We start from the raw sequence: 142650 nt of genomic DNA on the forward strand, positions 1-142650 counted from the left end.
GTGTCTAATAGTGATGTATAAATATTTGCAGTTTGCTTTGACATGCATTCAAATGGATATACATGTAGAATACAGTATGTGAAAATTAGCATTTTGTTCTTAAGGAACAAGTATGTATTTCTTTTACTATATTGTAGAAGGTCAAATGCAAAATACCTATTCAATTTGGAATAAACATTATTTCCAGAATATTCCTAAATGCACTTTACTGTGGATTGTATAGTATTAGGATTTAGATTTGGATGTCTTCATTCTACTCATCTAACTCCTTTAAATTAAAAGTGTTATAAAGTTCTTAAAATGATATAAGATTTCAAGCTCTTTGTTTCATCACAACTCAAATCAAACTGTCCTAAACATTTCCCCTCTGAAGTATTCCAGCACCCCCTAATGTCAATATGACGTTATAGAAATGAAATGAGAAAGCATGTCCAAATAGATAAATAGAATAGATTTCAACACCATTTTACATTAAAACACCCCATTGCTTTATAATCTATAGCCAACATTGTACAAAACCGTTTTTACATAATTGTAGGGAAAGGAATCAGTTCAACTTTGGCAATCTTTGTGATTATATGGGGGTGCAGATAAACATGCAGCAAAGCCCTGGAGTAGCAATAAAAGTTGTTTGTATAGCTGCTATACAGTCTGTTTATTTCTACCTACACACATACCTACACACATTGGAGGTAATGATATATTATTGCTCAAGGTTAAGGGAGCTTCAACCTGCGTGTCCTTTGAGCACGGTCCTCTTGGGTTTCTGCTTCATAAGAGCTAAACTACAAGGAGGAAAAGCAACCATGTAAAGATGAATCAGACCTGTCATTTCCTTGAGGTGTTATTTTAGCATTTTGTATTGTTATTACTATATTTGTATCTTTATTACAGTTTTCTTTAAAGTATATGATCTTATAGTGTTGCTTAGTGTGAGGTCATTTAAAAAAAAAAGCAATATATCAGCCATCAGAATCACATATTCAATTAATAGTGAATCCAGACACCTTGGCACTCTGCTGATTCATTGTATATTTTTCTGTCAACCATGATGTTTGATTTAAAATGTAAAAAAAATTACTGGTCACAACAACAAAACACATTTTGGCAGAAAGAATTCTAATTAAAAAGGAGAACACACACACACACACACACACACACACCTATAACATCAGTCTGTAGCTGGGATTAGAGGAGACCATGGGCTTGGCCAGGTTTCCATGACAGAGGCAGTGTGTTTGTGGGTTTAAAGAGGCTCTTTTTTCACACCCTGCTGTTTCCCCATGATAATTTCACATCCATATTCTTGCGTTTAGGCATGAAACCCTCAGAAGTTAATTCTTTGTGTTTGTAGTGTATGAGACTGCACATTGGGGTTGAGAAACACTCTACTATGGGTTCTCTGTATGGCACACATAGTGCAAACAAATAATCCCACTGAGAGAGGTTAAAAAACATTACCGCCAATTTGTTCTCCAACCGTCCTCTGATTTGGCATTTTGTTGTATCATTTAGATAATTGATTTGATCCGTTATACATTTGGATGTGCATTGATGAAGAAGTAATAGTTATTAAAGTTGTTGTAAAGTCAGTCCATCTACAATCCAATGGGCCTTATTGCCTGTAGACACACAACCTGATCTCAGAGCATTTCGTATTATTCTGTATACAAATCCGAGACACTCCATTTTGTATGATCTGTTACGATTTACAATTTGTATTATATGTTCCGAATTTGCAAAACATACAATATGGTACAAATTCGCAAAACGTACCTTTGCGTCGCTAGACATTTGTGTTATACGCCCACCCACCTTTCGTTTTTGCCTTAAAACTTCTTAGGGCTAGGCCCCTTTTTCCTCAATTTCCTCCTGAATGACATGCCCAAAGTAAACTGCCTGTTGTGCAGGCCCTGAAGCCAGGATATGCATATAATTGGTACCATTTCAAAGAAAACACTTTGAAATTTGTAGAAATGTTAAAATAATGTAGGAGAATAAAACACAATATGGTAGGAGAAAATCCAAAGAAAAACCAACCAGATTTATTTTTGGAGAGACCATCCTCCTAGAATGGCAAGTAAAAGGTCATATTGAAAATTAGCTCCCTGGATGCAATTACTATGGCTTCCACAGGGTGTCAGCAGTCTATGTTCAAGGTTTCAGGCTTGTAACTTCAAAAACGAATAAGAAATATCAGTTTTAGTACAGGGACACAGTCTTGGAAATTCGTGTTTGTGCGTGCCATGAAGACAGGACGCACCTGCTAAAATCATTTTCCTATTAAACATACTTCTTTCTGTAGGAAATATTATAGTTTGATTACATTTTAGGTTATCTGAGAGGTAAATAGAATTGTATTTTGACTTGTTGAAACAAAGTTTAGGGGTAGATTTTCGGATTCCTTTCTCTGCATGTTGAACGAGTGGGTTACTCAAAACGATGGCACCAACTAAACTGACCTTTTGGGATATAAAGAAGGATTTTATCTAACAAAACGACACTACATGTTATAGCTGGGACCCTTTGGATGAGAAATCAGAGAAAGATTTTCAAAAAGTAAGTGAATATTTAATTGTTATTTGTGAATGTATGAAACCTATGCCGGTGGAAAAATATTTTTATGTGGGGCGCCGTCCGCAAACAATCGCATGGCATGTTTTCGCTGTAATAGCTACTGTAAATCGGACATACTAACAAGAAGTTAAGCTTTCAACCGATATAAGACACTTATATGTACCTAAATATTTACTATCCAGAATTTTGATGATTATTTATTTGAATTGCACGCCCTCCAGTTTCACCGGAAGTTGTCCCGCTAGCGGGACGCCTAGCCTTAAGGGTTAAGTAACCATCTGTCTATGTAACCATACCAAACGTAACATATCATACTAATTGATGTGTTCCAGATTTACATTTACTATGTTATGTCTAGTCTTTGAGACCAGGCTGGTAGACTGCATAGTGTGAATACCTTCTCTTTAATTTGTTCCAATAAAACAACTATTGTTCATAAAATGTTCTTGTCGGTATAAAATGCATTGGCTCCATAAAGGTGGGTTCTGTCCCTGTGCGGCCGACACATGACGCAAAACCCTCGTTCACGACCCTACTTGATACCCGCACTCACTCCTACTATGCTCTGGTAGTTGTCTTCTCTCCACTCACATAGAGGAACAGCCATTCTCTGTGTACGTGTGTTTGTTTTTCCCGAGCGGTAAACACACTCATTTGGTGAGAGTAGCACAGCGTCTGATTTCCCATGGGGCCCCTGGGGCCCATTAGCACTACCTGTCAGCACACCTGAGCTCCTCTCCTCTGCATTACCCAGCAGTATCTCTGACTCCACCGCCTGTGCTCACACGGGGGGGCCCTGTATGGTGCTGTTCAGTTTTTACTGAATGCTGAATTGGGGAGTAAGTTGTTCTTAGTGACCAAAAATGTGCAACATGAACTCCGACCTGTGAGAGGCAGCAATACGCAACACAGCATCTAGTCTGCCCGGAAAGCCACAAAAAGAAGAATAAGAGTAAGTTATTCTGAGAATATTTCTACAATGTTCAGTAAATATCATGAAGATGTAATTTATGTCCACTACACTGTATGCGAATATGCAGGATTTTGACATTCTGAGGCTAGTCAATGGATGTGTAAAGACATAGGCTATAGAGTATTATGCTGTCACGTGCAGTGTTCATACAGTGGCAAGCGGAGTGTTTGATGTTCCCTCTGAGCATTGCCTACTTACTTATCATGACATCTCCTGCCACTGCCAGCATTTCACAACTATGTGTAGCATTGTCATCTATTTTTAGGGGCAAAATGTCACAACATAACCAAGACTTTGATTTGTGAAAGAACATGGCGTTTACTACACCCAACACGCCCTTGTTAACATGAACCAACTCTATAGGCCTAATTTACAAATTAAGTACATGAGAAATAGATATTTTCATTGCATCAAATCTCTGAGAGGTGGAATATTTTGAGATAATGTTGTGGTCTAGCATATTTTTTAATATTTTCTATTCGACTTAACTCGCATTTTTGATGGTTAGACTGATACTCATTCTTTGAACAAACCACTCTAGAAAAGTATAACAGATTCAGCGTGAAAACATCCCCTCTAAGGTATTTTACAAGGGCTTGAGGAAGAGTTAATCTGGTAGCTCAGATGTTCTCTTACAGTGGTGCAGAACAGGTCAAATGCTGTAGATGATCATAATCAGATTGTGTCATATCTCTGAGCAGATTCAGAACTTTCCCACAATACAGCTGTCATATCACTCAGGTCTGGTTTATCTCATTAATCCATGTCACCTACACTTATCTTCAACTGTCTAAACAGCACAGCCTTTGTTTATGGCTTCAATAGTTACTGTGTCAGGAAGAGGTCACTGTTTGAGGGTTGACTGTACACACAAACAGGACAGGTTGTGAATGGAGGAACATGCTACTCTCTAATTACAGTATCATACATATTAGTATATTCATACTGCACCAAAATGTGAACAGATCTTTGGCCGTGAGAATTATGAGTAAAAATGTAGCTTTCCGCTTGGTTTCAACTGTTGTGCAAGACAAGTCCACGGAGTGGCTTCATAGAACATTGCAGCGAGAAGAAAAGAGTACCTCCCCCACAAAGACCCAACTTTTCAGTGTAGAAACTAGAGCGTGACTGCAACATTTGAATATGAAATAGCAGCAGATTTTGTTTCAGACACCTTGTACTGTGTGCAAACAAAGCCACCAATTCTTCCGTAGAAAGGGAGAGAATTTAAAGCGGCCCTTTGTCGTTGTTCAGAACAGTGTTGTCTTTGTTTCCACTTGTCTCCTTTTCTGGAGAGAATGGGATGAAATATTTTTAAACAGTAATTACCTGGCTGGGATCCGGCAGAGAGAGGGATTAATGGGTGATTGTGGTGCATCAGGTTCTGCACCGTTTGTTAGAAGGTAAGAAGAGGGAAACTGTGTGTACAGCAACAATCAAGGAACTGCTGATTTCTGGTGTAACCGTCTTTTCTGTATCCAAGCACAAGTCTCACGCCAAGTCCGTCACAAATGAACAAGACCGATTTAGCCCCCGCCTCCCTCCAAATCCAGTTGGAAGATGATTCTGTTTTTCCCCATCCTGTTTTTTGTGTGCTATTTTTACCTTCATTGTTTATGCCTGTTTGTCTCACAACTTGTTTCAGAGTACACAAATGTGTAATCATGCCTCTGTATTTTTTCAAGAACCCTGTTTGGGTATATGTTACGCTCCTCGTTTGGAGAATGACCGGACCAATGTACAGCATGGTAGGCGTACATTTTCTTTATTAATGTTCCTCCAAAAACCAATAAACAACAACATAAAAAAGAACGTAAAACTTTGTAGTGCTAAACCTGCAACAAACAAATACAAAAAGGAAAGCGCACAGTTCTGTAAGGCTAAGAAACTATACAGAAAACAAGATCCCACAAAACCCAAAAGGAAAATGATATATTATAACATATTATATGTTATCCCCAATCAGAGACAACGATAGACAGCTGCCTCTGATTGGGAAACACTCACGGACAAAAATAAAGAAATAGAAAACATAGACTTTCCCACCCAAGTCACACCCTGACTTAACCAAACATAGAAAATAATAAGGGACTCTAAGGTCAGGACGTGACAGTACCCCCCCAAAGGTGCGGACTCCGGCCGCAAACCTGAACCTATAGGGGAAGGTCCGGGTGGGCATCTACTCTCGGTGGGGGCTCCTGTGCGGGACGCAGACCCCGACCCGCTTTAGGCTCCCCCCACTTCGGTGGCGCCTCCGGTGCAGGGATCGTCGCCGGGACCTCCGGACCGTAGATCATCGCCAGAGGCTCTGGACCGCAGACCGCCACTGGGGGCTCTGGACCGCAGACCGCCGCTGGAGGCTCGGGACCGCAGATCGCCGCTGGAGACTCCGGACTGCGGACCGTCGCTGGAGGCTCCGGACTAGTGACCGTCGCTGGAGGCTCAGTGCCATGGATCATCACTGGAGGCTTCAGGCCATGGATCATCACTGGAGGCTTCGTGCCATGGAGCATCACTGGAGGCTTCGGACCATGGATCACCACTTGAGGCTTCATACGTGGAGCCAGAACAGGTCTCACTGGACTGAGGAGACGTACTGGAAGCCTGGTGCGGGGAGCTGCCACAACACGTCCTGGCTGGATACCCACTCCAGCTCTGTGAGTGTGGAGAGCTGGCACGGGACACACTGGGCTATGAAGGCGCACTGGAGGCATAGTACGTAGAGCCGGCGCAAGATATGCTGGGCCGTGGAGGTGCACTGGAGGTCTGGAGCGCAAAGCTGGCACAACGCGTCCTGGCTGAATTCCCCCTGTAGCAAGGCAAGTGCGGGGAGCTGGAACAGACCGCACTGGGCTGTGCTGGCGAACTGAGGATACCGTGCGTAGAGCTGGCGCAGGATATCCTGGACCGAAGAGACGCACCGGAGGCCAGGAGCGCTGAGCCTGCACAGTCCGTTCTGGCTGAATGCCCACTCTAGCACGGCAACTGTGGGGAGCTGGAACAGAGTGCACCAGGCTATGAATGCGTACTGGAGACTAGAGGTCGCCCGATTAATCGGAATGGCCGATTAATTAGGGCCGATTTCAAGTTTTCATAACAATCGGAAATCGGTATTTTTGGGCGCCGATGTGCCGATTTTTTATATTTTTTATATATACCTTTATTTAACTAGGCAAGTCAGTTAAGAACACATTCTTATTTTCAAAGACGGCCTAGGAACGGTGGGTTAACTGCCTCGTTCAGGGGCAGAACAACAGATTTTCACCTTGTCAGCTCGGGGGATACAATCTTGCAACCCTACAGTTAACTAGTCCAACGCAATAATGACCTGCCTCTCTCTCATTGCCCTCCACAAGGAGACTGCCTGTTACGCGAATGCAGTAAGCCAAGGTAAGCTAGCATTAAACTTATCTTATAAAAAACAATCAATCATAATCACTAGTTAACTACACATGTTTGATGATATTCTGTTACGCTCCTCATTTGGAGAATGACCGGACCAATGTGTAGCGTGGTAGGCGTACATTTTCTTTATTAATGTTCCACCAATAAACAATAAACAACACAACGAACGTAAAACTTCATAGTGCTAAACCTGCAACAAACAAATACAAAAAACGAAATCGCACAGTTCTGTAAGGCTAAGAAACTATACAGAAAACAAGATCCCACAAAACCCAAAAGGAAAATGACAACTTACATGTGATCCCCAATCAGAGACAACGATAGACAGCTGCCTCTGATTGGGAAACACTCATGGCCAAAAACAAAGAAATAGAAAACATAGACTTTCCCACCCGAGTCACACCCTGAACTAACCAAACATAGAAAATAATAAGGGACTCTAAGGCCAGGGCGTGACGGTATAATTGACAATTGAAAGCCATTTCCAATCAAATAAAAAAAATATAATAAAATTGTATTTGTCACATGTACCGAAAACAACAGGTGTAGACCTTACAGTGAAATGCTTACTTACAAGTACTTAACCAACAATGCAGTTTTAAGAAAAATACCCCAAAAAAAGAAAGAAATAATAGTAACAAATAATTAAAGAGCAGCAGTAAAATAACAATAGCGAGGCTATATACAGGGTCAATGTGCGGGGGCACTGGTTAGTTTATGTAATTGAGGTAATATGTACATGTAGGTAGAGTTATTAAAGTGGCTATGCATGGATAATAACAGTGAGTAGCAGCAACGTAAAAGAGGGGGGAGATGCAAATAGTCTGGGTAGCCATTTGATTAGATGTTCAGGAGTTTGATGGCTTGGGGTAGAAGTTATTTAGAAGCTTCTTGGACCTAGACTTGGCGCTCCGGTACCGCTTGCCGTGCGATAGCAGAGAGAAAAGTCTATGACTAGGGTGGCTGGAGTCTTTGACAATTTTTAGGGCCTTCCTCTGACACCGCCTGGTATAGAGGTCCTGGATGGCAAGCTTGGCCCCAGTGATGTACTGGGCCGTTCGCACTACCATCTGTAGTGCCTTGCGGTCGGAGGCTGAGCAGTTGCCATACCAGGCAGTGATGCAACCCGTCAGGATGCTCTCGATGGTGCAGCTGTAGAACCTTTTGAGGATCTGAGGACCCATGCCACATCTTTTCAGTCTCCTGAGGGGGAATAGGTTTTGTCGTGCCCTCTTCACGACTGTCTTGGTGTGCATGGACCATGTTTGTTGGTGATGTGTACGCCAAGGAACTTGAAGCTCTCAACCTGCTCCACTACAGCCCCGTCGATGAGAATGGGGGCGTGCTCGGTCCTCCTTTTCCTGTAGTCAACAATCATCTCCTTTGCCTTGATCACGTTGAGGGAGAGGTTGTTGTCCTTGCACCACACTTTCAGGTCTCTGACCTCCCTATAGGCTGTCTCGTCGTTGTTGGTGATCAAGTCTAGCACTGATGTGTCATCAGCAAACTTAATGATGCTGTTGGAGTTGTGCCTGGTTGTGCAGTCTTGAGTGAACAGGGAGTACAGGAGGGGACTGAGGACGCAGGATATACATGCTTTTAGTTCGTCCACTTTATTATACAGCAATTGTACGTTGGCCAATAGTACCGATGGCAAAGACAGATTAGCCACTCGTCACCGGATCCTCACAAGGCACCCCGATCTCCTTTCGCGAATCCTCAGTCTCTTTCTCCTGAATGATGGGGATGAGGGCCTCTTGTCTGGAGTAAATCCCTCTCATCTGACTCATTCAAGAAAAATACTTTGTCCTATTCAAGGTGAGTTATCACTGTTCTGATGTCCAGAAGCTCTTTTTGATCATAAGAGACGGTAGCATCAACATTATGTAGAAAATAAGTTACAAACAATGCAAAAAACTAACAAAATAGCACGGTTGGTTAAGAGCCCATAAAACAGCAGCCATCCCCTCCGGCCCCATCTTGAAAAGACAAATACTTTTTCCTTCAGTGTTTGGTGGGCCAAGCTTAAAGGACACAATTTTTAACATGTGGGTTGTTATTATGAAGTATTCAGTGGTGTCCTGCACAGTTTTAGTGTAATTCTATGATTTCATATCTATTGACTGTTTAGTGATGAGCAAAACAGTCATTTTCAGTCATTTTCAGCGATCTACTGTATATAACCCCTCTCTAGTTTTCGGATCATATTGGAACTCCCTGCTATGTTGCTCTGGTTGTCTTTGTCTAATAACATTAACAATATTTTAAATAGATGCTCAAAAAACTATGGAATGATATTTATAGTCAGCTTCCTCTAATTCCTCTAACAGGGCTACATGTTGTTTGGAATGTTGTGAAATGCACTCATTACTTATGACATAATAAGGAATATATTTAGACTAAGCTTCATCTGGGCTTGATAGCCAGCTAGCTAGTAAGCTAACTGCAGGCTAACTATGCAAAGTATTGCATCACGGGAGACGAAATGCACCCTGGGAATCGTAGTGTGCTATAGACGAGGGCAATGCAGACGCTTCAAAATGTTTGCAATTAATTAAAAATGAAAAACTTATATCACATTTACATAAGTGTTCAGACCCTTTACTCAGTATTTTGTTAAAGCACCTTTGACAGCGTTTACAGCCTCGATTCTTCTTGGGTATGATGCTACAATCTTGGCACACCTGTATTTGGGGAGTTTCTCACATTCTTTTCTGCAAATCCTCTCAAGCTCTGTCAGGTTGGATGGGCAGCATCGCTGCATAGCTATTTTCAGGTCTCTCTAGAGCTGTTCAATCGGGTTCATGTCTGAGCTCTGGCTTGGACATTCAGACATTCAGTCCCAAAGACACTCCTGCGTTGTCTTGGCTGTGTGCTTAGGTTCGTTGTCCTGTTGGAAGGTGAACCTTCGCCCCAATCTGAGGTCCTGAGACGGTTTTCATCAAAGATCTCTCTGTACTCTGCTCTGTTCATCTTTCCCTCCATCCTGACTAGCCTCCCAGTCCCTGCTACTGAAAAACTTTTACTGAGGAGTAGCTTCCGTTTGGCCACTCTACCATAAAGGCCTGATTGGTGGAGTGCTGCAGAGATGGTTGTCTGCTGGAAGCTTCTCCCATCTCCACAGAGGAACTCTGGAGCTCTGTCAGAGTGACCATTGGGTTCTTAGTCACCCCCCTTCTCCAATGATTGCTCAGTTTGACCAGGCGGCCAGCTCTAGGAAGAGTGTTGGTGGTTCCAAACTTCTTCCATTTAAGAATTATGGTGGCCACGGTGATCCTTCAATGCTGTGGAAATTTTTTGGTACCCTTCCCCAGATCTGTGCCTCGACACAATCCTGTCTCGGAGTTCTACCAACAATTCCTTCGACGTCATGGCTTGGTTTTTGCTCTGACCTTATATAGATAGGTGTGCCTTTCCAAATCATATCCAATCAATTGAATGTACCACAGGTGGACTCCAATCAAGTTATAGAAACATCTCATGTATGATCTATGGAAACAGGATGCACCTGAGCTCAATTTTGAGTCTCATAGCAGAGGATCTATAATACTTATGTAAATAAGGTATTTCTGTTTTTAATTTCTAATAGATGTGCAAAAATAAACTGTTTTCGACTTTGTCATTATGGGGTATTGTGTGTAGACTGATGAGAATAAAAAAAATATATATATTTTTGGAATAAGGCTATAATGTAACAAAAGGTTGAAAAAGTCAATGGGTCTGAATACTTTCCAAATTAACTGTATACTGTAATGAAACAGGCAGGGAGCACGGCTCAAACCCTTAACCCTCTGGCCTGAAGGCCATCGCGCCATCGACTGTAGCACAAAAGCATGCTCAAGTGGCAGAGTCGATATCCACGCTTATAAACTAGGGTCGCAACAATACTAACAGCATAATAATTGGTTATAACGTGCTGAGATTGTCCTTTAAGTTGTTGAAGTTGAAGAACACTGCTAATCCACATGATAAAAGAGCTCGCTAAGACCTGTTTTTCGAAATGTCTCTCAGCTCTGTACTGTAAGGCATTTAGAAGTACAGGGAATGAAAAGTCATGCTGATGCCAGAAGAAGAGGTGCTCTCACAGATGGTGTGTGATTCAGACAGTGAGTACTGTTACATGCACGCAATACGATTTGTGAATAGTCATATTAATATAAATTTGATTTAAACATTTACATGCTTTGCGATTTCCCTAGTAATCCTATTTACATGAACACATCTGAAATCAGGCTACCTGATGGGACTTTGATAAATGCAGAAAATCGGCAGTCAAAATAAACGTTCTACCACAGCGACCATGTCATTTTTATGAAGCATATTTAAGGTCATATTAACATCAAGCTTATCTTTCAACACTCATTTTCTTTACTTATCCGTAATGTGTACATTATTTATTGTCTGTTTGTTGACTGTGACCGTCAACCAGATCATGATTATGAACCAATGGAGGCTTCCTCAAAATTATACATCCAGAAATGTTTTTTCTACTCTGTCATTTGGGAAATGTTGTCTCTGTAAGTTGTTGATAAAGTGACTACCTGTTTGAAAACGAGGGCCATGGAATTCCTTTTCTTCTGCGTGACTTTCATCACTTCTGTTCAACTAGCTGCAGTTTTGTGAAATTGTTCCTCAAAATGAGCATACTTCAATGTTCAGGTGAACTTTCTCTTCATGTGCAGCATCCTACAAGCTAATGAATCAAAACGGATAATCACTTTATAGTGGGAAATGTCACAGTTTGAAACATCAGTGGTTGTCTTGGCAGAGCTTCAATAGACTAAACAAAGCACGGAGACAGAGAAAATCAAAGCACATATGTTTGGACAGTTTTGATTGTTATAGAATTGTTTTGTCTAGTCTTTGAACAGAGACAGGGAAAATGTCAAGGTTGTTTTACGCTTTGTGAATTTGGTTTAATTGCCCTTCTTTTCAGTGAAGCTGTTCTATGTAGGTTCATGACATTAGTTTGTATTGCGAGTTGAGTAACAAGGAAATGAGTGACACTTAGTATTACTGGCCTAATACCGGATTTAATCATGTGGAATGAAGACGTTAAATATCCCTCAACTGATTGTTACTGTTAGTCTACAAGACAAGGACAGTCTTAAGACAGGACAAAGGATTCACCACAATATCAGATACCTTTTACTTTTTGGCATATTTGAACATTTCACTACATTTTCTATTTACCCTAGCTTCCTTTTTAAAGGCTTGAAAGAAAGTTTCACTCTGCTTTCTGCCAATAAAGGTCTGTTTTTTAAAAATTCATTACAGAAGCGACATAAATAAACCTGATTTATAGTAGGCCATAAAGCAAGCAGTGCATCCCATAACCCACCACTGCAATCTGCACTCTAATTACAACTCCAATCATAAAAGATCAGAAGAAAATGTAATATAAACAAAACTTCACATAAAGTAAGCAATATTGTAATGATGAACACAGATGGAACGATGCTTTTAAAGTTGTTTTTAAATTTACCGGTAGATATCACAGATTATTATAGAAAATTGTCAGAAGTTTTGATGTAACTAATTATGATGTAAATTCAAATTTGGGAAAATACATTGTTGTTTTTCTCTGGTGCCACTTTCTTTAACCAGTGTACATGTCAACATGTGAAAAAATTAGATGAGTAAGATTAAGACAATTAGAAATATATACTGAACAAAAATATAAACGCAACATGCAACAATTCCAAAGATCTTACTGAGTTACAGTTCATATAAGGAAATCAGTGAGTTTAAATAAATAAATTAGGTGCTAATCTATGGAATTTACATGGCTGGGCAGGGGTGCAGCAATGGGTGGGCCTATGAGGGCATAGGCCCACCCACTTGGGAGCCAGGACCATCACCCTTGGCAACAGCTCTGGTGGACATTCCTGCAGTCAGCATGTCAATTATATACTCCCTCAAAACTTGAGACATCTGTAGTATTATATTGTGTGACAATACGGCACATTTTAAAGTGGCCTTTTATTGTCCCCCCGCAAAAGGTGCACTTGTGTAATGATCATGCTGTTTAATGAGCATCTTGATATGCAACACCTGTCAGGTGGATGGATTATCTTGGCAAAAAAGAAATGCTCACTAATGCCATTTGTGCGTATGGAACATTTCGGGGATCTTTTATTTCAGCTCATGAAACATGGGACCGACATGTGACAGTGCAATTTTTTTTGTGTGAAAAGGGTAGTCAATTATTTTACACGTTCACTGATAAGATAGTAATGCAGGCTGGAGTCATCATTTGTTTAACCCTTGAAATGAAGTGAAGTCGACATTAATGTACTCTTTGGCAGATGCAGGATACAGATCGAATACAACAATCCCACTGTGTTTCACTGCCAGTGGAACCAGTTCTTTCCAGATAAAGAAGTCACATCAGAGGGGTAATCAGATACAACGTTACATGGGAATTCAACATGGATATCTGCCATTAGGATCGCAAATCAACAACAACAACCAGCAGACAAATGAAGGAGAACAAAAAAAGATGTGCAGATAGAGGAAGTGTTAATCGTCTGTGTTGTGTCTAATCCTGTTGAGAGGTGTAAATACCTACCTTATCCAAGTGCCATTCAGTCACTCTCTGTTACAAACTCAAGCAAAACAAGATGGCTTCCTCCACCTCCCCGTTAACTAATGACAACGTCAAAATAGGTTGTACAAGTCTATACCTTGCAATGTAGATTAAATGCAATTCAATTAGCAACTATACAAACACATATAAACATGTCAATGATGCATTGTAGTAATTCATTTTTAAACAGTTATTTACTGGTTGGTTATCTACTTAGGTAAAACAAAAAACAAAGTTTTTTAAAGCATAGCTGTCTTCATATCCACAAGCATTTTTTGATCAAGTTGAACAAAATTCTTCCCCTCTATCCGTCCTCAATTATAGGAGAATTATTAGCATCTGTTATATGGACATCAGGATAAGTAACACACATCTTAATGGCCTCTTCATGTGGAAAATGTACAATTAACAATTAACCAGATATAGGATGTATATCTAAGGCACAGTGATGCCGAAACGTTGGTAAATACTCAATAAATCACTGGGAGTTTATATATGGAGTGTGCGACTCTCTTTATTCTGATACTCCGAATTTCATCCAACATCCATTTATTTTGATGTTTACTACAACTAAGTTCAGCGTATTGCCAGTCTTTCACTATTAAATTGACGTTGATGATGAGGGATATCTGCATAGCTAAACAAAAGGTCATGAAAGAAGGCTGTACAATGGCAGGTGCACACTGAGGACAGTAAGGAAATGGAGATACCTAGTCAGTTGTACAACTGAATGCCTTCAACTGAAATGCGTCTTCTGCATTTAACCCAACCTGAATCAGAGAGGTGCGGGGGGCTGCTTTAATTGACATCCATAACATCAGCACCCAGGGAACAGTGGGTTAACTGCCTTGCTCAGGGGCAGAACGACAGATTTTTACCTTGTCAGCTCAGGGATTTGATCCAGCAACCTTTTGGTTACTGTCCCAACGCTCTAACCACTAGGCTACCTGCACCATGAAACAGCCTCAAGAGACCTTCTCAATCTGAAGAGAAAACATTAATGTGTGGTGTTCAGTATATCCTGGAGTGAATGACATGGAAATATTGTTTGTTGACTACAAATACTGAACTGGACATCACAAATGATGAGCTGCACACATGCATGCATGCACGCACGCACGCACACTTACACATACACACACACAATAATGCACAAACCCTTGCTGACATCATATCGTCATGCCCTGCAGCACTCCGCAGGTAGCTGTCTCAGACATCATTCCAATACAGAGCCATAGATCATTTCTAAGATTCAAAAGTTACTGTTGACCGACCTTCTTGGCTGAGAAATACACACAGGGTGTGTGTGGGGTTTTATCGACAAAGCCACCATCTGGTGTCAATGCTTTAGTCATTCACCATGACCAATTGTGTTATTGGAGTATTGAATAATTAGTGGGTTGATCATGACTACACAAAGCATGCATTTCCACTGTCTTAGCTGTTTTGAAAGAGGCAAAAGCCAGTGGGAATATTCACGTGACAAGTATAAAAATAGATTAGATAGAAGGTTAACAATCATTCATACACGTCTGGTTGTTTGTCAACCAAATTGATTGAACCAGGCTTTCTAGACCATGTTTGATTGCTATATCACATAGTATCAACACACTAATGTAGCTTTCGGACAGAATATTCTCTTTACTGGACTGAAGGACGGCTCTAAATGAGTTCTTAGCTACAGTATGACTCACATACTGTTCTGGGCAGTGAAGGATATTTTATTAATGAACTCTGCACTTTGTTTCAGGTTAAATTCAGCCTGAAACGGTAAGGAACTATCTTTAAAACCACCCACTGCCACACCATCAAGGTAGAATGAACTAAATGGTATTTTATGTAGAAAACTTCTGTCTAGTGGATCTCAGCATGCATTTTGCCAAAATCCTATCATGAGTAGTTTGTCGGTTGTGAGTAGATTTGAAAGTTTGTGGTTTACACAAGTGAGATATTGGTAGACAATTGCACCCTCCCAACTTCTCAAGAATGTCACCTCTTTTGAGGGCTTGAGCTTCAAAGACCCCCCCTCATATTTCACAAAGACCCCCCTCATATTGCACTTTAACTGTTAGTTTAAAAAAAAGATGCATTTTGACAGGAAGTAAATGGACGTTTTAGATTTGTATGTCGGCCACGTCTGCAAAAACAAGGCAGGTACAGGTGACATCCAGAGTGAAACTGAATCGCATTACAGAATACTGTCCCTGGTTTAGGTGGACATTTCTGTTGGATTCATTTATCTTTCATACATTCGTTTGTATTAGCAGCAAAATTGTAATCTCCTGATCCTGTCGACTCCAGATGATGGTGTGGAAGCTGAAGAATAAGTATTACATATAAGAACTAATGAAACAACTCAATAACAAGTTCACAATGGCATGTGGAGGAATTCATTTGACGGGCGTTACGAGTTAATTTGGTAAACGCGTTTGTCCTTTAGCTTGTGTACGGGCTGTGTTATATTCCTGTCATGGGGCCTTATGCTCCACAGGGAGTAAGAAAGAGGAGAAGAAGTGACTGAGTAACATTCCTGTCATGTACGCCTCTTTTTCATTCCACCACATTATTTTGAATAGTGAGTTGAATTGCAGCGTCTATGGACTGTTATCTTGTCATCCGTATTTGACAGCTTCTCTGACTCCAAGGCTGAGGGTTTATTGTAGTTTGAGCCTCTCATTGAAATGATTTATGTGGATGGCACAGATGTTGTTCAGATCCTGCTTTTTCATTCAATTACTGAATCCATCTTGCTGTTTTAATGATCCTATGAAAAGCCCATATCCCTCCTCTTCGACTCCTCTCTTCAGCCCGTATTAAGGCCCCTGATGGCATGGCAATGTTGTTATCAGGTGCTTCTATGTTGCTCAGAAGTGAGTCGACTAAGGTTGGAGGATTTGGAATAAAACTATTAAAGGTGCAATATGTAGAAATCAACCTCGCCATTTCCTGGTTGCTAAAATTCTAATAGTTCACCTAATTCTCATAACAAGCAAAGTATAGTGTAGAGAATCATTGTACCATCCAAACCACTGTGAAATAACCAAAAATATTGTATTTTTAGCTGTTTGAAGCTGGTGTACAACACCGAAAGTAACAGACACAAAAAGGAAACGTAAGAATGGAATACATCGAAATATTTCACATACAGTAGAACAGATCTACTGCTTCTTAGACTTCCTTTCAATGAGAATGAAACAGATATATGTCACATTTCTACAGTATGCAAATTTGGTCGGGTCACCCAAAAGGTTACATATTGCAGCTTTAAAGAAATTATACCTGTCTTACACGGGTTAATGACAATAATGTAATTTTTATCTGTTATAAATTGTATTAATGGTAAATCAGTGCAGTTGCTTTGTTGCGGGATTTGTTCAACCGTATGTAACATTAATAGACCTCTATAGGCCTACTCTTTTTCTTGCTTTAAATGTAAATTATATGATTTTTGTAAATAATTTTGAAGGTTAAAAACATGGTTTTGAAGGCTAAAGACAAGTTATCTCTCCTCACTTGTATAAAACATTTCTAGCATTTTTGAAACAGCATTTGGACTCTCTTGTCTGTCAACAGGTTTAGGAGTGTTTGTTGGCATAACAAAATGCACTGCCTCCCTCAGTTCTCCAAGCAGTGCAATACTCTCCTGTGAAGATCTCTCCTCCTGGTCCTTGGGGTATCAGATTCCAAGCAGAAACTAGCTACCTGCTTCCTTTTCTCTGGGTGTTTTTGTTTTTCTCTCTTAAGTGGCGGCGCTCTCCACGGTTCCAGGAGACCTCATGCATTTTTATTGCCATCTGGAAAATTCCAACAGGTCTTACTTAACAAGAGGACTCGCTGTAAAAACTGCTTACCGTAAAGCAGTCATTTGACTGGCCGAGACCCTGTATGAGAGAGAGAGGATAAAAAGCATAGGTTAAAATAGCTTGAATCTCCTAATAATCTCACAGAGAGAGAAACAATGTGTTTGAATGTCACACCACAGCAGATAATCCACTAAGTACCCCTCTTCCTCCTTCCCTCTTCCTCCCCAAGAGCACCAGAGTTTGATGAGTCGTCCCAGACGCTAGTTGACATTTTGTCCCCACTCTGAACTGGATGCTGCATGAAAAATGCAGTCAAGCAAGGAGCCAGGAGGAATACCCAGTCCCCCAGTGTGTGTCTCTCTGTGGGGAGTGCAAGGTGAGCAGAACTTGAGCTTGTCATGGCTCCACGCTCCTGACAAACATAAGTAGATGCTAATGGCAAAATCGTGACAGAGCAGAGTCCCACCACCATATGGCTAATTGCCACAACAATATCTTCTGTGTTATTAATCACGTTTTCATAGCGTGCCATGATAATTGGAATAATTAGAGAGGGAGAAGGCACTGGGATGCCTCTGCGACAATGTCCCCTGCTCGCCAAAAACAGACCTGCAAAATACAGTATGTCACTTTTCCCCTTCCCCTTAACCTTGTTTTCCCTGGGCCCTTCTTATTCCCCTTCCCCTTCTTCATCTTATTGTCTTTCCCTCCTCTATTCCACCTACCTCTATCCTTCCTTCCTACTCTTTCCATCTCCTCCCTTCCTCCACTTCCTCCTCTTTTATCTCACTAATCGCTCTCTAGTTCCCCATATCCCCGTGTTGTTTACAGTTTTGCTGTGAGGAATGGAGGGAGTAATTAATGAATACAGTTCCTTGCCTGTCAGGAGGACCTTGGTTGCTAACTTGCTGCTAGCTGTGGGCTGTGGTGCGAGCATCTCCGGTAGCTGAATGAGGCCACATGTCCCACACATAGACAATGGAGGAGATACTTTTAACCCTTTCTGGTCCAGTACACTGCTGTCACATTTGTTCAGTATGTGCCCTGTATGTTTGTGGTGGTAATAAAAGGCCTGTGAATCTCAATGGTTTATTCTAAAGACATTAGTATCTCAGACTGGCCGTATATAGGCCATGATTAATAGTGCAAAGAAACATTCAGATCCTTGAGGTAATGACACTGTAAATCTCTCAATGTTTGTGCAGGAGGAGTCTCAATGTCTCTGCTACTCAAACGGCCATTTAAATGCCTAACTTTATTGATTCTGACAGTGAGTCAATCAATAGGACATCTGTAGCATTACAGCTCTATTCCCGTCCTTGATGGATACTTCTGAAAAAATAACCGGAGAGAGATCCAACTTTTTCCGTTCACTCGTAATGAAGACATCTTCCCTTGACCTGCACGACCTATGTCTGGAAATAATGAGAGGAGGGTTAGGATAGATAGAAAAAGATCAACAGAGAGAGGGGAGGGAGAGATAGAAGAGCTGCGGGAGAGAGAGAGAGAGAGAGAGACTGTTACAGAAGAGTGAAGTCATGGGTAAAAGGAGCAATAAGCCACAGGAAGATAGAGAGCATCTGCCATTATAATGTTCTGTAGGAGAGGTCAGGCAGAGATAGAGAATACAGTACTGCTGTCTACAGTGGATCCAATTATGAGGAAATGATTTAACCATTGTTTGTTGTCAAAGTTATTACCAAATCACATAGTTTGATACTCGGATGAGAGCTACAAATGAGTGCACAGTATGTTTTCCATTTGTGCTTATCTACTCTCCAAAATGAAATGTGAAGTAAGAGAGTTAACCCTCTGAAGCCATTCTTTTTAAACTCATCCTGCAAGGCACTGATTTAGGATTACGTTTGACTGAAAAAGTAGTTTTGGCTCAACGTTCACTGTTGTCTCTAATCACTTGAGGTCTCGTTAATGACTTGACTCTTCATTTCAACGAGTCCCATCCCCAAGGCCTCTTGTTAACACCATTCACATCTTGCTCAATATCTCTTATCAACACTTCAAACCATGCTGCCAAAGCCCTATTTTTTGCTCCCATCGTCTGAAGGGGAAAAACCCATTGCAGTTTGTCTGTGACATGATCTGTTTATGGTTGACTAGCGGAGGTGTGGATTATGCAGAATAAGCATAAAGAGGGTGTAACACACAGCTGGAGGGAGGGGCCAGTGCTACTCTTCTCTCCCCTCACTGTTGTATCAGACTGTAAATGTCAAAGCAGCTGCTTCTCTGACCATAAACCAGAGAGCTGGGCCCTTAATTATTTCTCTGTAGAGTGGGAAAGATCCCCAACAAAGACCTCCCATGGGAGAGGGTTAGTGCTACCTGGGATCCTTTGTACATCCCTACCTTAACCACTACCCTAACCTTAACCTTAACCATTTTAAATGTAAATGTTTAATCTGTGATGCTTTAATTTTTGTATAAAACATATTTTGTTATGTGTTCTGCAGTTTGATAAGATTGAATGTTTATCTATTAATAGCATATCAAAACGCATAGGTTAAAAGATCTTGAATAATCTCACTGTAAAAGCTTCAACCAATAGGGATTTCACATGTTCAAGGCTGGACAGTGAGTTGTAGCTCTGAGAGAACATGGGAAGGCTTTGCGTCTGCTGTTGAGTGTCAGCTCTGGGAGATAGGCCTGTGTGTTCACCATACAGATAGCAGCTCTTCTCTATAGAGGTGAGCTCTAGGTGCCTCCCCATATTAGTTTGCTTTTCACTTAATGAGGCAGCGGAGCATGAAGGTCCAAGCACTGCTAAATGCTGTGTTCATTAAACCAATGGTGCTTAATGATGACGGTAAAGACAGCCACGACCTGCTCTGCTCACGCCTACTGGGGACTGCCATTATGGTTACCGCCAGCCAGCTGGAGGACGACATGGGAGGGTGTTCTCCCTGGGACTATAGGCTGCCACGGAGGGACATTTAGCTGGGATAAATGACCACTCTGGCAATGGTAGTGTTTTTCATATAGAGATATGGTACAGTTGTTTGTGGAAATAATGGATATTCGTTTTAAGTTATTGTTTTGAGTTTATTTGAGTAACTTTAAGGGGGATAATTTGAGGCATTTCATAGACACTTGCAGGATTTCAAATTGCTTTTGAATATTTTCTGGTTAAGCAGTTGTCATCATAGAATGTACTATTTGTGCCTTTTTAAGGGCAGTGCAATATCGAGTGACATCAATATGTACGTTGTGCAATGTTGCTGGCTAAAATAAATAACATGCTTACCCAGGATTCAGCTCTGCATCCACAACCACCTGCACTATACCCTGTTTAGTTCCATGGGCTGGTGACCTTCTTACTTGTAAAATAAAGTTACTCTGTGACAAAGTGCAGAAAGTCAGAACAAAAACATCCTCTTTCCAGTAGTATTCCATCTTAGCCCATTCTGTATTTTGCTTGGAAGAGTGTGGACATTGGAGTCTGTGGACTGCATCAGTGCCCACACACTGCCAGCCATCACCACGGGCTATGTGCTTCATGCAGATCCCAAAGGACACACTAATGTATCCAAATATATTTACAACAGATGTTGCATTTTATTTTTCATGATAAAAACCCATTTTTGAAAATGTACTTCATAATGGGTATTGTAGGTTATTTTGTGTGCGTGCGGGTGTGTGAGGGTCTTCAAGTATAGCGAGCGAAGTACCCCACCTACTGGTGGTAAATTGCACTTCACTTTTTTCTGTTAATACCAAGACTTTTCTTATATTGATGGCCCTGATTTGAAATTAAATCGATCAAACAATGTTTGAATGAGCTGTGTGCCTGTGTGCCTAGTTTACCTACTATGTTAACTGTCATCATGCCATCTGGAATGTTGATCCTGCAAATTAAACTGTTATCAGGTGATGTTTCATTTGATAGGCCTATCCCACTGGTGTTCATGAGTAACATGTTCTTTGACACAAATCAAGAAAATATGTGATTAAATCAATGTGTTCAATTAATGTTATTAAATCAAATGAAGCATTTTGCTAATTTGAAATTGGATTAAATCTGAATCAGATGAAACAACTATTCTGTACAGGAACGTACTGGGTCTGAGTAATAAAACCTCCAACTTCACACCTTTGAGTAAGTAGTTCAAGGACTTTGACGAAGAACACTTTTCACAGGTCTCCATCAAACTCCTACGCCGGTATGTGTGCTTGTGCATTCTATCACTTGTGTTCTAATCACCTGAGTCAGACTTGGATGATTAGACAACGGGAGAGGGAGAGAAGAGTGGGATACGAGGGGGAAAAAATAAACAAAGGACGCATGGAGAGTGAGAGAAAGAGAGGGGGAGGATTAGGTGAGGAAGAGGGCAAGTAGCGCTCTCATGGAGCCTGATGTGGCTAGAGAGACCGAGAGAGAGGCTGAGTGAAGGGGAGCAATGCTGGCTAAGTGAGCCCTTTATAAATGAAAGCAGATGCCTGACATTATGAATTTGTTTGTGTCGCAGATGGAGCGTACAATGATGATCGTGATCGCTCACTCACAAGCCCTCGACTTGTACATGTTTCCCCCCTCTGAAACACAAAAAGAATCATCCCGGAATACAAGCGAGCAGGGCGATAAGGAGGAGGACCTTTCAAACGAGTGATTAGTGAGCCTTAACAAGGCCCTTCTAAACGAAGAGGGGAGAGAAACACTTCACGTCTTTCCCCCTCCTTTTCCTTCCTCCTCTGCTTTTTTAAAGCCTGAGCATTGATTGATCTTGGCGTTGGTGCTCAGTGATTGATTGGATTGCCTGCGGAACATCATCCCGCTAACTCTGCGAAAGGGGAGTTTGTCAGTGCCATTGATCTTGTTGTAAAATGAAATGTTCCATTTCCAGTGCATTTTATTGTTAAATGCAGTTCATTAGCTACACAGAGATGTATCACCAGTCTTCTCCAGGCTAGAGGGCGCCATGCAGATAGAAAGGAGCGTTCACTGTCTCATCAGTGATGCCTTGGTTTCTCTAAAGAGGGTTGAACTGAGGTAAGGATGATAGAGGAAGAAGAGTGATTTAAAGTAAACTGATCCTGGGTTCAAAACAACAGGGTACTTGGGGAAAAAACAAGCTCTGACTGGGATTTTGTTTTTGAATGGTCATCCAACTCGGAATTCCAAGTCAGAAACATTTTTCTAGAGCTTTGACTTTCTGACCTGAAGATCACTGACGTCATGATTTGAGCTAACTTTTTCCCCGAGTTCCAAGTTGTCTTTAAAAGCACCATTTGGTACAACATTGCTGCAATTTCCTCTAAATACCCAACATTCTGCTTCTCAAAGTTCGTACAACTGAAAAATTACATTTTACAACGCCTAGAACTGTGGCGTTTACAATTGTCCTTGCATAATATGGGTCTCTCTCTGTCTCTATCTCTCAAACGCAGGCACGCACACACACACACACACACACACACACACACACACACACACACACACACACACACACACACACACACACACACACACACACACACACACACACACACACACACTAACATTCACAGCCCAATTAAAACCTGTCATTTCAAGAAATCTTGGGTGTCCTAGGCTTCCTGTCTCACCAGATGTTATTGTGCACCTGCAGGCTACAGTGCTACTCTCTCTCTCTCTTCTTCTCTTCTCTCTTTCTGCACTTCATCCTAACTGTGAATAGTCTTTTTAGTATAGTTGGCCCTCTGGGGACCGGCTGGCACTCGCAGACACATCAAGGATAGAGCTGCACCTCTGTTTGCCCCTGTCAAACAGTCTGTGTGCAGGGACAATTACAAAAACAAACTTTCCCCTCACATGGAGCCACTGGGATTCCACAGAAGTACAGGCATAATGCAAGTTATGAAAAGCAACCACTTGTTGATTTAATTAGTAGGCAGGCCTTCTCTGGAATGTGTGTGTGTGTGTGTAATAATAAAACTTTGGAGTGTGCTTATATTTGCCCAATTTCACACATGTACAAGTGTACCTGTCGTCCTGTGTGCGTGCGTGCGCACCTGTGCACATGCATTGAGAGCTTACACACGTGTGTGTGCGTGTGTGTGGAAGCCACTTTTGTGCTGACTTTGACAGTAATTGATGTGATCAAGTCTTCAAAAGATTGCAGGACTGTTATAGACACATGCACTTGTTAATAATCTAATTTCAGAATGTTGTGCATGTTTTGTAACTCATCAAAACTCGGCGTAATTGACATGGGTAATTAGCAAGCTGCTATTGTTGGACAGACTGTGCTTGAGCTGTACCACCTACAGCCGGCCTACAGGGAGGAGGTGAGGGCCCTCGGAGTGTGGTGTCAGGAAAATAACCTCACACTCAACGTCAACAAAACTAAGGAGATGATTGTGGACTTCAGGAAACAGCAGAGGGAACACCCCCCCATCCACATCGATGGAACAGTAGTGGAGAGGGTAGCAAGTTTTAAGTTCCTCGGCATACACATCACAGACAAACTGAATTGGTCCACTCACACAGACAGCATCGTTAGGAAGGCGCAGCAGCGCCTCTTCAACCTCAGGAGGCTGAAGAAATTCGGCTTGTCACCAAAAGCACTCACAAACTTCTACAGATGCACAATCGAGAGCATCCTGGCGGGCTGTATCACCGCCTGGTATGGCAACTGCACCGCCCTCAACCGTAAGGCTCTCCAGAGGGTAGTGAGGTCTGCACAACGCATCACCGGGGGCAAACTACCTGCCCTCCAGGACACCTACACCACCCGATGCTACAGGAAGGCCATAAAGATCATCAAGGACATCAACCACCCGAGCCACTGCCTGTTCACCCCGCTGTCATCCAGAAGGCGAGGTCAGTACAGGTGCATCAAAGCTGGGACCGAGAGACTGAAAAACAGCTTCTATCTCAAGGCCATCAGACTGTTAAACAGCCACCACTAACATTGAGTGGCTACTGCCAACACACTGTCAATGACACTGACTCTACTCCAGCCACTTTAATAATGGGAATTGATGGGAAATGATGTAAATATATCACTAGCCACTTTAAACAATGCTACCTTATATAATGTTACTTACCCTACATTATTCATCTCATATGCATACGTAGATACTGTACTCTATATCATCGACTGCATCCTTATGTAATACATGTATCACTAGCCACTTTAACTATGCCACTTGGTTTACATACTCATCTCATATGTATATACTGTACTCGATATCATCTACCGTATCTTGCCTATGCTGCTCTGTACCATCACTCATTCATATATCCTTATGTACATATTCTTTATCCCCTTACACTGTGTATAAGACAGTAGTTTTTTTTTTTGGAATTGTTAGTTAGATTACTTGTTCGTTATTACTGCATTGTCGGAACTAGAAGCACAAGCATTTCGCTACACTCGCATTAACATCTGCTAACCATGTGTATGTGACAAATAAAATTTGTTTTGATTTGATTTGATTTGATTACCTCTAAATACAATAACACAACAAACATAGAACAATTATAGAAAGATACCAGCACAATAAAATTTGATTTGATTTGATTTGATTTATATTAGTTCTGATGTACACAACCACCCACACATTAACTAACACATTAGTGTACAGTACATTCCAGTTATTATAGTGCTTTACACTTTCTTAGCATAGTGTAGATGCAATTTGACATTTAAGCTGTAAGAGCCATAATTTAGGCCTACCACTAAAATGCCGTATAAAGCACACGGTAAAATATCACAGTATTTAAATAAGTGCCTGCGGTTTAAATTGATTAGAAAAGGGACACATTGGAAATATCTTGCCTTCCACACTTAGTTTTGGTGATGTCTTGCAGTACCGCGCGTCGTCAGCCATAACAAATAGTACACATTGTCACAGACGTAGCCAGCTCCTCGTAGGGCTACACGGGAGCCTAACATTGCGCTCATCCATATTCATCCCTTGGAATTGGGGATGGTGACATATGGTTGGTACTCTTGTACATCCCCCCCTGAACGAGAGACACAAATTCGAAATTGGATTTAACACTTGAATTCCCCGTTGACCAGCACGGCTGACACAATTACCATCCTGGAGATGCCACACACATAGGCCTAATCCAATTAGAACACAACCACTGTGTGTGTGCGTGCGTGTGTGTATTTGTGTGCATTTGTGTGTGTGATTAAGAGAGATGGAGAATCTGGTACTGGTACTAATCGTTCCGATTGTGGGCTGGTCAAATCACTCTCCAAGTGAGCCATCCCTCGTCTATCTTTATTTTCCCCTCTCTCTTTCTCTCTCTCTTGCTCTCTCTCTCTTTCTTTCTCTCTCTCTTTCTCTCTCTTTCTTTCTCTCTCTCTCTTTCTCTCTCTCTCTTTCTCTCTCTCTTTCTCTCTCTCTCTCTCTCTCTTTCTCTCTTTTTCTGTCTCTCTTTCCCCCATTCTCTTTCATTCTTATCTATTCTGTTCTTAATCTTATATACTGTGGCACTTTGGTTTCCCCATGCAAGGGAACTTTAGCAATTTCTCGCTGATAAGAATCAATTACTTTAAATGATCAACGTACCGCTACTTCATAAACAGAACCAATGCAAGAATGAGTGCCATGTGTCTACAGGGCAGTAGATGGAGATATTTGCCATATCTCATCCATGTATCTCTGTCTAGCTCCTATCATGGAACAGACGGAACCATAAACATCACATGTTGTGGACAGTCTCACCAAGTGTTTGCACAACGCATGTACCTACAGTACCAGTCAAAGGTTTGGACACACCTACTCATTAAAATGGTCTGACTGTGAAGTGGACATACTCGGTATTCATATCCCGAAATAAAAAAATATCTCAATACAATACATTTTAATAGAAAGTTAGCAAAAATAGATAAGATCTTGCTACTATTAACACACCCTGATCTGTTTCACCTGTCTTGCGCTTGTCTCCACCTCCCTCCAGGTGTTGCTTATTTTCCCCATTATCCCCTGTGCATTTATTTATTTATGTTTTGTTTTTTTTCCAATTTCATGGTATCCAATTGGTAGTTACAGTCTTGTCCCTTCGCTGCAACTCACGTACGGACTCGGGAAAGGCAAAGGTCGAGAGCCGTGCGTCCTCTGAAAGCCGCACTGCTTCTTGACCTGGAAGCCAAGCCCGCTTAACCCAGAAGCCAGGCGCACCAATGTTTTGGAGGAAACACCGTACACCTGGTGACCGTGTCAGCGTGCATGCGCCCGGCCCTTCACGGGAGTTGCTGGAGCGCGATGGGACAAGGAATTCCCAGCTGGCCAAACCCTCACGATGCTGGGCCAATTGTGCGCTGCCTCATGGGTCTCCCGGTTGCATCCAGCTGCGACAGAGCCTGGACTGGAACCAGGATCTCTAGTGGCACAGCTAGCACTGCGATGCAGTGTCTTAGACCACTGCGTCACTCTGGAAGCCACCTGTGCAGTTATACCTGTGTTTTCTGTTTGTTTGTTGCCAGTTCGTCTTGTCTCGTCAAGCCTACCAGGATATTTTTCCCATACTCCTGTTTCTCTCAAGCCCTGCCTGCCGTTCTATACCGGTCTGACACTGCCCTGGATTACTGACCTCTGCCTGCTCTGACCCTGAGCCTGCCGTTCTGCACCTTTCTGACTCTGCCCTGGATTACCCGACCTCTGTCTGCCCTTGACCTGTTGTCTGCCTGACCCCTGTTTTGTTAATAAACATCTGTGATTCGGACTGTCTGCATCTGGGTCTTATCCTGAGGTCTGATAACTATGGAAAGGAAACTACCTGTCTATTTGTGGAAAAATCACCCTGATTAACTCTTTAGTCTTATCCCAGTTTACCTATTTGTGTATGGCCTTGCCTACACCTATTATTCAATTTTATTTGGAGTGGAAAGCTAGACAAAATTAAATGGGCCTATTTATATAATGAATATGAATTTGGAGGGCAGAAATGATTAAATATTAAAACATTAGACCTCTCACTAAAGGCTTCAGTCATAAAAATGTTATACTTAAATCTGAACAGGTTCTCGTGCAGATTAGTAAGAATGTCTAATCCCTCACTTTATTTAGATTACAACCTCTCACTTTCGGTTATTTGAAAATGAAATATCGCTATTTTTGTTTGCACCACCAGCCAGGACATTGGATCTGATTCCATAGGCCGACCCAAAACAACGTCGCCGCAGAAGAGGTAGACGGAGCAGCCTCCTAATCAGACTTCAAAGGCGTGCACACCACCATCCGCTTCCGAGTATATAACTCGACAGTCTCTAGATAACTGTCCAGTCTCTAGATAACAAGGTAGACGAAATTAGGGCAAAGGTTGCTTTCCAGAGAGAAATCCGGCATTGTTACATTCTCTGTTTCACGGAAACATGGCTCTTTCGGGATATGTTGCCGGAGTCTGTACAGCTACCAGGAATCTTTATGCGTCGCGCCGACAGAAAAAAACAGCTCTCTGGGAAGAAGGGCGGGGGTGTACGCTTCATGATTAACGACTCATGGTGTAATCGTATGTAATGCTCCGGGTGTCGTGGGTGTGGAGTCAAATGCAGGAGACAGAGAGTGAAATGCTGTGCGTCTTTAATAGCACCAACGCACCACAGGGGGCTCACAATAGTTACGTTCCCAAACACAGGGAATCAAAATGTACAACGGAAAAAATTACGACCAGGCACTAACACGTACCTATACAACAGAGCCGAAGGTTACACTGAAATAATCCCGCACAACAACCAGGCGGGCCGACTGTCTAATAAAGACAAACTAATTAAACATAAACAGGTGCTACCAATAAACATACAAGGAGGGGGAGGAAAGACAATCAGTGGCAGCTAATAGGCCGATGACGACGACCGCCGAGCGCCACCCGCCCGGGAAGGGGAACCACCCTCGGTCGGACTCGTGACAGTACCCCCCCGACGCGCGGCTCCTGCAGCGCGCCGACACCGGCCTCGAGGTCGCAACGGAGGACGAGGTGCAGGGCGATCCGGATGGAGGCGATGGAAATCCCTCAACATGGATGGATCCAAGATGTCCCCCACCGGTACCCAGCACCTCTCCTCCGGACCGTACCCCTCCCAGTCCACGAGGTACTGCAGGCCCCTCACCCGGAGTCTTGAGTCCAGAATGGCCCGGATCGTGTACGCCGGGGACCCCTCGATGTCCAGAGGGGGGGAGGGACCTCCGGCACCTCACTGTCCTGCAGGGGACCAGCTACCACCGGCCTGAGGAGAGACACATGAAACGAGGGGTTAATACGATAATAGGAAGGGAGTTGTAATCGATAACACACCTCGTTTATTCTCCTCAGGACTTTAAAGGGCCCTACACACTGCGGACCCAGCTTCCGGCAGGGCAAGCGGAGAGCTAGGTTTCGGGTCGAGAGCCAGACCCTGTCCCCCGGTACAAACACGGGGGCCTCACTGCGGTGGCGGTCAGCACTCCTCTTCTGCCGTCCACTCGCTTGTTGTAGAGATTCCTGGACGGCCCTCCAGGTCTCCTTGGAGCGCTGTACCAATTCCTACACCGCAGGAGCCTCGGTCTGGCTCGGATGCCATGGTGCCAGGACCGGCTGGTACCCCAACACACACTGAAAAGGGGACACGTTAGTAGAGGAGTGGCGTAGTGAGTTCTGAGCCATTTCAGCCCAGGGAATGTATCGTGCCCAATCCCCTGTCCGATCCTGGCAATACGACTGCAGAAACCTACCCACCTCCTGGTTCACTCTCTCCACCTGCCCATTACTCTCGGGGTGATAACCGGAGGTCAGGCTGACAGAGACCCCCAAGCGTTCCATGAACGCTCTCCATCCCCGAGACGTGAATTGGGGGCCCCGATCAGAAACGATGTCCTCCGGCACCCTGTAGTGCCGAAAGACATGGGTGAATAACGCCTCCGCAGTCTGTAGGGCTGTAGGGATACCGGGCAACGGGAGGAGACGGCAGGACTTAGACAACCGATCCACAATCACTAGAACCGTGGTGTTCCCCTGAGACGGCGGAAGGTCGGTCAGGAAATCTATGGACAGATGTGACCATGGCCGCTGTGGAACGGGGAGGGGTTGTAACTTCCCTCTAGGAAGGTGCCTAGGAGCCTTACTCTGAGCGCACACTGAACAGGAGGAGACATAACCCTTAACGTCCTTAGCCAACGTAGGCCACCAATACCTCCCCTGAAGGCTCCCCACTGTCCTCGTCACCCCAGGGTGACCCGAGGAGGGTAGGACGTGAGCCCACCGAATCAGTTTGTCCCGAACACCAAGCGGCACGTACCTTCGCCCCGCTGGACACTGAGGAGGCGCGGGTTCGGTCCGTAACGCCTGCTCGATGTCCGAGTCCACCTCCCATACCACTGGTGCTACCAGCTTTGAGGCGGGAAGGATGGGAGTAGGTTCGGTGGACCCATCCTCCGTGTCGTAAAGGCGGGACAGTGCATCAGCCTTTACGTTCTGGGAGCCCGGTCTATAAGACAAAGTAAACCGGAACCTGGTGAAGAATATGGCCCACCTTGCCTGACGTGGGTTAAGTCTCCTAGCTGCCCGAATATACTCCAGATTCTGGTGGTCGGTCCAGATGAGAAAGGGGTGCTTAGCCCCCTCAAGCCAGTGTCTCCACACCTTCAGAGCTCTAACCACCGCTAGCAACTCCCGGTCCCCCACATCATAGTTACGCTCCGCTGAGCTGAGCTTCCTTGAGAAGAAAGCGCAGGGGCGGAGCTTTGGTGGCGTACCCGAGCGCTGTGATAGCACGGCACCCACCCCAGCCTCGGACGAGTCCACCTCCACTATGAATGCTAGAGAGGGGTCCGGATGCGCCAACACGGGCGCATCAGTGAACAGCGCCTTCAACTTGTTGAATGCTCCGTCCGCCTCTGCTGACCACTGCAACCGCACTGGGCCCCCCTTCAGCAGTGAGGTGATGGGAGCCGCTATCTGGCCAAAACCCCGGATAAACATCCGGTAGTAGTTGGCAAAACCCAAAAACCGCTGCACCTCCTTTACCGTGGTCGGAGTCGGCCAATTACGCACGGCCCTAATGCGGTCGCCCTCCATCACTACCCCCGAGGTGGAAATGCGATATCCCAGAAAAGAGACGGCTCGTTTAGAGAACACGCATTTCTCAGCCTTGACGTATCATGCTCCAGCAGTCTCCCAAGCACCTTGCGCACCAGAGACACATGCGCGGTGTGAGTGGCCGAGTAGATCAGAATGTCATCGATATAAACAACCACTCCCTGCCCGCACAGGTCCCTGAGAATCTCGTCTACAAAGGATTGAAAAACGGCTGGAGCATTCTTTAACCCATACGGCATGACGAGGTACTCATAGTGGCCTGATGTGGTACTAAATGCGGTTTTCCACTCGTCTCCCTTCCGAATACGCACCAGACTATACGCGCTCCTGAGATCCAGTTTTGTGAAGAACTGCGCTCCATGGAACGATTCCACCGCCGTAGCGATGAGAGGTAGAGGGTAACTATACCCCACTGTGATGGCGTTTAGACCTCTATAATCGATACACGGACGCAAACCTCCCTCCTTTTTCCTCACAAAAAAGAAACTCGAGGAGACGGGTGAAATGGAGGGCCGAATGTACCCCTGTCCCAGCGACTCCGTGACATATGTCTCCATTGCCAACATCTCCTCCTGGGACAGCGGGTACACGTGACTCTTCAGAAGCGCAGCGTCTACCTGGAGATCTATCGTACAATCCCTGCCCGGTCGACAAGGTGGTAATTTAGTCGCTTTCACTTTACTGAAAGCGATTGCCAAATCGGCATACTCGGGGGGAATGCACACCGTGGAACCCTGGTCTGGACTCTCCACCGACGTGGCACAGATGGAAACTCCCAAACACCTTCCAGAACACTCCTCTGACCACCCCTGGAGAACCCCCTGTCTCCATGAAATTTTAGGATTGTGCCAGGCCAGCCAGGGAGTCCCCAGCACCACTGGAAACGCAGGCGAATCAATAATAAAAAAACTGATACGCTCCCTATGATTCCCCTGCGTCACCATGTCCAGTGGGACCGTGGTCTCCCTGACCATCCCTGACCCTAATGGCCGGCTATCTAGGGAGTGCACGGGGAAAGGAGAATCTATCGGCACCAGCGGAACCCCTAACTTAAGGGCGAGTCCGCGATCCATAAAGTTCCCAGCTGCGCCTGAATCGACTAGCGCCCTATGCTGGAAAGAGGGAAAAAAGTGAAGAAAAAAAGTTAAGGCAAACATGTGGCCAACAGGGGGTTTTGGGTGAGTTTGATGCTGACACACCTGGGGTGACCGAGAAGCGTTCCGCCTGCCATCTCTACTCCCAGACGGACCCCCCCAGCACCGATCAGACGTGTGTCCTCTCCGACCACAGTTGGTGCAGGGAAGGCCTCCTCCTCCGGTACCCCTCGGCGCAGCCCCTCCCAACTCCATCGGAATGGGAGCGGAGGGGCTGGGTGGTGGAACGCACAGGACCCTCTCTGAATGCCTGCGGGCAGCTAGCAGATTATCCAGTCGAATGGACATGTCAATCAGCTGATCCAGTGACAGAGTGGTGTCCCGACACGCTAACTCCCGGCGGACGTCCTCTCGGAGACTACACCTGTAGTGGTCCATAAGGGCCCTGTCGTTCCACCCAGATCCGGCTGCCAAGGTCCTGAACTCCAGCGCGTAATCCTGGGCGCTCCTCCTCTCCTGCCTGAGATGAAATAGTCGTTCTCCCACCGCTCGGCCGTCTAGAGGGTGATCAAATACGGCACGGAAGCGGCGGGAAAACTCTGGGTAGTGCTCCCGCGCTGAGTCTGGGCCATTCCAGACTGCGTTCGCCCACTCCAGAGCACGACCCATGAGGCAGGAGATGAGGACACTCACCCTCTCTGCTCCTGAGGGAGTGGGTCTGATGGTGGCCAGGTATAGCTCCAGCTGAAGCAGAAACCCCTGGCAACCCGCCGCCGCTCCATCATAAGCCCTCGGTAGCGTCAGACGGAGGGTGCTGGAGTCGGGAGATGGGGAGTCCGGAACCGTGGGTGCCGAAGGTGGAGAGAGGAGACCACTCCTCTCCCATCGGTCCATTCTCTCCATCACTTGATCCATCGCGGATCCGATCCGATGGAGGACGGTGGTGTGGTGGAGAACCCGTTCCTCCATCGATGGGAGAGGGTTGGCTGCTGCTCCTGCTGACTCCATTCAATTTGGTGGTGCGGGATTCTGTAATGCTCCAGGTGTCGTGGGTGTGGAGTCAAATGCAGGAGACAGAGAGTGAAATGCTGTGCGTCTTTAATAGCACCAACGCACCACAGGGTGCTCACAATAGTTACGTTCCCAAACACAGGGAATCAAAATGTACAACGGAAAAAATCACGACCAGGCACTAACACGTACCTATACAACAGAGCCGAAGGTTACACCGAAATAATCCCGCAAAACAACCAGGCGGGCCGACTGTCTAATAAAGACAAACTAATTAAACATAAACAGGTGCTACCAATAAACATACAAGGAGGGGGAGGAAAGACAATCAGTGGCAGCTAATAGGCCGGTGACGACGACCGCCGAGCGCCACTCGCCCGGGAAGGGGAACCACCCTCGGTCGGACTCGTGACATCGTAACAACATACAGAAAGTCAAGTCCTTTTGTTCACCTGACCTAGAATTCCTTCCAATCAAAAGCCGACCATATTATTATTATTGTTTTTTAATTTAACCTTTATTTAACTAGGCAAGTCAGTTAAGAACAAATTATTATTTACAATGACAGTCTACCAAAAGGCCTTCTGTTGGGACGGGGGCCTGGGATTAAAAAAAATATTACAATCTAAATATAGGACAAAACACACATCACAAGAGAGACACAACACTACATAACGAGAGACCTAAGACAACAACATAGCAAGGCAGCAACACATGACAACACAGCATGGTAGCAACACAACATGACAACAACATGGTAGCAACACAACATGGTAGCAGAAAAAAAACATGGTACAAACATTATTGGGCAAAGTCAACAGCACAAATGTCAAGAAGGTAGAGACAACAATACATCATACAAAGTAGCCACAACTGTCAGTAAGAGTGTCCATGATTGGGTCTTTGAATGAAGAGATTGAGATAAAACTGTCCAGTTTGAGTGTTTGTTGCAGCTCGTTCCAGTCGCTAGCTGCAGAGAACTGAAAAGAGGAGTGACCCAAAATAATAAAAATTATCTCCCAAGAGAATTCTTGTCAGTCATTATCACAGCCTTGTATATCCCTCCTCAAGCCAATACCACGACGTCCCTCAAGGAACTTCACTGGACTCTATGCAAACTGGAAACCATATATCCTGAGGCATTTATTGTAGCCGGGGATTTTAACAAAGCAAATTTGAGAACAAGACTACATAAATGTTATCAGCATATTGATTGTAGCACTCGTGCCAGCAATACACTGGATCACTGCTATTCTAACTTCCGTGATGCATGCAAGGCCCTCCCCCGCCCTCCCTTGGGCAAATCCAACCACGACTCCATTTTGCTCCTACTGTTCTATATGCAGAAATTCAAACAGGATGTACCCATGACTAGAACAATTCAACGCTGGTCTGACCAATCGGAACCCATGCTTCAAGATTGTTTTGATCACGTGGACTGGGAAATGTTCCGGGCAGCCTCTGAGAATAACATTGATTATTACGCTGATTCGGTGAGTGAGTTTATAAGGACGTTCATTAGAGATGTTGAACCCACTGTGATTAAAAAAACCTACCCTAACCAGAAACTGTGGATAGATTGCGGCATTCGCGCAAAATTGAAAGCTTGAAACACTGCTTTTAACCATGGAAAGATGACTGGGAATATGGCCGAATATAAACAGTGTAGTTATTCCCTCCGCAAGGCAATCAAACAAGCAAAATGTCGGTATAGGGACAAAGTGGAGTCATAATTCAACGGCTCAGACACGAGACGTATGTGGCAGGGTCTACAGGCAATTACGGACTACAAGAAGAAAACCAACCACGTCACGGACACCGACGTCTTGTTTCCAGACAAACTAAACACTTTTGCCCGCTTTGAGGATAATACAGTGCCACCGACGCTACCAAGGACTAACCCTCGCAAGGCTGCCGGCCCAGACAGCATCCCTAGTCGTATCCTCGGAGCATGCGCAGACCAGCTGGCTGGTGTGTTTACGGACATATTCAATCTCTCCATATACCAGTCTGCTGTCCCCACATGCTTCAAGATGGCCACCATTGTTTCTGTACCCAAGAAGGCAAAGAAAACTGAGCTAAATGACTATCGCTCCGTAGCCCTCACTTCTGTCACCATGAAGTGATTTGAGAGACTTGTCAAGAATCATATCAAATCAAATCAAAGAAGAAAAAAAAATTAAATCACCTCTACCTTACCTGCCAACCAAGACTCACTTCAATTTACTTACCGCCCCAATAGGTCCACAGACGATGCAATCGCCATCACACTGCACACTGCCCTATCTCATCTGGACAAGAGGAATACCTATGTAAGAATGCTATTCATCAACTACAGCTCAGCATTCAAAACAGTAGTACCCTCCAAGCTCATAATTAAGCTTGAGGCCCTGGGTCTCAACCCCGCCCTGTGCAATTGGGTCCTGGACTTCCTGACGGGCCGCACCCAGGTGGTGAATGTAGGAAACAACATCTCCACTTTGCTGATCCTCAACAGTGGGGCCCCGACAAGGGTGCATACTCAGCCCCCTCCTGTACTCCCTGTTCACCCATATGACTGCATGGCCATGCACACCTCCAACTCAATCATCAAGTTTGCAGACGACACAACAGTAGTGGGCTTGATTACCAACAACGACAAGACAGTCTACAGGGAGGAGGTGAGGGCACTCGGAGTGTGGTGTCAAGAAAACAACCTCTCACTCAACATCAACAAAACAAAGGAGATGATTGTGGACTTCAGAAAACAGCAGAGGGATAACCCCCCTATCCACATTGACAAGACAGCAGTGGAGAAGGTGTAAAGTTTTAAGTTTCCCGACAGGATGCTCTCAATTGTGCATCTGTAAAAGTTTCTGAATAGGGTAGGTTTTAATAGTCACAGTGGGTACAACATCTCCAATGTAACAGCGCTTCTTCAACCTCAGGAGGCTGGAGAAATTTGGCTTGTCATCTAAAACCCTCACAAACTTTTACAGGTGCACAATTGAGAGCATCCTGTCGGGCTGTATCACCGCCTGGTACGGAAACTGCACTGCCTGCAACCGCAAGGCTCTCCAGTGGGTGGTGCGGTCTGCACAATGCAAACTACCTGCCCTCCAGGACATTTACCTGCCTTCCAGGACATTTACAGAACCCAATGTCACTGGAAGGCCAAAAAGGTAATCAAGGACAACAACAACCCGAGCCTCTGCCTGTTCACCCCTCTACCATCCAGAAGGCGAGGTCAGTACAGGTGCATCAAAGCTGGGACTGAGAGACTGAAAAACAGCTTCTATCTCAAGGCCATCAGTCTGTTTTTATTTATTTTTTATTTCACCTTTATTTAACCAGGTAGGCAAGTTGAGAACAAGTTCTCATGTACAATTGCGACCTGGCCAAGATAAAGCAAAGCAGTTCGACACATACAATGTCACAGAGTTACACATGGAGTAAAACAAACATACAGTATAATACAAGTCTATATACGATGTGAGCAAATGAGGTGAGATAAGGGAGGTAAAGGCAAAAAAAGGCCATGGTGGCAAAGTAAATACAATATAGCAAGTAAAACACTGGAATGGTAGATTTGCAGTGGAAGAATGTGCAAAGTAGAAATAAAAATAATGGTGTGCAAAGGAGGAAAATAAATAAATAAAATAAAATAAATACAGTAGGGAAAGAGGTAGTTGTTTGGGCTGTTAAACGGCCATCACTGACACAGAGAGGCTACTGTCCACATACAGACTCGAAGTCATTGGACACTTTAATAAATGGATCACTAGTCACTTCAATAATGCCACTTTAATGTTTACATTCTTGCATTTCTCATCTCATATGTATATACTGTATTATATACCATCTATTGCATCTTGCCATGCCGCTCGGTCATCGCTCATCCATATATTTATATGTACATATTCATCCCTTATTTTAGCTTTGTGTGTATTAGGTAATTATTGTGGAATTGTTAGATTACTTGTTAGATATTACTGCACTGTCGGAACTAGAAGCACACGCATTTCGCTACACTAGCATTAATATCTGCTAACCATGTGTATGTGACCAATAACATTTGATTTAACAAAATCCAGAAAATGACATTGTATGATTTTTAAGTAATTAATTTGCATTTTATTGCATGACATAAGTATTTGATACATCAGAAAAGCAGAACTTAATATTTGGTACAGAAACCTTTGTTTCCAATTACATACTTTTCCTGTAGTTCTTGACCAGGTTTTCACACACTGCAGCAGGGATTTTGGCCCACTCCTCCATACAGACCTTCTCCAGATCCTTCAGGTTTCGGGGCTGTCGCTGGGCAATACGGACTTTCATGTGCCTCCAAAGATTTTCTATTGGGTTCAGGTCTGGAGATTGGCTAGGCCACTCCAGGACCTTGAGATACTTCTTACGGAGCCAGTCCTTAGTTGCCCTGGCTGTGTGTTTCGGGTCGTTGTCATGCTGGAAGACCCAGCCACGACCCATCTTCAATACTCTTACTGAGGGAAGGAAGTTGTTGGCCAAGATCTCAAGATACATGGCCCCATTCATCCTCCCCTCAATACGGTGCAGTCGTCCTGTCCCCTTTGCAGAAAAGCATCCCCAAAGAATGATGTTTCCACCTCCATGCTTCACGGTTGGGATGGTGTTCTTGGGGTTGTACTCATCCTTCTTCTTCCTCCAAACACGGCGAGTGGAGTTTAGACCAAAGACCTCTATTTTTGTCTCATCAGACCACGTGACCTTCTCCCATTCCTCCTCTGGATCATCCAGATGGTCATTGGCAAACTTCATACGGGCCTGGACATGCGCTGGCTTGAGCAGGGGGACCTTGCGTGCACTGCAGGATTTTAATCCATGAAGGCGTAGTGTGTTACTAATGGTTTTCTTTGAGACTGTGGTCCCAGCTCTCTTCAGGTCATTGACCAGGTCCTGCTGTGTAGTTCTGGGCTGGTCCCTCACCTTCCTCATGATCATTGATGCTCCACAAGGTGAGATCTTGCATGGAGCCCCAGACCAAGGGTGATTGACCGTCATCTTGAACTACTTCCATTTTCTAATAATTGCGCCAACAGTTGTTGCCTTCTCACCAAGCTGCTTGCCTATTGTTCTGTAGCCCATCCCAGCCTTGTGCAGGTCTACAATTTTATCCCTGATGTCCTTACACTGCTCTCTGGTCTTGGCCATTGTGGAGAGGTTGGAGTCTGTTTGATTGAGTGTGTGGACTGGTGTCTTTTATACAGGTAACGAGTTCAAACAGGTGCAGTTAATACAGGTTATAAGCTGAGAACAGGAGGGCTTCTTAAAGAAAAACTAACAGGTCTGTGAGAGCCAGAATTCTTACTGGTTGGTAGGTGATCAAATACTTATGTCATGCAATAAAATGCTAATTAATTACTTAAAAATCATACAATGTGATTTTCTGGATTTTTGTTTTAGATTCAGTCTCTGACAGTTGAAGTGTACCTATGATAAAAATTGCAGACCTCTACATGCTTTGTAAGTAGGAAAACCTGCAAAATCGGCAGTGTATCAAATACTTGTTCTCCCCACTGTAGGTTGCAAAATAGTTGGGAAGAGATTTGCGATGTACCCATTCCATGGCACATGCTTTATGAATTTATACACAAAACGACGCCAGATTCAAAACTTTAAATTATTATACAACATTTTTACAACAAATAGAATGTTATCCCAGCTCTCCAGATTTTGCTGCGACGAGACAGGCTCATTAGATCATTTGTTTTGGTACTGTAACGAGTGCGCTGAGAGTCGGGAAGCAAATTCAGGGAGTGAATGTTTTAATAAATAAAAGAAACAATGAACACAAAACACAAACAACGCACCGACAAGAAAACAGAGTCAATACCACCTGAGGAGAGTGAGGAGAGAAAGAACCAAGGAGAGTGACAGATATAGGGAAGATAATCAAGGAGGTGATGGATTCCAGGTTAGTGTCATGAGGCACAGCTGCGCGAGACGATGGTGACAGGTGTGCAGGATAATCAGCAGCCTGATGACCTAGAGACCGGAGAGGGAGTATACAGTGACAGGTACTTTTCATATTTAGCTTGTTTTTTTGTTGTATGTTCAGGAATGGCTAAAGAATTGCAACATTTACCTGGAGCTAACTCTGCAAATAGCACTGCTGGGTGATTTGAAAAGTTGCAGTCAATCGATCACTAATATATTCTTAGGGCTGCAATCCAATTAAGCCTACCCCCTACTTTTTCGAACATTCTGTTAAAAATCGCGCAACATTTCAGCGTCCTGCTACTCATGCCAGGAATATAGTATATGCATATGATTAGTATGTGTGGATAGAAAACACTCTCACGTTTCTAAAACTGGTTAAATCACGGCTGTGACTATAACAGAGCGTGTGTTTCATCGAAAAGCGCAAGAAAAACTGATCACTGAAAACTGGAAAAAATATCAATGCGCCACTTGCATGTATTGTCTAAGGGACACCAAATTAAATGGGGCTGAGATTGCAAGTCCTACAGCTTCCACACGATGTCGCCAGTCTTGTCAATTGCCTGCACGTTGTTTCTTGGTCAAACGAGTTAGAGAGAGCCCATTCCTCCCGGTCTCCGACAGGAAGTTTTGGAAGAGAGATTTCCGAACATGATTTGAAGACGTGGAGCTATTGAATACACATCGCCCCGTGATCAATTTGATAGATTATTAACGTTTACTAATACCTAAAGTTGGATTACAAAAGTATTTTGAAGTGTTTTGTGAAAGTTTATCGTCAACTTTTTTAATTTAAAAAAATGACGTTGCGTTTTGAAACTGTTTTTCTCTGAATCACACAGTTTCCATAGATGGATATTTTGGGTATATATGGACCGATTTCATCGGAAAAAAAAGACCCAATAGTGATGTTTATGGGACATATAGGAGTGCCAACAAAGAAGCTCGTCAAAGGTAATGAATGTTTTATATTTTATTTCTGCTATTTGTGTAGCGCCGGCTACGCTAATTCTTTTGTTTACGTCGCCTTCAGGTATTTCGGGGTGTTGCATGCTATCAGATAATAGCTTCTCATGCTTTCGCCGAAAAGCATTTTAATAATCTGACTTGTTGGCTAGATTCACAACGAGTGTAGCTTTAATTCAGTACCCTGCATGTGTGTTTTAATGAACGTTTGAGTTTTAACGAGTGCTATTAGCATTTGGCGTAGCGCATTTGCATTTGCTGATGGCTAGATGAGACGTCTGCGTGTCGGGTGGGCTTAAGAGGTTAACGGGATGATATGACAACAGCCAGTAAAGGTGCAGGGCGCCAAATTCAAAACAACAGAAATCTCATAATTAAAATTTCTCAGACATACATGTATCTTATACCGTTTTAAAGGTAAACTTGTTGTTAATCCGATTTCAAATAGGCTTTACAGCGAAAGCACCACAAACAATTGTGTGAGGTCACCACCAAGCCACAGAAAAACACAGCCATTTTTCCAGCCAAAGAGAGGAGTCACAAAAAGCACAAATAGAGATAAAATTAATCACTAACCTTTGATGATCTTCATCAGATGACACTCATAGGACTTCATGTTACACAATACATGTATGTTTTGTTTGATAAAGTTCATATTTATATAAAAAATCTGAGTTTACATTGGCGCTAGTCACTAGTTCCAAAAACATCCAGTGATTTTGCATAGCCACATCGATTCAACAGAAATACTCATCATAAATGTAGATGATAATACAAGTTATGCACATAGAATTATAGATATACCTCTCCTTAATGCAACCACTGTGTCAGATTTTTTTTTTTTTACGGAAAAAGCAAACCATGCGATAATCTGAGACGGCGCTTAGAAAATAAATACGATTTTCCGCCATGTTGGAGTCAACAGAAACCAGAAATCACATTATAAATATTCACTTACCTTTGATGATCTTCATCAGAATGCACACCCAGGAATCCTAGTTCCACAATAAATGCTTGATTTTTTCGATAATGTCCATTATTTATGTCCAAGTAGCTACTTTTGTTAGCGCGTTAGGTGCACATATCCAAACGCTCGTGCAGTTCCAGCCGAACGTCGGACAAAAACTTCAAAATGTTATATTACAGGTCGAAGAAACATTTCAAACTAAGTATAGAATCAATCTTTAGGGTGTTGTTGTCATAAATCTTCAATAAAGTTCCAACCGGAGAATTCCTTTGTGTCTAGAGAAGCAATGGAACACATGTCGATATCATGTGAAATGCACATGACCAGGGTATGGCTCACTGCCAGTAACCAGACTCATTCAGCTCTTATTCAGGCCCACAACACAGTAGAAGCCTCATTCAAGTTTCTAAAGACGGCTGACATCTAGTGGAAGCAACTTCATCCATATCCCACTGTGAATTCAATAGGGCCTGGGTTGAAAATCGACCAACCTCAGATTTCTCACTTCCTGTTTGGATTTCTTCTCAAGTTTTTGCTTGCCATATGAGTTCTGTTATACTCACAGACATCATTCAAACAGTTTTAGAAACGTCAGAGTGTTTTCTATCCAATACTAATAATAATATGCATACATTAGCAACTGAGACTGAGGAGCAGGCCATTTACTCTGGGCACCTTTCATCCAAGCTACTCAATACTGCCCCTGCAGCCATAAGAAGTACGATCTTAAGATCTTTAATTTACAATTTGTAGGAACTATGAGGATAGAAAGGTTCAGAACCTTTGTGAAACATCACAGCACAGTTGAAAATAGAAAAACTGGATGGTCTTCAGAGATAGATGGGATGGGACAAAAAAACAAACAAAAGACAACTATTTTAAAATATACTGTCTCGGTAAAATGTATATAGTATGTACAGTATAAGCTGGAAGTAGAAGTCAAATGTTGTTGTCCGTTAGTTTACTCCAATTCGACCATGAATGAACTTATCCTTTGCAGCAGAGGTAACTCTGGTCTTCCTTCCTGTGGTGGTCCTCATGAGAGCCAGTTTCATCATAGCACTTGATGGTTTTTGCGACTGCACTTGAAGTAACTTTGAAAGTCCTTGAAATTTTCCGCATAGACTGACCTCCATGTCTTAAAGTAATGATGGACTGTCATTTCTCTGCTTATTTGAGCTGTTCATGCCATAATATGGACTAGGTCTTTTACCAAATAGGGCTACCTTCTGTATAACACCCCTACCTTGTCACAACTGATTCGCTCAAACGCATTAAGAAGGAAATTAATTCTACAAATAAACTTTTAACAAGGCACACCTGTTAATTGAAATGCATTCCAGGTGACTACCTAATGAAGCTGTTTGAGAGAATACCAAGAGTGTGCAAAGCTGTCATCAAGGCAATGGGTGGCTACTTATATATAAAATATACACTTCTCACAAAAATAAAGAGAACACTAAAATAACACATCCTAGATCTGAATGAATGAAATATTCTTATTAAATACTTTTTTCTTTACATAGTTGAATGTGCTGACAACAAAATCACACAAAAATGATCAATGGAAATCAAATTTATTAACCCATGGAGGTCTGGATTTGGAGTCACACACTAAATTAGAGTGGAAGACCACACTACAGGCTGATCCAACTTTGATGTAATGTCCTTAAAACAAGTCAAAATGAGGCTCAGTAGTGTGTGTGGCCTCCACGTGCCTGTATGATCTCCCTACAATGCTCCTGATGCCAACTCCTGGACAGTCTGTGGTGCAATGTGGCTTTGGTGGATGGAGCGAGACATGATGTCCCAGATGTGCTCAATTGGATTCAGGTCTGGGGAACGGTCGGGCCAGTCCATAGCATCAATGCCTTCCTCTTGCAGGAACTGCTGACACACTCCAGCCACATGAGGTCTAGCATTGTCTTGCATTAGGAGGAACCCGGGGCCAACCGCACCAGTATATGGTCTCACAAGGGGTGTGAGGATCTCATCTCGGTACCTAATGGCAGTCAGGCTACCTCTGGCGAGCACATGGAGGGCTGTGCGGCCCCTCAAAGAAATGCCACCCCACACCATGACTGACCCACCGCCAAACCGGTCATGCTGGAGGATGTTGCAGGCAGCAGAACGTTCTCCAGGGCGTCTCCAGACTCTGTCAGACACATGCACATTTGTGGCCTGCTGGAGGTCATTTTGCAGGGCTCTGGCAGTGCTCCTCCTGCTCCTCCTTGCACAAAGGCGGAGGAAGCGGTCCTGCTGCTGGGTTGTTGCCCTCCTAAGACCTCCTCCACGTCTCCTGATGTACTGGCCTGTCTCCTGGTAGCGCCTCCATGCTCTGGACACTACGCTGACAGACACAGCAAACCTTCTTGCCACAGCTCGCATTGATGTTCCATCCTGGATGAGCTGCACTACCTGAGCCACTTGTGTGGGTTGTAGACTCCGTCTCATGCTACCACTAGAGTGAAAGCACCACCAGCATTCAAAAGTGACCGAAACATCAGCCAGGAAGCTTAGGAACTGAGAAGTGGTCTGTGGTCACCACCTGCAGAACCACTCCTTTATTGGGGGTGTCTTGCTAATTGCCTATAATTTCCACCTGTTGTCTATTCCATTTGCACAACAGCATGTGAAATGTATTGTCAATCAGTGTTGCTTCGTAAGTGGACAGTTTGATTTCACAGAAGTGTGATTGACTTGAGTTACTTTGTGTTGTTTAAGTGTCCCCTTTATTTTGAGCAGTGTATTTTAATGGCTTAAGGACAACAAAGTCAAGGTATTGGAGTGGCCATCACAAAGCCCTGACCTCAATCCTCCAACTGTATATCCACAGTAAAACCAGTCCGAAATCGACATAACCTGAAAGGCCTCTCAGCAAGGAAGAAGCCACTGCTCCAAAACCACCATCAAAAAATCCAGACACATGGGGACAAAGATCGTACTTTTTGGAGAAATGTCCTCTGGTCTGATGAAACGAAAATAGAACTGTTTGGCCATAATGACCATTGTTATGTTTGGAGGAAAAAGGGGGAGGCTTGCAAGCCGAAGAACACCATCCCAACCGTGAAACACGGGGGTGGCAGCATCATGTTGTGGGGGTGTTTTGCTGCAGGAGAGACTGGTGCACTTCACAAAATAGATGGCATCATGAGGTAGGGAAAATTATGTGGATATATTGAAGCAAATCTCAAGGCATCAGTCAAATCAAATCAAATTTTATTTGTCACATACACATGGTTAGCAGATGTTAATGCGAGTGTAGCGAAATGCTTGTGCTTCTAGTTCCGACAATGCAGTAATAACGAACAAGTAATCTAACTAACAATTCCAAAAAAAAACTACTGTCTTATACACAGTGTAAGGGGATAAAGAATATGTACATAAGGATATATGAATGAGTGATGGTACAGAGCAGCCCCCATGGAAGTCAGGAAGTTAAAGCTGGGTAGCAAATGGGTCTTCCAAATGGACAATGACCCCAAGCATACTTCCAAAGTTGTGGCAAAATGGCTTAAGGACAACAAAGTCAAGGTATTGGAGTGGCCATCACAAAGCCCTGACCTCAATCCTATGAAAAGTTTGTGGGCAGAATTGAAAAAGCATGTGTGAGCAAGAAGGCCTACAAACCTGACTCAGTTACACCAGCTCTGTCAGGAGGAATGGGCCAGAATTCACCCAACTTATTGTGGGAAGCTTGTGGAAGGCTACCCGAAACATTTGACCCAAGTTAAACAATCTAAAGGCAATGCTACCAAATACTAATTGGGTGTATGTAAACTTCTGACCCACTGGGAATGTAATGAAAGAAATAAACGATGAAATAAATCATTCTCTCTACTATTATTCTGACATTTCACATTCTTAAAATAAAGTGGTGATCCTTACTGGCCTAAAACAGGGATTTTTTACTCTGATTAAATGTCAGGAATTGTGAAAAACTGAGTTTAAATGTATTTGGCTAAGGTGTATACTAAAAATATATTTATGGGGGATTGGAAAGGATGCAGACGATTACATTGATGGACGTTACAATCTATGTGTAATATTGAAGTTGACCCACGCGAACAGCTGAAACTGGGTATTTCTGTCTGTAATAAAGCCCTTTTGTGGGGAAAAACTAATTCTGCCAATGCCCTCCCAGCCTATGCCCTCTCCCAGGCCCACCTATGGCTGCGCCTCTGCCCAATCATGTAAAATCCATTGATTAGGGCATAATTCATTTATTTAAATTGACTGATTTCCTTATATGAACTGTAATTCAGTAAAATCTTGTTGCATGTTGAGTTAATATTCTTGTTCAATATAAATATGCTAGCTTGAAACAAACAAGTTTTTACTTGATATGATATGTGCTGCTTGTGAGGTCTGCCTCTTACTAACAAACAGTCAAATTGCCCCATTCTTTGTATCTAACAGGGAAAGACACATATGATAGATCCATTTCAAGTCTCCCCGCCCAGCGCCCACAACCAATGGCCACTGCATGCAAGTCAGACGAGTGCACTCTTGGGGCTGGAGGGCAGGGATGGGGAATTTTCAAAGCTTCAGAAGCTTATGAAATTAACTAGTTTAATGTGCAATTCGTTACCTTTAAAATAAAAACATTTAGGAGACTCAAAATCAAATGAAAAAGTAATTGATCCAATAAAATCCACCGAGCTGCGAGGGCACTTTTTCGTAAGAGGGCCAAAGGGCACTGACTGTGTCATGTATTGTCATATTATGTCTTGTTCCTGTTCTTTCTCTTCACTCCGTTTCCCTCTGCTGGTCGCATTAGGTTACCTTCTCTTCCTCTCCTTCCCCCAGCTGTTCCTCATCTTCTCTAACTACCTCATTCACTCTTTTCCCACCCTCTGATTAAAGGAGCCCACGGCCTTGTTCGCTCTGGATGGGAGTCCTCTCCCCGGGATTCAGCGTGAAACGCTACCTTTAACCCTCACTGTCTCTGGTAATCATAGCGAAACCATTTCTTTTTTAATTTTTCATTCACCTTTTACACCTGTTGTTTTGGGTCATCCCTGGCTAGTTTGTCATAATCCTTCTATTAATTGGTCTAGTAATTCTATCCTTTCCTGGAACGTCTCTTGTCATGTGAAATGTTTAATGTCTGCTATCCCTCCTGTTTCCTCTGTCTCTTCTTCACAGGAGGAGCCTGGTGATTTGACGAGGGTGCCGGAGGAATATCACGATCTGCGCACGGTGTTCAGTCGGTCCAGGGCCACCTCTCTTCCTCCGCACCGGTCGTATGATTGTAGTATTGATCTCCTTCCAGGAACCACCCCCCCCCCCCGGGGTAGATTATACTCTCTGTCGGCTCCCGAACGTAAGGCTCTCGAAGATTATTTGTCTGTAGCTCTCGACGCCGGTACCATAGTCCCCTCCTCCTCTCCCGCCGGAGCGGGGGTTTTTTTTGTTAAGAAGAAGGACGGGTCCCTGCGCCCCTGCATAGATTATCGAGGGCTGAATGACATAACAGTTAAGAATCGTTATCCGCTTCCTCTTATGTCTTCAGCCTTCGAGATCCTGCAGGGAGCCAGGTTTTCACTAAGTTGGACCTTCGTAACGCTTACCATCTCGTGCGCGTCAGGGAGGGGGATGAGTGGAAAACGGCGTTTAACACTCCGTTAGGGCACTTTGAATACCGGGTTCTTCCTTTCGGCCTTGCAAACGCTCCAGCTGTCTTTCAGGCATTAGTAAATGACGTCCTGAGAGACATGCTGAACATCTTTGTTTTCGTCTACCTTGACGATATCCTGATTTTTTCACCGTCACTCCAGATTCATGTTCAGCACGTTCGACGTGTCCTCCAGCGCCTTTTAGAGAATTGTCTTTATGTGAAGGCTGAGAAGTGCACTTTTCATGCCTCCTCCGTCACATTTCTCGGTTCTGTTATTTCCGCTGAAGGCATTAAGATGGATCCCGCTAAGGTCCAAGCTGTCATTGATTGGCCGGTTCCTAAGTCACGCGTCGAGCTGCAGCGCTTTCTCGGCTTCGCGAATTTCTATCGTCGTTTCATCTGTAATTTCGGTCAGGTGGCAGCTCCCCTCACAGCCCTTACTTCTGTCAAGATGTGCTTTAAGTGGTCCGATTCCGCCCAGGGAGCTTTTGATCTTCTCAAGAATCGCTTTACATCCGCACCTATCCTTGTTACACCTGACGTCTCTAGACAGTTCGTTGTCGAGGTTGACGCGTCAGAGGTGGGCGTGGGAGCCATTCTTTCTCAGCGCTCCCTCTCTGACGACAAGGTCCACCCTTGCGCGTATTTTTCTCATCGCCTGTCGCCGTCGGAACGTAACTATGATGTGGGAAACCGCGAACTGCTCGCCATCCGCTTAGCCCTAGGCGAATGGCGACAGTGGTTGGAGGGGGCGACCGTTCCTTTTGTCGTTTGGACTGACCATAGGAACCTTGAGTACATCCGTTCTGCCAAACGACTTAATGCGCGTCAGGCTCGTTGGGCGCTGTTTTTCGCTCGTTTCGAGTTCGTAATTTCTTATCGTCCGGGCTCTAAGAACACCAAGCCTGATGCTTTATCTCGTCTCTTCAGTTCTTCAGTAGTCTCCACCGACCCCGAGGGGATTCTCCCTGAGGGGCGTGTTGTCGGGTTGACTGTCTGGGGAATTGAGAGGCAGGTAAAGCAAGCACTCACTCACACTCCGTCGCGCGCGCTTGTCCTAGGAACCTTCTTTTCGTTCCCGTTCCTACTCGTCTGGCCGTTCTTCAGTGGGCTCACTCTGCCAAGTTAGCCGGCCACCCCGGCGTTCGGGGTACGCTTGCTTCCATTCGCCAGCGGTTTTGGTGGCCCACTCGGGAGCTTGACACGCGTCGTTTTGTGGCTGCTTGTTCGGTCTGCGCGCAGACTAAGTCCGGTAACTCCCCTCCTGCCGGCCGTCTCAGACCGCTTCCCATTCCCTCTCGACCGTGGTCTCACATCGCCTTAGATTTTATCACCGGACTGCCTTCGTCAGCGGGGAAGACTGTTATTCTTACGGTTGTCGATAGGTTCTCTAAGGCGGCTCATTTTATTCCCCTCGCTAAGCTCCCTTCTGCTAAAGAAATGGCACAAATCATCATCGAGAATGTTTTCAGAATTCATGGCCTTCCGTCAGACGTCGTTTCGGACAGGGGTCCGCAATTCACGTCTCAATTTTGGAGGAGTTTTGCCGTTTGATTGGAGCTTCCGTCAGTCTCTCTTCCGGCTTTCACCCTCAGTCTAACGGTCAAGCAGAACGGGCCAATCAGACTATTGGTCGCATCTTACGCAGTCTTTCTTTTCGTAACCCTGCGTCTTGGTCAGAACAGCTCCCCTGGGCAGAATACGCCCACAACTCGCTTCCTTCGTCTGCGACCGGTCTATCTCCTTTTCAGAGTAGCCTCGGGTACCAGCCTCCGCTGTTCTCGTCTCAGCTCGCCGAGTCCTGCGTCCCCTCCGCTCAGGCTTTTGTCCAACGTTGTGAGCGCACCTGGAAGAGGGTCAGGTCTGCACTTTGCCATTATAGGGCGCAGACTGTGAGAGCCGCTAATAAGCGTAGAACTAAGAGTCCTAGATATTGTCGCGGTCAGAGAGTATGGCTCTCCACTCAAAACCTTCCCCTTAAGACAGCTTCTCGCAAGTTGACCCCGCGGTTCATTGGTCCGTTCCGTATTTCTCAGATCATTAATCCTGTCGCAATGCGACTTCTTCTCCCGTGATATCTTCGTCGCGTCCACCCGGTCTTCCATGTCTCCTGTGTTAAGCCCGTCCTTCGCGCCCCCGCTCTTCCCCCCCCCCCATCCTTGTCGAGGGCGCACCTATCTACAGGGTCCGTAAGATTTTGGACATGCGTCCTCGGGGCCGTGGTCATCAGTACCTAGTAGATTGGGAGGGGTACGGTCCTGAGGAAAGGAGTTGGGTTCCCTCTCGGGACGTGCTGGACAGTTCGCTGATCGATGATTTCCTCCGTTGCCGCCAGGTTTCCTCCTCGAGTGCGCCAGGAGGCGCTCGGTGAGTGGGGGTACTGTCATGTATTGTCATATTATGTCTTGTTCCTGTTCTTTCTCTTCACTCCGTTTCCCTCTGCTGGTCGTATTAGGTTACCTTCTCTTCCTCTCCTTCCCCCAGCTGTTCCTCATCTTCTCTAACTACCTTTCACTCTTTTCCCACCTGTTCCCTTTTTCCCTCTGATTAGGTCTCTATTTCTCTCTCTGTTCCTGCTTCTTTCTTTGTCAGATTCTCGTTTGAGTTTCTCATGCCAGAACCAAACTATCGTCTTGTTTGCTTCACCCTTGTCCCATCCTGTCGGAATCTGCCTGTTCTTCTGATGCTACGTGTGATCAGGTACCTCTGTCCGCTACGACCCGCGCCTACCCAGAGAGACCAGCAGTCTGTCGCCGCAACCCAGCTATTCTCCTCTGCTGCTAAGAAGGGGACTCTTTTGTAAATATCAGAAGGACTTTCTGTTTCATTTGTCGCCCTCTCTGAGGGTTGTCTATTTTGCCATTTTTCTACATCTGAAGAGGATCTATGTCTTCCCTGTGTTTTTTACATTAAAGGACTCTGTTTTTGTTAAACCGCTTTTGGGTCCTCACTCAAGTCATAACAGACTGAGCACTATCTGTGCATGTGCCTGGTATTGAGCTAATATGAGCCGCCCCAGTCCACCTGACACCTGAGACAGAGGTAATACAGCCCGCATTATATCACCTTACCAGTTATAATGGGTCTGCTTGTTTGGGTTCTTTCCCTACCTGTATGTATGTCTGTGCTGATGAAGGGGATACAGCTCAGTGTGTGTGAGTACTGCGAGGCAGGTATTAGCACTGACAGATCGCACCGTTAATTGCTAATTGTGTTTCTCATTAGGTGCAGGGGTGACAGGTGTTGTTAGTGTGTTGTGAGTTTTCCGGCGCTCTCTCATGACTTGTGCAATCTCCCCCCGTGCTCCACCGCCGATCCACACGCTAATAGCTCCCCCGAGATCTGCCATCAGCCCCTAACCTGGGCTCGATGCAGCGAGAGGTCGACTTTAGATACTCTGTAACAGCCGTACATGAGGTCGCAGTGGGATGTGGTTTCCTGTATTACTTTGTTTGTCAGTTTTCACATATAGACTCAATCTATTTTTTTTTACTAAAGTAAAATATACATATTAACATTTGAACTATGGTTCATGGAAGCATATTGGTTCTTAACTGTATACTTGACATTGACAATGCTCTCTTTCCTTTTTCTCCTGATACTTATACTTATTCAAAGAATACAACACCAACCAGCTGTACTCAATGGTACTTTGTGGTCACTTGGTTGCTTGCTTCAATGAATCCTGAATAAAACAGTATTTTGTCACACACAATCAGAATGATTTACTATGGAGATAAATCCTGTTCTCTTTACCTTTCACATCACAAGAAAGAGAGTTCTAATGTACATACAATGTGAGGGTTTCAAATGAGTATTAGAAAGGGGGTTCCCCAAGGCTCCAAAGTTTTGTTCAGCATTCATCTAAATGATATCGGCAAGGCTGTGAAATACCATTTCACTGCAGAACCTATGACATTCTATAAAATGTGCGTTGAGGACAATAAAATGTTTGAGTTTCCATGGTTCGTTCCCTGACATTACACAAATTGTGTTCCCTGATGTTCCTACGATGTCCCAAACTGTTTTAAAATAGTAAATAAATCGGCAAGGCAAAACAATCCATGCCTTCTTCTACATTATCTTCCTGGATGCAACTGGCTTTAGCTGCGAGGTCCTGGCCTAACCACATGGCTGAATCAGTGGGTCAGTGGTGGCAGTGATAGCTTGTCTAATAGAATATCCTGGGTTGATTGTTTTGGTGAATGGTAATTATTATTGTTGCTGAGACCCTGGTGTCCCCGTTTACCTCTCCCTGCTCCTCTGGTGAGCTGTGTTTTCACTGGCTACTAATTACAACCTGAGGCCCTGTCCCCACACGGCCAGAGTCTGAGACGTCCCCCCAGTGTCACCTCTGTGTCCCCCACCACTGCCATTAGCCACACTTTACAGCCAGTATTAGCCCAGATATTAGCGCCTCGCCGGCCCACCTGCTGCCCTTATGGGACACTCTCATTGGACCCCTATGTGGGTCTGTTCTGTTCTATTGGGGAATGGGGACTATCGGGGCACATTGCGTTAATAATAATAATGCCCCCCCAGGCACTATCCCAGTCCCTACGTACACAGTCCCGCTAACGAAGTGTCTCAGTCCTGTGCGCCCTTCCCCAGGGAACGGCATGTCTCGTCCACACAATGCACAATAGCGCCAACCCTTCATGCCCCGATCCCCTGATTTGTTAGATTGACTCTTCCCCACCCCACCTCCTTCTCTCACTTTCTACGCTCGTTGGTCTTCCTTTGATGTCACCTGAGTAGGTTACTCTTGACTTTGTCTCTGTAGTAGACACTCCCTCCCTCTCCTTGTGAGAGTGACTCCAGGGAGACCCCCCCCACACCTCCTTTGTCGTGAGATCACTCTGCCCCTCTGGGTATTTTTATTTTCCTGTTCACACAGCAGATCCATCCAGTGCCAATTACCTCATCATTTCCACCAACTAATTCATCAGCCTCAGCAGTGTGGCCTTCTTTCTTGCCACTGCAAATTCATTTTAAGATATATGATTTAGTGTTTTTATTTCCATAGAAATGTAAAGAGCATTTTTTATTGTTTACTTACCTCGTGTTTACTTTTGATTAAAAATGCTCAATGGACAGGACAAACATCTTGTTATATTGCCCAAGCCGAAAAGTGTTTAACTAAGCTTTTGAGGTCGACATCAAGTGTTCTGATTAAACATATTATGCAACAATTTAATTTATATATACTGAAGAAAAATATAAGGTCAACATGCAACAATTTCAAAGATTTTACTGAGTTACAGTCAACTGAAATGAATTAATTAGGCCCTAATCTATCAATTCCGCATGACTGAGTACCGATATGCATCTGTTGGTCACAGAAACCTTCAAAAAAAGGTAGGGAAGTTGATCATTAAACCAGTCAGTATCTAGTGTGATCACCATTTGCCTGATGCAGCGCCGACACATCTCCTTCGCATAGAGATGATCAGGCTGTTGATTGTGGCCTGTGGAATGGCTCCAACTCCTCTTCAATGGCTGTGCGAAGTTTCTGGATATTTGCGGGAACTGGAACATTCTGTCGTACACGTCAATTCAGAGCATCCCAACATGCTCATTGGGTGACATGTCTGTTGAGTATGCGTGCCAGAGAAGAACTGGGACATTTTCAGCTTCCAGGAATTGTGTTCAGATCCTTAGACATAGGGCTGTGCTTTATCAATGTAAAACATGAGGTGATGGCGGCAGATGAATGGCACGACAATGGGCCTCAGGATCTCATCACGGTATCTCTGCATTCAAATTGCCATCGATTAAATGCTATTGTGTTCGTTGTCCGTAGCTTATGCCTGCCCATACCACAACCTCACTGCCTCCACGCGGCACTCTGTTCACAGCATTGACATCAGCAAACCTCTCACTCACATGTCTGCCATCTGCCTGGTACTGAAACCAGGATTAATCAGTGAAGAGGACACCTCTCCAGCATGCCAGTGGCCATCAAAGGTGAGCATTTGCCCACTGAAGTTGGTTACGATGCCGAACTGCAGTCAGGTCAAGACCCTGGTGAGGACGACGAGCACACAGATGAGATTCCCTGAGACGGTTTCTGACAGTTTGTGCAGAAATTCTTTGGTTGTGCAAAACCCACAGTTTCATCAGCTATCCAGGTGTCTCGCCCACAGACCATCCCGCAGGGGAAGAAGCCGGATGTGGAGGTACTGGGCTGGCGTGGTTACACGTGGTCTGCGGTGAAGCCAATTGGCCAAATTCTCTAAAACTACGTTGGAAGCAGCTTATGGTTGAGAAATGAACATTCAGTTCTCAGGCAACAGCTCTGGTGGACATTCCTGCAGTCAGCATGCCAATTGCTCGCTCCCTCAAAACTTGAGACATCTTTGGCATTGTGTTGTGTGACAGAACTGCACATTTTAGAGTGGCCTTGTGTACCCGTGTAATGATCATGCTGTGCAATCAGGTTCTTGATATGCCACAACTACCAGGTGGATAGATTATCTTGGCAAAGGAGAAATGCTCACTGAAACGGATGTGAACAAATTTGTGCACAAAATTTGAGAGAAATACTTTTTTTGCGTATGGAAAATGTCTGGGATCTTTTATTTCACACCTTATGAAAAATATAATAAAGTGCCCGTGCCAACTCCTTTCAGTAAAACCATGAATATCTGTGATAAAGGAACAACCTCTACTGTACTTCAAATAAGCCCATACTGTTAAAGCTGTTACAGGTGTTAACAATAGAACAGTACCATGGATCTCTGAGAGGTTTTCCTGGAGTGCCACAACGCCACTCACTCTTTGATCCCCCCTGGAGGCTTGGACAGGCGTCAGTAGAGGCTGGTACGGTGCACAGATCTGATTGAGTATGACAGTAGATCCCTGAACAAGGCTGAAGTGTCCAGACACATCTTTGTCCCCATCACACAGACTATGTCTATACAACTTCAATCTAATCGGATATGTCACGCATGTCATACTCAAACTCTCAATGAGGTGACCTGGCAGTACACGACAAAACAGTCTGCGATATGATTTGTGTAACATTGTTCTCACACCTATATGTGGTGTGGATAGACATAAACAGCTACCGTACTACCAGTGAAATGTTTATGTTTGGATATAACACCATTACATACTTTTTTTCAAATATAATCTCTAGCTTTGTCTTGACACTATCGCATTGGTCTTTTTCTAATGATAAGGGGAGGATTCCACAGTAAACTGAATTTTAAGTTGTTTCAGTCACTTTATTTGGATAGTCCCATGTAGAATATGCCACATAGATCTACAGATGGTCACACTATCAACAAACTATCTGTTGATAAGCAAATGCTCGCTAAGGTTATGGTTCGGGTTAGGGTTAGAATAAGGGTAAGGGTTCTAGTTAGGGCTAGGGTTAGGCTAAGGGTTAAGTTTAGGGTTAGGATAAGGGTTAAGGTTAGGGTTAGGATAAGGGTTAAGGTTAGGGCTAGCGTTCGTGGATAGTTAGTTGAAATGTTGTTGACAGTTATTGAACATCTACTTGGGACTATCCAAATAAAGTGTTACTGTTGTTTCTTTTAACAGACGTTCAAGCTATCTATACTGTGATTGATATAGAATTTGTCCATAATAATGTTTCACTGCCATTCTGCTCCTAGTTTACTCCTTGCCATTCATCGTGTCACTTCATCACTTAAATAGCCAATAATCTGTGCAACACAACAACAGTCTATTTAGATATTCTCTTTCTTCTGGCAAATACTATTTAAACAACCTGGTAAACATGTCTGTCTTAATTCATTATTCTCCTCCCCATCATGATCAAGCCTCTCGATTTAATGAGGCAAATAGATATTTCTGCAGTGATTGTCTCTCCCTCAAAGTATTAAGACTATTAAATGGACACATCTGTTTTTAATTAGGAGCTAAAGTCACCTCGATGCTGCCTTCCATTTTAATGTACTTTGAGCAGTGATTCCATCATGCCCCCTCCCCCCTGGCAAACAATGCAGTGTTTCTCTGCGGCTCTCTGTAAACAATGGCCTAAAATTAGATAAGTAAGGAAGGATGAAACAATTCTACTGGCATACAAGAGACACTGCAGTGCACAGAAAGGTCTATCCTGCTCATTCATTTGATTGTAGGGTTATGTCCAACAGTATAATGATGTACATTAGATAATTGTCCCATCCTTCTTTATGTAATTATAGACAATAGCATCTCAGCGATTTGTCGATAGAGAGAGTAGGCAATAGTATGAGCTGTTTCGGTTTGGTTCCTGTTGCTAAATCAAATCAAAGTTGATTGATCACGTACACAGTTTTGCAGATGTTATCGCAGGTGCAGCGGAATGCTTGTGTCTCTAGGTTCTATGTGGCCTAATAGCACCTTGGACGTTTGCGTCAGAGATTTATAGGCACAAATATCAATACATTTTGTTTTGTGGCCTTACAAATAATGCCAAAATATCAGTGATCCTCAAGATGCATAAGCATCTGCTGATCATTTGGTACCCCTATAGGGTTACACTACCCCTCCAGTAGTGTAACCCTATAGGGGTACCATGTTAAGGGTTAGTCGATGAAGCATGATGTTGGTTTTTGAACATGAGGCATATGTGCATACGGCTGCAAGCAGTCAGATCCTCACTGAAGGGAAAGGTGGTGCATTGTGGGATGCTGCTTTTGGTTAGTTGAGGAGGGAAGCAGGCAGTTGTGAGACTCTGGGAGGCAGCTCTCAGAGCCAGGTCCCTGTAGAATAACCCATAATTGGAAGGCAGAACTCATGAGCACCTTCTGTGTAGGGATGCTACGGCGCTTGATTTAGCTCCACCTGCCACCTAGTGGTGTAGAGGAGCTTTTGTGAGAGAGACTGTTGTAGTAGCTCAGGCTTTTACGTTTTAACCAGTGCATACAGTATATGAAAGCTAGTATCTCAGGTCTTGTGCACAAGATATTAGTCTGGCATTTTGAGTAACTGAAACCATTTGTTTGTCCTTTTGAAAGGCTTTGTTGGTGAGGTGTTCTTGATTTTTTTTTTCATTAAAAGGCATGTATTATTTATGTGGAACACATGCTGTGTCATTTTTGGGGGTCTGAGTTCAATGGGCTAATAGACAGGCTGAAAATGGGCTAATAGACAGGCTGAATCCTGCATACTTGTTATACACTATAACAGATACAGGTGTGTTGTGAGAATTACAAGTGGGCCTGTTGTGTATGCAGGCAGAGAAATAATCATCTGCAGGGCAAATCATGTTTCTTTTAGAGTCTTTCACAGAGGAACCAAAATGAGGCTATGCTGTTTTTTCTGAGATAGCACCCAAACATTATAAGATGCCTTATGTGCTCTTTATAGAGGAACAACATGTGAATATATAACCCACACATCCATAACTGACATCCCAGTCAGTATGCAACTGTCCCCCTGTATGGATGTCTTAACCTTCAGTTTATCATATTCCCTTGTGACAGCATTATGCCTGCAGTACCGCCTACGGCCACTGAGGGTCAATATAACACCTCTTATTGAAACGTTCTTACGAGGAATGTGGAGAGCATTGATTATTACCTTAAACATCACAGGCACATGACAAGGATTTGGTACTACCAAACATGTTCTAGTTTGGATGTTTGTTGTATGTTTGTTTTGGTAGGCTACTATACACTGAATGTACAAAAAAATGAGGAACACCTTCCTAATATTGTGTTGCACCCCTTTTGCCCCAAAGGAGTTGCACTCCTTTTGCCCTCGTCAGGGCATGGACTCTGCAAGGTGTCGAAAGCGTTCCACAGGGATGCTGACCCATGTTGACTCCAATGCGTCCCACAGTTGTGTCAAGTTGGCTGGATGTCCTTTGGGTGGTGGATCATTCTTTAAACACACAGGAAACTGTTTAGCGTGAAAAAAAACAGCAGCTTTGCAGTTCTAACCAGACTCAAATCGGTGCACCTGGCACCTACTACCATACCCAGTTCAAAGGCACTTGCCCATTCACCCTCTGAATAGCACACAAGTAATCCATGTCTCAATTGTCTCAAGGCTTAAAAATCCTTCTTTAACCTGTCACCTTCTCTTCATCTACATTAATTGAAGTTTCCCTCACTAACTTTAAACATCAGCTATCTGAGCAGCTAAGCGATTGCTGCAGCTGTACATAGTCCATCTGTAAATAGCCCACCCAATCTGCCTACCTCATCCCCATATTGTTTTTATTTACTTTTCTGCTCTTTTGCACAGCGGTATCTCTACTTGCACATCATCATCTGCTCATCTATCACTCCAGTATTAATCTGCTAAATTGTAACTACTTTGCTACCATGGCCTATTTATTGCCTTACCTACTCACGCCATTTGCACACACTGTATAGACTTTTTTCTCTCTATTGTGTTATTGACTGTACGCTTGTTTATTCCATGTGTAACTCTGTGTTGTTGTTTGTGTCGCACTGCTTTGCTTTATCTTGGTCAGGTCGCAGTTGTAAATGAGAACTTGTTCTAAACTAGCTTGCCTGGTTAAATAAAGGTGAAATAAAATGAAGTGGATTTAACAGGTGACATCAATCAGGGATCGCAGCTTTCACCTGGTTAGTCTGTCATGGAAAGAGCAGTGTTCCTAATGTTTTGTACACTCATTTTATATGCCATGGGTGGGTTGTAAAGTGGTAGCCTAATGTGATCTAGGCCCTTTCTCTCAAAGTAACTTTGATCCTTCCCCTAAACACCCTGACCCACACTTCTTTTCACATTTGTAAAAGCATTACTGGGTAGGCCACATAAGAAATCTATATCCAGTGAATTTCTTTTTGATCACTCAAAAGCTTTCACAAGTCCTTTAAAATGTCTATCTTTGACTCAAGCCAAGTCACTTTGAGACTAATCATTTAACGATCTGAGGCCTAAGAGGAAGAGAGTCGGTCATGTCTGAGGATGACACTCTCACAGTTCTCAGAGATCCAGTCAAGGAGAGATAATGATATTTATGAAAGAAAGTAGAAGAATTGGTGTGTTTTCAACCCCCACTCTGTCTAGCCTGGAATACAAACTGGAATACCCTGTTTCACTTTCACTGCCATGATAAAACTGGAGTTCGTGCAGCAGTGTGACAGTGAAAGGAACGGAAGACCAGTCAACGCTGGATCCCATGTCAAGGTTCTGCTAGGTTAGTTACCAAAAAGATGCACAGTATTCCTCTAACAGATTTTAGGGTCAAGATGGTAGCTTGGATTGGTAGTCTGACATGGCATTGCCACTTCCCCAGGTATCTCGATTGTATGTTGATATGTAAATACATGACTGTTTTATGATCAGTGTGTATGGTACACATTGGTCGACGTGACAGCTTCATCTGTGAGAACAGACAGCGTGAGAACATTGGGTGGTCAAGCTAACAAGGAGAGCTGTTCAATGTCATTTTGACAATGCAAAACTTGAAACTCTTGATGTGGAACATTTCCACTTTACAGTTAAACTAGACAACTTGTTAAAGAATGACACAAACAGAGCGCCCTGCAGACCTGGCTTGCATACATGTGTTCCATTAAGCTTCTCTTGAGATAAGCACACACTTTGTCCTGTATAGCTTTATAGTTGAGGGGGGCAGGGTGTTGTTCACTACGTTGTTAGCAGCAGACGAGCAATTCCCTGGACATGCCAGCCGCTAGCTAAACTGATAAGCAGCTAGCTATCTACACATCTCTTTATGTGGAGGCAGAAAAAGACTCGGTGTTAGCATTAGCTCTGGGAGAGCTCAATCTTTTTGTGGGCCTTTTTCTCTGAATACTCTTTCTAGTCTTGAGGCTTATGCCCCCGGGCATGATTGCGGTGCTTAGTCTGCAGAGAGGCGCATAGCACTGAGTGCGCTGGATGACCAACACAGGTTTTCTACAAAGGGGACCGTCGAGCGAGAGCAATACGCTCTGGGACGTGCAGTTTAGTGACTGGAAGAGCATGAATTATTAACCGTGAAAAGATAGTATCTTTCTAATACAGGGCTACTGTTTGTTCCTCTGGTTATTCCTAGAGAACGTTGCACAGAAGCCTGACCCATAAATCAGTTATGGATCAAAAGTCTCTTTTCTCTGTGGGTTAAGAAATGTAATTTCTCTTGCTCATATCAGTGGCAGAATAGGAGTTTTGAGTGAGCATTGAAAAGGGATGAATGTGGATCGATGGGAGCAGAGCAGAGCTGAGAGAAGGTACTGGCTGACTTTGGCTCCATAGCCTTAGCTCAGTCCAAGGCATCTCCAGGCCATCACGCCATGGCATGCCGGCTGGATGTCGCTCCCGAGAATGAGGCCTGGTCCACAGCTAGACTAATGGCCTCCACTGCTTCATCACGAAGACCACAGGGAGACTCGCTTCTCAGGCCAGACCAGCGACCAGAGGATTGCACGTACAAGTGCATCTCGGGCCAGCTCAAGTCTATAGTAGTCTACAGTGCCTTGCAAGCACAACTGCATAAACAAAACAAACACATACAGCATGAGAGGCTGTCTGTCCTAAAGCAAACATTGGATAGTTCATTTATTAGCCAATGCATCACCCACTAAATATCTAAGTTTAGACCTTTCACAATGTTACAAAGCAGATCTATTCCAAACGTTCACATTTATTTATGGGGAATGTGTCCTCACTGGTTGTTGACGTGATCTGCGAGGCCCTGTCTTGTCTGTGGTGCGACTGAAACTAACCAGACACTGTCACGGGCATCCAGAATGGCATTCGAATGGATTCCATTCCCCTCTCTTCTTTGAGATTGTTTAACAGTAAAGTTTGTATTAGTTCATACACAGGTTGCCTTGTTTTCAGGTATAGTCATTAAAAAAAACAACATTATACCCAGATTTGAGTCTGTATGGACTGTATGTTTAATTTATAAAAATGTATGACAAAAATACTGTTCAAAAGGTTCATCCTCAACATCACCGGGGGAACACACTACCTGCCCTCCAGGACACCTACAGCACCCAGTGTCACAGGAAGGCCAAGATCATGAAGGACCTCAGCCACCCGAGCCACGGCCTGTTCACCCCACTACTATCTAGAAGGCAGAGACAGTATAGGTGCATCAAAGCTGGGACAGAGAATGAGAAACAGCTTCTATTTCCAGGCCATCAGACGGTTAAACGTTCACCACTAGCTGGCCTCTCCGCCCAGTACCATGCCCTGAACTTTAGTCATGGTTCTAACCGGGTACCACCCCGTACTCTACCCTGCATCTTAGAGACTGCTGCCCTATGTACATACTGTAGTCATTAAACACTGGTCACTTGAATAATGTTTACATACTGTTTTACCCACATATATATACTGTATTCTAGTCATTGCTTATCCTATAGAATGTCTTTTTAATTATTTGTTCTGGAGTGGTTTTTTTATTGCAAGGTATTACTGCACATCTGCAAATCTGTGTACGTGACCAATAAACTTTGCTTTGATCTATTCTAAATGCTATTTTGTGGTGCTGTACCCTGGTTTGACTTACAGGGGACAATCTTTCTGCTTTTCTAAGAACATGTCCTGGGGCCTTTGTCCTGTGATGTGTTGGGGTGCTTGTTTTTCGGTGCCGACCAGTGACCACAATGCAGTGGTCTATCAGGGAAATAAAGTGGAATTGTGTCTGTTTTTATGGGTTATTAGCTGTGCGTGCAGGTCTGTGTGTATCTGAGAACATGTGCCAGACACGCCTGTGGTTCGCTAGATATCCCTAGACTCTTTCCACTCCTATCAGCACACTGTAAACAAATCTATGGAGATCCTTCAGTTCCTCCAGCAGCTCCATGCGATGGCTGGGATATCCAGACCCTGAAGTCTCTGTCTGCCCTTGAACAGTAATAGCATTAATACAACAGAAAACATCACACTGTAGAATGTTAATGAATGTTCATTCGGTCGGTCATTGAATCTGACACCAGACACCATAAATGATTTAACGTGGTTTATTCTGAAGGTTTCAGGAATTAACAGAAAAGCAAAACCGGTATTTTTTTCTTCTTTTTCTCTCCATCGGTAAAAATGGTTAACAGTTATAAATACAACAGTCACAGCACTGAAGTTTGTGAATTACTTTTTGTCCCAGTGTGGGCCCAGTTAAAACACTGGTGGGTCAGATCCAGAGGTGGTGGTGGGTGGCTAAAGTTGACCAGGAGCAACGCTGTTTCAGCACTGTGGAGAGAATGAACAAAATACAAACTAGAAGCAACTGGTGGACAAAAGCAGGTTAAGATGGATGGATGCGAGGAAGAGCAGCTCTTTCCTCACCATCCATCCCTTTTGTTGACTGATTTGTAGCAATGAGGCACAGTCATATATGAAACCGTATTCATGAATAGGGTGCTAGTTTGTTACCAGGACTGCTTGATAAGCTATTATTACTTTGTACACCTTACTCAAGCCTCTCACGTGGAATGGTGAAATGATACCAAAACGTAGACCTAACGAGTTATTCTCTCCATGGTTCCTTCACCAAGCAGTTGCTGGTTGTGTTTAAGACTCCGACTGTCACCCTTTGGACCACACACTGAGGTTGAAAGTCTCTATCCGTCCCTCGTCTCGACAAAGGAACTCTCCAGTGGGAAAGTGTAAAGGACAATTTCACATCTGTACAGACAAATAAAATAGTTATTTTTCATGGACGAGCCATTTCCTTTACAAAATAAATCTTATTTCTCAAGAATACAATAATAAAATGAAGCACGCTGCAAAAAAAGTAACAGAACTCCATATATAAACATACTATTTTGGCAGACAAGAACAAGTTCATTCTTGTAAACAGCTCTCGCCTCCCTTTTCTTCTTTCCTTCTCTCCATTGTTCCTGTTTCCTATTACATTCACAGCTCTAATTTCTGGTTGGTCAGAAACCCGTAAATTGTGCTTAAGAAATCCTTGGACCCTTTAGAGCGGCTCTCCTAGGGTCAGACCCTGGGGTCTGCCTGTAAATAAGTGCACTCTCTCTACAGTAGGTCACGGCTTTAAGACCGTGGCTGCAAGTTCACTTGACCCTCCTAGTTGACCTGCAACATCTTGCTGTTGGACGTTGAGGTGGGCAGGAGGGGTTAAGGGCTTTTTGTGTGGTACCTGGTTAAGCAAAGGGAGGTTTGAGTGGGACTGGGGTGGGAATAGAATGGTTGTATACGGCACTGGAATAAGAATAGTTGTGTGTGGCAACGGCACTAGAACAGGTATACATACTGTAGTCAGGTTTGAGTGGGACTGGGGTGGGAATGGAATGGTTCGGCACTAGAACAGGTATACTGTAGTCAGGTTTGAGTGGGACTGGGGTGGGAATGGAATGGTTCGGCACTAGAACAGGTATACTGTAGTCAGGTTTGAGTGGGACTGGGGTGGGAATGGAATGGTTCGGCACTAGAACAGGTATACTGTAGTCAGGTTTGTGTGGGACTGGGGTGGGAATAGAATGGTTGTATACGGCACTGGAATAAGAATAGTTGTGTGTGGCAACGGCACTAGAACAGGTATACATACTGTAGTCAGGTTTGAGTGGGACTGGGGTGGGAATGGAATGGTTCGGCACTAGAACAGGTATACTGTAGTCAGGTTTGAGTGGGACTGGGGTGGGAATGGAATGGTTCGGCACTAGAACAGGTATACTGTAGTCAGGTTTGAGTGGGACTGGGGTGGGAATGGAATGGTTCGGCACTAGAACAGGTATACTGTAGTCAGGTTTGTGTGGGACTGGGGTGGGAATAGAATGGTTGTATACGGCACTGGAATAAGAATAGTTGTGTGTGGCAACGGCACTAGAACAGGTATACTGTAGTCAGGTTTGTGTGGGACTGCGGTAAGGAGGTTTATGTATGCCACTAGGGTAGGGCAAGGGGCTTGGAGGTATGAAGGGTTTAGGGCGTAAACCTTCAGTTGTCCTCCTCAGAGAGCTCGTCCTCCCCCGTGGCTTTCTCAGGGATGGCGTCCAGGCTGCGTGGTCGGGCCCTGGACTCGGAGCCTGCCGTGCTCCCTGAAGGCCCGTCCTTACTGAGGTTACAGGTGAGGGCGGCATAGTGGATCTGCTTCAGGCTCTCCTGGACCTCACTCTTTGCGTGCTTCAGCAGGTCCGCCTGGCCCTGGAGGGGAGGAAGGGACATGACAGAAATGGCAATATAGAGACAATGGAGCATGTATAAACAACTTTAATCTCCAGTTTAAACAGAAAGACACAGGGTGAAACCAATTGTACCTTCAAAAAGGTCACGAAGCGAGAGAGTAGTGTGGTAATAACTGTTTAATCTTAGTTGTATGCGGTCAGACATTGGAGTCCTACACCTCCCCAATACCCACGGAGCGTAACCGCTGCTTCTGTGTATAATGAATTATGCAGCGTAGCCAAACACTCACCAGGCACCAACTCAATTTCCCGGGGACCATGTATAAATGAGCCCAAACGCTCATGAGGTGAGCATGCAATTAACGCATGCAAATATCACAAATAAATATGCGGAAGGTCATTCCTCGATAATTACCCCTTGCATTGACACAGGGATTAAATGAACGGCATGAAGACAAATACATCAGACAGTGTGTGCAATCTAACTAGCTCAGACATAGGCTCTTATTCCACCGTGCTGCAGCTGAAAAACAAATGTCAATTTAAACCTAGCTACCTTATGTCCCTTCTGTAAACAAACTCTCAAAAAATAGTTTTTTCCTTATTTAGTGAAGGCCAACTGCACGGTGGAATCATAATCTCTGAAGTGTTCACTCTGAAGTTGTTTCTTGAATTTAAATTCACTGCTTATGTCTGTCCTCAAAACAAACATTAAGTTAAACCTCTTACATGTAACTAAATGTAATCGAAAATGTAATCTTCGTAATCCCCAAAAGTAATTATTTATCATGAGATAAACAATAACTAGTAATGATGCATACTCCAAAGTTAAACTCTCACTTTTCTAGTAAAAATAGTGAGAAATTGCAGAGGTGTAGTCACTATTGAGGACACAAGCTTAATTACACAGATCATATTTTGATTATTTCCTATTCAACAAAACTGTATGTATAAGGCTTGAAATTACATTTTTTCAAATCCATTAAGATTTCACCTTCCTTAGAACTGTAAAATACATATTTGTATATTTAGTGTTAGAGAAAATGGGCAAAGTTTCTAAAGGTCTCTCGATCAAAACATCGGCCCCATCGCTTTGAACATCTCTCGGAGCTCTAGCTTCACTTCCTGAACGTGTTAGGAACTCGCCTTTCATCTCATTTTAATATTCTCCATCTACGACAAACAAAGTATTTGTTAATCTATTAATTATTTTAGAAATATTACATAAGTATTCAGACCCTTTACTCAGTACTTTCTTGAAGCACATTTGGCAGCAATTAGAGCCGAATCTTCTTGTGCATGACACTACAAGCTTGGCACACCTGTATTTGGGAGTTTCTCCCATTCTTCTCTGCAGATCCTCTCAAGCTCTGTGAGGTTGGATGGGAAGCATAGCTGCACAGCTATTTTCAGGTCTCTCCAGAAATGTTAGATTGGCTTCAAGTCAGGGCTCTGGCTGGGCCACTCAAGGACATTCAGAGACTTGTCCCGAAGACACTCCTGCATTGTCTTGGCTGTGTGCTTAGGGTTGTTGTCCTGTTGGAAGGTGAACCTTCGCCCCAGTCAGAGCTCTGGAGCAGGTTTTCGTTAAGGAACTCTGTACTTTGCTCCATTCCTCTTTGCCTCGATCCTGACTAGTCTCCCAGTCCTCATCGCTGAACCCCCCACAGCATTATGCTGCCACCACCACACTACACTTCACCGTAGGGATGGTGCCAGGTTTCCTTCGGACGTGACCCTTGGCATTCAAGCCAAAGAGTTCAATCTTGGTTTCATCAGACCATTGAATCTTGTTTCTCATGGTCAGAGTATTTAAGGGCCTTTTGGCAAACGGGCTGTCACGTGCCTTTTATTGAGGAGTGGTTTCCGTCTGGCCACTCTACCATAAAGGCCTGATTGGTGGAGTGCTGCAGAGATGGTTGTCCTTCTGGAAGGTTCTCCCATCTCCACAGACGAACTCTAGAGCTCTGTCAAAGTGACCATCAGGTTCTTGGTCACCTCCCTGACCAAGGCCCTTCCCTGATTGCTCAGTTTAGCCGGGCGGTTCCGGCTCAGTTTGGCCGGGTGGTTGGTGGTTCCAAACTTCTTCCATTTAAGAATGATGGAGGCCACTGTGTTTTTAGGGACCTTCAATGCTGCAGAAATCGTTCAGTACCCTTCCCCAGATCTGTGCCTCGACACAATCCTGTATCAGAGCTCCACGGACAATTCCTTCGATGTCATGGCTTGGTTTTTGCTCTGACATGCACCGTCAACTGTGGGACCTTATATAGACAGGTGTGTCTTTCCAAATCATGTTCAATCAATTGAATTTAGCACAAGTGTACTTCAATCAAGGTGTAGAAACATCTCAAGGATGATGAATGGAAACAGGATGCACCTGAGCTCAATTTTGAGTCTCATAGCAAAGAGTCTGAATACTTACAAAAATAAGGTATCTGGTTTTTGTTATTAATACTTTTTCAAAATATTTCTAAAAACCTGTTTTTGCTTTGTCATTATGGGGTATTGTGTGTAGATTGCTGACGAATGTGAATACAGTCAAGGGGTCTGAATACTTTCCGAGGGCACTGTAGGCGAACTAAATGGTAGGAGGGACAACCCTGCTGCAAGTGGTGTCAGATTTCATATCCTGCTTCATACAGGCAGAAGAGACATACTTCCTGTGTCAGAATCAGGGCTACCACTCAATGCAAGCCATTTTGATCTACGGTGTCCACAGATCGATTTATACGTGATGGTTTTAAACGGTTTATTGGTAGCTAAAATAGATTAAACAAAAGCTAAAAACTGTCACAAAAAAGATTGCAGAAACAAATTACTAAAACTAGGTGGTCATTATCCTTACCTTGAGGATGGTTATGTTCCAGGTGAAGCTCTCCACAGCCTTGGCCAGCTTCCTGCCCTTCAGGCCCTCCTTTACCGCCATGTCATGGAGGTTCTCATGGAACGCCATCGCTGGGGAGAGAGGGATCAGGGGACACATGAGTTTTACGCTCTGTATTCACACACATTTGTCACAGAGGCTAGCATTGACGTGCAATGCATTTATATGCTAGGTTTGCATGAAATGCCAATTGGGGTTAGGCAAGTGTCAGCACTATGGGAAAAGTATTAAGTTAAGGCCTTCACACATTTGGTTTCATTCTTGACGTGTGAGACAATGATAAAACACCAACACACTTTAGATGATCATACGTTAAGTATTCATTTCGGATTCAACCACCTGTCTCTGTCAGTTTTGTATGTTTGTCTCTCAGTGTACATAGAAATTACACCAGCCTGAAAACAGCTGCCCAGCAGACAACATGAGGAAGGAAGCAAAGCCGGTGAGGTCAAGATGGAGTGAGAGACATCTTCTTGAGAGCATGAGAGAAAGAGAGAGCAAGACTAGCATGGGCAGGGCAGACAGACACGACATCCCCTCACTGTGGATTAGCATCAAGGTGCTGAGCAGAGGAGGGACTTGTCTCCCGAGGAGCTCCCTTCCTCCTCTCCTTCCCCTCTTCCCTCCTCTCTCTCGGACTGCGTGCTGCTCTCCGTTAGGATACACAGACGAACATTGCCGTGTGTTTGATTTGTCACGTTGGAGTGGAGTCCACAACATCAGAGCAACAGCTGAGGGTCTGGCCGTTAAGGTGCTCTGTAACGGGAGCTTGGTATACTACTGATAGTAGTCACCAGACTCAGCTGATGGCAGACACACACACACACAAACAAACACAAGCTGAAACGGTCGGACTGAGCATGCTCAGATCTATCACGGCGCTCTATCAGCTCTGGGTCAGTTCCCAGCCCTGTTGGTGTTGTTTCCATGGCAACACCAAATACCATACATTTGAGATATACGGTGGGTGTGGGTTGGATGGATAGATGTTGAGGAGATTCTGAGGTCTGTGATATTGGCACTCCAGCAGTTAGCACATAGCTGACCTAGATGAAGAGTCTAGACAGAAAATGGCCAAAGAAATGTTCACAAATTAGGCCCTGGTTGAGGCTATTATTGTATTCTCTTACAGAGAATGCATAGGGCATAGACTTTTTTTTTGGACCATACACAGTGCTAATAATCTGTTCCTCCCAGCCATTTTGAATTTGTGCACTGTGAAACATCTGAATGATTCCGGAATGATTATCCCCCACCCTCAGGTGTTGTGCTGCTGTAACAACAGTCACTACTGTTGTACTCATGAAGCACGACTGTGCTGGAAAGACACACACACAAACACTCTCAGCAGGGGTTGCTTAGCAACGCAGTGTGGAGTGGGGGGGGGGGAATAATTCTGTAATTCTGAGCAAACCCTTTCAAACTCAATTCCCTGCAAGCGTATGCTCGCTGACAGAGACTGTATAGAGCCACCAAAAGGTTCTCAGTCACCTTTGACAGTCCATAACCGAGCGGCAGGTAGGAAAGGGGTTTGCCGTGGCCAATAACAATACAACAGGGATTAGCTTCTTTAGATGGTGTAATCGTCTGCCTGGAGCTCAATAACTCAGCATAATGAACTTGGACCAGAGTGCCCAGTCATAGGAAATATTCATGAAACTGTTTCCCCAACCTGTATTGTAGCCTACAATGTTTACTAGCTTTATTAATAATGGATTGAATCGCAAAAGCAACACATTGATTGAGTGTCCCCAATCCTCCTGAATAGATGATGCATTTGACCCTGTAGAATAATCACCTACGGCATTTAATGGCCATTACTGTAATGGTGTTTTTCCATTCATCTTATGTTCCACATTTTCTCTTTAGCTTGTTTTTTTTAGGCAGTTTGTAAAAGTTAACCTAGGTGGGATCTGTTATAAGCATTACTCTGTCCAGACTAGGTGTATTTTGGGGTTCAGCTATTGAATTGTCCCTGATGTTATTTGGTACCCGTGTGAGTGTAAAGTATTGCATTTGATCTGTGCGCTTTAGACAGTAAGTCTAAAGGTGCGGCAGGATAGCCTAGTGGTTAGAGCATTGGGCTAGTAACCGAAAGGTTGCAAGTTTGAATCCCCGAGCTGACAAGGAACAAATCTGTCGTTCTGCCCCTGAAGAAGGCAGTTAACCCACTAGGCCATCATTGAAAATAAGACTTTGTTCTCAACTGACTTGCCTAGTTAAATAAAGGTCAAATAAAAAAAATAAGTAGTGAGCTTTGTTTATTGTTACCCAGAGGGTCTTTTGAGGCGGTTTGCTCTCTGAGCAGTTATGATGGATGACTCCAAACTCCAGTAGCCTTTTGCTGGAATGTTCTGCTCACTGTCCGGAGGGAATACAGTTTGTATTGACCCATTTTCCACTCAAAACTCACAGCTGACAATAAGTATCGATGAAAATACAACATCTGTTGTGTCCTATTTTGCAAAATGTCAGTGGTTGAATCCAGCCCAGTAGATTTGATATGGTGCCTGGTAGTGACCTGCCTTTAGCAGCTAATGTGGAAGCCCATGTTTAACTTGTTTAGTTGTCTTGTGAGCCCATATTAAGTCATGAAATAATACAAATACTTATGAAGCATTTCCTAGCTTCAGTAGCCTATTGTTTTGGCTCAACTGAGTGGCCAAGTTAGGTACATTTTAGGGATGGGAATTTGAATTTGAAAATGTCTGTGTTTGAGTACTCATGGAAATAATTGAGTACTCACATGTTAGCGTGAAACGGGGCTGAAGGCAAAAAAGTTTGCACTATGCTGGTTGTTCTGATACAGAACTGAAAACCAAACTTACATTTTTCACTGCACTTGACATACTTCAAAGAATACACACACACCTTACTCGAGTTTGAAATTGTCAGTGCTTATAAATGTTACCAACTAAATAGTTGCATTTGTGAATTTCGAGTACTTGTATTCGAATAATTAGTAAACAAATGCAAACATTAAGTCTGGTACTGTGTACGTGTGCCCATCCCTAGTTACTTTTAGGTTCATTTTTCATAGACATTTCAAAGATTAGAGGCAAATAGCCATACATTGAAAAAGTGTGATGGTTTCATAGCAACTTTGAAGAGGAATGCTTTCAGACTATGGACACAATATACTGTAATACTATAGATCTAGCGAACACCAAAAAGTGAACCATCTGAGCACAATTCCGTATCACCCTGCTGCCTAGAGAAATAGTTGTTTTTGTTGTTCCTTTCATCACCATTCCTTTAGGCAGTTCACATCTTAACTCTCAGACTACCAATGGCTAATGTCTCGGGCAGCAGCTTGAAGGCAGGCCCTGTAGGTGTTGTGATGAATACTAAGAGAAGACGACGGCGAGAAGCCATTTATTTGCGACGCATACCTCAGTAAAAAAGACACTCTCCTCCACCTCCCTGATGAGCCAAGACAATAGACTATGAATATTTTATATGTCATCCATCTGGAAACCAATAAATCCCAGCCCCCTGGAACGACGGCCTGTTTTTCCTCACTCGGCACTCCAAGCAAGTTACTCCATGATAAATGAAACATCTACAATGCTTAGATGGAAAACATTGCTGAAATACGCTGCATTAGATTAAAGACACAGACATCTAAATTATCCTCTCATTGAATATGATTTTATTTGTACTGTAGTAAATCTACAGGTCAATTTTATGCTGCTTTTTAAAAGCACACAATTTGGTTTTGCAGAGTTTGAACCACTAGAGCTCTTTCTGGAAATATCCACCTTGTTGAGTTCTCCTCATAATGGGGGAAGGAAGAGAGAGCGAACATTCTGACAGCTTCTCAAGCCAAGACTCTCCCACCTTGGAGCGAGGGGTGGGATCTCTGCCAGCTGCCAATCACACTATCAAGGCTCCAAGATCCTCCCGATCCCCCACGCCCCAGAGCAGACTGGATTAACACTGCCCCTGCCCAGGTCAACACATTATGCAGGGCCAGAAGGCTATTCTCAGAGACTCACCAAAGGAGTGGGATAAACAGTGCTAATAGCACAGATATAATTAAATTGCAAGAGTACACAAGCTGCAATATTCATATCAAAGTCCAAACGCAGAATTATCCTCACAATGAGATCAATTATTTTCCAATCAATTGCTCATACAATGATTCCCGTTCATTTTGTTATAAAATGGGATTGATCTCATACTGCAGGTCTTGTAGCGGTGCGGTTCCTGGTGGAAACCAGAAATAAAGGGACCACTGCCGCCTGCCAGTCTTTGATGTTGTTCTGTTCAGAACCTGGGTGTTTAACACCTCAGCTGCAACCCTCCTAATTAGAGGAGCAGCGAGGCCGACGCCGTGAGAATCATCAAAAACCAGGCAGAACCAAAGCAGCGTTTCAAAGCATCCGGGTCACAGAAATGAGCATGAATCAAATGTTAATAACTCTTATGTAACAGGGCCTGCATAAATCAGTCCATCTTTTTTGTTAGCTGCCGCTCTCCATGGCAGACTTCAGAGAGGGGGGATGATTGTACATGAAAGGAAGAAGGGAAGATCTGAGGGACAGTGGATCTTTGCAGAGAAATGGTCTTTTCATGTTAAACGCTCTTTATTCAGCTCTATCCCTCTCGAGTGTTGGGCCAGTAAACAGAAGGTAAAAATCTGTCATTCTGCCCCTGAGCAAGGCAGCTAACCCACTGTTCCCAGGATGCCGAAGACGTGGACGTCGATTAAGGCAGCCCCCCTGCACCTCTCTGATTCAGTTAAATGCGGAAGACACATTTCAGTTGAATACATTCAGTTGGACAACTGACTAGGTATCCCCTTTCCCTTTCTTACCTGCTTTCTGGGTTAGCAGTATTCGGTCATAGACTCCCTCAGAGTTCTCCAGCAGAGTCTTGCTGGTCTGGATCATCTGTCAGGAGAGGAAAAAACAGTCCATATGAATCTCTTTATTCCCTTTACAGCAGCCTGGCATCCTGCGGTGGTGAGCAATCTTCATTTTGCGAAGTATGTATCCAGTGCGGGGGAGAAAGAAGCCTAGGCCCTTATTACAGAGACAGAGGGCCAAGCAGCGGAAGTTGTGCTGAGGCACGGTAAAAACAGAGGGAGGGGAGTGTATCAGAGCATGTTATTGAAAGTTGCAAGACAACTAGGGTATTACAGTAATTGCATGTTACCGTTATAAAAAGTCCTGTTTCAGAGTTGGTCTGAAAACACGTGATTTCAAGAGTAGGTTATTATTGTTTATTACAGCAATCTGTTGTAAATAGGAGAGGCCTTGTTCGGAGGCGTAACGCAGCCTTATCTGTGGCATTACAGCTGGGTAGCGGACCGCTAAATGTAGCTCCCTGCCTTAATTGAGTGCACACACTTCTGACCTCCATGACTGTGTTGAAATTGTCATGGTGGCTCTGATCACAGATAGAGGCCCATTTCCACTTCTTATGCCTGACCAAAAAATAAACACCCCAAAATACGTCCCTGGTACATCAGGGGTATTTCGGGGGGTTAATGATGTGTGTGTTTACTGTCATGGATCCTGGTAAATACCCACTGCACGACCCAGGAGCCATACACACGGGTACGACCATCTGGATCTTTCTCCCTTCTTACCGCCCCTCGGAGTGCAATTAATATGATCATCTGAAGGAAATGATGTATCATCTAAAATTAGAATAGGTTTCTTAATGCGATTCTGGGGCGAGATGACACAGTTACGGCAGCCTTTCCGGGTGCTGGGCTTTATGTTCGCTGCTCTGGCGTAATTGACTTGTACATTCCCTCAGTGACTTAAGAGCACTGCAAGGTCACATAATAAAAGCAGGTCCTTGTTCCATTGCCAAGGCAGACCGGTCGGGGGGCTTGGGGTGGGGAGCGTGGGCAGCTGTTTCAGCAGAGCTCCAGTTGCCAAGTCAATCTCTGACGGGCAGCCGGTGACCCAACAACATGCGCGCGCCCCCGCCCCGAGATCGATGCCTGTTGCTGTGCCAGTTTTCCAACCAGTGAGAAAGAGGAGAGTACCTACTTAGGAGCATTGAGAGCGATGTGACAGGAGCTAAGGGGATCAGCAGCACTGTGACTGTGTGTCTGTGACAGCCTGTCCATGGTGGACTGCTGGGCTGGGCGTTCCACTTCAGGCAGTGAAGAGAGAGATGAAGGTTTCAAACAGAGACTCCAGCCCTCTACACCCAAATGGGGACATTAGGTAATAAAGATATTAGAAAATGTTCTTTGGTGATACATAATTTGAAAATTAGGAGTGACTTACAAAATTAGTTGAAAGCACTGACAATTAATAATATGGCCTATATATTTATTGAGGTGGGCATCAAACCTAGTTTTATGAGGGCAACCCAGAGCATTCCTACAGTCTGTGATGAGTGTAACACTTCGTGACTAAACTGAGGGAGGCGGGCGTGGTGTGTGAGGGAGGAGGGGGGCTGTTTGTGACAGTCCACAGCTGCAGTAACAGGGCTGGAGGCTGTCAGGCACACTGATTACTTTACTAATGGGTGAAGAAATTACAGCCTTGGTGACATGGGGAGGTATTTATAGTGGATTGAGAGGTAAGCAGCTGAACTGAACGCTGGCTTTGCTCGCTAAATACTAGCTATGGTGATTTGTGTATTTTGTGGTGCTACTGGGAGTGTTTTACAAGGCTTCAAAATGGTAATGGTTATCATAAACAAACTACTACTTTGTAGAACATTGGTACTTCCCTACATTTTTTCTAGTAAAATCTACACAATACATTTACAACACGAAGAACAGCACTTTCAATTAAGACAATTTCTGCAGAGGAGCACTTTGAAGATACTGGAAGAGTCCACATTTACTTTTCATCTGCAAACAAAACTAGACAAACCCATAATAGAGTAGTTTATATCTACAGTTGAAGTCTGAAGTTTACATACACCTTAACCAAATACATTTAAACTCCGTTTTTCACAATTCCTGACATTTAATCCTAGTAAAAATTCCCTGTCTTAGGTCAGTTAAGATCACCACTTTATTTTAAGAATGTGAAATGTCAGAATAATAGGAGAGAGAATGATTTATTTCAGCTTTTATTTCTTTCATCGCATTCCCAGTGGGTCAGAAGTTTACATACACTCAATTAGTATTTGGTATATTGCCTTTAAATTGTGTAACTTGTGTCAAACGTTTTGGGTAGCCTTCCATAAGCTTCCCACCATAAGTTGGGTGAATTTTGTCCCATTCCTCCTGACAGAGCTGGTGTAACTGAGTCAGGTTTGTAGGCCTCCTTGCTTGCACATGCTTTTTCAGTTCTGCCCATAAATGTTCTATAGGATTCAGGTCGGGGCTTTGTGATGGCCACTTCAATACCTTGACTGTTGTCCTTGAGCCATTTTGCCACAACTTTGCTTGCAAGTATGCTTGGTGTCCTTGTCCATTTGGAAGACATATTTGCCACCAAGATTTAACTTCCTGACTGAAGTCTTGAGATGTTGCTTCACTATACCTACATAATTTCCCTCCTCATGATGTCATCTATTTTGTGAAGTGCACCAGTCCCTCCTGCAGAAAAGCACCCCCACAACATGATGCTGCCACCCCCGTGCTTCACAGTTGAGATGGTGTTCTTCAGCTTCCAAGCCTCCCCCTAACGATGGTCATTATGGCCAAACAGTTCTATTTTATCAGACCAGAGGACATTTCTCCAAAAAGTACGATCTTTGTCCACATGTGCAGTTGCAAACCGTAGTCTGGCTTTTGGCGGTTTTGGAGCAGTGACTTCTTCCTTGCTGAGCGGCCTTTCAGGTTCTGTCGATATAGGATTAGTTTTACTGTGGCTATAGATACTTTTGTACCAGTTTCCTCCAGCATCTTCACAAAGTCCTTTGCACTTTTCGCCCCAAAGTACATTTCGCCCCATACATTCACAGGTACATCTCCAATTGGCTCAAATGAGGTCAAATAGCCTATCAGAAGCTTCTAAAGCCATGGCATAATTTTCTGTAATTTTGCGAGCTGTTAAAAGGCACAGTCAACTTAGTGTATGTAAACTTCTGACCCACTGGAATTGGGATACACTGAATAATAAGTGAAATAATCCATCTGTAAACAATTGTTGGAAAATGTACTTGTGTCATGCACAAAGTATATGTCCTAACCGACTTGCCAAAACTATAGTTTGTTGACAAGACATTTGTGGAGTGGTTGAAAAACGAGTTTTAATGACTCCAACCTAAGTGTATGTAAACTTCCGATTTCAACGGTATTTACTTAGTCGGCTTGTTGTTGTGTATTCTATGCAAGATAAATATTCCTCGCAAGGCGCATTCAAGTTATGAGTGCCAAAGGGAGGGAAACCTGCATTCTATCAAGCAGTCAATGCACAACAATTCTTAATTCAATCGTGGGGAAAAATAACCGTTTTAAATAGCATTTGTTTTAAAAAAAGAGAGGTGGATCCCGGCTTTCCATTCATACTTATTTCTATACTCCTAAATATGCTGAACTGCAAGAGTTTTTAGCAGCGGCATGGTTGAGCACGTTACCGCTCTGCAATTCACCTCGAGTGCATAGGGAGAGTGGACCTAAACGTAACACGGGTCAATTGTAGGGTAACTTGGGGTAAAACACTTCCCTACCTCATCATTTTTGGGAGTGATGAGACAGATTAGATATTTAGTTGAGCAAGAGTAGTGGCAACCAGGGAAAGTGTTGGAGGGGGAAAAAAATGGTACATGAAGTGGTTTCTGTGAGAAGTACAGGCAAGGGGCGTGTCAGCATAATGGATTTATTCCTTTTGGATGTCCTTTTAAAATGTCACCCAAACTGAGCTTCTCAGTCCTTCTACATAAAATGTATCCAGGGGACGACGACACACGACTGGATCTTCGTTCACTTCACATTTTCCTGAGGACACACGAATCATTGTCTAACAATTAACTCACGATCCAAACTTTACTGACGTCTGTCCATGACTCTCAATGAGTGAGACACTTGAGTAGAATTACGCAAGACTCATTTGTTCTCAGATTAGTTAGCACATTACCTTCATGCTCTGTGTGGGGGTTCTAAAGTCAAGAGAAAGACATTATGAATACATTAGGTCAATGACATGCAATGCTATGCTAATGGTGTACTGATGAGAGTATGTGGCCTTTGACCTGTGTTTACAGTGGATAGTAAGCTTCACCAATTCTTCTCCAGGATTTATGCTTTGTACACGGCAAACATGTCTGACACAGAAAACAGCTGGTGTCAAATAGAAATATCAAAAGTATGAATATTTTAAAAAGCGTATTCAATACATATTCAGAGCAAATAGGCTACAGATTTGAGAATGAAATATCAGATGTTCCTTTTTCCATGGCCACGTTGGATAATCTAGCAGAGCTTTCAAGTTGTTGTTAACTTGCGCTCTGTATTGTAGCATATGCATTAGATAAGTAATGAAACATTCAAAATGGGGATGAAGGGCATTCTATAACACTCTTGTACTATTAAGGTACATTGATTACGGTGAGGTGTAAGGCAATAATAGGTCTGTATTGAAATAGCCTCAATGACGCATTATAAACTGGGTGTTCAGCCGACAGCCGTGGTATATGAGACCATATACAATGGGTATGACAAGACACGTATTTTTACTGCTCTAATTACATTGGTAACCCGTTTATAATAGCACTAAGGCACCTCGGGGGTTTGTGGTATATGGCCAATTTACCATGGCTAATGGCTGTATCCAGGCACTCCGCAATGCGTCGTGCCTAAGAACAGCCCTTAGGCATGGTATATTGGCCATATATAATTAAGGCCCGAGGGGGTGTAATATAACTTCAGTCCTTTGTCAAGATTTATTAAATTACTTGTTTAAAACAACTCTTCCCCTGCCCTATTACCTAACCCCATGTTACCATTCAAATCCCACTAAACCCTCCTCTTGACTTGATTAGAATCAAACTAATGCTCTAGGTGTTTTGAGGTTGTTTTTACAATCAGCACATTAGTGGTGGTCTTAATGAGAAAGGCTTTTATTAAGATTAAAATATGCAGTAAGATCCCGGATTCCAAGGCCTGGTCCTAAAAAAGAATGTCCTCGTTCAACTAACCTTATAAAACAAAGAAGAAAAAAGAATGTCCTCGTTCAACTAACCTTATAAAACAAAGAAGAAAAAATAAAAAATACATGATACTGTTCAAACAAAAGTCCTCCTGTACTCACCATGTCATAGGTGGTGACCACCTTCTTCAGGACATCTGGTAGCTGGCCCTGGGGCTCCATGGTGGGGTACTGGTCCTTGAGGTTGAACACCAGGAGGGGGTTGTTGTCAGCCCCTGTCAGCCGGGAGGACAGGGCCAGGATGCACTGCTTCAGGTTGGCCACCGCCGAGAGGCCACATAATTCCTTGAAGGGCACTATGGCATTCTGCAAAGGAACATGAAAGCTTGGGTTGGTGTCCTGATGATGAACTAAAGACTAAGCATGTTGTTGTATTGAAGACAAAGAACACTGTACAAAGTGGAAGATGAAAGCTTGAGTTGGTTTCTATAATGGACAAGATGCAGCATATTGTACTGCAGACTAGGGATGTCACAAATTAAACAATTATGTTAAAACAATTAGAAAACTGGATCAAATTCCATGTGAATTCACAATGCAGATGCGCTACGGCCAGCAATGGTCTGGGAGTCCCTCTCAGATGGTTAAGCATTGCACCTGTACTGCCATTAATGTACCTCAATTCCACCACACAATGTTTGCATTTCCTTCTCAAAGTATTGCCATACAGGACTTTGCTGCTGTCGCTTGCCTTTCTCTGCCATTTTTCCAACTGTTAACGCCGATGACGTAGTGGTGAAAAGTAGACTTCAAAATAATTGATTCCTCGACTCCCATTTCTGAGTGTCAAGATTCGATTCCGCTAGGAATTGACTTCTAAGACTTTGTATTTTTAGAACGGAGGAGACTGTTTTCGGAAGTACGGAAACTAATCAAACACTTGCATCTTTCATAGCGAGCTAGCGAAGGATGGAGAGAGAGAGGGGAAGGGCACAGTGTAGGCAGGTCAACCAACAGGCAGACAGCCTAGTTCACGGTTCTGACTTTATCTATCAGCAATCAAAAGCTCTATCTCGCAATGCAATGCTGTATCTCACAATGTCTGGGCCTGCAATGTCTCGCAACTTCAGTAAAGCAGGGCCTATCATCAATGAACACGCTAGGATATAGAGATGAGAGAGATGCAAAACGTCACTCTCACACAGTATCGGCACATATGCATGGGTTCGCTTCACGCCGTTTACTTTCTGGATCTACATAAAAATTTAAAATAAACTTTTTCGGTTAGGGATCCCAATTTCTTTAACATTTAAACGTCCACACCCCTATTGCAGATAAAGTTGCAAAACAGTATTAGCCTCAAGGATACTGGGGCATGAATGACAAGTGAATTATTACAGTTCAGAGTTCCTGTTTGTTTTCATTTCAGTTTGGTTTGAGTCATTTAAGATAAAGCTCACTGCCGTGACAGTTCACTTGAGTAATTATCTCATTCAGCTGGTTCATTTAATTCATTATGACTGAAGATCCGTGATTAGATGATTCCTAATGTTTTCAATTATCTATCATAGAAAATAACTGCGCTCTGTTAAGTTACCCAAGTTAATGTGGCCTATGTAGTTACTAATTAACAGGCTCGAAGCAGAAGTACAAGTACAGAGAAACACCCTGTTATAGGAAGTAGTTAAGAGTACTTGTTACCTTCAAGGACCTTTGTTGGTTTTTGTTAGTCATTCGATAACACACACACACACACACACACACACACCTTCCTGTGAAAGGCCCAATTTAAACAGCGTGTAAACAACCGGGAGGACAAACAGCCACAGAGAGAACGCCCAAGATGTGTTAGTCTCAGGGCCAGTGGCCTGTTATCCATAATGACTACAATGTAAACAGAATGACCAAAATAAACCCTAATACACAATGCATAATGCACCACAAAAGACCAACCACAGAGTGGGGAAACAATAGAGTATGCGACTTCCTTCTGACACATTGCTCTGTATTGCTTCAATGGGAAAAAGATGGCGAAGATCAGAAAAGACCAGCTGTTTGAAGTAGACTAGCTCATGCAGGGCCAAGTGGAAAGCTAGTGAGCACACAGGAATGCACAAAAGCAGATGGATCATCTGAAGAGGCAAATTTGTCATGTGGGTACTGGGTAAGAATAGCCTACTGTTCATCTTCTGGTCGATATCTTTCTGTTATGTCCTGTTTCAACCAATAAAATATTGATCATTGCTCCTAACAGCTTACTAAGTGCAAATTTGAAGTAAAACACTATATCCGTTTTTTGCTCTTATAAAAATAGGTGACGCACTAGTCTCGTTTCCACTCCAATTTAACATAATTTGTGGTAATCTGTCCTTTAGACTGCATACAGTAATCTCCTTCTAGAATTATTACTGGCCCATAAGCGCCACAGTGCAGTATTACATAACACGTTTTCCATTTGATATATTAGAAGGTATGCTCATAAGCCACTACCTGGATATCTGAATATCAGCCCCAGGCCTCAGTGCTCCAGTGGGGATGTCACCAGTCTGGCTCTGAGCTGCGAAGTGTCCTTGAGTCTCTGTCGACTGTTGTGCAATACACATGGATTAGATCAAATCTGCTTAAATCAAGCTTGGTGGTTTTGTTTCCTCTTGCCAAAAGGGGCTTTCTTTTTAGATGCTACACAGCCTTTGTGGTAAATCTTGCTGTGATCCCCGCTTGACTCTAGGGGTCAGTGTTCATATTCGAACAAAAACATGCCCGTGTAGGCGGATGAGTAAATAAACTTGATTCAAACGACTCATCCAAGACTTTATTAAAGCATGCTCATTCGCCCCAAAATATTACTTAATATAGGCTAGCCTGGCCAATATAAACTGGGCATAAATTGGTGATGTTTTACAGGTCAATCCTTAGGGATGGATCGAAATTTACAGAATGGTTACCCAGGCCTACCTGTTTGACAGACTAAATTAGGCTGTAGGCTGCTATAGCCATAGATTTGTCAGTCAATTCCTCCACCCATGTCAGTGAAGGGCTGTTAAATTAAAACCAACACTCAAATTAAGAGGGTATGCCATAGGCCTACCTTTTATTTAAAAATGGCAAAAATCACAGGCCTACCTCGTTAGCATAAGATTATGAAGAAAATAAAATGGGATTCGATTATGTAAAGTGATCTATAACAGAGCTTTGGTCCGCAATGTTTTATGCTAGAAACATGCTGTAAAGTACCCAGGAAAGACGCGACTTCGATGGATCCTTTCTTTGACATTAAGAGGCTGAGCTACAACCTTCTATAGCCGATGAGACAAAACAAACTTTGGTTGGGAGATTAAATCTAATTCTGTCACTATCAGTTGATTAAGCTGTTCACTGTGTACAATAGAAGATGTTTAAACCCAGACAGCCTTTAGGGAAACAGTTCTGACCATCTCTCGTTGGGTTAAACCATGGGAAAAAAGTGGCCAGCAGATAAAGCTTACATTTGAAAGCGTCGGTACTCTGTCTGGGGTGGAAAGGTAGGCCTAACCTTTAAAAGAACCAATGCTCAGATTCCCAATCATTTGCAAACACGGACAGCTACGTTGCAAACCAGACATACTGATTTGGCATTGGAGAAATATGATAAGATGAACACATAAGCTATTGCCCAGTCCATTCTTAGCCTGTAATTTTGGTAATTTGTGTGGTATTACAAAAGATGTCAAAGTGCATGACATTTTTATAAAAAATGTTGGGTTTTTTTCCCCCTCGGACCTGCAGGAGAGAGATCTTTCTATCCCTACTGTTGTCCATGGTGGTCTGCCAACCCATAACCTTCTGGCCCGCAGGCCTGTGCGCTATAAAGAATTCCTGCGTTGCCATGCAAGACATGAGGGTAAACGGTAGACATGTTCTCTGCTATCCACTTTGCTTTAATTATTATTTTGGGTATAGGGGTGGGTCACTTATTTTATAATTTATTTTGAGGGATTAGGTAAAATATATTTTGCTTAAGGGAGGGCCATCCAGTTTCATTTCAGAGGGGTCCGATTTTCTCCATGTAACCCTTATTACAAATAATGTTCAATCCCTTACCTGCATGTTTTCTCTGAGGTCGGTGGCTTCCCTCAGTGGCAGTATGGCTGTCTTGAAGATGTCGTCCACAGCCTTGATGACCAGCACCCTCATGGTGGCATACTCCCGACTTCTCTTGCCCTTACGCACTGACAGTCCCCTCTTGTGAGGCTTGCCCCCGCCCCTTCGGTTGGTGATGGCCACATGGACAAACAGCCAGGCGTGGGGAAGGACTTCTCCTGTTAGCGATTGTAACGGTGTGTGCCGGAATCCCGGCTGGAGACACTCGAAGGGGATTGTGTACTGGCCGATGAACTCGTCGCCAATGTAGTCATCATCAAGCACCACAAAGCGCACCATGGCCAGCTCAGGTAGATTTATCTGAAACTCAAAGCTTTCGTCAAACAGTGGGTTCTCCCCATTCTGATTGACAGTTTTAGTCCTTTGCTCTGCACAATCAGCAGGGATGCCATGGATCTCCACATAGACGTAAGGGTCAACCACATCTCCTTTGGCACCTGAGCCTTTTGGTTTGGGGAAGTTTTGTCCACTTATGATCTTTATGTGCAAGAGCTGAGGAGACACACCAGGCACTGAGTCTTTAGTGTTGGCACTGAAATATGACACCTGCTCCCTCATTATGGCTGGTCGCAGCACATAACCACAGTTCCCATTCTGACGGAACCAGCCAATGTTTAGGTCCATCATCAGGCCGGGGGTCTGGTAGTTCATTGCCACGATCTGGCAACCACACTTCCAGAAGTCCTGAGGGTTCATGTTACTGGAGTCAATCCGCATTGGGCTGGGGTAGACTCTCGACAATAATTTCTTGTTGTAGTTAACAAAGTCGCCTGGGAATTCACTGGCACAGCGACTGGCAAAGACTTCATTGAACGAGCAAAGTTCCCAGTGCCTCTGGCTTTGGAAAGCTGTTGGGAAGTCTTTGAACGCAATCGATTTACACAACGTTACCAGATCAGAGAGGTCCTTGGACAGCTGGAACTTTTTCAGTGGCATGCTCTGTTGTTCGTCGGCTTCAATGTTCATTCTTTGGGACATCTCAGCCCCCTCATCCTCATCAGTCACTTCGCCCTCCGAGCCGATGCAGATCGTGCCCAGCTTCTTCCCCTTCAGCAGGATTTTACACTTGAGGTCAAAGGGTGAGGGCAGGTAGCTGTCCTCAGGTGAGGGTGGATTCATGTGAATCTTATCACCAAGAATCTTTTTCAAGTGCTGAAACATGACCCTCTGCTGCTTTAAAGAGCAGTGGTTCTCCAGACACAATATCAGGGGAAAGTCAGATGCAACAAAGGCATATTTGTTGATGACGTCACAGACACTGCGGAAGACTATCTGCGAGGTCATTGTGTGGCCAGTGTAAATGACAGGCTCATTATCTGGTCCATCCCAGACATCTAGTTCTACACTACGACAGCCCATCTTGAGGGCACGGATGTACCCTGTAACGTCAGAGGGGCCTCTAAACTGATCCTCGATCAGGTATGTGTTATGGGAAGCGTTGATGTAATAGTGGGACAGGGGCTGGTTCATGTCCTGACACACTGTTTTTTGTTCAGGGTCAAAGATGTGGCACTCTGGTGACATGAGATAATTGGTAAACCCATCAAGGGAGAGCCAGCCCTTGAGCTGCCCCTCTTTGGAAGGTTCATAGTTCTGAATGACCTCCAGACTGGTGTCTTCACTTATTTGTGCCATACCCTGCTCAGCCTCCAGAAACATAGTTAAGTCCTTGGTATCTAGAAATTCCTTGTTGCTAGAGAACTGGACAAGAAGGAAATACATTTCTGGTCTTGTGCAAAGGTCATGAAAGACTTCAATGAACTCCTCCTTAGTCACACCACATCCCACCTTATCTTTAGATTTGTGAAACTCCTTGAACTTGAGTTCAATCTTAATGTTTTTGAGACCAGGGTTTAGGTTTTTAATTAGCTGCACAGCAGCACATAGACTGATGTGCTTGCTGTTGTTGGCATCAGCCTCCTCAAAGAGGTCACCGAGCCAGGAGGAGCGCATGTTGTTCTGGTTGCTTTCAATCATATTCAAGGTGTGTTTCCCATAGGATATCAGGTATCTAAGCCCGGTCACCCATATGTTGGCCATATCGGCAGAGTTTGCAACCAAGTCCAAAGACTCATAGTTTTCCCCATAGATGATTGAGAAGGCACAATCCTCTGATATCTGATCATATATTCCGTTGGTCCTAAACGTTTCTGTGTTTTTCCCTGTCCGCACCTCTTTGATGGACTTGACATCAATTTTGGCTTTCTCTGACTCTTTTTTGGAGGGTTCCCACCTTAGAGACTGCATGTCGGCGTCCAGGAGGAAGTAGCGGTGGTAAACGCGGGAGTTGGAGCGGACCTTCTTCAGTTCAGAGCCGTCCACCATGGCGTTGATGCAGTCGCTCGCACTGCTGATCTTCTTCTCAGTGGGCATGCTGCTGAACGAAACAGTCTTCTTCCTCTCTCTACGCTGCCTCGAGCCATCCTAAGGAAGAGAAAAGCAAAAACCTGAATACCTGATCTGTAAACCAGTGGAAAATAAGTACATCACTTTAGATTTAGAGGTAAAAAGAGGAGCTGAATACTCTTTCAATCACTTCTCTGAGCAGGAAGAAAAATATTTGATTTGAGATATACTTACTATAGGCCAGGCCAACTGAAAACATGGGAGTGGGGGTATTCTAGACTCTGTATGACTAAGCATTTGCACATGTCTGCATATTGAAATGGGTTGATTATTTCACTGAAATATTTTTAACTCCTTAGCATTCCTTGGTGATTGGAGCTGCCTAATGTCAGTGTTTGACGTCTAACTGCATTATCGTGAGCATTGCTTTTCAGAGAGAAAACAGTTTACTAGATTAATCTCTATAAAACAGTATTTTACCTCTCAGGCTTAACCCCTGAGGAACTATGTATTCATTAATTAAGCACCGTTTCAGTTGACCAAAAATACACTGATATAATTTCTTAAAAATAGCCATGAGGAGCTTTGTGAAGTATAAAACATAATGTTAAAATATTGGGCATAATGCAGCGCTATGGCAGCCTGCTAATTCTCTTAGTCCATGTTGCTGCTGGTGATGGCAGGCCTTTATGGTCTAGAGGTCCTCAATGTTTCCTTTTCAGCCCTACCTCACAGAGCCCAGAGGGAGAGAACTATCGAACTAAACTTGGCTCAATAAAGAAAATTACAACATTTCTGTGAAATGCGTACAGTAAAAATCTTGACTCTGTGGAAGCAAGTCACACTCAGATCAAAGAGGAAGAGGCCAGTATATGGGACATAATCAGTTGTGCTTAGGCAGCAGGTATGGGGATATTAAATAATTTCACTATACGAATAGTATCATTATTTTTGCCATTTAGTTGGATATTCTAAATGCATGTGCACATTTTTAACATGAGCACTGCTGCTGCGCGAGGCTCAAACAACCTTTTATTGGTCGTGTACACAGATTTGCAGATGTTATCGTAGGTGCAGTGAAATGCTTGTGTTTCTAGCTCCAACAGTGGAGCAATATGTAGCAATAAAAAATAAAAGACAATGCAGAAAAATAAAGATATATCAGAACGCGCAATGTCAGAGACTGGAATATTAGAGACGGGAGATGAGAGAAAGAGACATCTCGGCTAATTTAGCTAGCCAAGACTAGCTAACTTGTAGCAGCCACAATGTTATTTATCATCCCATACAACATTACCCGTCTTGACTGGAGCAGCCTAGAGAAGCTATAGCTAGCTAGGCTAAATGCTGCGCTTTCTCCCCAACCCCATTCAGATAAAACAATAGCCTACCTGTTGGTTGCTCGTTGTAGCCTACTCCTTCTCATTTTGCTAACTTTTAATTCCATAATTGTATTCCATCTGGCATTGAATTAGTGAACACTCACTCCATTTGCTACATATTGAGCCTTCGTTGCCACTTCGATTGGCCAACTTAAAACTTCTTATGGCTTGAATCCCGCTAACGGGATAGATATGACAACAGCCAGTGAAAGTGCAGGGTGCCAAATTCAAAACAACACAAATCTCATAATTAAAATTCCTCAAACATAGAAGTATTTAACACCATTTTAAAGACAAACTTGTTGTTAATCCCACCACAGTGTCAGATTTCAAAAAGGCTTTACGACGAAAGCACACCAAACGATTATGTTAGGTCTGCACCTAGTCACAAAACAACAGCCATTTTTCCAGCCAAAGAGAGGAGTCACAAAAAGCAGAAAGTGATAAAATGAATCCCTAACGTTTGATAATCTTCATCAGATGACACTCATAGGACTTCATGTTACACAATACATGTTTTGTTCGATAAGGTTCATATTTATATACAAAAATCTGAGTTTATATTGGCACATTAATGTTTAGTAGTTCCAAAACATCCAGTGATTTTGCAGAGAGCCACATCAATTTACAGAAATACTCATAATAAACATTGATAAAAGATACAACTATTATGCATGGAATTATAGATACACTTCTCCTTAATGCAAACGCTATATCATATTTCAAAAACACTTTACCGAAAAAGCACACCATGCAATAATCTGGGTACAGCGCTCAGACAACAATAAAGTCCATCATTTGTCCAAATACCTCCTTTTTGTTTGCGCGTTCAGCCCAGTAATCCAAATTCATGATGCACAGGCCAGATGAAAAGTCAAAAAGTTCAGTTACAGTTCGTAGAAACATGCCAAATGAAGTATAGAGTCAATCTTTAAGATGTTTTTAACATAAATCTTCAACCGGAGAATTCCTTTGTTTTCAGAAATGCAATGGAACTCAAGCTAACTCTCACGTGAACGCGTGTGGTCAGCTCATGCCACTCTGCCAGACCACTGACTCATTTAGCTCCCATTCTCCCCTCCTTCACAGTAGAAGCATCAAACAAGGTTCTAAAGACTGTTGCCATCTATTGGAAGCCTTGGGAAGTGCAATTTGACCCCATAAACACTGTATATTCGATAGGCAAAGAGTTGAAAATCTACAAACCTCAGATTTTCCACTTACTGGTTGGATTTTTTTCTCAGGGTTTTGCCTGCCATATGAGTTCTGTTATACCCACAGACATCATTCAAACGGTTTTAGAAACGTCAGAGTGTTTTCTATCCAAATCTACTAATACTGTGCATATATTAGCAACTGGGCATGAGTAGCAGGCAGTTTACTCTGGGCACCTTATTCCTCCAAGCTAATCAATACTGCCTCCAGCCATAAGAAGTTAAAACAACAAGCTACACACCACACCTGAAGGTTACCAGTCTTTTTATGTGGAGCAGGCAGCACAACATTTTAAGATTAGAATAGCTTCTTAGAGGATGTAATTAATGTCTATAAATATTTGACCTTAGATAAGTGCTTCATACTGAAACTATAGGCTGTAGAGAGATTAAAATAACTCAGCTGAGTGGGAACAAACAATTGTTATTGTGGGTCAATTAATGCATCATAATTCATCAGGTCTCACTCTAATATACAGTATCTACTGCTGTACATATTCTTATTATAGCTTGTTTAAATTCACCAAGTGTATATATGTATACATTGCATTTGGATTACTGTTACAGCTATTCGGGTTCGTTCCGACATTTGTTGATAGCTTGCGTTTGTTTTTTGGGGGATTATTTGACATTTTACTGCATTGTTAGGCGCTAGTAACATAAGCATTTCACCGAACCCACTATAACATCTGCTAAACTGTGTACGCATCCAATAAACTGATTTGATGAGATGCTAAGGTCAAAGTAAAGTTGAGAGCAGCATACCATATACAGTGGGGCAAAAAAGTATTTAGTCAGCCACCAATTGTGCAAGTTCTCCCACTTAAAAAGACGAGAGGCCTGTAGGTACACTTCAACTATGACAGACAAAATGAGAAGAAAAAAATCCAGAAAATCACATTGTAGGATTTTTAATGAATTTATTTGGAAATTATGGTAGAAAATAAGTATTTGGTCACCTACAAACAAGCAAGATTTCTGGCTCTCACAGACCTGTAACTTCTTATTTAAGAGGCTCCCCTGTCCTCCACTCATTACCTGTATTAATGGCACCTGTTTGAACTTGTTATCAGTATAAAAGACACCTGTCCACAACCTCAAACAGTCACACTCCAAACTCCACTATGGCCAAGACCAAAGAGCTGTCAAAGGACACCAGAAACAAAATTGTAGACCTGCACCAGGCTGGGAAGACTGAATCTGCAATAGGTAAGCAGCTTGGTTTGAAGAAATCAACTGTGGGAGCAATTATTAGGAAATGGAAGACATACAAGACCATTGATAATCTCCCTCGATCTGGGGCTCCACGCAAGATCTCACCCCGTGGGGTCAAGATGATCACAAGAACGGTGAGCAAAAATCCCAGAACCACACGGGGGGACCTAGTGAATGACCTGCAGAGAGCTGGGACCAAAGTAACAAAGCCTACCATCAGTAACACACTACGCTGCCAGGGACTCAAATCCTGCAGTGCCAGACGTGTCCCCCTGCTTAAGCCAGTACATGTCCAAGCCCGTCTGAAGTTTGCTAGAGAGCATTTGGATGATCCAGAAGAAGATTGGGAGAATGTCATATGGTCAGATGAAACCAAAATAACTTTTTGGTAAAAACTCAACTCGTTTTGTTTGGAGGACAAAGAATGCTGAGTTGCATCCAAAGAACACCATACCTACTGTGAAGCATGGGGCTGGAAACATCATGCTTTGGGGCTGTTTTTCTGCAAAGGGACCAGGACGACTGATCCGTGTAAAGGAAAGAATTAATGGGGCCATGTATCGGGAGATTTTGAGTGAAAACCTCCTTCCATCAGCAAGGGCATTGAAGATGAAACGTGGCTGGGTCTTTCAGCATGACAATGATCCCAAACTCACCGCCCGGGCAACGAAGGAGTGGCTTCGTAAGAAGCATTTCAAGGTCCTGGAGTGGCCTAGCCAGTCTCCAGATCTCAACCCCATAGAAAATCTTTGGAGGGAGTTGAAAGTCCGTGTTGCCCAGCAACAGCCCCAAAACATCACTGCTCTAGAGGAGATCTGCATGGGGAATGGGCCAAAATACCAGCAACAGTGTGTGAAAACCTTGTGAAGACTTACAGAAAACGTTTGACCTCTGTCATTGCCAACAAAGGGTATTGAGATAAACTTTTGTTATTGACCAAATACTTATTTTCCACCATAATTTGCAAATACATTCATTAAACATCCTACAATGTGATTTTCTGAATTTTTTTCTCATTTTGTCTGTCATAGTTGAAGTGCACCTATGATGAAAATTACAGGCCTCTCATCTTTTTAAGTGGGAGAACTTGCACAATTGGTGGCTGACTAAAAACTTTTTTGCCCCACTGTGTGTGTGTGTGTGTTATATATATATATATATATATATATACACACACACACACACACACACACACACACACACATACATACACACACACCAAAAAAACTCTTTTTTTGTATTTTTATTATTATAATTATATATTTACTTTTTTTTTTTTTTACCTGTCACATCTGTGAATGTGGAACGTGTTTTGTTGGTTGATTGAAAACCAACTTAAATAAAACTTTAAATATAAAAGAGCCTAGTGTTGATTTTGTTGTAACACTTGAGGTTTGGACACCAATTCTATTATACTATAAGATTCTAAAAAGAATCACAGCCTGTGAGTACACTACAGATGTCATAGCCTACAAACAATAGTAGGCAAGGTCACATATTTTCTTTAGTACGGTATATGAAAGTGTTGACCCGTCTGATGCTGTGGTTCCTCATCCTGGTGAAAGAATAGCAACAAGCATCCTGACATGTTATCTATTCTAGTCAGCTACTTCCTGCCCCTCGCTCTCAGACTTGAGGTTCAAATGAGACAAAGGAAAGCCACAGTAAGCTATGATTGCACTTTTAAAAAATACAGACAAGCCTCTGTAGGCAGCGCTAGAGCTTTTCTTTCATTCTATAGTCTGCAGGTGTACACAGAGGGTTAAAAAAGGTGCAACTCAAAAGGATTTCATGTTCAAAACAGTGCTGGATGACATGTTCAGAGATATAGGACTACACCACAGAGAAATTAAAAGATCCTCCAATACACTCTATAGGTCTACATCTCAATTGTATGATCGGATTCCAAAACGTAAGCCATTGCAAAAATGTTTGGGTGGTATGGTCCACAGATTGTGGCATATGTATCTTCTACCTTTGAGAAAGCTTCAGTATTCATATAAATAAGTGGCTATTGTGATGAAGAACTGCTGGTGAGCTATTTTGTTTAACACCATTACTGGCAGAGGTCTAAACTTCACTGTAACCCCCACTCGTCTGGTCTTGTAGAAAAATGACTGCAGAGAAAACTGTCTTACACAAGAAATCAGCACATCTTTCATTTACAACCTTTACAAGCTACACATGAGCACATATTTACACGTTATACATTGCATAACAGCTCATCATAGCTGTTTTAACTTTTTATGGATAGGGGTCTGTATTCGGAAGTTTGGATGACTGAGGTGCCCAAAGTAAACTGCCTGTTACTCAGTCCCAGAAGCTAGGATATGCATATGGTAGTATTGGATAGAAAACACTCTAAAGTTTCTAAAACTGTTAAAACGATGTCTGAGTATAACCGAACTGATTTGGCAGGCGAAACCCAAAGGACAATCCATCCAGGAAATCATTTTTTTTTAAGTCATTCGACTTTCCAATGCTTTTCTATGGGAAAGCCTAATTATTAGGACCCAGATTGCAGTTCCTATGGCTTCCACTAGATGTCAAGTCTTTAGAAATTGTTCTGTTTTTTTGGTGTTGTTGAAAAATGAAGTATTCATATTCTTTCTAAGTGTCACTCAGAAGGACTCTAGAATTGTGGTGCGCGTGAATGACTGCGCGCTCCTCGTTTTTCTCCGGTATTGAAACAGTTTATTCTGTCTTAAATTTTATCGATTATTTACATATTAGGGTACCGGAGGTTGGATTAGAAACATTGTTTGAAATGTTTGGACCAAGTTTACAGGTTACTTTTTACATTCCTTTGTAGGCATGTATGAACAGGTGTATTTCTGAATCAAATGCGCCAAATAAAGACATTTTTGGGATATAAAGAAGGACCTTATCGAACAAAATGACCATTCATTGTGTAACTGGGACATTTGAGATTGCAAGGAGATGAAGAGCTTCAAAGGTAAGCGATTTATTATTTCTTTCGTGATGCATCTGCTTGGTTGGAAAATGTTTGTGACGCACTCTGGTGAGGGCGCGCCCTTGGTAATTTATCTCCGGTATTGAATATACTATTTTCAGTCTTAAATTGTATCATTTATTTACATATTAGGGTACCTGAGGATTGATTAGGAATGTGTTTGACATGTTTGGACCAAGTTTATTGGTAATGTTTGGGATGAATTTTGTATGCACTTTGAACGGAGGGGAAACCGGTGGATTATTGAATGAAGCGTGCCAAATAAACTTAGTTTTTTGGGATATAAAGGACCATTTGTTATGTAACAGGGACCCTTGTGATTGCAACCAGATGATGATCTTCAAAAAGGTAAGGGATTTATTTTATCGCTATTTCTGACTTTCACGATGCATCTGCTTGGTTGGAAAATGTTTTTAATGCCTTTGTATGCTGGGCGCTGTCCCCAGATAATCGCATGGTGTGCTTTCCCCGTAAAGCCTTTTTGAAATCTGACAACACGGCTGGATTAACAAGAAGTTAAACTTTAAATGATGTATGACACTTGTATTTTTATGAAAGTTTAATATTACAATTTCTGTCATTTGAATTTGGCGCTCTGCAATTTCACCGGATGTTGTCGAGGTGAGACGCTAACGTCCCAATGATCCGTAAGAAGTTAACAAAGCCAGTCAGTGAGAACTGAGCTGAAAGGTTGTTTTTTAAAAATTGCCCAGTCATTCTAAATTAGACTTGGCTCTGTGCGTAAAAAAAAAGGACTGTTGCATCACTATTTGTTTCAAAATGCCAAATTCTAGATTGAGGAGCGCGCTATAAAAATATTGTCCATTAGATAGAAACAAACTCATCCACAAGTGTCTGTTGTGGTTAAGGAAAAAAACCATTAATACAGTAGATTAGCGCGTTATTTTCTTTGCCGATTTTATATTGATACTGTGACTCCAAGTATCGATTTGTAACGACAGCGATCGCTAGTCAGGTGTACCTGCCCCAAAACTCTGGGAACTAGCTATAGGACGATAAATACCCATCTTTTTCATTGTTTTAAAATGGTGAGCCAACATGTTTTGAGTACTTTTACCTCTCATGGCTTTCTATTGTCCCTCTGCAGCTGACATGTAGTGAGCAATGTGTTTGGAACAATAAATCACAATAAAAATCACAGTATCGAATTGCAACACATAGAATTGTGATACATAGGTGCAGATACGATATGTGTTGCGATTCTAAGTATTGTGATAATATCTAATCATGAGGTCCCTGGAAATTCCCAGCCCTTGCTAGGAGAAACATTTTGTTCATGTAGAGACAATCTTTAAAATGTTACTTGTGCATTCAATTATTTTTGTCATTTTCAGGAAATGCCTTTAACTAGCAAGTCGGTTAAGAACAAATTCTTACTTACAATGATGGCCTACCCCGGGCAAACCCTAACGACGCTGGGCCAATTATGAGCTGCCCTATGGGACTCCCAATCATGGCCGGTTGTGATACAGCCTGGAATCGAACCAGGTTCTGTAGTGAAGCCTCTAGCCCTGAGATGCAGTGCCTTAGACCACTGCGCCACTTGGGAGCCCCAAGACATCTTTTATCCTTTCTAGGAGCGGAACCCCTTGACAACATTCCGCTGAAAAGGCAGCGCGCAAAATTCTAAAATAAGTTTTAGAAATATGTAACTTTCACACAATAAGTCCAATACAGCAAATGAAAGATTAACATTTTGTTAATCTACCCATCGTGTCCGATTTATAAAATGCTTTACAGAGAAAGCACAACATATGATTATGTTAGGTCATAGCCAAGTCTAAAAAAAAAGCAGCCATTTTTCCAGCCAAAAGTTAGGAGTCACAAAAATCAGAAATATAGATAAACTTAATCACTAACCTTTGATGATCTTCATCAGATGACACTCATAGGATATCATGTTAAACAATACATATATGTTTTGTTCGATAATGTGCATATTTATGTTACGTGCAGTAATGTTTTAATTCCAAAACATCCGGTGATTTTGCAGAAATACTCATAATAAACATTGATAAAAGATACAACTGTTATTCACATAATTAAAGGTACACTTCTACTTAATGCAACTGCTGTCAGATTTCAATTTTTTTTACGGAAAAAGCATAATCTGAGGAACATCTGCCATTTGAGTCAACAAAGTTAGAAACTCCCAGGAATCCCAGTTCAACAATAAATGACTGATTTGTTCCATAAAGTTTCATCATTTATGTCCAAATAGCCACTTGTTGTTAGCATGTTCAGCCCAGTAATCCATCGTCATGAGGTGCAGGCACTTCATCCAGAGAAAAACTTGAAATGTTCTGTTACAGTCCTTTAGAAACATGTCAAACGATGTATGGGATCAATCTTTAGGATGTTTTAACATAAAACATCAATAAAGTTCCAACCGGAGAATTCCTTTGTCTTCAGAAAAGCACTGGAACGAGAGGTAACTCTGTCGGGAGCGCGCATCATGAGACCAAGGCACTCTGCCAGACCACTGACTCAGAGGTCTCATGAGCCCCTCCTTTATAGTAGAATCCTCATTCAAGTTTCTAAAGACGTTTGACATCTAGTGGAAGCCGTAGGAAGTGCAACTTTATCCATATCTCAATGTGTATCGGTAGGCCAAGCTTTGAAAAACTATAAACCTCAGATGTCCCACTTCCTGGTTGTTTTTTTCTCAGGTTTTCACCTGCCATATGAGTTTGGTTATACTCACAGACATCATTCAAACAGTTTTAGAAACTTCAGAGTGTTTTCTATCCAATACTAATAATAATATGCATATATTAGCATCTGGGACAGAGTAGAAGGCAGTTCACTCTGGGCACACTATTCATCCAAAAGTGAAAATGCTGTCCCCTATCCCAACAAGGTTAAGGAAAGGAAAAAAAGTGGCAGTTTTTTTCTCTTGGCAACTTGGATCATACTCGTACATCACGGCTAGCCTGGTTTTGTCATAAACGGTTAGTAACATTATAGCTTTGATACCTCAGGGCCTTTAAATCTGAAAAATCTTAAAAGTCAAGCTTATCAATTGGCAAAGTGTGTGGAATTTATGAGTTAGATTTATCCTGGTCTACAAATGCAGGTGAAAGTCTCAACCATGACATTCTTCAGGGTTTGGCGGTATGAAGCCATGAAAACTGTATTCCTTGAAACCATGGCATTCCAGAGACACATTAATCTCTTGTATCAACACGTCACATCTGGTGACAGGACTGTGGCCATGTTGATCGAACACTTTCTCGCCCTTGCTCTGTGGTGTAATTGAAGGGAAGGCTGGATGTACTTTAAAATGGGTACTAATCAACCTCAGGGCCCCACCACTTCAATTTTACCCCCTGCAGAACCTAACCAGAGATTCACATACATCTCTGTGCTGTGAGGAAGGATCTAATCTCAAAGTAAAGTATTCCAAATAAGTACATCACTCCAGACAGAACTGCTACTGGACGAGCTTTCCTGAGGCTTAGAAAAAGCCAAAATGCATGACTGAAGATAATCCATGTGATCTGGACAAGGATTTTGACCTGGTCTTTGGGGGCTTTCATTCGTCTTGGCCTTTAGGTGTGGCTGCCTGCAACAGTAGTAGTGTTCCTGTTCCTGTTGAATGGCCAACGGCTTCCAGGCGAGGACTACTAATCAGGATTTCCTCTTGCGCTCAGTGAGGACTGGCTTCAGCTCCCCAAATAAGAAAACGATACCACAGAACGCCCCCCCCCCCCACGTCTGAACTGTGGTTATTTATTTCCTGAAAATACAATTCTGTGTCTTATGTAATGGCCAAAGTCAGGAGGGTGTTTTTAGTTACTTACACATGATTTCATTAAGGCTCAAAATTATCCTGAGAGAGAAACATTTCTTGAAACTAAAAGGAAACAGAATCCTCAAGAACATTGTTATTGTTAGTGATGATAACCACAACCATACAATCTCCAATGTTTTAATTTAGCCTACTTGCTCAGCAGAGATACTTACTTTTTTTGCTTTATTAGCAGCATACTGGTACAAAATCTTTTAATGAAATGGATTGTAACTGGATAATAAAATGTCTGAATTTCTGAAGTAACACAAAATCTCTGTGTTTGGTTATTCAACGATGATGCTGTATCCAGACAATCCCAGGTGTCTGCTGAGCTGCTGTCGTAATTAAGAATGACACAGGCCCAATTATCATCACGCATAGGCCTGCGTTGGCAAAGCCTGATTTCCTTTGCAAATGTGTAGGCCAAATACATAGGCAGGCCAGATTCTGCAAAGGTCTTCACCTGGAGTTCCAGTCATTTTGTACATAGGTATTTCTGGGTAAAGTAAAACCACAGAGACATGATGTTTGATAAATTTAATAACATAGGCCTAGCTAAACCTGTGCAGGGCATAGTGGCGTGGGGAGATTTGGAGAGTATTTTTTGTCTCCCTGCATTACATTTAAGTGTGTTCGGCTGCCAAAAACTCCCATAGAATTCTGAATTCCCTAATAGACTGAAGCCCCCTTTACTGGTTCAATGAGCAGTTCAGGACAGTCTGTACATCTGAAGTAATCACAGGGGACCCATTACAGTCCAGACCAAGCGCATTGTATAGAGCTAGCAGTTTTGAGCATCACACAAGAGACCAACCACAACTGCTGCATAGTGCGATCATCAATAATAGTCTACATCTATGCTAGGCTAAATAGTATTGAATAATCAACACCGATATTTGACTTTTCTAAAACGTTTAAATCATTCAAATGATAATGTTACCAAGCGACATTCAACAGCACTAAACTCCAGAAGAGCAGATAAGTTGGCAGCGAAATGTGTAACCTGAAATCCTATTATAGCATAAAGGGGATATTGCTCATAATTTTGTCCCTTATCAGGCTCTCGTCTCAATAACATCAAACGCTCAAAAGGGAAAAGAGCATTGGCTTTGACATCTGAGCCTGAGACATCTGGACCAGACTGTATTTCCCCCCCGATTATAACGTGAAGAAGCCTCCCTATGTGGAGAAGGCTCGTGCCCCCACTCTGTGACTGCAGCCTCATCTACCACTCTGACCTCCAAACACCAGGGTTCATTCACATCCACAGAGCAGACAGACATTAGGAGTCAGCCATGCTGGCTTAGGTTTTACTATATAAAAGGGGGATTTAGATGCATTAATAGGCTAGGAGTCACAGCAAATATCAGATATGTTCATGGTAGGCTATTTCCACCGTTAATCACATTGGCAAACAGTGCTTTCAAGAAAATTTCATATGTAGGAACATGGTGGGTGTTGGATGTAGGAAAAGCCTGTTTTAGGAGGAGCATATGGGCCAATGCTTAAAATACAGGACTTTCAATCCCCAGTTGGGATGTGGCTGTTATACCACTGAGGAACCTGACAAATGTCCAGCTGTTCATGCTGTAATTCGGTATCAGACCTCAGAGTCAAATCAACCATAAAATAAATAACTAGCATGGGAGCCATAGAGTAGATTTCCTGAATTGTGTGCCCCTGAATTGACGTTAATTAGCTTAAAAACCCTGTTTTGAAGCTAAAGCCATGGTCTTTAAGAAATGAATATTGCAATGTCTGCTTAAGCTCCAGGATCAGGTGTCTCGTTCAAAATTGAGGGCTTAGTTAAAACTCGTTCTGCAGCTTCCCTGTAAGAAACTAGACCCCATTTGCAAATGTTCATGCAAAATGCATGCTTTTAGTGTTAAGGAAAGTTAATTGAGGGTGAAATTAATCAGAATCAGCTTCATTCACCATGTACATTTGATTGTATGGAAATTTGACTCTGAAATTGTGCTGTGCAGTTACAGATAGACAAAAACATTTGAGGTAATAATGCTAGAATCCTTAATTTTTCTAGGAGCACATTGACCATATGTACACATCCCAACCAGAAATCATGATTACAGGTAACATCCGAGGTAAAGGCCAGAGCTGCCGCTTTCAAGGAGTGGGACTCTAATCCGGACGCTTATAAGAAATTGTGCTAAGCCCTCCAACGAACAATCAAACAGGAAAAGCGTCAATACAGAACCAAAATCTAATCCTACTACACCAGCTCTGAAGCTGACTCCATCCACCCAAGTAATAAAAACTGTTCTCTCTGCTACCGCATGGCAAGCGGTACCAATGCACCCAGTCTGGAACCAACATGACCCAAAACAGCTTCTACTCCAAAGCCATAAGACTGCAAAATAGTTAATAAACTCAACAACAACAAAAAAACATCCTCTCACTGTCAACTTAGTTTATTTTCAGAAAACTTAACATGTTGAATCTTATGTTCATACAAATATTTCCACAACAGACAAACTAAAACAAGTTCCACAGACATGTGACTAACATAAATGGAATAATGTGTCCCTGAACAAAGGGAGGGTTCAAAATCAAAAGTAGCAGTCAGTATCTGGTGTGGCCACCAGCTGCATTAAGTACTGCAGTGCATCTCCTCCTCATGGACTGCACCAGATTTCTCAGTTCTTGCTGTGAGATGTTACCCCAGTCTTCCACCAAGGCACCTGCAAGTTCCCGGACATTTCTGGGGGGGGAATTGCCCTAGCCCTCACCCTCCGAGCCAACCGGTTCCAGACGTGCTCAATGGGATTGAGATCCGGGCTCTTCGCTGGCCATGGCAGAACACTGACATTCCTGTCTTGCAGGAAATCACGCACAGAACGAGCAGTATGGCTGGTGGCATTGTCATGCCGGAGGGTCATGTCAGGATGAGCTTGCAGGGAGGGTATCACATGAGGGAGGAGGATGACTTCCTTGTAATGCACAGCGTTGAGATTGCCTGCAATGACAACAAGCTCAGTCCGATGATGCTATGACACACCGCCCCAGACCATGACGGACCCTCCACCTCCAAATCAATCCCGCTCCAGAGTACAAGCCTCGGTGTAACGCTCATTTCGATGATGATAAAGGCGAATCTGACCATCACTCCTGGTGAGACAAAACCACGACTCGTCAGTGAAGAGCACTTTTTGCCAGTCCTGTCTGGTCCAGCGACAGTGGGTTTGTGCCCATAGGCAACGTTGTTGCAGGTGATGTCTGGTGAGGACCTGCCTCTCTCAGCCTATTGCGGACAGTCAGAGCACTGATTGAGGGATTGTGTGTTCCTGGTGTAACTCGGGCAGTTGTTGTTGCCATCCTGTACCTGTCCCGCAGGTGTGATGTTCAGATGTATCGATCCTGTGCAGCTGTTGTTATACGTGGTCTGCCACTGCGAGGACAATCAGCTATCTGTCCCGTCTTCCCGTAGCACTGTCTTCGGCATCTCACAGTACAGACATAGCTATTTATTGCCCTGGCCACATCTACAGTCCTCATGCCTCCTTGCAGCATGCCTAAGGCATGTTCACACAGATGACCCTGGGAATCTTTATTTTGGTGTTTTTCAGAGTCAGTAGAAAGGCCTCTTTAGTGTCCTAAGTTTTCATAAATGTGACCTTAATTGCCTACTGTCTGTAAGCTGTTAGTGTCTTGATGACCGTTCCACAGGTGCATGTTCATTATTTATGGTTCATTGAACAAAGCACGGGAAACAGTGTTTAAACCCTTTATAATGAATATCTGTGAAGTTATTTGGATATTACGAATTATCTTTGAAAGACAGGGTCCTGAAAAGGGCCATTTCTTTTTTTGCTGAGTTCATATACAGGGCATTCGAAAAGTACTCAGACCCCTTGACTTTCCACTTTGTTTTTTCCCCCTCAGAAATCTACACAATACACCATAATGACAATGCAAAAAAAGAAATCTGAAATATCACATTTACATAAGTTTTCAAAACCTTTATTCAGTACTTTGTCAAAGCACCTTTGGCAGCAATTAGCCTCAAGTCTTCTTGGGTATGACACTAAAAGCTTGGAATACCTGTATATAACACCTGTGCCAAGCTTGTAGCATCATACCCAAGAAGACTTGAGGCTGTAATCGCTGCCAAAGGTGTTTCAAAGAGGTACTGAGTATTTATGTAAATGTGATATTTCAATTAGCAACCTTTTCTAAAAACCTGTTTTGCTTTGTCATTATGGGGTATTGTGTGTAGATTCATGAGGAAAAACTATATAATCCATTTTGAATAAGGCTAACCAATTGTTGAAAAAGTCAAGGGGTCCGAATACTTTCAGAAGGCACTATATGTGGGAGTCAGTCTGAAGCATAGCCCAAAGCCAGTGCAGAAAGCAATGTGCAGTCTAGTATGAAAGTACAGGGTGCATAGACTGAGTGGGACGATCAGTGTGGAGCAGGTGGCCGATTAATAAGCAGTGTTTCCCCTATATGCATTCAGAAGCGGCGCATGACTGCTGCTAAATCTTGGCCGCTACTGTGGTATATTTTTAGTGTAAAATTTAACAACTAATATCAGATATAAAGTATGTTGGAAATATAATGGAGCAAAACATTTTTAAATAAAAGATAATTTGAGAACTAACAATCACCAAAATAAAATAAAAAACTAAAAGTCAGAGAGAATATAAAATTCTAAAAAATGTATGGCATGGGGCCCCCATTGACTTTGCCATGGCAAACTGATTAGAATCAGCTATAAAAACAGCAACATTGTCTCTGCAGCCAAAGAGGGCCTCTAAAACCATGCCATTGGATACGTTCCGTTGGAGTGAGATTTTTTTGTCCTGCAGCAGATCTGGGATGATGGTGTCCACAAACAGTATCCTTACGCGTGTCCTTTGGTTGTCGAGGTGCTGAAGGATAGAGTGGAGGCCAATGTTGACAGTGTAATCCACAGACCTGTTGGCTCTGTAGGTGAACTACAGGGGGTCAAGGATGGTGTCAGTGATGGTTTTGAGGTGGGATAGAACAAGGCACTTGAGGGACTTCATGATGACTGATGTGAGTGCAACAGGTCTGTAGTAATTCAGGCAGGATATTTCTTTGGAATGGGAACAATGCAGGAATCAAGACAGGCAGGAACAATGCATAGTTCAAGTGATGGATTGAAGGTGTCCGTAAATAGAAGGGAGAGCTTGTCAGCACAGTGCTTTACTGTGGCTGGGGAAATCCAGCCTGGGCCTGCAGCTTTCCTGACGTTTGTGACGCTGTTGACAATGGGTGGGGCGGTAGGGCACTCAAAGGTCCATGTTGCCACTCCTATGTGCCTCTTCCTTGGCTGAGTTTAGGCCTTTTAGCTCTGGATTGACCCAGCGTTTGGCATTGTTGAATGTGACAAAAAAAAAAAGGCATTGTTTCTTGCCTTATGCTGGGAATCATTCAGTGATAATATATAATTCACAAATGATAGTCTGATGGGTGACAATATTAGCCTATTCTTAATTTAGTCTTTACATATACTTAATCATTTGTGTGAAATTTGTTTTGATTTAGAATGGACCATTAAATCATGCACCTGTCTCGAAACAGGGGCAGTGGAAAAAATACATGTAATCTATTAAATAGCAAATAGAGAACGCTTTTCCCATGGGACATTTTCATGCCAGCCAGGTAGGCTATACTCCTGTTGTAAAGGTAAGCAATGTGCTTAATATTAGGAAAGTGGAGAAAATAGTAGGCCTAGCCTATAGAAAGCTGATTGGATCCTCTTTTTAGTAGAGGCAATCACTCTGTTCTCACGCAATTGTATAGCCTATAGAAACGTTGCACAACATAAGCTCATGGGCTCTTATGAAGTGTTTGATTAGATTTTCGATTACATTTGCATTGATGTCAGAGTTATTAGAGGGACAATAGAGTGCTGAGTACCAGGCAGTTAGCAAGTTTGGTAGGCTACTAATGACAATCAGCAGCATCAGAGCTTGGAGAAGCCTAATTACCGTGACTAAATGGTCACGTAGAATTTGACTGCCTTCATGACTCGTGACCACCGGTGTGGTGGTAATACAGTCACCGCATCAGCCCCAACTACATGTGGTAATGCTTATTGCTATTAGCATACCTGATAATATGGACCATGCATAGGCTATATGTATGGTCCAATATGTTAAAATAATTGTAAGAAAAACCAAATACGTCATTGGAATAATTTCTAGAGGAGGAAATTATATTTTAAATGTGTCAGCATCATTTATTTTTCATTCATTTTGGAATAGAATGTCCTGTTAAAAAGTCCCAAAATTATCTGGAGGGGATCCCGGAACCCCAAAACCAGGGGGTGAGGGATGTGGTGAATAAAACAGATGGCAGGTGATGAAAATACATTCCAAGTCAACAGATCAAGATTTTGCCAGTAAAGTGACATCATTGCACCAAAATTGTTTGACGTAAAAGCATACAGCTCTTGTACACCATCAGCCCAGTATAGCTGGAAGCCTGGTATATCCACAGAAGCTTCAGGTGTATAAGTCATTTAGCCAAGATTCAGTGAAGCAGAAAGCAGAAGTGACAGAAGTCATTTTTTGTTCTAATCAGAAGTTGTAGCATGTCAATTTTGAGGTGAATGCACATTGGAGAGGAAATGACCTAGGAGCAGGGAACAGGAGACCTCGCCTTCTCCCTGGCGCATCTCCCCCTCTTTCTCCAAAGCACAGTCGCATAGCCTCATTTAGAAATCCGACTCATGGTCTGGGGTTTCCAGCAGTATATCATCGGATGAGGACAGAATCTCAGGACAAAAACCACCTGGTCCCTAATATTCAGTAGCTCATCCTGGGTGAAAGAAATTGCAATCCAAACAGTGAACAAAAACACACGAGCAGCTCCAAAACCCTGGTGGCTTTCTCACTGGGTGCCTCACACGCCTCACACACATGATAAAGCATACCTGTTGTGGTAATTATTTGGGCCTGGTTCTTTTCTACTGCAGTATTCAGATGGCCCATTTCAATTAGTTCACAGCTACTTCAAAAACATTGACTATAGAGATACATAAATTCACATGTGGACTGGGGAGTGTTCTAAGACTAAGTAATTACCAACCCCAGTGAATTGGGCCATTTCCACTACACCAGTGTTTCCCAAACTCTGTCCTCGGGACCCAAAGAGGTGCACGTTTATTTTTTAGCCCTAGCACTACACCGTTGATTCAAATAATCAAAGCTTGATGATTATTTGAGTCAACCGTGTAGTGCTAGGGCAAAAAAACAAAATGTAAATACTGAGCTTTAGGAAAGCAGAATGACAAAGGGCCAAGCTGGGTTACCAATCAGACAGGGATTACAAAACAGAGACAGAAGAGAACTGCTGCAGGATGTCGATAGAGCCCCTGAAGCTACCCAAATCCACATTGATTGATTTAGCTCCAGTCAATCCCTGATGCACTCCTCACACAGAGTGTGATTTGAGTGATGCAATCAATGCATACACCACCAGTGTGTGAGGAAGCTAAGCACTTTCACAGCTAGTCTAGCAAGAGTCCTTTAATCCAGGTTTATTTTTCCACATTAGAAAAAATGTCCCCCGCCCCAAATCAGAGAAAATCCTGTGACCCACCAGGAAACGTTGGCGACCACCTGTGAGGGGGGGGCGAGACCCATATAAGGGCTTGACATTAACTATTTTAGATACTTGTTCTTTGGATGACTGATTTAGTACTTGTCAACAAAAAGTCTGTAACACCATTTTTACATCACTGTATGATGCAAGAAATCACTTTACAAAATGAAATCAATTACTATATTTCTTAACAGAGAATCAGATAGAAATGTAGGCTACTCTGCATATTGGCTTCTTTGCATATTCCAGCCTGTCTCAAAACAGAACACAACCCCTTTAAGACTCTTAGATGGTTGGCTACTCTTGGTAGCCTATAAAATATTGCAATATTACAATCAAATATTTTATAAGGCATAAAAAGTAAGTTCCTCCATGGCTCGAAATTGGAGGCGATAAAAAAATATGTATTTGGTTCAAAACCGGCTTTGGGGACAGTTCAGGGAGGACAGATCGTTTAGCTTAACATTTTTTTGATTTGTTTTATATTTTCATATTATAAGCTCAACAGTGCACACACATGGCTGTAGGCGACACGCAAATGTTCCAAAATGCAATTAGAGGGAAATCGGCATTCTCAAAAGCTATGACTAGGATTATGCCTTTGGATGCTGGACAATAAAACAACTTTATTTAAACAAATTCATTTTTTTACAGAACATGAGAAAAATGCTGGTTTCAATAGCATGTTAACATGTTGCGCACGGAACCCGGTAGCGGGCTGAAATTCCACAACATACGGTGATCGCTACATAAATAGTCATATTAAACATTCATGAAAATACAAGTGTCTCACATGTATCGAAAGCCTAGAATCTTACTAATCCAACTGCGTTGTCAGATTTAAAAAAGGATTTACTGCGAAAGAATACAATGCGATTATCTGAGGATAGAGCCCCATAAAAAAATACTATTTCAACACAGGCTAACAAAATCAAACTGCATTAAAATAAATCGTTTAACTTTGACGATCTTTGTCTATTTGCAATCCCAATGCTCATTGTTACACAATGAATGATCTTTTGTTTGATAAAACCTGTTTTTATAGCCTAACACGAAACATTTTGTGAACCGCTTGTGTCGTGAATTCTGTCTCATTCCATTTGACGACACATTCGAGGCTAAATACCCACACAAAATGTGACTTCTCCAGTCATGTTTGGTTTCATTGCAATCAACTGGTTTGTTTGTAACAAAACCAAACCTGATGGGACATTTCGCGGGACGTATTGACTGAAAGAAACCGATTTGAAGACAACAAGTAATGACATCACTGTGCACCAATGATATGACCATTGTTTCGTTGATTGACTGTATTTGAACCCAATGACCACTGATCGTCTTGAAATCTAGCTGGGTAGATAGCCAATGAGCTGAGGTAAACGGCAATATGCAATGGTTATGTGTTGGAAGACCAACCCATGTAGTAAACTCCGGCGTAACGAGTCATTCGCTATTGAAGTTTTATACCGGAAGGAGCTACGCATATTACGCACAGCATTGTTTGGTAAACGCGCAGATTCAGCTGTTAATATATCAAGCAGTATGGCGACTAAGTCAGGGAAAGCTAAATCGAAGTCTAGATATACAGGTGTACACACAATTTTAGAAGAAATTGATCGGAAAAGTGAGACAGAGATTGTTGTAGGACGATTCATTTAGCGATTCCCAAGTGGAGGAATATTTTTTGAACGGAGAGGACATGTTTTGGACTGGTAAGTTCTTCTCATGCTAAAGCCCTTGTTTGCAATTAATAATATAAAATGTGATTTTTTTTTAATTTTAAAAGCAATATATAAAAATGTAATGTTATGAAATGTGAGATGCGTGTGTCTGCCGCCCCACCCCAACCCACATGAAATAGCCTATTTGAGGCTGTTGAGGGGAGGGCAGGCCCACAACAATGGCCAAAGTGAATTGGAGTCAGTAGATACAGCTGGTCTGTTGTAATATAATAAAGACAGTAGATCTAGCTGGTCTGTAATAATATATTCAACCTTATGTTCCCTGTACTCATATATATCTGTTTATTATACCTGTTGATACTCACTTTACAGCAGAAAGGGACTGCTATGGCACCTGGCATCAGCAGCACAATATTGTGTTGAGCTTTGGCAAAGTGGGTGGGGTTATATCCTTCCTGTTTGGCCCTGTCCGGGGGTCTCATCGGATGGGGCCACAGTGTCTCCTGACTCCTCCTGTCTCAGCCTCCAGTATTTATGCTGCAGTAGTTTGTGTGTCGGGGGGCTAGGGTCAGTTTGTTATATCTGGAGTACTTATTCTGTCTTATCCGGTGTCCTGTGTGAATTTAAGTATGCTCTCTCTAATTCTCTCGGAGGAGGAGGACCAGGACCATGCGTCAGGACTACCTGGCATGATGACTCCTTGCCGTCCCCAGTCCACCTGGCCTTGCTGCTGTTCCAGTTTCAACTGTTCTGCCTGTGGCTATGGAACCCTAAACTGTTCATATTTACCCGAGGTGCTGTCCTGTTGCATCCTCTACACCTACTGTGATTATTATTATTTGACCCTGCTGGTCATCTATGAACGTTTGAAAATCTCGGCCATGTTCGGTTATAATCTCCAGCCGGCACAGCCAGACGAGGACTGGCCACCCCTCATAGCCTGGTTTCTTCCTAGGTTTTGGCCTTTCTATGGAGTTTTTCCTAGCCACTGTGCTTCTACACCTGCATTGCTTGCTGTTTGGGGTTTTAGGCTGGGTTTCTGTACAGCACTTTGAGATATTAGCTGATGTACGAAGGGCTATATAAATAAATTTGATTTGATAGAGGACTGAGGGTCTTCCAAATACTGAAAGTGTGTAAATAGTTACATGTTATTTTGTAAATGTATATATTTTTTTTCCCCTTTTTTTTAAAAATCAATAATTATTTTTTTCGTTTATTTATTTATTTCATTAATTTTTCTATAAAAAAATGTTTGGGGGGGTGTGTTAGAATAGCATTTTGGCATTTTGTATATAGTTATTTGTTTCAAAATGTATACCTTCACCAATTTGGCTATTTGGGTACATTTGGGCTACTTGTGTGGGACACCTGGGTGACTTCATGATAAATGTCATGTAGCACACTCATTTTGGAAGTTATTATTCTGAAACTTTGCACAAGTACTGTTGCCCTCATGTTTTTCACTGAATGTTTGTTTTATCTTGTTCGTTTTAAAGATGATGATTCCACAATAAAAATAAAAAACATATGTTTTTTTTCATTGTATTATCTAAACCAGATCTATTGTGTCATATTCTCCTACATTCAATTCACATTTACAAACTTCAGTGTTTTCTTTCAAATGGTACCAAGAATATGCATATCCTTGGTTCTGTGCCTGAGCTACAGTCAGTTAGATTTGGGCATGTCTTCAGGCGGAAATTGAAAAAAGTAGGGGGTAGCTCTAAAACATGGGTGTCAAACTCTGGCCCGTGGGCCAAATTTGTAATTATATTTGGCCCGCGAGACAATACCAAATTACTACTAGAGCTGGCCCGCCGGTATTATACAGCGCATTCACCACTAATACTACGAATCCCATAATGCTCTGCTGTTTTCGCACGCCAATCAGGACAGGACTCAGAAACGCTCTCTCCTCTGTGACAGTAGTCATAGCAACATAGACGCTACAACTGTCAGCGAGCTAACCCTTCCCAAAAATGGCGAAAAGAAAGGCAGAAAACAGGAGCTTTCTGGACAAGTGGGAGGCAGAATATCTGTTTACATATGTAAAAGACAAACCTGTTTGTCTTGTTTGTGGAGTCAACGTGGCTGTAAGTAAGGAGTACAACATTAGATGACACTATGAAACGAAACACCATGACAAATACAAGGACCTGGACATGACTCAAAGGAGCCAGAAAGTAGAGGAGATGAAAAGAAGTTTGGTTTCACAACAGAATATGTTTAAAAAAGCCACATCACAAAGCGAGGCTGCTGTAAAGGCTAGTTATATAGTGGCAGCAGAGATCGCAAAATCAGCCCGGCCCTTTAATGAGGGAGAGTTCATGAAAAAGTGCATGAAGGTTTGTGACCTCGTATGCCCAGAGAAAAAACAAGCATTTTCAAACGTGAGCCTGAGCAGGAACACAGTAGCTGATCGCACATGTGATCTTGCCACCAATCTGTATGACCAGCTGATGGAAAAGGGAAAAGATTTTGTTGCGTTCTCCCTCGCTGTGGATGAGAGCTGCGACGCATCTGATACTGCTCAGCTGTCAGTCTTCATCCGTGGAGTGGACTCAAATCTGTGTGTTACGGAGGAGCTATTAGGATTCAAATCAATGCATGGCACAACCACAGGAAAGGAAATCTTTGAGGAGGTTTCCAAATGTGTAACTGAAATAAAGCTGCCGTGGGATAAACTCGTTGGATTAACGACAGATGGTGCGCCAGCGATGTGCGGTAAAAAGAGTGGACTGGTGGGCATGGTTCGGGAGAAGATGCGGGAAGAGAACTGTGCAGGTGAGCTAACTGTTTACCACTGCATCATACATCAGGAAGCACTGTGTGCCAAAGCCCTAAAGATGGAACATGTTATGACCACAGTAACACAGGTAGTTAACTTTATAAGAGCCAAAGGTCTAAATCACCGCCAGTTTAAATCTTTTCTGGAGGAGTGTGGTTCGGAATACGCAGACGTGCCGTATCACACAGAGGTGAGATGGCTAAGCAGAGGAAAAGTACTGAACAGATGTTTCGAGCTGCGTGAGGAAATATGTCAATTCCTGGAAACCAAAAGGGAAGGATACAGCAGAGCTCCGGGAGCAAAAGTTCCTGTGTGAGCTGGCCTTTCTCTGTGACATCTCGAGCCATCTCGATGCGCTGAACCTGCAGCTTCAGGGGCGGGGGCGCATCATCACAGACATGTACGCTGCAGTGAGGGCCTTCAAAACTAAACTGTGCCTGTGGGAGAATCAGATGCTGCAAGGAAACCCTTGCCATTTTCCCTGCTGCCAATCCATAAAAGCGCAGATCTCTACCGCCGTGTTCCCATGCGCACAGTTTGCTGAAAAACTCAGTGTTCTCGCCGCTGAGTTTAGCCGGCGATTTGCCGACTTCGATGCCCAGAAATGCAAGTTTGAACTGCTTAGTAATCCCTTCGCAGTTGATGTGGAAAATGCACCAACCAACATCCAAATGGAGCTGATTGAACTCCAGTGCAACGACACGCTGAAGTCAAAGTATGATGCTGTGGGCGCCGCACAGTTTCCACGGTTCATCCCTGACACAATGCCTCAGTTCCGCACCCAAGCTGCTCAGATGCTCTCCATGTTCGGCAGCACTTATCTATGCGAGCAACTTTTCTCCTCGATGAAGATTACCAAAACAACTCACAGGAGACGTCTGACTGATGAACATCTTCGCTCGATACTGAGGATTTCTTCAGCTCAGAGCTTGAGCCCAGACATTGATGAACTAGCATCCAAGAAGAGATGCCAGGTATCTGGCTTGGGCACATCAGATTAGACCAGTGTGCAATAATTAACGTTTTCTTTATGCACTTTTTCTTGCTACAAGGCATGGGCTTGAATGGTTGATTGATTTATTATCATTTTATTTGTAAAATTATTAGCCAGTGGAAAAAGTTTATTTTGGTATTTAAATCAGAAGGCTGCAAATAGAAAAGAGACATATAATTTTTATTTAAATTTTATTTATTTAATAAATGAATGCCATTGATGTGTTTTTTCATTTGAAATTCGATTTTGCATGTCTCCACTATTAAATTATATATTGTATGGCGATGCTTGTTCCATATTCAATGTTAAAGCAAAACTTGTTTGGGTCCATATTAAAAGGTTAATTTGTTCAATGTTGGTCCGTGACTTTGTTCAGGTTTTACATTTTGGCCCACTGGGTATTTGAGTTTGACACCCCTGCTCTAAAAGGTTCAAACTTCTTATGGCTTGAATCCCGCTAATGGGATCGATATGACAACAGCCAGTGAAAGTGCAGGGCGCCAAATTCTCATAATCTCATAATTAAAATTCCTCAAAACATAATAGTATTTTACACCATTTTAAAGATAAACTTGTTGTTAATCCCACCACAGTGTTCGATTTCAAAAAGGCTTTACAACGAAAGCACACCAAACGATAATGTTAGGTCTAAACCTAGTCACAGAAAAACACAGCCATTTTTCCAGTCAAAGAGAGGAGTCACAAAAAGCAGAAATAGAGATAAAATTAATCACTAACCTTTGATGATCTTCATCAGATGACACTCATAGGACTTCATGTTACACAATACAGGTTTTGTTCGATAAAGTTCATATTTATATACAAAAATCTCAGTTTACATTGGCGCGTTAATGTTTAGTAGTTCCAAAACATCCGGTGATTTTGCACAGAGCCACATCAATTTACAGAAATACTCATAACATTGATAAAAGATACAACTATTATGCATGGAATTATAGATACACTTCTCCTTAATGCAACCGCTGTGTCAGATTTCAAAAAAGCTTTACCGAAAAAGCACACCATGCAATAATCTGAGTACAGCGCTCAGACAACAAATCAAGCCATACAGATATCCGCCATGTTGTGGAGTCAACAGAAGTCAGACATAACATTATAAATATTCACTTACCTTTGATGATCATCAGAATGCACTCCCAGGAATCCCAGTTCCACAATAAATGTTTGATTTGTTCGATGAAGTCCATTTATCAGCTGCATAGCTGGAAGAGCCCAAAGGTCAAACAGGAGAAGAGAATGGTGCTGGGGCAGAGGGAATGTGGTCAGGACAAAGGAATCCATATGCCAATCATGAACAAATTAGGATGTGAGAAGAGAAATCTTGTGAGATCAATAAATTGTACTAAAGTTCTACAGTACAATGCCAATGCGTCGTGACAGTGACTGTCTTTCTAGCGTTCAATCACAGATCAAAAGATGCTGGCCGTGTTTGAGATCGACTAGCCTTCATTGCAGTCAGTGACTGCAGACTGAGCGAAATGTACGCTATCGAACAGTTGTCATATCCTGGGCCAACTCTTGAAGATGTATGGCAGGGGTCAGTAACAGGCGTCCCGTGGGCCAAAACCAGCCTGTGAGCGATTCCCCCCCTCCAAAGATTTTTGTAAAAAAAAATAATTTAAAGACTAATATCACCAAGGATTTCAGTTTTTCTGCAAAAAATATATACTTAAATCACCAGGAATTCAGTTAACATTTATATAAAGTATTCCCACAAATAAAAATACGTGATCGTGTCAATATAAAATCAGGTACAAAACTGTTTTCAAATACAATATATTTTTGGCCTTACTACTTGTGGTCAATTTTGCAGTGTAGAAATAATTATGTTCCGCCCCCCCTTACATCCGCTCTAACAAAAATCAGACCGCAGCTGAATCTAGTTGCCTATTCCCTACCACTATACAATTCAAAAACGGACTTGGGTTTAAAGTGAACAGGTGCTAAGATCTGTTAATAATTGAAGGTGTCAGTAATGTGTATACCTGCGTTATGGTGCTCTTATGCACTTCCCTTCAATTAATGGTGGTCTACTATGAACATTACCCTGGTAAAGCCACTTGAGTACGGCCAAGTCATCTGTGGTCCCCCTAACATAACAGGTTATAGCCAGTAGCTCTCCGTCAAGTCCCCAGCCCTGTAAATGAGTGACACCTGAGTGGATGAATTAATAAATGATACTGGTACATGGGGGATGGACAATCTTCCAGTGGTGTGTATTCATGGATGTGAAGGGTAGCCAGACTTCCCCAAAAAATTACCAAGAGAGAAAACATACCAAAAAATGTGTCTTTGTTTTTCATAATTTTCCTTCAAATCACAAGAGGCTGAATGCATCTCATCTGAGAAAGCATCCAAGCAAGCGAAACAGCGCACCTCTGTCTCCATGTGTAGGCCATCTGATGCGGTCGTGTCCAAAAGCGTATGACGCAGCCCGTAGCTTTGAATGCCAGGGAAGCCAGCAAGTATTCGGCCTTTCTTTATAAAAATAGTATAAAATAATAGCTAATCAGCGTCAGCTCAACTGTGAATGGTCCTGGCGCACCCCCAAAAAATACAAATAAATAAATACGTGTCAATGGAAGCCAGTTTGGGTTTGGTGTCACTCCTATCAAATCGCATTGAGACAAACGTCATTGACAGAAACAACTTGAATTGTTGTATCTCATTCTGTTGTCCTCCAGTGGCAAGCTAGCTAAAATTGTTCCTTTCCTAAATTAGCCATGGAGATAGGGATTTGGACTTGTGGTTTTACTTAATTCTCCGTACTGGCCAATGCTTATAACACCGATTCTAATCCAACCATTAATTCATACATTGTGCCCCTGGCCTGAGAGGATGGAAGTTCAATAAGTAGCTAGATGTAGAAGGATAATGTTAACTAGCTAACATTGCCCATGAAAGGAAGTTAGGCTAGCGAGCAAGCATTTTATCCAGGTAGCCTAGGACCACAAAAAAATAAGAGTGTACTGTATGACAGAGTGATAGACTGTTTCATCAACATGAATGAGGAGGATGGCATTGGCCTTTCTCTTCAAATAGGGTGAGTCAACATGTTCGCTCTATTTGCACGAATGTACATGCACACAGAAATCAGAACCATGGACAGCCACATCATATTAGCTTACGTTGATTGGACTAAATCTTTTTTGGTAGTCACTGTATTAGACTAAGCATACTGTAGATGATTTGATGATGATGAAGTTGAAATGGTGCGGGAATAGTGGAGGCAGCTCCTGTTATCTTTGCGTCTTGCGCCAACTCTCCATGGTTCTAAATCAATAGTTGTTTAGTGGCCCGAAAATGTCAGAAACATTACTTTGCTTGACCATGCTGTAGGGCATGTAACTGTCAGTTATATGCCATATGCTTTGTGGACTTCACTGGACAGATGTTGCTGTCCGTTGTTTTGATGAAACAAAGGTGTGGTTGAATTTATTCTGCTACTGTCTTCTTATTGTCTCTGCCTTTAGGCATATTTGTCACAGTTGCAAGGCCTATGAAGTAACAGGTTAAAGAGCAAACAACGCAATTACCACAACACATAGGTTGTAATATAGCTTTTTTTCTGGCTTCCCCAGTGATTTTACCCACGCACCACTACTGCGGTCTTCCCTAAAAACGTACTACTGCTCCTCTGACCAAGTAGCTTAGCATGAAAATGGGTTGGCGTTCGAACTTTCTATGTCCTACACATATTTTCCGGCTATTCACTGACAGCAAATGTTGCGCAGCATACTAGGCTAAGAGGCCTAGGCTCTCTCCTTTCAACCGAGGCAGAATATTGCCGCAGTGCTTAATTTCTAACATTCTTGCAGCCATTTATATAACAAGGTGAAATATTAATTTAAAAAAATATAACGAACAGTGATGCACAGTGCATGTGTGACAATTATGTATGCCTACATGCATCCGATGGCCGATTACTGAAATCATAATATAGCCTACCCAATGATAAGTCATTACAGGATCAATGAGGCGAGGCATTGCTCCCGCAATCCATTTGCTCCATGTTCCCTTCATAGCTCTTAGGGCTGACTCCATTAAGTCGACTGGTCGATTGTTTGGTCGATAGGCTGTTGGTCGACCAAGATTTTTTTTAGTCGAGCAGTGGCAAATATTTAAAAAAAATGTGTATGGCACACGAGGCACCCGTCTGATTCACGCCTGTCTGAGTGGACTAATCCATTGCAGAGGCCGCAGGGACGGCACACCAGTATCACCAGTAGTACATTTACCAATTAATTCCCATTATTTCTAAAAACCTACAATGTTTTTTGGTTAAGGTCATTTCTGTTTATGCATTCAATATATTATTACTACAGTCTTACCATTGTCATTATAGGAGTGGACACATTGTTTGCAGAGTGCACAACCTAGGCTTCCCTGGTTTATTTCATTCCTTTTACGAGTTGTCAATTTATTCCATGTCTTGTTTGTACTGTACTGCTCCTGTCAATCTTGACTAAGGATACGCACCAAATTACACATAGAGGTAGGCCTATAGACTATCGGGCCTGCATGCAAATGTAGGCCTATAAATGTGCCCCTTTGGGATCAGATACTATTTCTCAAAGAAATTTTTTCTTCGCCTCAAACAGCAAGTAAACAAAGACTTTTTACATCCATTGAGAATGCCAATAGTTCCTTAATGTAGCCTATTTGAAAAAATCTTTCTTGATAAAAATGTCATGCTCTGATCCGGTGTAAACGTCATAAAATAGACCTACCTGATTACTTCTTATCCCTCAAACAGCCTACAGCTGTGTCTGTCTCTCCGGAGCTCATTGGCACAGGACACTGAGGGCCTAGAATATTTTATACAATGTTACAAGTTTGCTAGCAGGAGCTTTGGGCCGGACCAAGCTAATAGTTGACAATGTTTCAAGTTCCTTACAGACAGGCCATGCATGCATAGCCAATGTGATTCATAGGATATTTTCTACCTGCGGACTGCAATGTTTTTGTTTGTTGGCTTTATGTACGCTATTTTTACATATCGGCAATGGCAACAGAAGTTTAAATTTGAATAGTTTTCATTCAGATAGAATTTTGATTAACCACATGACATTGATTGAGATATATAAAACTGTTCCATGAAAATGTGCATTTGAAAATCATAACTGGCATGCAGATCAGTAGAAATAGTATGATAACTTGGCACTCCAAATGGAAAAAGTTGCCGACCACTGGTGTAGCCCATTATCGGCAACTTCAGGAGCATAAACTGGTATAATCTGCAAAGGACAGCAGCAATGGGAGGAAGAGTGTCGGAAACAGGTTTTTATTCTTCTGGTTAGGCTATATTGATCTCTGGCTCCCTCTTCAGTAATTTGTGTGTCTTTATTTTTTAAATCGCAGTGCTTAAAGCATCAGACAAGCTCAGTAGCCTACATATAGTTGGCTGTATTCAAACATAGGGTGTGTCTATATATGGAAAAATACATGTTTTACATGTAGAACAGACGACTCTCGATCGACCAAGATTTTGTTTTGTCAAGGACAGCCCTAATACCTTTGCACATTTTAATCATGAGCCAGTCTGTTGCGAAATTATTTAATTTGGAGAGTAGCTAGGGATGGGCACAGTTATTCAAATATCTGAAACGGATGTTAGTATTTGAATAGGCCTAAAAAAAATAATGTAGGCCTAATTTAATTAGGAATGAAAATGCCACATAAATTAGCCACATGACACTGTTACATACAAGGATGACATTTGAAACTCCTATTTTTTTTATTTTATTAAAATGTGTGTATATATATATATATGTATTTGTGTGTGTGTGTGTGTGTGTGTGTATGACGTGTGCCCCATAAAAATACAAATAATACTGGTAGCCATCTATGCCGGTAACCTACACACATTTCACACATGTAGCTTGTTGATTTTGGTCAGCCAATCAAAACTGCTCTACAGTCCACGGTTCCATATGTAGCAAGGGAAGTGAGAGATCTCTAATCAATCCAAAATGGAAAGAAATTATGGAATTAAACGTTAGCCAAATGAGAATGAGTGGGTTACAACAAACAAGGTAGGCTGTTTAATCTGAATTATGATGTTATTTGTTTACAAGGACAAGGAGCGCAGCATATTGTAGCCTCATTTACTAGCTGGCTAACTTTGCTCAGCTAGCTATCTTCTCTACATCGATTTGATGCAGTCAAGTAGGACTGAGTGATATGGCCCAAAATATCACAACACGGTATTTATTTTATTTTAATATTTTTTTAGAGTGGACATATTTTATGTTTTTGAATAATACAAGTTATACATTTGCTTTATGAGTAGTGTGTGACCATATAGCAGCAACACATAGATTATAAGTGATTGCAATGGGTATTTCTCCATTCTGTTTTATAGCGTTCAAACTTCAACCAAAAATTATTTTACGCATTTATCCATTTCTGCATTTCCTGCACTCATTTGAGATCATGTCCACACTGCCATGTAGGGCTGCACGATATGGGCAAACAATCTAGGCCTTATTTTTAACCAAATGTTGCAATTGCGATTTTGACTTGCAATTTAGAGCAAAACACTTGGTAGAACTGTTGGAATCATGGAAATATGATTAGGGAGGAGTTATTGCGACAGGGTAGGAACCAAAGTGTTGAGAAGTGTTTCCTAGGGGACCCTATAATCTTTGGCTACATTTAATGTTCGCTTAGCTACTTCATGTAGCTAACACGGTCTTGCTTTGCATATTCCTCTTTGATTTAGAAGATACTGTTGCACAAACAACATGCTGATTTAGGTCTATACCATCACTGGTATTATCAGGCTGTATATCTAATTACGTCTGCACTGACTCAGTATATTTATTAGCTAGCTAGCAATTAGCATTAGTGGCTAACAATTAGCGACTAACAATATTTAGGCCAAACTTGCTGTTTGCAGATGTAAGAATCACAAACTAATTGTGTAATTATAGAACGCAAGTGGATTTATATTAAAAAGCAAAGCAAAAACAGAATCATTGTCATCAACATTGTTGCATGCTCTGCATTGACCATGCAGACTGAACGCAAGTGTCTCCTGGTCGAGGAACAACAAAGAAAACAGAGAAAGCTGACTAAAGTAGCTTTGCAAACTATATCACATTTAACGAACCAAACATTCAAATACCGTTACAGAAGGTAAAGTAAAAACCCAAACTGGTCCATGAATCAATACCGGTATACCGCCCAGCCCTAGACTAAAGACATGCACTGTTATGGGCTGATAAACAGCAGCTAACTTTTTTTGTCTATCTAACTAGCAGGAGCCAGCGTGGCTACTTTCTAGTCTGTCTCTCTCAATCTCTCTGCCTGCTGCTCCATCATAGCGGAACGGTCCGCATTTCTCCCTCGTGCAAGGCTCAGGTTAAAAACATGTAAGGGGGGGATGTTAGGGGTCAAGGTTAGGAGTTAGGTTAGGGTTAGCTAAAAGGGTTAAGGTTAGAAGAAAGATTAGCTAACATGCTTAGTAGTTGTAAAGTAGCTAAAAAGTAGTAAGTAGTTGCAAAATGTCAAATTTTGCTAAAATGATAAATGGGATTCGAACACACAACCTTTGGGTTGCTAGACATTCACGTTATACACCCACCCCGACCATACAAACCCTCCTTTAGTTTTTGTCTCATGTAATCTTCCATCTTATATAACCATAGCAAATGTAACATATCAATCCAATTTCAGTGTCCAAGATTTACATTTACCATGTTACATCTAGTCTATGAGAACAATGACATTTCACATTCAACTGGGTTTGGTTAGCACTAGGGTGCAAGAAATATCAGGCATCATGAACTGGTGTAGGATTGTGTCATGTAAACTACTCAATATCGACAAATAACCCTGATCTTGACAAAAGGGAGAAAAATAAATTGCTGCAAGGGATTCCTAAGCTAACTAAGTAGCAGTATAAGGCTCCCCTTGAAATATGGAGCATCTGAATTGGAAGAGAATGTTTTGCTACTTTTGTTCTGCCTGGACCAGATCAGAAGACTTATCTGCAGTTGACAGTTGGAAAAATCCTAGGCCTACATTTTACTTGGTTAATCACTAAATCAGGGGCATGCTCTGAGCTGTGGTTTGGCAACAAGATATAGAAGAGAATTGATAGCTATCAAACAATGGAGGGACCTTGTTAAGTGAGCTATCTGTGAAAAAATAAATTTAGCCACAGGTTCATTCAACTCAAAACAGAACAGATCATTTTTAACTGTTAGGCCAAAGTGACTCACTTTTACTTGAGTAGTTTTCTTTTAAGATATCTTTAGTTTTACAGAAACAAAAGTGATATCTAGTGTTCGGGTCAGAACCATTATTTTCAAACCTTAAGAACCGGTTAATAATGTTTTTCCTTGTTCCATGTTCTAAAAATATTACAGATTTTTAGTGCATCATTCTGTGATAATGCATGTAATATCCTAAACACATTCCAATTCACATCATGATGTTCAGTGCTTCATGTCAAGCCCCCTCCATTGCCCACCCCGCGCTCTCCCCACATCACAGGAGGCATAATGGCCGGAACGAAGCAAATGGAATAGCATCAAACATATGGAAACCATGGGCTTGACGTATTTGATACCATTCCACTTATTCTACTCCAGCCATTACCACAAGCCTGCACTTATCTGACCAATCAAAACATGTAAACAAATATCTTACCCGTTCCACAGAAAGCTGTTCTCTCAGTGAACATGTGTTGAGTAAATAATCTAAATGTAAAAACAATGTTGATTTCAAAGGTTAAAAAAATGACAGAAAACTTTCAACTTGTGCAAATGGGGATTTGCGCTCCATAATATAGTTGAAAATCAGCAGTCATTTTATGAGTGAAGACAAAGAGAAAGTGGCCACAATCCACATGCCACAATCACCAGCCAGATCAACTATATGCGAAGGATATGCGTCACGCTGCATGAGGCAAATGGTGATCACACCAGATACGGACTGTTTTTCTGATCCACACCACTCTCTTTTCATTTTATTATTATTTTTTTTTTTTAATTTTAAAGGTACTGTATCTGTGACCAACAAATGCATATCTGTATTCCCAGTCATGTAAAATACATAGATTAGGGCCTAATGAATGTATTTAAATTGACTGATTTCCTTATATGAACTGTAACTCAGTAAAATCTTTGAAATTATTGCAAGTTGCGTTTATATTTTTGTTCAGTGTCATTTCAAAAAAGCATGGTGGCATCACTTTCTAGTCACTCTGACATATTTGCAAGGCTACAGTGTAAGGTGGAAGTGGAATGGAGAGATGTGAGCATGTAATATGGCTGCACAGTTATGAACAGGTCCAAGACCTGAAGCAGAACCCACTGCTACTAATGGGGGTTGTCCATTTTAACTCTGGTCTGACAGGGCCAGCATGATTAGCCTGGAAATTTGCCCAATTCTGGTTTGCATATGGACCAGTGTTGTATTATACCAACTTGTCAAGACTGGCAGAGAAGGCTGTTATTGTGTAGTCTTACAGTCCCTTATTGCATTTGGGACATTGGTGGTAAGCCACATGTGCAGCCGTCTTCATTGACCTGGCCAAGGCTTTCAACTCTGTCAATCACGGTATTCTTGTCGGCAGACTCAACAGCCTTGGTTTCTCTAATGACTGCCTCGCCTGGTTCACTAACTACTTCTCAGATTTCAGTGTGTCAAATCGGAAGGCCTGTTGTCCGGACCTCTGGCAGTCTCTATGAGGGTACCACTGGGTTCAATTCTCGGGCCGACATTTTTTCTCTGCATATAACAATGATGTCGCTCTTGCTGCGGGTGATTCTTTGATTCACCTCTACGCTGACGACACCATACTGTATACATCTGGCCCTTCTTTGGACACGGTGTTAAACCCTCTTTGGGCTAGGGGGCAGTATTTTTACGTCCGGATGAAAAGCCTGCTACTCAGTTCCAGAAGCTAGGATATGTATATTATTACTAGATTTGGAAAACACTCTGAAGTTTGAATAATGCCTGTGAATATAACAGAACTGATTTGGCAGGCGAAACCCAGAGCACAATCCATCCAGGGGAAAAAAATGTTTGAGGTCAATGTGTTTCCATTAGTTTTCTATGGGAAACCCTTTTTAATAGGAATCTGGTTGCAGTTCCTATGGCTTCCACTAGATGTCAACAGTCTTTAGAATTTGGTTGATGTTTTTCTTTTGAAAAATGAAGAAGTAGTCCTATTCTTTCCATGTGTCACTCAGATGGACTCAAGTTTTTTGTTGCGCATGACCTGGAATGCGCTTCACGTTGTTTTTATCCAGTATTGAATTCAGCATACCCAGTCTTAAATTGTATCGATTATTTACGTTTTAGGATACCTTAGGTTGGATTAGGAACGTTGTTTAAAATGTTTGGACCAAGTTTACAGGTAACTTATTACATACTTTGTAGGCATGTTGAGCGAGTTGAAACCGGTATATTTCTGAATCAAACGCGTCAAATAAATTGACATTTTTGGGACATAAAGAAGGACATTATCGAACAAAAGGTCCATTTGTGATGTTTCTGGGAAATTTTGGAGTGCCAACAGAAGAAGATCTTCAAAAGGTAAGGCATTAATTATATCGCTATTTCTGACTTTTGTCACACACCTGCCTGGTTGAAATGTGATTTTCATGTGTTTGTATGCGAGGTGCTGTCCTCAGATAATCTCATGGTCTGCTTTCGCCGTAAAGCCTTTTTGAAATCTGACACAGCGGCTGGATTAACAAGAAGTTAAGCTTTATTTTGATGTAGAACACTTGTATGTTTTATGAATTCTTATTATGAGTGTTTTTGAATTTGGCGCACTGCAATTTCACTGGATATTGTCAAACCAATCCTGTTAACGGGCGGGAATGGGATATAAGGGATCCCTAAGAGGTTTAACAAACCTCCAAACGAGCTTCAACGTCATACAACACTACTTCCGTGGCCTCCAACTGCTCTTCAAAACTAGTAAAACGAAATACATGCTCTTCAACCGATCGCTGCCCGGACAAGCCCGCCCGACTAGCATCACTACTCTGGACGGTTCTGACTTAGATATTTATAGTTGTCCACAAATTCTAGGTGTCTGGCTAGACTGTAAACTCTCCTTCCAGACTCACATTAAGCATCTCCAATCCAAAGTTAAATCTTGAAATCGGCTTCCTATTTCGCAAAAGAACCTCCTTCACAAATGCTGCCAAACACCCTCAAAACTGACTATCCTACCGACTTCAGAGATGTCATTTACAAAATAGCCTCCAACACTACTCAACAAATTGGATGCAGTCAATCACAGTGCCATCCATTGTCACCAAAGCCCCATATACTACCTACCCACCACTGCGACCTGTATGCTGTTGATGGCTGGTCCTCGATACACATTCGTCGCCAAACCCACTGGCTCTAGGTCATCTATAAGTCTTTGCTAGGTAAAGCTCTGCCTTCGCTCACTGGTCACCATAGCAACACCCAACCATAGCACGCGCTCCAGCAGGTATATTTCACTGGTCAGCCCCAAAAGCCAACACTTGCTTTGGCCGCCTTTCCTTCCAGTTCTCTGCTGCAAATGACTGGAACGAATTGCAAAGAAAACACACAAAAACACTGAAGTTGGAGACATATCTCCCTCACTAACTTTAAGCAACAGCTGTCAGAGCAGCTTACCGATCGCTGCAGCTGTACACAGCCCATCTGTAAATAGCCCATCCAACCAACTACCTACCTCATCCCCATATTTGTGTTTCTGCTCTTTTGCACACCAGTATTTCTGCTTGCACATATCACTCCAGTGTAAATTGCTAAATTGTAATTACTTCGCCACTATTGGCCTGTTTATTGCCTTACCTCCTTACTTCATTTGCACACACTGTATTCAGATGTTTCTATTGTTGACTGTACGTTTGTTTATCCCATGTGTAACTGTGTTGTTGTTTTGTCGCACTGCTTTGCTTTATCTTGGCCAGTCGCAGTTGTAAATGAGAACTTGTTCTCAACTGGCCTACCTGGTGAAATAAAATACATTTAAAAATTTGATCATTTGCTGACTGGATCCTTTGGCAGTAGACTACCTTCGGACCAGTCAGTTCTTGCACGACAAGTGCATTATGCTTTGTTCAATAGCAATAAGAGGTTTGTTGACACAAAAGGTTTCCTAAATATGGGCTTCCTGGACCAACCAAGAGCTTGGTGAGTGAAAGTATGCACAATACATTTTTTGGGGGGTAAATACAGATTTCTCTGCTCTCCAATACATTTCAATAAGATATAATTGACCTATTAACAGAGGATATTGAACCTTGTGTCACAGGAGTGGACATCAGATAAAATAAATAGTTCTTCACAGCTGGGAAGTGAGACAGGTCCTTGTGTGGTGAGAGATTACTTGGAACTATACATGGCAGAAATGTCAATATTACCTACATCAATCTCCAGGCAGAGAGAGCATGAAAGTTCAACGCTTTCAATGTGCCAAGAAAGTGCTGCCCACAAAACCTGGGTTGGAAAAGAGCTTAACTGGAAAGAACTGTGTTCATTGCTGGCAAATCAACAATAACACAATGAAAAGGCTCACAATGAATAACAGTTGATTGAGATTTTGGACAATAACAAGTACGAGCCTCATCTACAGTTGGTCCAGAAATTACCTGATCTAAAGATAGTGATGCAACTTTAGTCACAGTGTGGACTATCCATTCATAAGGCTACACAGTTGACTTGCAGATCTGATAAGTTTATCACTAAGAAGGCTAGGAGCATGGATGGGCAACTCCAGTCCTCAGTGGTTGTTACACTTTTCTCCCAAACCCTAGCAAACACATCTGATTAAACTAATTACATTCTAAACTAAAGACATTAGTTGATTTTTGGAGTCAGGGGTGTTAGCTGGGGCAAAAATGTGAAAGCAATCAGGCCACAAAGGACTGGAGTTGCACATCCCTGGGCTAGAGTGTAAGCCATAACCAGCTTAAAAATCTAAAGATACAAAGCAATATGGGATAGACCTAGGCCTACATTAGCTGTTTCCATTAACTTGTGCAGCGATTTTGTTGTTGACATTTAGAAAGTTTGCATAGAAATTGCAACAACTGCCTCTGTTTCTACTGAACTGTCTTGTGACAAATACAGCAGACCGTAAGGACGTCAACCCTCTCCCCAAAAAATTACAATGTTCGCAAAAACCTTGAGTGCCAAATAAAAAATGAAGTGGTTGAACTGTTTCCATTATCCATTTAGGGAATTTGCGCATTAATAAATGTGAGAGTCTGTATGCCTTCCCACCTACAGTATGTTTCATGTCTCAGGTAGCCCGCAAAGGCCAGCATGGATAGAATGCAAGAATTTACTCATCTTTGCCATATTCTAATAATTCTCATGTGCCAACATATCGCCATGGTCTGTGCTATTGTGAAACTTGCACTTCTGTAGAGCTGAAATAATTGGATTGTAAAACTTGCATCCAGCCAACCAGAAAAGCAAGGCAAAACAATTCAAGCATTCTTGAAAGTCAAGACAATCCTTGTTCTCCAAAGAAACATTTGTATAGTTGAAAAACATTTTTTTTGCAAGCAGTAGACATTTAGAATTAAAATGTGTAGTGAAGCTTTATAGCAACGTGTGACATCACGTGCCCAGAGTACCTTAAATTATTCATTTATTCTGAAAAACTGTTTCCATCATCATTTCTTGCAATGAAGAAAGTTTGACTAGACAAATCCACCCGTTGAATGGATAAAAAATGTTGTTGATCTTCAGAACATTTCTTCAATAGCTGCCGTTTCCATTACACGTCGCAATGTTTTTTTTGCGACATTGACCCAGGTTTATTCAACAAAAGCAATGGAAACCTGCCTAGTGAGCGGCAATAAGAGAAATACAAAAAAGCTGTGAGTTTAGCAATGTGATAGCCTCAGTCTGCAAGACCTAGGCTACACTTAAATGCAATTTGTAGGCCTATTTAGGGATTTGTAGCCTTCACTTACAGGGAAAACAAAACAACCTTGCAAAACAGTCAATATGAGGAAATAGGTGAATGCATAATTTCCTTCATGAGGCCATCTGTTGTTAGCTAATATTGAGGCCAACTGACAACACTATCTAAATGAAGACAACGGAATTCAAAGCTGAAAGGTCTTAATGAGGAAAAGCCTTGTCTCATGTGATGAACTGCTTACCAAACCAATGTGTTGAGAAGCAACAATGGCATCAATTTAATTTGGAAACTGTTTTTAACCACAGGAATTGGTCCAGACTTTCCCAAATGTTGAATGGCAACATATAGTAAACGTCAAGCACTCAAAATTGCTGTTTGAAAGATGCCGCAAACGGATCACTTCTTTCTCTGAATAGTGAATTGACACTTGCAAATGAAATTCAGACAAGACCTCTACTTTCACCTGACTTTTTGCATTGTCAATGTGTGTGTGAACAGTGGTTTTTGGATTGCAAGTGGTCGAGGTTGCTGAACCAATGTGCATAACATGTACACTTAGTGGAAGATCAAATCTAAGGATGCATCCACGAAGCTAACAATATAGCCAACCATGGACCTCTTTGTGTTCTCAAATCCGTGTAAATCTGCATAAAAATATGATTTACCTTTATAATGCTGCTCCTGCGTGGTATTCCGGATTTGGAATCCAATCTGACAGAGGAGTTGTTGACAGTTTCAAGCCCTGGGCTGTCATGTAACGTTTCTGATCCAACCATGTCTGCCGGTATCCCACAGTCCCCATTGAAGACCGATACTTCGCACTGCGTCCTCCAGTCTGTTTTATCACTGGGCAAAGCCACCGAATCCCCAGTATTCGATGGAGATGAGCCGTCGTTCTCTCCAAACTCCGCCATAGGCACTCCACGCACACAGACAGACCAAGCTTAGCTGTCAAGCTGCTATGTAGGTGTTTCACTTGCAACGCTGTTGTATTTATCCAATGTCCTGGCTTGCTAGCTAGCTACCTCGTTATAACAACTGCACAAAAACGTTCCGTATCATTTTCTTGGTTCATATTTGACTGGTATTTAATGTCGCGTCTTCCGTGGATTGTGCTCTGTAAAACAAAACATCAACAAGAGACATTGAATACCAATAGATTAAACTGTTCAATGCTAGACATGATCTGAAATTGTATGCAGACGATGTCTAATAATGTGACTTTGAATGGTAACGTTAGCTGACGAACGTTAATTACGTACAAACAGTTCAATTGCATTCAATGGCATTTTCAATTTGCAAAGCTGTTGGTATAACATTGCAAAATTATTTCATAATGGATGCATTAGCTAGCTACATCGTCTCATTTGAAATTATGTCTGGTAAATCATTCGATAGTTAGCTGCCTAGCTATGCAACATTCGTAAATGAGTTTAACGTTAGTCAACAAGTTAGCAATATTTGCGTTCGTCTGGGATAGAAGTGGCTTGTTTGTTAGCTGCTGTGTTGTATATCTGGACTAGAGCTAATTTAGTTATAGCTAGCAAACTTAGTTATACGTCCTTACTCAGTCATGTTAAGTTAACTGACAAATTAGCCCACATTTAATTAACTTGCCAATAGTTAGCTAACATTAACTAACCTGGCAAACTAACACTAATGTTACAGACAAATATGTTTTAACTAACCCTCTCGTATCTGTTCTACAGCCACACATGCCAACATAATTTCATGTTATCACACTTGCCTTGCTTGATAAAGTCTTGTCGAAAGAGAACGAAGTTCCATTCTGTTGTGCCATCCAGCTGCAACGACGAGACTACTGTTCAGTCCATGCATCACCACCAGTTGCTGCATTAGTTAGCTTGCAATGCAGCTAATATTAGTTAGCAAGTAGTCACCGACCAAACCCAACTGTCAATACATTTGCTATCTAAATATGTATCTAGCGAGCTACCCGTTAAGCAAAAGTCAAAAGGTGAACAAACTACTTGTAAACAGGCAGCAACGACAACGAACCTTCTGTCAATCAAACCTTGCTCATAGAAAAATATATGTTTTATTGAAATACATGAAAACTGCTTTCATCGATCAAAACCAGTGCTTTATAATTACACTAGAAGACAGCACCGGGCACAGTTTTGAAGCCACCGCGCCTACATCTTGGCACGCACCCACCACAGTAGAAAAAGTACATTTTGGAAGCTATAGAAATGCATTTATTAATGTCTAAACACTCCCCCCACACGTTTATTCTATTACAAACACCTTAATGCATACTTTACAATTATATTATGTGAGTTAAACATACGTTATATAAAAATATATATATATATATTTAAAGTATAATTTTTGAAAGTACTCATGTTACTGTCCCCACGACAACAACAAAATACATATGCATGTAATTCTGTCCTTGATACATTTAACTGAAATACTGTAGAAATTCATTCATTCCTTTGGATGACTCCTTCTTCTGTGGAGTGCCAATATGGCCGACCAGTGGCTTCAAAGAGTCTCTTTGGCCACTACCCAGCATATTCCATCCAGGGTTTATATACAGTGCATTCGGAAAGTATTCAAACCACGTCCCCTTTTCCATATTTTGTTATGTTACAGCCTTATTCTAATATTTGTTTCCCCCAATCTACACACAGCACCCCATAATGACCAAATGAAAACATGTTTGTAGAAATTTGTGTACATTTATTACAAATAACAAACAGAAATACCTTATTTACATAAGTATTCAGACCCTTTGCTATGAGAAATTGAAATGAAATTGAGCTCAGGTGCATCCTGTTTCCATTGATCATCCTTGAGATGTTTCTACAACTTGATTGGAGTCCACCTGTGGTAAATTCAATTGATTGGACATTATTTGGAAAGGCACACAACTGTCTATGTAAGGTCCACAATTGGCCGTGCTTTTCAGAGCAAAAACCAAACCATGAGGACAAAGGAAATGGCCGTAGAGCTACGAGACAGGGTTGTGTCGAGGCACATATCTGGGGAAGGGTACCAAAAAATGTCTATCTGGGGAAGGGTACCAAAAAATGTCTGCAGCTTTGAAGATCCCAAAGAACACAGTGGCCTCCATCATTCATAAATGGAAGAAGTTTGGAACCAACAAGACTCTTCCTAGAGCTGGCCGCCCAGCCAAACTGAACACTCAAGGAGAATGGCCTAGGTACGGGAGGGGATCAAGGACCCGATGGTCACTGACAGAGCTCAAGAGTTCCTCTGTGGAGATGAGAGAACCTTCCAGTAGGACAACCATCTCTGCAGCACTCCACCAATCAGGCCTTTATGATAGACTGGCCAGACAGAAGCCCCTGCTCAGTAAAAGACACATGACAGCCCGCTATGAGTTTGCCACAAGGCCCCTAAAGGACTCTCAGACCATGAGAAACAACATTCTCTGGTCTGATGAAACCCAGATGGAACTCTTTGGCCAGAATGCCAAGCATCATGTCTGGAGGAAACCTGGCACCATCCCTACGGTGAAGCATGGTGGTGGCAGCATCATGTTGGGGGGATGTTTTTCAGCGGGAGGGACTTGGAGACTTAGTCCGGATCGAGGGAAAGATGAACAGAGCAAAGTACAGAGAGATCCTTGTTGAAAACCTGATCTAGAGCGCTCAAGGTTCACCTTCCAACAGGACAATGACCCTAAGCACACAGCCAAGACAATGCAGGAATGGCTTCCTGTCAAGTCTCTGAATGTCCTTGAGTGGCCTAGCCAGAGCCTGGACATGAATCCGATCAAACATCTCTCGAGAGACCTGAAAACGGCTGCTCCCCATCCAACCTGCCAGAGCTTGAGAGGATCTGCAGAGAATAATGGGAGAAAATCCCCAAATACAGGTGTGCCAAGTTTGTAGCGTCACACCCAAGACTTGAGGCTGCAATCGCTGCCAAAGGTGCTTTAACAAAGTACTGAGTAAAGGGTCTGAATACCTATGTAAATATGTTTTATAATATGTTTAAATATGTTTTACCTATGTAAAATAGTTTTTATTTTTAATACATTTTCAAAAATGTCAACCTATTTTTGGTTTGTCATTATTGGGTATTGTGTGTAGATTGCTAGGGAAAAACTTTAATCAATTTTTTAACAAGGCTGTAATGTAACAACATGTGGAAAAGTCAAGGAGTCTGAATACTTTACGAATGCACTGTACGTCATTGATCAAAACACATGGTGAAACTGAAACATCACTAACATCACACTCACCACATTCTTTGGGCGAAATTGGATACCCAAATTGGTTTACATGGACTGGCCTGGTTTAGATTTTATCTGTCGGAAAGATATCAGTTTGTCCTCTGACAAATCAACTGTAAATTTCGGTGTTACTCAAGGTTCTGTTTTAGGACCACTATGGTTTTCACTATATATTATACCTCTTGGTGATGTTATTCGGAAACATAATGTTAACTTTCACTGCTATGCGGATGACACACAGCTGTACATTTCTATGAAACATGGTGAAGCCCCAAAATTGCCCTCCCTGGAAGCCTGTGTTTCAGAAATATGGAAATTGATGGCTGCAAATGTTCTACTTTTAAACTCAGAACAAAACAGAGATGCTTGTTCTAGGTCCCAAGAAACAAACGGATCTTCTGTTGAATCTGACAATTAATCTTGATTGTTTTACAGTCGTATCAAATAAAACTGTGAAGGACCTCGGCGTTACTCTGGACCCCGATCTCTCTTTTGACGAACATATCAAGACTGTTTCAAGGACAGCTTTTTTCCATCTACGTAACATTGCAAAAATCTGAAACTTTCTGTCCAAAAATGATGCAGAAAAATGTATCCATGCTTTTGTCACTTCTAGGTTAGACTACTGCAATGCCCTACTTTCCTGCTACCCGGATAAAGCAATAAATAACTTCAGTTAGTGCTAAACATGGCTGCTAGAATCTTGACTAGAACCAAAATATTTGATCATATTACTCCATTGCTAGCCTCTCTACACTGGCTTCCTGTTAAGGCAAGGGCTGACTTCAAGGTTTTACTGCTAACCTACAAAGCATTACATGGGCTTGCTCCTACCTATCTTTTCGATTTGGTCCTGCCATACATATCTACATGTACGCTACGGTCACAAGACGCAGGCCTCCTTACTGTCCCTAGAATTTCTAAGCAAACAGCTGGAGGCAGGGCTTTCACCTATAGAGCTCAATTTTTATGGAATGGTCTGCCTACCCATGTGAGAGATGCAGACTCGGTCTCAACCTTTAAGTCTTTATTGAAGACTCATCACTTCAATAGGTCCTATGATTGAGTGTAGTTTGGCCCAGGAGTGTGAAGGTGAACGGAAAGGGTAGCCTAGTGGTTAGAGCGTTGGACTAGTAACAGGAAGGTTGCAAGTTCAAATCCCCGAGCTGACAAGGTACAAATCTGTCATTCTGCCCCTGAACAGGCAGCTAACCCTCTGTTCCTAGGCCGTCATTGAAAATAAGAATTTTTTTCTTAACTGACTTGCCTAGTAAAATAAAGGAAAATGTAAAAAAAAGTATGCTCTCTCTAATTTTCTCTTTCTTTCACTCTCTCTGAGGACCTGAGACCTAGGACTATATCTCAGGACTACCTGGCCTGATGACTTCTTGCTGTCCCCAGTCCACCTGGCCGTGCTGCTGCTCCAGTTTCAACTGTTCTGCCTGCTGCTATGGAACCCTGACCTGTTCAACAGACGTGCTGTCCCAGACCTGCTGTTTTCAACTCTCTAGAGACAGAAGGAGTGGTAGAGATACTCTGAATGATCGGCTATGAAAATCCAACTGACATTTACTCCTGAGGTGCTGACCTGTTGCACCCTCGACAACCACTGTGATTATTATTATTTCACCCTGCTGGTCATCTATGAACATTTGAACATCTTGGCCATGTTCTGTTATAATCTCCACCCGGCACAGCCAGAAGAGGACTGGCCACCCCTCATAGCCTGGTTCCTCTCTAGGTTTCTTCCTAGGTTCTGGGCTTTCTAGGGAGTTTTTCCTAGCCCCCGTGCTTCTACACCTGCATTGCTTGCTGTTTGGGGTTTTAGGCTGGGTTTCTGTACAGCACTTTGTGACATCAGCTGATGTAAGAAGGGCTTTATAAATACATTTGATTTGATTTGATCAAAACACATGGTGAACCTGAAACATCACTAAGTAACAGCTCCATTGGCACAAATTTAACCATACAAATCAATATAGGTTAACGATCTAGGTTTTCTCTGCATCTCCTATCAATTATAAATCATCAAATATGTTGTAGAATGTTATACATTAAAAAGGAATGTTTGAATTATACAAGGAAAACAGGGATGCTAGACATCCCAAGTGGGAATTTAAAAAACAATATATACTTAAATCATACTTCGTTAACATATTTTATGTATTTATAAATTGGAGAAATATTAAATATTTATTGCATGTAATGTCAATTTTATTAGCGTTTAATATATTAACTACATTTCAAATTATCTAAATTGGGAAACCTGTGCTTAAGTATATTCTTTGTATATTAGATAAAGAGCTTAACAAATATACTTTGAATACACCTTAAGTACATTTTATGTATACAGTATTTCTGACAATTAGAAATATACTAAAAAGGTATTTGAATTAGAATTCCTGTGTTTTCTTTACAAAACTTTTTTTTTACAATGTTTCAAGTATAGTTTTTCAATACACTTCTGCTTATTAATCACATTAGCTATATAAAGGTTTCCTTGATTGACCATGGCAGTTTCTCAGCTTTTAAAGAAAATATATATTTAACTTTAATTTAACTAGGAAAGTAGGTTGAGAACAAATTCTTATTTACAATGACGGTCTACCACGGCCAAACCCGGACGACACTGGGCCCATTGTGCGCCGCCCTATGGGACTCCCAATTACGTCCGGATGTGATACAGCCTGGAATTAAACCAGGGTCTGTAGTGACGCCTCTTGCACTGAGATGCAGTGCCCAAGACCACTGCTCCACTCAGGAGCCCTAATAAAGCAGTTGAACAGGAATTCAGAAAGTATTTCAAGACGAATTATTGGCACTTGCAAAAGTATTCATACACCTTGGATTTATTCACATTTTGTTTTTACAAAGTGGGATTCAAATGGATTTAATTGTCAACAATCTACACAAAGTACTCCAATGTTAAAGTGGAAGATTTATCTTCTTTTTTTTGAAAGATTGATTGAAATTAAATTACTAAAATATAGTCGTTGTGTAAGTATTCAGCTCCCTGAGTTTATACTATGTAATGACACTGTTGGCAGCGATTATAGCAGTGAGTCTTCTTGCTTAAGTCTCTAAGAACTTTACACACCTGGATTGTGCAATATTAGCCCTTTATTATTTTCAGAATCCTTCAAGCTTTGTCATGATGTTGGTGCTCATGGCTAAACAGCCATTTTCAAATCTTGCCATAGATTTTCAAGCAGATTTAAGTCAAAACTGTAACTTGGCTACTAAGGAACATTCATTGTCTTCTTGGTAAGCAACTCCAGTGTAGATTTGGCCTTGTATTGTAGGTTAATGTTCTGCTGAAAGGTGAATTCCTCTCCCAGTGTCTGTTGTAAAGCAGGCTGAAGCAGGTTTTCCTCTATGATTTTAGCTGTGCTTAGCTCCATCCCGTTTCTTTTTATCCGGGAAAAACGTCCCCGTATTTGCCGATATCAAGCATACCCATACCATGATGCAGTCACCACCGTGCTTGACAAAAGGAGTCAGTTACTCAGTGATGTTTGTGTTGCCCCAAATATAACTCTTTACGTTTCGTTTTTTTGCAGTATTACTTTAGTGCCTGCATACAATGTATTTTTGGGAATATTCTGTATATTTGTATTCATATTTTCACTCTGTCATTTAAACAATTATTGTGTCACGACAATATCAATTTTTCCCATCACAGCCATTAAACTCAGTAAGTATTTTACAAATCACCAATGGCCTCATGGTAACATTACTGAAGAGTTTCATTCCTGTCCTGCAGCTCAGTTCAGAAGGATGACTGTATGTTTAATGTATCTGGGTGGTTTAATACATATTCCACAGCATAATTAATATCTTGACCATGCTTAAAGAGATATTCAATGTCTGGTTTGATATTGTTACCGATCTAGCAATCACTGCCCTTTTATGAGGCTCTTGAATGGCTCCCTGGTCTTTGCAGTTGAATCTGTGCTTGAAATTCAATACTTGACTGAGGGACCTTACATATGTCGTATGAGGAAAGGTTAGTCATTAAAAAAATCATATCAACCCCTCCATGTAACATGTTCTGTGATTTGTTAAGCCTGAACTAATTTATGCTTGCCTAAACAAAAAGGCTGAATGACTATTTTAGTTATCAAATTTGTATTCACCTTATTATTTATTTATCTTCCACTTTGACATTAGAGTATTTTGATAACACACATGACAATTAAAGTTTTAGGGAAGTTATAGGTCCCGGATTGAACATAATTATACACTCGCAAAGCCAACTAAAAACGAGGGCTGAGGGCCTTACGTTGAAAACTTCCCTTGCTTGGCTAATCATTTGGACCACTCGCCAAGATGGCGATGGGGATTCCCCCAAGGGCATAAGGCGAGGGTAAGTGGACGAGGGTGTGTCTTTTAAGTCAAACCAAGTGTATTTTGAATTAATATACTAAAATTACAATTCAAGTGTTTCAAATTGAAGTACAGTTTTAATGAGTGTGTTTAAGTTTAAAGATAGTGAACATATAGTATACTAAAAGACTGAAAAACAATTAATTTAAACTATATTTTTAATAAGTGTATTGAAGGTTGACAATAGTATATTTATAGTATACTAAACGCTTAAAAACAATTAATTTAAAGTACACTTTTAATAAAGGTGTAATGATAAGTGTAATGATGTTAATTTTATAGTATACTTAGGATATACAAGAGAAAAATCTCGTATTTGATGTATATTATTATAATTTTTTGTATATTTAAGTATACTTGTAATATATTAAAATATTACACATTTTTCGCACGGGATGTTAATCAGCAAATGTTAAGATCTTGGATTTAATTCAAGATGCTAGATTGTGTCAATCCAAAAGATTTCCTGGGTAAAAAATATAGCATTTTACAGTCTGAAAAATGTCAATCTGAGACGTTATCAATATGCTGTATTTATGTAAATTATCAACAGAAGACTATATGTTCCTTCAATAGAATAGCCTATAGAGTTATTGAAACAGATAACAGTATAATTCATTGTTTTGCTTGTAGCATCTCTTATTCTCTTTAGCTATTTAAAAAGGATCCTTACAGTTTACATTCTAATATTTTAGTCAAAGTTAACCATGTCTGAGTTTATGTGCAGGAGGGTATGCATTGCTGAAGTCTATGTAGCCTACACATGAGACATGACCACAAACACCACAAACATGTAACCTTTTTGCATCAATTTCCAGACCTTAAATATACTGCGGAATACCTTACCTCTATATCAGTGTGCCAGTTCCACCTTGTGTTGCCTTCTCAGGGTTCTTATTAAAGTCATGTGTCTTGTTCCTGATTAAGGATTCGTTCACATAAATAAATTGTTAAAAAGACATATTGATCAGTTCCAGGATGTTGTAAGGGACATGAGAAGGGACGGTGTGTATCAAGCCTGCAGATAGTTATTCTGATACCGAATTGACTGTTGTACAACAGAGGCATCTGGTGGTGACACTGACTATCTGATAGTGACCTGTTACTGAGGCCTTTTGGATCTATTTCCATCACCTCAGTTTCCCATTTAAAATCATAAGAAAATGTTGCGCTTTGGGGGTTGTAAAACCATTAACACAGAGTCCATGAATGAATCTTCATGATCGTTTAATGTGATTGAGGAAAATAATAATGGTTACATAATGCTGTCACGTGAAAACATTTAATTTTGATAGAGAAAATTACGAGCAGCATTCCTTGCATTTCATCAAACATCAAATAATGCCCTGAATCAACTTAAAGTTAAATGTGTTGAGGTATTACTGTTCTGTATAACCACATTACTGTGTAGTTTATTAGCAGAAATTTAAGTGTCAAAATGTTCACTGTTACAGTAACTGATGGAAATATTGCCTTCTCAAAATGTAGAAGATATTCCTATTCAACTTGCATGCAAATCAAATACGGGTTTTTTGGGAGGTCAAATTGGTATGAAGACATTGAAATCAATGAAAGGGAACAAAATAAATGGCTCTGCTTCCAACTATCATTAGTTACTATAGGTTAGACACCTTATGTTACCCCCAGAATAAGAATAATGTTTTAAGGTTTTAACTGTACCTTAGACCTACAGTGATAATTAAGATATTATTAGTGACAGTTAGTATTTTTCAAATGAACTGACTTCACCAGAAGTACAGTAGATAGATCAACCAGGTGTATATGTTTTTTTCTTCTTCTCATAGACAAGGAAACAACAGAGGAATCATTCAAAGTTATCTTTCAGTGGAACATTTTGAAGAGGCCTGGTGGTTTCATGTTATTTTGGAGGTGCACAGGCAGAGGGCGGGACACCAGGCGTACACCAAAGAGTTGCTGCACCCGGCCTGCTTTTTCATGGCGGCACAGTTGGCATACTTGTTTACGTAAGGACAGGGATTGGCTGAAATGACACACGAGAAGAAACATTGGCAGTCAATTCATTGTATATTGACAGTTTACATTTGGTGATTATTGTACATTGAACCCGTGTGTGAACATGTTTTTAAAAGTCATCACTAAAATTGCTGAGTCATATTGGTAAGATTTTAGACGGCAGGCATGTGTTTTCACCCTGTCTGGTACTTACTGCAAAGCTTATTTTCGCAGGAGTTGGGGCAGTCAGCACATGTAGCTCCTTCCTTGTATGGAGCCACTCCTTTGTAGTTTCCCCTGTTAACCAAAGTATTGAAATGATCGCTGGATGATGCCTGCCTTCCACTACCAGTTACAGTAAATAGGGTGAAATTGTACACAGGTGTTAGGTGCATTTTGGGTGTGATTGGTGCAACATACGCTCTGTAGTATTGGCATCCATAGAAGTAGACTGAGCCAGGACACAAGGCCACACCACAGCCAACCTTGTACGAACTGTTCCAAACCACCTATATGAAAGGAAACGCAGTTTAGTGTTATCAGAGTTTCATTGGCAAATAACCATAATGACACTTGTCGGTAACTACACACCTCTCTGACTACCATACAGCATAGCAAATCAAATCACATTTCCTTGGTCGCATGAACATATTTAGCAGATGTTATTGCAGGTGTAGCATAATGGTCCATAGCAATATACAGTACCGGTATACAAAATGTAAAGAACGAAGACCTGCTCTTTTCATGACATAGACTGACCAGGTGAATCCAGGTGAAAGCTATGATCCCTTATTCATGTCACTTGTTAAATCCGCTTCAATCAGCGTAGATGACCGGTTAAAGAAAGATTTTTAAGCCCTGAGACAATTGAGACATGGATTGTGTATGTGTGCCATTCAGAGGGTGAATGGGAAAGTGTCTTTGAATGGGCTATGGTAGTAGGTGCCAGATGCACCAGTTTGCGGGGGCGGGGGGCAACTCAATATTAGGAATGTTTGGTATACTCAGTGTATGTACAATACAATGACTGAAATTGCTACTCAAAGAAATGTCAATGAGTTAGTAATCTATTTTGTAAGTATACTCCTTTGGTGTCAACAAGTATATGCAATTAAATATCCCTGAAAATGTATGTGACAGAATATGAACTGTAGTTTTGGTGTGTGTTTCTTATCTGACCCTAATTAGTGGTGGACATGTAAAATGTATAAAAATACAACATAGTCCATTGCGGGTCCTTTTGTACCTAAAGGTCCAGTGTTAAGACTGCATAGTGTTGTTGCTGTGCACTCTGTTTTGGGTGTGGTCGAATCTGTTCAGAAGGTATGTTTATTTCTCTATCGGTGTGCTTAGGGTCGTTGTCCTGTTGGAAGGTGAACCTTTGCTCCAGTCTGAGGTCCTGAGCGCTCTGGAGCAGGCTTTCATCAAGGATCCCATTGTACTTTGCTCCGTTCATCTTTCCTCGATCCTGACTAGTCTCCCAGTCCCTGCCGCTGAAAAACATCATCACAGCATGATGCTGACACCACCATGCTTCACCGTATGGATGGTGCCAGTTTTCTTCCAGATGTGACGCTAGGCATTCAGGCCAAATAGTTCAATCTTGGTTTCATCAGACCAGAGAATCTTGTTTCTCATGGTCTGAGAGTCCTTTAGGTGCCTTTTGGCAAACTCATAGCGGGCTTTCATGTGTCTTTTTATTGAGGAGTGGCCTCTGTCTGGCCACTCTACCATAAAGGCCTTATTGGTGGAGTGCTGCAGAGATAGTTGTCCTTCTGGAAGGTTCTCCCATCTCCACAGAGGAACTCTGGAGCTCTGTCAGAGTGACCATCAGGTTCTTGGTCACCTCTCTGACCATGGCCCTTCTCCCCTGATTGCTCAGTTTGGCCGGGTGGAGAGATCTAGGAGGAGTCTTGGTGGTTCCGAACTTCTTCCATTTAAGAATGATGGAGGCCACTGTGTTCTTGGGGACCTGCAGACATTTTTTGGTACCCTACCCCAGATCTGTGCCTTGACACAATCCTGTCTCGGGGTTCTCAGATAATTCCTTCGACCTGATGGCTTGCTTTTTGCTCTGACATGCACTGTCAACTGTGGGACCTTATATAGACAGGTGTGTGCCTTTCCAAGTCATGTCCAATCAATTGAATTTACCACAGGTGGACTCCAATCAAGTTGTAGAAACATCTCAAGGATGATCAATGAAAATTGAGCTCAGGTGCATCCTGTTTTCAAGTCTCATAGCAAAGGGTCTGAATACTTATTCAAATAAGGTATTTCTGTTTTTTGTTTTTAATAAATGTGCAAAATAAAAATAAATAATACTGTTTTCGCTTAGTCATGATGGGGTATTGTGTGTGGAGGAAGTTGTTTTATTTAATCCATTTTAGAATAAGGATAACAACATGTGAAAAATGTCAAGGGGTCTGAATACTTTCTGAAGGCACTTCATGTCATAATGTATCTGCACATAAGATGAATGTTACCTGTGTGTAGTGGCCGATGGGTTTACCATTGATAGATCCATTGGGATAGGAGTAATCTCTGACCTCACTGTGCCAGGCTGTAACGATTTGAGTCCAATTCCTCGAAGTGGAGGACATGAACAGGTTCTCACCCATTTCGTAGTCTGTTCAGAAGTAAAGCATGCATGGAAAAGTTTGCTACATACTGTCGGTGGGTAACAATGAAATCAAACTGGAACAGTTGACGAAAATGTATTTGAATGCAGGATATAAGATGTCAACAAATATAAGCTACCAGGTAAGCTACCATAGTCACTGGTGATAAGAAATCATGACATTCCAAATATATTTGAGCTCAAGATTGAGCTCCAATTGATACCATTGCAGCGAAAGTCTTGAGTTGCATGAATCAATCAAATATATTTGTCTTAGTTTGCTCTACAGCAGGGGATGAACAGGAGATGTCAAGGAGAGACAAAGGGGAAAATGTACCGCCAAGCATGCGACTGCTGGGTGGGCCATGAGTCATGGAGCAGGTGTCAACCCAAGCCTGAGCACTGGCCGCTGCCTCCTCGCTCCAGTTCTGCAGATCAGATACAAAAACCTCTAGAATAATGCCATCCACAAGACTGACATCCACATACTAGTGTCCAAGGAGTATACCATAGGGCTGCTCTATGAATTACATATCAGGGATTATACTCTTTCCGATGGATTTTGGGGGATACTATGTTGGAAACATTGATTCTGAGGTTGTTACTGATGGAAAGTATATGAATCATGAAAGCGTACCATCTTGAGCATGTCTCTAGCAGTTGGCGTAACCGCTCTCCGGAAGGCGTTGTGCTGGTTAAGGATCTCAGCCTGAACTACTGTGCTGTCTGGGCACATTTCTACACACACACACACACACACACACACACACACACACACACATATTATATTGTGGGATTATATGCACATTACTTACCCCACAGGTAAATTCTTCACTAAACCATAATACAAAGCAACTATTTACTCCTAATGTATTTTCCAACATCTTGATTATGAGTCCCAAATCAATCCACTTTCTTTTGAAAAACAGCACGTGATGAATTAAACATTGTGTGTAATGACTAAATCCAGTTGAAATAGTTTAGAATCATGTTGGTAGAGGATAGTGAAAGTGCACACCGTTTGCAAAGTCTTCACGTTTTGCTGCATGAAATTGAAAGGGATTAATTGCAGGGGGGGGGGTTCTCCTACAGTACAGATCTACTCAACCTACTCCACCTTTCTGAAGTAAAATGAAGTTATAGAAAATGTAAACACACTACAACAAAAAAAACAAAGATGTTTTGTTTTTGCGTATGTCTTCACACCCCAGAGTTAATATTTGGTGGAGCAGCCATTACAGATGTAAATCATTTAGAATAACATTCTACCGACTGTGCACAACTCTTAGGGCAGCATATGCCAATTATTTTTTGTCAGAATTGCTCAAGCGCAGTAAATTTGGTTGGGTATCATTGATGGAAAGCATATTTAAACCTCTTTTCAAGTAAATTTATGTCAGGACTGAGTCCAGACCACTCGGCGACACAACACCTTTTGGAAATCCATTCGGGTGTGTCTTTGACATAAGGTTAGGTATAATTGTCTCACTGAAAAATACAACTCTATCCCAGGGTTTTCAGAAGACTGAGGAGGGGATTTTTTGGTCAATATTTACCTGGGCTTTGCGGCTTTCATATTTATTTTGAAATTGACAAACTCCCCAGTCCCTACCGATGACAAGCTTTACCAAAACATGAATCTGCCACCATAATACTAACCCTGAGGTAGTTTTTTTTCTACAGTAAAATTATAACTTTTTTAATGCCAAAGACACACCTGAATGGCTTTCCAAGAGGTGTTTACTTGTTCCTGAATGGTCCAGTCTCAATCCTGAATTAAATCTCCTTAAAAAAGGTTTGAATATTGCTGTCCATCATTGATTCCCAGCCAAAATTACTGAGCTTTAGCAATTTTGACAAAACAATGAATACATGTTGCCCTAAGAGTTGTGCGAAGTTGGTCGAATCTTATTCAAAATGATTCAATGCTTTTAAGGGCTGCCAAAGGTGCTTCAACCAAGTGTGAACTCTGGGATGTCAAGACATATGCAATCAAGACATTTTCATTTCATTTAGAATTGATTTGGAGAATGTTCTACAACTGTCTTTCACTTTTAAAATCTGGAGTCGGTCGTGTAGCTCTGTTGTGGAACATATGAAAATGAATCGCTTTTTAAATGTTACGGCAGCAAGGGGTGTGTAGACTTTCACTGGACACTGTGTTAGAATGTCCGCAAGGCATTGTACTTACGTGACTGTGGGCACAGCAGTAGGAGATGGCCCAAGGGAAAGAATTAAAAGCTTTTAGAGTCAGATCTTTCATAAATACTTTAACATGTAATTGGCCTCACATCTAATGTACTGTTCCATATTACATATGTGGTTTTCTTTTCAGTAATTAGTAGGAGTACTTACCACATTGCACGCAGAGTACACGTCATGCAGTGTCAGGATGCAAACCAATAACGCAAACATTGTGTCTGAAATCCGGGAGAGAGACAGTGCACCTATCTAGAATAAGAATCCACATGATCAGAATGGAGTACCTTGCCTTAATTGACCTGTTGTCAGAACCTTTGCACAACTGTATGAAAGTATCTATTGCATTTTTGTTACTGTATTTTAACACCAACTTTTGTCTTTTCTCACTAACATATTCACATTGATAGCCATAAGCGAAAAATGTACTAAACAATGAAAATAGGCAATCCTTTGAGAATCAAGAGACTAGCCTTTGCACATCACGGAGACTGATGGATTAATATTATAACTTGCATGTTCTCGAATAGTTAATGCTGCAAAGATCTGTAATTCTTGCAGAGCGAAGAGGCTTACCTGCTCATGGGTCTTCAAGAGGTTGAGTGGCGCTTGATGCTGTTCTTTTTCCTTTTATAGGGCCAACGCCAGGCTACATTCGTGACTGTGGTAGGCTCACCTTTTTTTTCACTACTAATGATGCAGAGGCTGTCAATATTACACAATAGATGCAGAACAACAATGCATCCAGAAACCAGCATTGAGAAACTGACAGGTAAATCTGAATTTGTAAGCGCATGGGGTGTAGTTTCTCCACTCTGCAGCCATCCACAAAGAAAGGAGAAGCGCTCTGTAAATACTAGTGTAAATAAAAGAACAATTATGGATGGCGTTGACTGCATATGAGTGGATGCATTTCTTTGTTTGGAATGATACACCAATTAGGGAGCTCACAATGGCAAATAGTCTTCCTAGAGTTTGTTCTAGGTGCACTTTTGTCAGTCAGATTAATTAGCCTTTGAAGACTTTGCCTGTGGGGTCTGTCTAGCCAATGTGTCTGGGCCACAATAATGACTGTTTAGTGTGTATGACCAAATCCTGTTGTATAAATTCAGTTAACAAAGAAGGATTTATCCTTTGCATAATAACTATCTGTTCTGAGGTCAGAGGCATTTCTTTTTCTTTAAAAATTTCTTTAAAAATGGAATGCATGACTTGTTGGCAACTGACATAATACAATTGGAAATCATTTTGTACACCTTATCATGATGCAAGGTGCCTTTGGGTGTTCAGAAAGGTCCCTAACAAATAAAGTGGAAACCTAGTCAGTTGCACAACTGAATGCCTTTCGCATTTAAATCAACCCCTCTGCATCTGAGAGGTGTGGGGGGCTGCCTTAATCAACATCCACGGCACCCAGGGAACAGTGGGTGAACTGCCTTGCTCAGGACGACAGATTTTTACCTTATCAACTCGGGGACTCAATCCAGAAACCTTTCAGTTACTGGCCTAATGCTCTAACCACTAGGCTACCTGCCACCCTCAATTAAGATTATTTTATTATGCTAATGATTTGACTTTATATCAAGATCTCGTTAACATTGATTAATAAACCAATAAATCACTGAATTGACTGTGTATCATTGCTAATAAACAAATGTCTGTCATAGTCAAGGTGTAATTCGTTTTTTCCAAACCGATTCCCTCTATCCCTAAAAGGCTGAAATACAGTATGTCTAGAGGGCACATAGAAAGTGGGTAGGTACATTTATGAGAATAGTATTTTTTTTAAAATCTGCAACACACTTAAAATGCAATGAGAGAATATGCTGAAACCAAGCACCCAGGTCATGTCTTTCAATGTCATATCAACATTACCATCATTAACCTGTCAAGAACACTTGTGATGTTTGTATATTTAACTGGGTGTTGCTCTCTACATACTATACATTTTTGGGTGCAGCAAATTCAATACACGCTCTCTGACCTAAAAATACCAAATAAAGTACAAATGCAACATTCAACAATTACAAAGATTTTACTGAGAAACAGTTCATATAGGGAAATCAGTCAATTGAAAGAAATTCATCAGGCTCTAGTCTATGGATTTCACATGACTGGGAATACAGATATGCATCTGTTGGTCATAGATTCCTTTTTTTTTTAAACGTAGGGGCGAGGATCAGAACCAGTCAGTATCTGTTGCGACCATCATTTGCCTCATGTAGCACGGCATCTCCTTCGCATAGAGATGATCAGGCTGTTGATTGTGGCCTGTGGAATGTTGTCCAACTCCTCTTCAATGGCTGTGCGAAGTTGCTGGATATTGGCGGGAACTGGAACATGCTGTCCTATGTGCCGATTCAGAGCATCCCAAATATGCTCAAACGTTGACATGTCTGGTGAGTATGCAGGCCATGGAAGAACTGGGTCATTTTCAGCTTCTGGAAATTGTTATATTTTTGGTCCTGATGTGGTAAGACAGTTGAAATGAAATCACAATCCATTTTGAAAGTTATATTCTTCAAGACTCAATGGCTATACAGTATATTAATTGAAATGTCCTGAAATGGATGTACCAATCCCTGATTGCCCCTTTTAAATAATGTTTACAGTTTTGTTTTTTACAATTACTAACGTAAGATACTTTTTCTAATGTCTTAACACAGCAACATCACACAATTAGCCAAATAGTACATTTTCTGCTCAAAACCACATTTTGTTCCTTAAACACCAACTCTCCATTTTAAAATACAAAAAAAACTTTCTCTACGTACACTAACTCTATCAAAACACGGCAAACCCGACTCAATATCTAATCATTGTCAAAACACTTACACGTTTTCCACCCAAGAGGAACATATAGGAAATCATAGCTCAGCGACTTTCAAAAATACTAACAGTTGATGGCATTACAAAAACTGCATTACTTTTCATGTTTCAGTTCTACCTGCATACAATAGACAATACGAAATCCATAGTGTTTCATAATTCAGTTTCCTTTTACTGTAAACCACTACATTTTTTGGTTGAGTGTTGAATGTTGTGCATTTTTGGCAACATACTATCTAAAAGTGAATGAGTCATCTTTACTTTATAGAACGTAGAGTAGAAAAAAAATATTAAGTGACAGAATTGCTGCAGTAAAATCTTTATTAGCAACATGAAGTTACAACATACGTGGCCTTTGGTTCCAAATGTGTAAAATAAAACACAATTACAGTACAAAAGGAACAGAGGGGAAAAAACACAAAAATGCACAGTCCTGTTCTAATCTATATGATCTTCAGCATTTGGCCACATGTTCTCGTCCACATCACATCTTATGTCGTCTCTCGCTATGCAACTTGGATAGAAATGCTTGGCATGCCTTATCTACCTCTGGCAGTCTTCAGCTAAGAAGTCTCTGCACCCAGCATCCATTACATCCAGGAGGGACATTTGGTCATGTGGCCGATGATCATCCACTTTCCACCTCCAGGCAATAAAAAAGGTGAGTAGGTGGGGAGGAAAAGGAAACCATTCTTGGATGGGCTGCAAACCAGTTTGTGATTGCATGTGAATAGTGGAATGCTACATTGCCTCATGCAATCACAAATGTTGTACTTTGTACTGCCCCCCTGATTCCTGCTTCAGTAGGAGAGAGATCGGTCACTCTTTTTGTGTCTGACAGTTTGCCATTTATATACAAAGAATTTAAAACATGATAGTAATGGATCTTTCAGTAATCTATCAAATGTTTATATCTCCATTGGAATGTCCAGGCTAGGGCTTTTCCCCATCTGAAAGGAATCAATTGCCATCGATAATTCATTTTGTGTAATTAGACCTTCACAAGAATCCTGTTTTTTGTCACATCGTTTTTTAAAAGATTGCAAGAAGGATATAACTCATCGTGAAGTGAGGTTGGAGGAAGTTGACAATAGAACATTTATTTACAACATTTTACTTCCTCATTCAAAATCTCTTTTGGTGAGAAGTATTTTTGTCTGTAATTTTTTTGGTACGTTTATATATTGAAGGTTGAGGCATTTTTTGTCGTTCTCCATCCAGTTTGTTCAGGTTTTTTTAGATAAATGAAGCCTGATCTTTCCTGATTAAGATCCTCAAACTTAATCCCTGACACCCCCTCACACACACACACACACACACACCACACCACCCACACACACACACACACACAGTTGTATGACCTATAGATATTGAACTATCCTCAGACTGTACAGTTCCATTTGTCCAGTGTCTCTTGAATATTTGAGCCATGTGAAGCTGTACCTTCAGTAATAAACACTAGAGGGCATTCTCACTTATTTAAAGGATGAGGCAGCTACACTCTCCTCTGTATGTATTTGGACAGTGAAGCAGAAATGTAAAATGTGGCTCTGCATTTTGGATTTTAGATCAAATGTTTCATGAGGCAACAGAACAGGGTGTCACCTTTTTGTGGCTATTTTCATGCAAATCTGTTATACAGTTTCGAAATGAAAGCACTTTATCTAGTCCCTGAACACTTCTAAAAGAATCCTGATAATGCCACGGTTTCCTTTCAATGAATAATGGTCAGTGAGAAGGTTAGAGGCTAGAACAAAACATGCTAACCTCTTATATTTTTTAATCTGCAAAACACTTAAAATGCAATGAGAGATTATGCTGAAACCAAACACCCACGTCATGTCATTCAATGTCATATCACCTTTACCCTCATTCACCTGTCATCAACACTTATGTTTGTATATTTAACTGGGTGTTCCTCTCTACACACTATACATTTTTGGGAGGCAGCAAATACAATGTATGCTGTCTGACCTAAAAATACTGAATAAAAGTATAAATGCAACAACTTCAGAGATTTTACTGAGGTACAGTTCATATAAGGAAATCAGTCAATTGAAATACATTCATTAGACCCTAATCCATGGATTTCACATGACTGGGAATACAGATATGCATCTGTTGGTCATAGATTCCTTTTTTATTTTAAAGTAGGGGCGTGGATCAGAACCAGTCGGTATCTGTTGTGACAACCATTTGCCTCATGCAGAACGACATCTCCTTAGCATTGAGTTGGTCAGGCTGTTGATTGTGGCCTGTCGATTGTTGTCCAACTCCTCTTCAATGGCTGTGCGAAGTTGCTGGATATTGGCGGGAAGTAGAACACGCTGCCGTACGCATCGGTCCAGAGCATCACAAACATGCTCAATGGGTGACATGTCTGGTGAGTATGCAGGCCATGGAAGAACTGGGTCATTTTCAGATTCTGGAAAATGTTATATTTTTGGTCCTGATGTGGTAAGACAGTTTAAATAAAATCACAATCCATTTTGTAAGTTATATTCTTCAAGACTCAATGCCTGTACAGTATATTAATTGAAATGTCCTAAAATGGATGTACCAATCCCAAATTGCCCCTTTTAAATGATATTTAAACCCTGAACCCCCCCCCCCACACACACACACACACACACTCAGTTGTATGACCTATAGTAATGAACATTCCTCCGACTGTACAGTTCCATTTGTCCAGTGTCTCTTGAATATTTGAGCCAAGTGAAGCTGTACCTTCAGTAATAGACACTAGAGGGCATTCTCACTTATTAAAAGGATGAGGCAGCTACACTCTCCTCCTTATGTATTTGGACAGTGAAGCAGAAATGTATAATGTGTCTCTGCATTTTGGATTTTAGATCAAATGTTTCATGAAGCAACAGAACAGGGTGTCACCTTTTTGTGGCTATTTTCATGCAAATCTGTTTTACAGTTTAGAAATTAAAGCACCTCATCTATTCCCTGAACACTTCTAAATGATTCCTGATAATGCCATGGATTCTTTTTAGTGAATAATGGTTAGTTAGAAGGTTAGAGGCTATAACAAAACATGCTTGCCTCTGATATTGCAAATAATGTGAGTTTAGCATTTTATGTGTTTTTTTGCAGGGGGGGGGGTGATCTCTGGGCCTCTGTATCCTCACATATTATTAACGATTCATTCATGATTATCCATGATCATGGCAGCATCCACAGTAATGTAGAAGTGTTCAGAAATATCTTATATTCTTACTTACAATAAAAGTAACTCCAAAATGACAATACATTATTCACCATTCAGTTATTTTGGGCTAAGTTTGACCTGAAATGCAACCAAAACAAACTGCAAATGTAAAGTCACAAGCTTGATGTAGTCATTGAGTGCAAGGAATATGGGACCAAATAATGTTGGATTATTTTAATACACTAAGGGAATTTGTCCAAATACAGTACTTGGCATCAAATGAGGGGCGGGGGGATAGATGCATAAAGTGCTTTCATTTCTAAATGGGTAAACAGATATTTTCAAATGAGGCGACAGTACAGAAAAACAGTAGAAAGAAATATTAAGTGACAGAATTGCTGCAGTAAAATCTTTATTAGCGACATGAAGTTGCTGCCAGTGATCAACAACAAAACCAACATACATGGCCTTTGGTTCCAAATGTGTAAAAATAAAACACAATTACAGTACAAAAGGCACAGAGGGGAAAAAACACAAAAATGCACAGTCCTGTTCTAATCTATATGATCTTCAGCATTTGGCCACATGTTCTCGTCCACATCACATCTTATGTCGTCTCTCGCTATGCAGCTTGGATAGAAATGCTTGGCATGCCTTATCTACCTCTGGCAGTCTTCAGCTAAGAAGTCTCTGCACCCAGCATCCATTACATCCAGGAGGGACATTTGGTCATGTGGCCGATGATCATCCACTTTCCACCTCCAGGCAATAAAAAAGGTGAGTAGGTGGGGAGGAAAAGGAAACCATTCTTGGATGGGCTGCAAACCAGTTTGTGATTGCATGTGAATGGTGGAATGCTACATTGCCTCATGCAATCACAAATGTTGTACTTTGTACTGCCCCCCTGATTCCTGCTTCAGTAGGAGAGAGATCGGTCACTCTTTTTGTGTCTGACAGTTTGCCATTTATATACAAAGAATTTAAAACATGATAGTAATGGATCTTTCAGTAATCTATCAAATGTTTATATCTCCATTGGAATGTCCAGGCTAGGGCTTTTCCCCATCTGAAAGGAATCAATTGCCATTGATAATTCATTTTGTGTAATTAGACCTTCACAAGAATCCTGTTTTTTGTCACATAGTTTTTTAAAAGATTGCAAGAAGGATATAACTCATCGTGAAGTGAGGTTGGAGGAAGTTGACAATAGAACATTTATTCACAACATTTTACTTCCTCATTCAAAATCTCTTTTGGTGAGAAGTATTTTTGTCTGTAATTTTTTTGGTACGTTTATATATTGAAGGTTGAGGCATTTTTTGTCGTTCTCCATCCAGTTTGTTCAGGTTTTTTTAGATAAAGGAAGCCTGATCTTTCCTGATTAAGATCCTCAAACTTAATCCCTGATTGCCCCTTTTAAATAATATTTAAACCCTGACCCCTCCCACACACACACACACACACACACACACACACACACACCCCCACACACACACAGTTGTATGACCTATAGATATTGAACTATCCTCAGACTGTACAGTTCCATTTGTCCAGTGTCTCTTGAATATTTGAGCAATGTGAAGCTGTACCTTCAGTAATAAACACTAGAGGGCATTCTCACTTATTTAAAGGATGTGGCAGCTACACTCTCCTCTGTATGTATTTGGACAGTGAAGCAGAAATGTAAAATGTGGCTCTGCATTTTGGATTTTAGATCAAATGTTTCATGAGGCAACAGAACAGGGTGTCACCTTTTTGTGGCTATTTTCATGCAAATCTGTTTTACAGTTTAGAAATGAAAGCACTTTATCTAGTCCCTGAACACTTCTAAAAGAATCCTGATAATGCCACGGTTTCCTTTCAATGAATAATGGTCAGTGAGAAGGTTAGAGGCTAGAACAAAACATGCTAACCTCTTATATTTTTTAATCTGCAAAACACTTAAAATGCAATGAGAGATTATGCTGAAACCAAACACCCACATCATGTCATTCAATGTCATATCACCTTTACCCTCATTCACCTGTCATCAACACTTATGTTTGTATATTTAACTGGGTGTTCCTCTCTACACACTATACATTTTTGGGAGGCAGCAAATACAATGTATGCTGTCTGACCTAAAAATACTGAATAAAAGTATAAATGCAACAACTTCAGAGATTTTACTGAGGTACAGTTCATATAAAGAAATCAGTCAATTGAAATACATTCATTAGACCTAATCCATGGATTTCACATGACTGGGAATACAGATATGC

The 142650-nt window shown here is 42.1% G+C and overlaps 2 protein-coding genes across 4 annotated transcripts; both read right to left on the bottom strand.

The window, feature by feature from the left end:
* Positions 1-59878: 59878 nt before the first annotated feature.
* On the bottom strand, positions 59879-120109 carry LOC112223004 (inactive phospholipase C-like protein 2). Of its 3 annotated transcripts, none has more exons than XR_002949221.2 (7): positions 119662-120109; positions 79002-81485; positions 75084-75287; positions 69725-69800; positions 64867-64976; positions 60692-62037; positions 59879-60555 (listed from the first exon to the last, which is right to left on the bottom strand). XR_002949221.2 is itself a non-coding variant. In XM_024385903.1 (7 exons), exons 1-6 carry the CDS (start codon positions 119908-119910, stop codon positions 61831-61833), a joined length of 3330 nt encoding a protein of 1109 aa, XP_024241671.1. In that variant the 5' UTR covers positions 119911-120109; the 3' UTR covers positions 59879-60555; positions 61829-61830. The 3 variants fall into 3 exon arrangements, 2 of the variants coding, with proteins under 2 accessions (XP_024241671.1, XP_024241670.1); XM_024385903.1 differs by having other exon boundaries at positions 61829-62037; XM_024385902.2 differs by having other exon boundaries at positions 59879-62037.
* Positions 120110-128820: 8711 nt separating this feature from the next.
* LOC112223003 (cysteine-rich venom protein TEL1) lies at positions 128821-135083 on the bottom strand. Its single transcript, XM_024385901.2, has 9 exons — positions 134980-135083; positions 134560-134655; positions 134396-134399; positions 132842-132942; positions 132542-132632; positions 132071-132213; positions 130005-130093; positions 129799-129881; positions 128821-129612 (listed from the first exon to the last, which is right to left on the bottom strand). The coding sequence occupies exons 2-9, from the start codon at positions 134617-134619 to the stop codon at positions 129485-129487; spliced, it is 699 nt and encodes a 232-aa protein (XP_024241669.1). The 5' UTR covers positions 134620-134655; positions 134980-135083; the 3' UTR covers positions 128821-129484.
* Positions 135084-142650: the final 7567 nt, after the last annotated feature.

The sequence above is a fragment of the Oncorhynchus tshawytscha genome, linkage group LG23 (assembly GCF_018296145.1).
Source record: "Oncorhynchus tshawytscha isolate Ot180627B linkage group LG23, Otsh_v2.0, whole genome shotgun sequence".
Lineage (NCBI taxonomy): Eukaryota > Metazoa > Chordata > Actinopteri > Salmoniformes > Salmonidae > Oncorhynchus > Oncorhynchus tshawytscha.

Bases quoted from the DNA above. Each gene is read 5' to 3' on its own strand.
- LOC112223003 (XM_024385901.2), bottom strand. From the start codon at position 134,619: ATGTTTGCGTTATTGGTTTGCATCCTGACACTGCATGACGTGTACTCT. The intron at 132,214-132,541 runs GTACATTTTCCC...ACTTCTGAACAG, and splicing joins CAGCAGTCGCATGCTTGGCG to ACTACGAAATGGGTGAGAAC. The intron at 130,094-132,070 runs GTAACATTCATC...CCTTTCATATAG, and splicing joins CCATCGGCCACTACACACAG to GTGGTTTGGAACAGTTCGTA.
- LOC112223004 (XM_024385903.1), bottom strand. From the start codon at position 119,910: ATGGCGGAGTTTGGAGAGAACGACGGCTCATCTCCATCGAATACTGGG. The intron at 75,288-79,001 runs GTAAGGGATTGA...GTTCCTTTGCAG, and splicing joins ACCTCAGAGAAAACATGCAG to AATGCCATAGTGCCCTTCAA. The intron at 64,977-69,724 runs GTAAGAAAGGGA...CTCTCTCCCCAG, and splicing joins ACTGCTAACCCAGAAAGCAG to CGATGGCGTTCCATGAGAAC.